General features: G+C 43.0%; 2 protein-coding genes and 1 pseudogene across 10 annotated transcripts; 1 reads left to right on the forward strand and 2 right to left on the reverse strand.

The window, feature by feature from the left end:
- Positions 1 to 19,336: 19,336 nt before the first annotated feature.
- On the forward strand, positions 19,337 to 30,261 carry METTL21A (methyltransferase 21A, HSPA lysine). The gene is made up of 4 exons (XM_075529380.1): positions 19,337 to 19,445; positions 20,203 to 20,447; positions 22,480 to 22,591; positions 26,024 to 30,261. Exons 2-4 carry the CDS (start codon positions 20,298 to 20,300, stop codon positions 26,419 to 26,421), a joined length of 660 nt encoding a protein of 219 aa, XP_075385495.1. The 5' UTR covers positions 19,337 to 19,445; positions 20,203 to 20,297; the 3' UTR covers positions 26,422 to 30,261.
- CREB1 (cAMP responsive element binding protein 1) lies at positions 28,056 to 107,238 on the reverse strand. 9 transcript variants are annotated; one of them, XR_012779360.1, is made up of 11 exons: positions 106,715 to 107,217; positions 79,870 to 79,991; positions 73,626 to 73,772; positions 72,680 to 72,721; positions 62,460 to 62,560; positions 57,432 to 57,574; positions 51,025 to 51,207; positions 48,736 to 48,886; positions 38,032 to 38,591; positions 29,587 to 29,775; positions 28,056 to 28,262 (listed from the first exon to the last, which is right to left on the reverse strand). XR_012779360.1 is itself a non-coding variant. In XM_075529374.1 (10 exons), exons 2-9 carry the CDS (start codon positions 79,981 to 79,983, stop codon positions 45,137 to 45,139), a joined length of 957 nt encoding a protein of 318 aa, XP_075385489.1. In that variant the 5' UTR covers positions 79,984 to 79,991; positions 106,715 to 107,238; the 3' UTR covers positions 38,455 to 38,591; positions 45,115 to 45,136. The 9 variants fall into 9 exon arrangements, 7 of the variants coding, with proteins under 7 accessions (XP_075385487.1, XP_075385493.1, XP_075385488.1 ...); XR_012779361.1 differs by lacking the exons at positions 28,056 to 28,262; positions 29,587 to 29,775 and adding an exon at positions 32,015 to 36,744; XM_075529374.1 differs by lacking the exons at positions 28,056 to 28,262; positions 29,587 to 29,775 and adding an exon at positions 45,115 to 45,212 and having other exon boundaries at positions 38,455 to 38,591; positions 106,715 to 107,238.
- Positions 78,856 to 78,956, reverse strand: LOC142425042 (U2 spliceosomal RNA; annotated as a pseudogene).
- Positions 107,239 to 144,179: the final 36,941 nt, after the last annotated feature.

Raw genomic sequence — 144,179 nt, forward strand, 5'->3', positions numbered from 1 at the left:
AGTCAAGGCTTGGCAGACTGAATGGAGGCTCTCTATTATCCCAGAGGAGAAGCTACATGGGAATGAGTCCCCTACAATTCCTGTCTCTGCTCTGAGCTGCATCTTCCTGAAAATGTGACCAACTTAGCTTGGAGTGTGATTGTCTTGGTAAGGAGAAGGCACCCCACTTGAATAACAGTCTCACCGAGTCCACAGGTAATAGGGGTGGGGAGCTCCCCAGCAAAGAACCAAGGTGCTCTCACCACAAAGAGTACAACAGCAAGGTCTGTTTCAGATACTTTCTTTTCATCGATTTTTGCCAAATATGAAAATCTCCACACAAACCCACTCTCCCCCCACCTCCACCGCACTCCCTCCACTCCCGAAATGCATTTTCCGTGGCTCTCATTTTATGCAAATAACCAGAATGTGCGAGCTGGAGTGCTGGGCCAGGTTCTGCGGAGGAGAGACCCAAGATGAGCCAGACCTGGACCTGGTTCTTGAGTGGCTCACTCCCTCGTAGGAGGAAGCAAACCCAAGAGAGAAAGGAGGAAGTCCTGCAAAGAGGGAGAGATTCGTGCTCTGGAAATGGGGAGGGGAGCGACGTCTTCCAGCTGCACCCTAATCACATACTGCCTTGCAACCTCTCTCGTGTTGCTGCCTTGTCTGGTTATTAACGCCTCCACACAGCAAACCAGTTGTGTTGGGTAATTCATGGTGCTGCGCCTTCCTCGGCAGCGAGGCCACCAGCTCCTCTGAGACAGGGATGGAGAACCCCGAAAGACCTGGGGGTTACTATCCAGAGACTCAACAAAACCCCGCTTCAAGAGAGGAGGGCATCAGTAGTTATCTGAACACAGCCTGTAACAACACAGTCCGTTGCTAACTAAGGTGCATGTTAAACAAAACGAGACACTCAAAGTGATCAAAGACGAGCATGTCCAACGACTGTTAATTGCTATTGAAAATAGAAAATTGTCTTTCTGTTGGCATCTTCTGCTTCCAGTTACACCCCTGAAGAACCCATCCAGTAACTGTGACAGACCCATTAAACTGCTCCTTTAAAGATCCAGCCTTTAACCCCTGCGGGGCAGTTCTCTGTCAGAGGGGGTGACGAGGAGGTGGGACCAATTCAACAACACCTAACAACTGCAACAGCAGGTGGTGTGGTCTTTTACCTTTGCTAAGCAGAAATGTCAAATAAAAGTTATAGCTTTTAGTAGTAAAACATGCTTTGGGGTTGATTCCAGAGAGACCCTTTACATGTAGTGTAGTAATCACAGATAATCATATGGAAATGTGTGTGTGTGCGTGTGTGTGTGTGTGTGTGTGTGCGTGTGCATGCAGGCACATCTCAGAGTATTGCTTTGGGGTATAAAATCCAAGTCTTTCTGAGAAATGTACTATGCTTTCCTTTTTGTTTCTTATTTTGAAATGACAGGTGGCTAGGAGATATCGTCTTCCCAATTGTAATTATTTCCCCCCAGTTTTTCTCCATGAAACAGCAATTACCCTCACGCATAATCTTTCTAAGTAGTTATTTGCTGGCTCCGAAGAAAATAATCACATTGAGTGCATTCATCTCCTATACTTCATCGCCTCTCTCAGCATGAATCTTCTCCTGCGTATAATTTGTACCACAGTAACTAACACAGACACTTAACCATTCATTTTTGTAAGCAGATCAAAAATTCACATGAAACACTCATCTCTTTTACAAAGGGTAGTTCTCCTGGACCTTATCCAACAGCGCCTCCCTCAAGAAATGAGAAATGCAACTGCTGCGCTTCAAATATTTCCCAAGGGTGAAGTAGAGGGAACCGCCCCCCACCCCACCGCCACACCATCCCCCAAACCACTAGCCACCCCTTTTCCCTCTGGTTTCGAATACCTTACACTTACAGCAGACCCAGCCGTTTACAAAAGAGGCCCGTGGTCTGCTCTGTGGTGCAGTCCAAGCCCTGTGTGGTTTGTTTTCCAATGCTGGCAACGTCCCAAAGCAAGCTAGTATATGTTAGAGGAAAAAGCAGATTATTTTTGTCAATTGAACACATGAATCGAGTTGTGGCTAAATAACAGAAAAATTGATTCAGGTATGACATTGTTAGAGAAATGACTCTCTCTAAGCTTGGAAGCAGTAAACAAGAAGCACAACAACAAGACACTGTGTGAATTTTCCATTGTTACACACGTGGTGATTTTGACAGGCAGTGGTATTTCACCAGAGATCATTCCTGACTCATTTAGAAGAAATTATTTCTGGCCGTGGATATTGAGCGATGAGCATTTCACTCACCACGATTCTCCAAAGTCAACAATCTAGAAAAATGCTGATCTGGTTGGAACTGCACCAAGAGTGTAGTGTGTATGACCCAGCTCCTCCCTAGAAAGTTTCCTAGCCAATCTCCCTCTGACACTGGCCTGAATTTCACAGGGGCCTTGACCTTCTCCTTAGTTTATTACTACCTGCATTCTCCGGAAATCCACCATGTAGGGAAGTCCAGTATGAAGGGAGGCATTCGCTACTCTGCTTTTGCTCAAATATATAACAAAGGTCTCACCCACGATGAATTTCTGGACAATGACATCATTGCTAGAAAATACCATAGAGTTGAGATAAATGAATGATGAATGGCAGGCAATTGAATTTGTAGAGATAGCCGCTGCTTTAGTGTCCTAGGGTTGCTGAGAAAAATGCCTCCCAGGGGAGACTCTAAAGAACAGAACTGGATTGTCTTAGAGATTTCTGGAGGCTGGAAACCTGAATCCAGGGCCATGCTTTCTGCCAGGGCTCCCAGGGAAGATCTTTCCTCGTCATTTCCAGGCTTAGGAGGCCTCCGGCATCTCTTGTTACTCAACTTGTAATTGTATTTCCACATGGTATTTCCCCCCACGTGGGACTCTGTCATCTACGTGTAAAACACCACTCAGAGAAGATCCATACCCACCCCGCCCCAGTGTGACTTTATTAACTTAACCGATAACATCTTCAAAGAAAGCTCTTGCTTCCAAACAAGGTCGCATCCAAACAGTCTGATCCATAACACTCTCCGGGTCAGGATTTCTCTCCAAGTGGTTTGAGAGAATTGCAACTTTGAATATGAATGACAGCATTCCAAGAAGTCAGTACCCTTGTCACTGAATAATACTCCCCCCCCCCTTTATTTTTTTAAACATTTTATTAGGGGCTCATACAACTCTTATCACAATCCATACATATACATACATCAATTGTATAAAGCACATCTGTACATTCTTTGCCCTAATCATTTTCTTTTTTCTTTTACATTTTATTAGGGGCTCATACAACTCTTATCACAATCCACACATATACAGACATCAATTGTATAAAGCACATTCGTACATTCTTTGCCCTAATCACTCTCAAAGCATTTGCTCTCCACTTAAGCCCTCTGCATCAGGTCCTCTTTTTTTTTTTCCCTCCCTCCCCACTCCCCCCCCTTTAAATGAGATAGAATGAAACAAACAAACAAGAGGCAAAGGATGCTGGTCCAGAGTCATATCGAACCAGAAGTTTCGGTTCTTGTGAATTCCTGACAGTGTATCAAATGATCTCTCGGGCAGGGTCAGCAACATGCCAAGGTGGACAATGGCCCCGGTTCTACAACTAGTCCTACACATTTTCTATATGTAGAAAATTTCCAGGATCTTTTATCTTTCTTTCTACATGTAACTTACGAGGGAATCACCAAATGGTTTCCCAAGGTGGCCGGATGATTTTCCATTCCTTTCAGCAATGTATGGGGCCACCCTGGTGAGGGATTCTGCGTTATCCTTGCAGAATTTTACATGGTGAGGAGAAAAGGAGATGGGGGATGCTAGACAGACAGGCAACTAACAATGACTGCCATACCTATTGACGACTCATTATCATGCAGGAGCCGGGGTTGTTCTATGAAGCCACAGCAGAGAAGCCCACTGGGATCATAAAAGATCTTCTTGGGATTTGTTGGCATGTCACCAGGTTCGTGCATTCATACGTGCATCCATTCATGTATTCACCAAACACTTAGATCTTATGATCGTTGAATCCCATTTTCCCCACAAATTTTTGGAAGTCCCCTTTGTACACCTCAGAAATAATGGCAGTGGTTCCTAGTCTCCTCTTTCTGATAGGTGCCTGCGAGACAGTGATCCTTTGCATAACAAAACGAAACACTGTCCAGTCCTATGCCATCCTCACAATGGTTCCTGAAGGTGCAGCCACGATGCCAGTCCAGCTCCTTGCAGCCCTTCCTCTCCCCTGCTGTCCCTCTACTTTTCTAAGCAAAATGTCCTTCTCCAGGGACTGGTCTCTCCTGATAACGTGTCCAAAGTATGTAAGACGAGGTCTCATCATCCTTGCCTCGAAAGAGCACTCAGGCTTTAAGAGCACTTCTTCCAAGACAGATCAGTTTGTCCTTTTGGCAGTCCATGGTACTTTCTGTGTTCTCCTCCAGCACCACAATTCAAATGCATCTATTCTTCTACTGTCTTCCTTATTCAATGTCCAACTTCCACCGGCATCTGAGCCATTGAAAATACCATGGCTTGGGTCAGGCTCACTCTAGCCCTCAAAGTAACATCCTTGCTTTCCCTACTGGGTTTACCACCTTCTTTTAAATTTAATTTTTAACAATTTTATTGGCACCATCCTTGTTTTTGAATACTCTAAAGAGCTCTGGTGCAGCAGATTTACCTAATGCAATTGGTCTTCTGTTCTCTTGGCTACTGCTTCCACGAGCATTGCTTTCAATCCAATCAAAACAAAATCCAAAAAAGACAACTTGGTGAAACCCTTTCCCCATGCTGCTCTCGGACAAGATCAATTCTGTGGCCCCTGTGGTAGCTACTTCTGTTGTCAATGTGAGACTTAAGAGTGAAGGGGCAGAGTCAATCAGGTCACAGCTTGATGACCTCATTTGGAGGCGCTAGGGAGATTAAATAGCTTGCTGGAGACGGAACTCACACTCCCTGAGAGACATTCCTGTTGAGAAGACACATGGAGCTACGCTAGAGCCCTGGAGATGAAGGAGCCATGTGGAGACCCCTGCTTCTACTGCCACTGGATCCACAAGACTTTCCACCCACTGGTCTGTGATCTTCCTGCAGTTGGTGTCACTGCATGTGTTGCATGAGTCTGCAGAGAAATGCATAGAGTGGTATCGGACATATGGGCTAACACCGGGCTTATGGACTTGATCTGGACTGGGCTGGGATGTTTTCTCAATATTCAACTACTCTTGTATAGAAAGCTCTTTCTTATACACATATGAGTGTCTATGAATTTGCTTCTCTGGTCTACCCAGACTATCACACATCCCTAATGGAGGAGCCACCCTCTTCTCTCTCCGTGTTGCACTTGATGAGGGGGCTCCCTCCCGACCATAAGCAAATGGGACAATCTTTATCTGTCAGGAAGAAAAATGACTCCAGGGGAATTTCCTTTGGAAGGCCTTCTCTCCCCCTGTCCCAGAGCTCACCAGCCACTTTCAAACAGAACCGCGCTCTTCGTCCTCTGGATGATCAGTCTACCCTCTGTGCAGGGCTGATCATGCGGGCTTCATTTTGATTTGCCTCCTCTGTCTGATGGGCCAAGCTCATATCTGATGGCATTTCAGACTTTGATGCCCAGCACAGGGACACCCACATAGTCGCTATTACGAAATGTCTCCTGGAGGAAGAAGCCAGGGAAGGAGGAGAAAAGTTTTGTCAGTAGCGAGAGGGTCCTGCAGCTCGGACAGACTGCTTAAATCCAAGAGCGTCAGCATCCTTGTGGTGGCAGGATCTACTTCAATGACCTCCGGGTCCAGGGCTGAGTCCTCAAAAGCATCATCTGCTCTCCTGTCGCACTGTCTTTCTGCAGCGTCATCTCAGAAGGCCTCTGAACCCGCTCCATCGGGCATGAGACACAGCTGCTGCCTTCTTACCTTACACCGCTTCCTGCTGGGAAGAACGCAGATCTCACAAATGTGCTTGCTAGTGCACCTGTCATTGCCCAGGCGCGAGTCTGGCTTCTCCGTGGCGAATTGGGCTGCCTTCTTCACAGTTTTGATGTGAATGTTGTTCATGTTGGTGGATCACTGATTTTTTTTTTAAAAAGCCTGGATTTTAAACAAAACTAAACAAAAACCAAAGTGATACCAGCCAACCTCACTGTTGACTGCTTTGGCTGCCGAAGGGGAAAGGAAATCACACGGACGGAATGTGAAGTATTTGGTGGTGATATTTGGAACTCACAGCCCTGAGAAGGTTCCTCTCACCTACCTGAGGGGAAGAAATGCAGGCTTGTGATGTCGGCGTGTAAGGTTACCCCTGGCACCTGTAGATAAGAGATCATCCTGGGAAAAGGAGAGCAAGAATGGAATGGAAATGTTCACATTACATTTCGCAAACATCAAGGCACGTGGGAACAAATGCAAACTGTTGGAGTCTATTACAGCCCGCGAATGCCCATGTGATGTAGGCATTACTAGCATTACATGGAAAATAAAATTCCTTCTTACTGAGTCTATGTTCTGATCTGCAACTGACTGTGGCAGTCAGTAAAGCTATCATTGTTCTGTAACCTTTGTGTTAAAAATCCATTGATTATCATGATGTAGTTAAATGCTGCCTAAGCCATTTCTATATGAACCCCGGTGGCGTAGTGGCTGTGCATTGGGCGGGGAACTGCACGGTCTGAAGTTAGAAACCACCAATCACTCCATGGGAGAAAGATGGAACTTTCTAATCCAGCAAACAGTTACAGTCTTGGAAACTCACCGGGGCAGTTCTACCCGTCCCTACAGGGTTACTGTGAGTCGGCATCGACTCAATAGCAGTGCGTTGTCTTGTTTTCAGTCAGTTCCACCCATGGCCTCTCTGTGTACAGCAGAAGGCAATACTGCCCAGTTTTGTGCTATCCGCATACTCCTTGCTACGTTTAAGCTGATTTTTGCAGTCACGGTGTCAATCCATCTCATTGGGGTCTTCTTCCTCTTCACTGATCCTGAACTTGCCAAGTCTGCTGTCCTTCTCCAGGGACAGCATATCCAAAGGCCCTGAGAGAAAGTCTTGCCACCCTGAATCCTAAGGCACATGCTGGCTGCACTACTTCCAGACAGATTTGATCCCTTCGTGTATGACATCCTTAATGTCATTTCACAACTCATCGGGTCTTGGGTTACTAGTTCCCTGCATCAAATCTATTCTTAAGATGATCTCTAAATTCAGGTGGTCATCTCTATCATCAAGGCCATGTTTTCTTATGACTGATCCTGTTTCCTTGCTCCCACCTTTCCCATTCCAATCGCCAGTAATTTCCAATGCATCTTGACCACATGCTCATTCATTTCAAACTGCGGAAGTTAATGAAATTCAATTTCTTCATCTTTGGCATTAGTGGTTTTTACATAGTGACTAGGAATCATCATATATTAACTCCTCTTCTTCACCTCTCTCTCTCTTTCTCTCTCTCTCACTCAGCAGGATTGAGTCAATGTTGCTTTAGCACATGGAGGTCTAGGATTCTTCCGCATGCTCCCCATTTCACTTTTGATGACTTCTCATTTCCCTAGACTCATATTTTGTACATCCCTGCCACCAAAAGACAAACAAAACCCCACCAAACTCAATGCCATTAAGTCCATCTGACTTACAGCAACCCTACAGGGCAGGGTAGAAGTGCTCTTGAGACTTTCTGAGACTATGTGATAGTTACATAATCTAGTGCCAATTTGAGACTTGAGAGGATTAAGAGTGAAGGGGAACTCCTCTACTTCCTCCTTGGAGGTTGGAGACACACACACACTCTCTGCCACTCCCTGAGAGACGCTAATAACAAGACACATGGAGCTGCACTGATAGACCCCATGCCCTGGGAACTGGAGGAGCCACGTGGCAACCCTTGTCAGCACTGAGATGTTTCTACTGCCACTGGATCCACAAGACTTTCCACACACTGGCCTGTGATCTTTCTGCATTCAGCGTCATTACATGTGTTTTGTGAGTCTGAAGAGGACTTTATAGACTGGTATTAGAAATATGGGCTAATATCGAACTTCTGGCTTGATCTAGATTGGGCTGGGATGTTTTCTCAATGTGCAACTACTCTTGTATATAAAGCTCTTTCTTGTACACATGAGTCTCCCTGGATTTGTTTTTCTAGTTTGCCTGGACTAACACAGACTGCAACTCTTTAAAGGTGTAGAAAGTCTCATGGTACATTGCCCTGGTGCATTCCACATGCTTATTAATGGAAGTTTGCACCTATTTCTTCTCCCTTTGAGCCATGTTTGCCGTCAGTGTACGAAGGTCCCGAGACGTCCCTTAATTCGTAGCATGAGGACAATTTGAAGAAGCAGGTCTCCCCCACTCATGGGAGGAGCTTCTAAGAGTTGGTGGAAGTTTTTCATTTTTCCAAAAACTCTTTGACAGTCCCTCATATTCTCTGAGTACTCTCCAACCCAACGGACTCCTCTTCCAGCACCGTGCCACTTTTATCCATAAGGTGTCCATGACCAGTGGTTCCAGATGTCCGTCACCAGATTCTCCTGCCTCGTTTGTCTTAGTCTGATGCGCCACTGAAGCCCGCCCATTACGGTGACCCTCCTGGCGTTTGAAAGACTGGCAACATAGATCCCAGCATCACAACAACATACAAGCCATTGCAATACCACAAACTGAAAGACGAGTGGTAGAATTAAGACAACAGAAGCATGGGATTCAAATTCCTGACTTTAAAAGCCGGACATAACCTGTCCTTTTAAGCTTGATCTCTTATGTATCCAAAGCTTCATTCGACGAAAACTAGTTACTCGATTTCTCTTCCTCAGTCCCAAGCTCCGGCTGGCTGCTCTCTCAGTCATGCAATGCCCGCCACAACTGTACCCTTCCTGAACTCTTCTCTTGCAAGAGTTTCTTTGAAGGCAGAAACTAGGTCTTACACAATATGTAGGACAGAGATCTCTAGAAAGTCTCCACAATTTTCTTTCTTTCTTTCTTTAAAATCATTTTATTGGGAGCTCTTACAGTTCTTGCTACAATCCATACATCAATTGTGCCTGACTTAATCATACATATATACCATTGTTCTTTTCTAGACATTTACTTTTCATTGAGCCCTTGGGATCAGTTCCTCTTTTTGTCCCCTCCCTCCCCCCTCCAGCCTCCCCCGACCTCCAACCCTCATGGCCCCTTGATAGATTATAGTTTATTAATTATTTTCAAATCTCACACCAATGGCTATCTCCTTTCCTCTCTGGTTTCTGCTGTTCTTCCCCCTGGATGGGGGTGTGTGGTTATGTGCCATTTGTTGTGATCAGTGCCCCCCAAGTCCCCCCTCTTCCCCCTCCCCTTTTGTCCTCTCTATTCCCATCCCTGCTCCTGGGTTCCCTGTGGTGTGACTATATCTCTTGCCTGTACCTGTGTACGTGCTCCCGTCAAGTCTAGATTGGGAAGCGGCACTGGGGTCGTGACAGCGTGGGTTGGGGGGTGGGGTTGAGGAGGCCTCAGGGGATCAGAGGTATATTGTGTGACCCATTAGTGCTCTGCTGCCCCCTGATTGACTCATCCCCTCCCTGCGAACCCTCTGTGGGGGGATGTTCTATTGCACACAGATGGGCTTTGGGTCTCCACTCCAACCCCCCTCCATTCTCACCAATGCATTTTTGATTGTTCATTTACTGCTTGTTGTGAATATTCTGATGCCCATTGCCCAGTCTCGACACCTCATGATCACACTGGCTGGTGTGCTTTTTCCATGTGGACTTGTTGCTTCACTGTTGGATGGCCGCTTGTTTAATTTCATGCCTTTAAGAACCCAGACACTATATCTTTTAATAGCTGGCACCATCCTCTGTCTTCATCACATTTGCTTATACATCCATTTTGTCTTCAGCGATTGCTCCACAATTTTCTGGTTTCCCCTTCTTTGAAGGGAAGCTGCTGCAGGAAGGTGGCTGCCTAGTCTGGGCTGCATTGGGCACTACCCTGTGTGCAGACATGGCCATAAGGCTTATTCTTAACTAACTGCATCTACATAGAAGCAAGGGGTGTTGATTATAGGCCAGGGTTTGGAGTAGGCACGGAAGCCTCCTTCCTTTGTGCCAGCTTGAAGCATGGTTGAAACTTTTAAGAGTCTGAGTTCCTCTCTGACCATGTGACCGAGCATCACCCACAGACCTAGGACACCACCGCTGAACTAGTCTGTGAGCTTGATTGAAATAAGTCTTCATTGGATTAAGCCACTGAAATTTGTTTTTAAAATCTTTGCTTTCTACAGAACTAGCAATGTCCCTGGTGGTACAAACAGTGAAGTGGTTGGCTGCTAACTGAAAGCTTGTTGGTTCAAACCTACCTAGTGGTTCTGTGGGAGGAAGACCAGGCGATCAAGATTCCACCATTGAAAACCCTGTGAGGCAGTGCGACTCCGTCATGTGAGGCTGCTGGGAGTAGAAACAGATTCGACGACTTGAAATGGAATCAGTTGCACCTCGCAGCAGTCATTCCCTGCCTAGTGCAACGGGTAGCCGTGCCTGCTCATTCCATGGTGCTCCAAACAAAGCAGGTGCTCCACACAAAGGACTGTTGAATTTCCAGAAAGAAAAGCTAGACCACATTAGAATATCGGTTGTGACATCATAATACCGCCCCAGGCTTCATTTCAGAAAGAACTATTGAACCTCACGCAAGTCATTTAGTTCACAGCATATGGACTTAGAGTTGTCCTTTTGTTCTGGGAAAACAGAAAACAAGATGTTATGAGAGCTGTCCGTCATTCTGGTTGAATAAGAGTGCCAAGATTTGTTCTGGCTATATGAGCCAGAAGGCACAACTATAAACAAATAATGGCAAGAAGAAACATACTCCTCTCCAGCTGTCCGATTTTCCGACTTGGTATAATTAGGAGCCTTTGGCTATAAGCCTTTTCATTCCCCTTCCAATTAGACTTTTGTCGTAAAGTCATGATGTTATTATTGTTGGTATTCATTCTTGGTTGGAGCTGGGTCCTGCAAAAGAGAAATGTCCACTAGCCACAAACCTCAAAATGTCTCCAGTTCCAAACACCACTACATGTTAATGCCCTTTGGGCATCCTTTTGTGGGATGCGAAAGAAATCTCCTCTTGACCCTCCTCAACTCGAGTGCCTAAGAGAGCCCGGATAGTGAGGAATGCTTCTTCCCCTGTGTTAGGCAGGGTTCTCTAGCGAAACAAAACCAGGACACATGATTTTATATATATCCATAGATATAGATATATGTATATATATCCATATATATATGGATAGGTTTATACAGCGAGAAGGAATACAACAACTAATAGTCCACACAGCAGTCCAGAGGGTTCAGTTCAACTCACTTTCATGGAACAGTTAATATACTGGAAGCCCTTCAACTCACATGGACTGCCAGGTTCAAGGTCAAGGAAGCAGATAGCGGAGACCTCCTTCCAGCAAGGTAGCAGAGCCTGGCCACAGGAAGCAAACAGCAGGGCAGGCCAGCAACAGTCAGTAGCTTGGGAGCTTAGCAAAGCAGGCCCAGATGGGATGTTGAACTCAAGCTATGCAAGGCGACAGGATTCACAAGCCTCAAACTCAAGCAATTTTCAAACCAGAGGCATGGCAAAGCAGGTCTTGAAGGAGCCTCAAACTCTAGCTACGTGATCCATGATCCACAGGTTGGCTTGGCCCACAGGTGGTGTAGCACACAGGTTGAGGCAGAGAGCTTGGGATATGCTGAATGTACTCTTTCTTCTTGGTTTTCTAACTCTAGGTCTTAGTGCATTTCATTATAATGCTTTACGTTGCGTTCTTGCACTTTGAAATTTTTTGTTTTGCTTTTACTTCATTATTTCTTCCATATGCCTTAGTTAATCTATGTTCAAGAGAAGTTTCAGAGTCTCTTCTGCTATCCTCTTTGCTTTCCCCCATTCTTTTAAAATGATCTTTTGCTTTCTTCATGTATGATGCTATTCATGCCATCCCATAGCTCATCAGGCCTTTGACCACTAGTGTTCTTTGTTCTTAGGATGCTCTCTAAATCCAACTGGGATGCACTTGAGGTTGCATTTTGGTTCTCATGGATTTCCTTCAGTTTCAACCTGAATTTGCATTTGAGTAATTAATGGTGTGTTCCACAGTCAGTCCCGAGTCTTATTTTGCCTGATGATACTGAGCTTCTCTATCATATCTTCCCACAGATATAGTCTATTTGACCCCTGTGCATTCCATCTAGCATGGCCTGCATGTATAGCCATTGTTCATATTGTTGGAAAAACGTATTTGCAATGAAGAAGTCTTTGGCATTGTAAAAGTGTATGAGGCCGTCTCCAACTTCATTTTTATCACCATGACCGTATTTTCCAAGTAGTGATTCATCCTCCCTGATTCCAACTTTTGCATTGCAATCACTAGTGAATATCCATGCCTCTTGATTTCATGTTGGACCAGTTTCAGACTGACGACCTTGGTTGTTGCTAGGTGCTGTTGAGGAGCCCTGGTGGTGTGGTGTTTATGCATTGGGCTGCAATCTACAGAGTCCACAGTTTGAGACCACCAGCCATTCGGCAGGAGAAAACTAGAGCACCCCACCTTGGTTAACAGTTACAGTCTCAGAAACTCACAGGGACAGCTCGGCCCTGTCTTCCAGGGTTGCTCTGAGTCGACATGGCCACCCTGGCAGTGAGTTTGGTGGGCTTGGTATGTGCAACCGAAGGAAACACAGGGTCCCGGACCCTGCCCCCCCCCCAAAGTAGTTGTTATGCTCAAGTCCGTTGATAGGCACTGCTTTTGTCCATCTCCTTGATGCTCATCCTTTGCTTCGAAGGCCTCAATTTCTTTATTACTAGAGTTAGTGGTTGGTGTATAAATCTGAATAATAATTATGTTAACTGGACTTCCGTATATAGCTCTTATTCTATCATTGTCCTTTGAGACAGATCTTGAACTGCTCTTTCTGATAATGAATGTGACACCATGCCTCGTGGACTTGTCATTCCTGCAAGAGCAAACTATGTGACTGGGTGACTCAGCATGGCCAATACGAGTCCATTTCAATTTACTCATGGCAGGCTGCATAGCGATCTCTGTGCATTTCATTTAACCTTTGATGACTTTCAGTTTTCTAGATCAATAGTACATTCCACATTCTGGCTATTAATGGCTGCTTGCCACTGGTTCCTCTTATTTTGACTTGTGCCCCGTCAGCAAATGAAGGCTGACTCCATCTAGTCACTGAGGTTGACTCTACTGTGAGGAGGCAGCTCTTCCCCAGTCTGTCTTGAGTGCCTTCCAACCTGGGGTGCTCATTTTCTGCCACTTGATCTGACAATGTTCTGCTGCCGTTCGTAAGGGTTTCATAAGGGTTAATCCTTCACAAGTGGACAGCTTGTTCCTTCTTCTGTTCTTAGTCTGGAAGTTCCACTGAAACCTCTGAACACCGGTGACCCTACTGATACGTGACATCCTGGGGCCATATTCTTCCAACATCATAGCAACACCGAAGCAACATAAGCAACAGCAAATATTTAATACGTGCTTGCTGCATGTCGTGTTGTTAGTAAAGGGCATGGCCAGCCAGGGTTTACCCAGTCTGCTGCCCTCAAAACCTATTTTCTTAACGCTTGTGCTAGATTGCATTACACAATAATAGGTGTTGCAATGTTTAATGGGCTTTTACATGCACATTTCACTTGCTGCCAACAACAACACCATGAAGTGGGCATTGTTAGTATCAACCCCATTTTAGTGATTTGTCCAAAGTCACATGGTTGGGGACCAGTAGAGTGAGAGTCTCAAAAGCTCTTTCCACTGTGCAGCTCCAGCACCGGCTTGAGTGGACATAGAGGATATGCCTTTACCAGGGCTCTGAAAGCCCATAAAGCTGCTAAGCAGCTGCGCATGTGCAGAGAAGAGGAGAGTAAGGAGGGCTGGAAACCCTTTGGGCCCCTCAGGTTGCCTCAGCTTCGAAGCTGACTTGCTCGTCCATTTCTTCACTCTTGCCTGTTGCTGCTTTTAGGTGTTGCCGAGTCGACTCCGACGCACGGTGACCCTAAGGCCGACGGAACGGAACACTGCACGGTCCTGCGCCAGCCTCACAGTTGTTCCTGTGCCTGAGCTCACTGATGCAGCCAGTGTGTCCGTCCATCTATCAGAGCGTCCTTCCCCTTTTTCCTCCGCCCCTCCACTTTACCAAACATGGCGTCCATCTCAAGGGACTGGCCTCTCCTGATCACGTGTCCTAAGTCTCACACTCTGGCCTGCTGAGCTGCACTTCACCATCTTCCCACCTACCATGTTCACACGAGCTGCGCATGCTGTCTCCTGCGTTACTTCCTGCAGACAACAAACACTCTCAGTATGTTTGCAGACGCTGGGTGCTCACAGCAGACACTGGCTTGAGCCAGCTTAAGCAAGAAAGGGAGAGGATATGTCAGGGCGTACTCCACCCAAGGGTGTGGGTGTAGCCAGAAAGGGTCCAAGTCAAGGCCGTGGAGAACCGCTGGGAGGCAGCCTGGCAGCTGGGCCCCAAGCTTCTTCAGGCATTGTATTTCTGCCGCTGGTGCCCAGGACGGCCCCACTGAGCGGCAATGCCAGACCGACTGCCTTTGTTCCGGGACCAGCCCCGACTATAGAAGGGTTTGAGTTTGTTTTCTTTTGCTGCAGGGAACAACCACCACAGAAACAAAAAACATGCAGCCCCAACCGGCTTAAGCCAGTAAGGGAATTTAATGACTCAAATAACTGAAAATTCCAGGCCAGCAGGCTCCAGAGGCACCACCAGCAAACAGTCTGCTTCCTCCAGTGCCTGTGCTGGCCCGAGTCTCTCTCTGCTGGCTCTGTCCCCTTGGGGCCAGATGACCCACAGGACCTTCAGCTTCCATCCATCCTCCAGCGGGCTGGCTCTCTTGAGAGAGAACGCCAAGGCAGTCTCAAGTGGGCCGAATTAACCCAGGTCTGGCCATGTGAGCACATGGGACACATCCAGGGCCAGATGGACGGACTATGCTCTTTGGCCTGGGCTGCGGTTAACCGTACCCAAACACCTAGCAGCTCCAGCAAATGCCACCTACTGTTGACCCTTTATTTGGTGGGCACAATGGTAAATGCTTAAACAAGCGAATTCAGTTAAACTTCAGATTGTACATCCGCTTCTCGTACGATGGTGGCCCATGTGTTGCTACGATGCCGCTATGTGATCGATAACTCAGATCCCAGCAGGGTCACCCAAAGTGGATAGGTTTCAGTAGAGCCCTGACTAAGGCAGAGTAGGGAAACGGGGCTGCCTATCAACTCCTCTCAAACTAGCCCATGAAACCCCGGGTCTCCCCACACCGTCTCCCCAATCATGTGCTCGAGACGGTAAGCCCACTAGCTAAGAGAACTGCTCCTGTGGATCTCGGAGACCGGAGTAGAAAGCCTCCTCTTTCCCCCAAGACGCAGCGGATGGGTTACAAGGGCTAAGCTGGCAGTTATCAGCCCAGCAGGGCTGTGCCAGCCCGTGCTTGAGGTGTCCAGAGGTGGCACCCAATACCCCAGCACCGGGAGGGCTGTGACCATGGATTGGCTGCGGGAGCTGCTGCTCTGTTCCTCATGGGGGTTCCGTGGGAATGTTGAGCTGCAGATGAAATCAGCTTGTCCCAGGCCCCATGGAGAGCCAACTGCAGGTTGCGATTCGCACCCAGACCGTGGAGCCCCAGAAGCTGGCCTAGTGGCCCTCAGCAGAAGGGACCTGCCATCACTGCTAGCGGGCACGAACAAACTCCAAAGTCTCCCTCCTCAGAGATTTCCCTGGCTCAGGCTGAGCATCTGCCATCGCCCAAGGTACCGAGGTGGCTGCTTTTGCGGTGACCTTGTTCGTGGACTGCTTCCAAAGCACAGGAGGACAGAAGAGTAAGCGCTTTTTACCATAGGTCACATGATTGGGGAGAGGCAATCTTAGGCCTGCAGATAAAAATAAAGATCTACCAACCAAATGCCTCCGAGTGTCTCTCTTTGGATTGTACTCCCACTCTAAAGTCTGCTCCCCATGAGGACTTGAGTGTGTGAGACAGTGTTTGGGAGCCTGAAAGGGCCTAAGGAGCCCACTGATCCCTTTTCCGCTGTATGGGGTTTGGGGAGGGGGCGGGAAGGAACCAGGTCCACATTCCCATAAGCAAACGACACATATTTTGTAAAGTGCTATATACCAACTGAACTTCGGAATCACTCACAAGAAAGACAGAAAGTCGATCTCTCTCTGCTCTTGCTCAGTCAGCTAGCTGCCTGGCAGGAGGACCAGACTCATAGATTGATAAAGTCTGAGGGTGATGCTGACACCAGGGGTTCAGAGGTAGGGCAATTAAGGGGGTCATTATGGCCCAGGCAGATTTCCCCAAAAGGATCTACTTTTACTGAAAAGCTGAACTAAGCCATCTGCATTACTTCCCTAGGGCTACCGCAATTACCGTGATGTGACTGGCTTAGAACAGAAATGTGTGTTCTCACAGCTCTGGAGGCTAGGAATTGAAATGCAGGGCGTCAGCAGGGCCATGCTCTCTTCCAAGTCTCCAGGGGAAGAGCCTGCCTCTAAGTTTTCCAGCTCCTGGCACTCCAGGTGTCCCGGGGTTTGCGGCAGCAGTCTTCTGAGCGCTGCCCATCTGTACACGGCCATTTTCCCTCTGTCTCTTCTCTTATTCATAGGAGATAGGAGGCTCACCCTCTTCCAGTAGGGCTCCGTCTGAACTGGATGACGTCTGTAAAGATACTATTTTGAAGAAAGGCACATTCCCACATTAGATGAGGATCTGAATGGATCTCTTGAGTCTGGGGGACAAATCAACCCAGAACACCCCCATACTAAAACATCCTAGCTAAGTTTTGAGAGTTCATGATTCTTTCACACCTGTGTCTCATCAGCTCCCCCAAGTTATCCTATAGCAAAACCCCCAGGGAAGCCATGAGAGGTGTGTGGCAGGGTGGTATCATTTCGCCTTTACTTATTCAATCTGTATGCTGGGCAACTAACCCAAGAAGCTGGCTTAGAGGAAGAAGGCCCCAGGATTGGAGGAAGACTCCAATATGCAAACGACCCCACCTTGCTTGCTGAGAGACAAGGGGACTTGAAACACTTGATGGTCAAGAGCAGCGTGCAGACTTCGAGATGCAGTACAGCTCCTTGTAAGCAAAGATCCTCACAACTGGACCAGTAAGTACCAGCATGTTGTTGATAGTGGGAGACGCTGCCGGGTCCTGTGCCACCGTCATTCATTGTTCTTATGTTTGAGGCCATCGTGGCAGCCACTGTCTCCACCCCTCTCCTTGAGTCTTTCTCTTTTACTGCCCTTCTACTTCACCAAGCACGATCTTCTTGTGCAGGGACTAGTCTCTCCTGATTACAGGTCCAAAGGATGTGAGATGAGTCTCCCCATTCTCGCACTCTAGCTGTGCGTCTTCCAAGCCAGATCGGTTTGTTTGTCTGGCAGGCCCTGGGACTTCACACCTTCTTCACCGGCTCCGTAAGTCCAGTGCACCGCTTCTCCTTCAGTGTTCTTTGCTCACAGCACACACAAGCACCACAGTACAACCGCAGGACAGACACGTGGTAGAACATCACCCTAGAGAAACCATGCCTGCCTGGTTATGCGAATTACATATACCCCTCATTTGTGTTGGTGTTTCCTGGGCAGAAGGAAAGGATCTTTCTCTTAAGGTTGAGAAATAGTAAATGGGACCCTTCTAGATACAGTGACTAGAAGGATGCAAACCCCCTCCCTCCTGTGTTAGTAGAGCGCTGGGGAGGTTGGGAAGAGTGTTCTCCATCCATAAGCTCAGTAGACAAGATGGGGAGTAGGGAGAAGAGATGGAGAAAGGGGCCATTGTTATAAAGGAGGCTTGGGCGGGGGGTAGTAGTGTCCAAGAAGGTTTAATAACTCCTCAAGGGCATCTCATTTAAAAATACCTGGGGGAAATCTGAGGTGTTAAATTCTCTCTATGCGTTTTATTGTGCCCAAGGTTGGCTCCCCAAGGGAGAAGGGAAGTTTTAAAAAAAAAGGGAAAAGAAAAAGATTAAAAGAGGCTGGGGAATATTAATGAATGGGATGGAGGAGAGAGAGAGACAGAGAAAGAGAGAGAGAGAGAGAGAGAGAGAGAGAGAGAGAGAGAGAGAGAGAGAGAGAGAGAGAGAGAGAGAGAGAGAGAGAAGCAAATGAGGCAAAAGACTGGTGGTCTTGAAATCCCCTTCCCAGGTGGTCCACAGTGGTCCTTTGGAGGTGTGAGACTAGGAGCCACGCCCTGCACGCCCCCTGCGGGAGAGATGGGGCACTCACCCTGGCTGCGGGGGGGGGGGGGGGGGGGACGGACGGACACGGGGTGGGGGGAGGCGGGAAGACAGCCTACCCCAAACCAAGCCAAAGTCTGTGGTACCGCGGAGTGACCCCCAGGGCAGTAAAGAGCTGCGTCATCCGCTTGGATTGTGGTGCTGGAGAAGGATATTGTTCCATGGATTCCCAAAAGGACAAAAATCTGGCCAGGGAGCTCCTTAGAGGCAAGCATGGATGAGCCTTCGCCTTCCGCTCTTTGGCATGTGCTCCCTGAGAAGGGATCATGCTTGCCAGAGGGGAGGGCAGCGGGACAGGAGGCAGGCCCACATGGAGGGGGATGGACCCAGGGCCCGCAGCCCGGGCTCAAGCACAGGAACATTGTGAGCTCGGCGTTGTGCACAGGTCGCCGTGGGTCGGAACAGACTGGGTGGCGCTCATCCACAACGTGGCGTGGTCTCTGCAGAAGCAGATTGCCTGCCACCGCGTTTGCCCGCGGAGTGGCGGGTAGGTTCGAACCACCGACCTTTCGGTTAGCCGCCTAGCACAACTCTGTCTGCGGCTCCTCCAGGGCTGGGGCTCAAGTAGAAAGAGAACGTTTTGAAAATAGGGATGGCAACATACGCACAGACGTGCTCGACACAATGGATTGTGATAAGCGCTGTGAGAGCCCCTAATAAAAGGATTAAAAACAAAACCAAACCGCACAGAGCAAGGCCTAGGTCCTCATGCCGCCTAGGGCCCGCTTTGGTGACACGGGAGGAGCGGGGACCACGTTCTCTGGGGCGAACTTCCGCCCTCCCCTCGCTAGTTGACCCCCTCCGAAACTTCACACCAACTGGAGGCCTGCGGGGCGGGGGCTGCGGGGTGGGGGGTTGAGGGGGTGCGCGAGCACGCGGCGGCAGAAGCGCGCCCAGGGCTGCGGGGCGGCCCTCGGGGACCCACGTGGGACCCGCCGGGCCCCCCCACCGACCCCTTCGCAGAGGCTGGGCGGAGCCAGCGCAGACCGAGCGCGCCCCGGGGGGTGGGGACAACGGAAGCGTGCGTCGCCACGCGGCTCCGCCCACTGCCCTGCCACCAATCACAGCCCCCGCCGGGCGCGGCGCCGCCTCTCGGGCCCTTTAAGGCCGCGAGTTTCCGCCGCCGACCTCGGGGCGGGGACAGCGCCCGCAGAGGGCACCCTCTGGAGAGTGAGTACCCGGGGGCCGGGGTGGGGGGTCCTCGGGGCCCCCGGGACTCCGCGCCGCGTCCCGACGGGCCCCGGTCCGCTCCCGGAGGCCGAGCGGGACGGTGGGCGTATTCGAGCCTTAGGAAGGGTGGGGGTGACTTTAGGGGGGGGCGTCGGGGAGCCCTCTGCGGCGGGGACCCTCGAACCCGCCCGGGCCGGGGGCCTGAAGCTCCAGCAAGCCGCTCGGATTCCACGAGGGGCCCGGGAGCATTCGGCCGCTACGATCCAACAGCTTCGATAGCATCGATCGGGTTTGCCAGTCACAGGATCAAATCGTTAGCACCAAGTTCAAATTCCGCACTCCCCCCCCACACCGCAATTTCTCCTCCCCCCCACACTCGCGTACACACATAGACCTGAAATACACACGCACGACACACAGCCACACACCCTCTAACCCCCCCAACCCACACAGACATGTGGTGGGCTGTGGTGGCAGTGCGTGCAGTCAGGGCGATGTAGGAAGCCCCTCATCTCTCATTTGGCCCAGCCTTGCCCTGCTCCGAGGAGGGGTAATTGTGGGGTGTGCGGGGAATCACTCAGGGCTTGTAGTGTCCCTGCGTTCTTTTGCCCAAAGGCGCCCTGGATTTAGAGCTAATCCTCGGGTCCCCGAAGACTGGAAGGAAGAGCCATGCCAAAGGATTAGACACCCGTTTTACTCTCCATCCTTCCCTTCCTGCATCTCAAGCCCATATTCTTTCCTTCTTTTGAACTTAAAGAACTTTGCAGCTGCCGAAGAGATCCTGTTTTGTCTGCTCATTCCCTGTGACGCTCCTGCCTGACACGTGAGGGAGCGGAGCTGGGCACGGGCGAGATGGCCCTGGTACCCTATGAAGAGGCGGCGGCCGGGATGGGCTTGCAGAAACTGCATAAGCCGCTCGCCACCTTCTCCTTCGCGAACAGCACGATCCAGATCCGGCAGGACTGGAGGCAGCTGGGAGTTGCCGCCGTGGTTTGGGATGCTGTGAGTACACCCCGGATCCCCAAACACTCTCTATCAGACTGGTGCACCAAGGATTTAATTACAATTTAAAAAAAACCGCTTTCCTGAGTGATTCTTTATCCACATACAGTACAGTTTGTCCATTTAAAATGTCCAGTGGTTTTAGGCCACGCAGACTCGTGTAACCATCACCACAGGACATTTTGGAACATGTCATCCATCATCTCCCCCCCCCCGCCCCCCCCCCCCCCCCCCCGCCCCGCAAAGCACACTCATGAGCAGTTGCTTCCCTTGAACCCTACCAAATTATTACAATTCAGGGGTGGGTGCACAGAGCTCTGGGGGGGGGGGACGGCCTGCCAGTGTGGGAGAGGGGCACAAGGCTAACTTAGCTGTGACACCCACTAGCTTAGTCTTAAAACATGTGCAGAGAATATTGTAAAGTAATAATTCCTGGAATGAAGATAATTTGTTTTCTTTAAGTTTTCCGTTGTTGTCATCTTCAGCCTCTCTCACTGCCATCGAGTTAGTGCTGACTCCTAGCAACCTTACAGGACAGGGAGCACTGTCCCTGGGCGTTTCCCTCTCCCGGCGTCGAAAGCCTCATTTTGTCCCTGCACAGTTGTCATTCGAGTATGAGGCTATAACTCCTCTTCACTTTTCACCTCCTGTGTTTTCTGCATTGAAGATAATTTTGAATTAATTCTCAGATGGGTCTTCCATGATCTAAGGCCCAGGCAGAGGGTGACCTCCAATGGGGCACCCTGAATAATATACCTGAGACCGCTGCCATGACTTGGCTATGTGACCAACACTGGGTAACTTCTGTTTGGGTGGACATATTGGCCTGTACACAAAGGGCTAGGGGCTGTGGCAGGACATTGTGGGTAGTCAGTGGGGAGAGGCAGGGAGCAGGGGGGAGAGAGAGATAGGAGCCCCTTGGAGGCCAGGGCAGAGGGTGGATGAGCAGGGGGGCAGTGGTGGTAGGTAGGGGGACCTCTGACTTGCCCATCCCTCCCTTCTTGGGTCCTTTCAACCCACCCCCGGCCCCAGATCCAGATGGTGGGGGAGGCGGCACTTGGATGAGCTATGGAGGTGTGACCTACCTTTTTATTAATGACCTGGTCAATGGGACCTAACCCCGCCGATAGGTGAGGAGTGGGTGTAGTTGGTCTTACAATCTTCCTTTCCAAGCCCCCTTTTGTCACTGGCTTGAGGACAGTGGTGTGTGTCCTCAGTGGCTCCCATCCTCCCCCCCAACACACACTGAGACTGCTGGATAAGTGATTGGTATCTGCATGGCTTCGCATCATTAACAATGTACTGGCAACGTCAGGTAAACCTTGAGGAATGAAAACTTTAATATAGTCTAGTATAGTAATCCCACTCCTGGGAATTGAGCCCAGGGTAACTACCTGAAAGGTGTTCCTGTAGGGAGTTAGAAGGGTGACCAGTGCCCCCCAGGAGGCAGGACTGTTCATTATACTTTATTACAACCTTAGGTGGCCGTGAAAAGCAAGTTACAGTAAACGTTAGGTTCACAGTGGCTACTGCTCGTTCACACATCAGGTACCAACATTTTGGCTCAGAACCCTTAGCAAGGGCCCCTCTGGGTCGGGAGCATGAGGGAGGTACCCAGCTTTGGGACCTGTGGGTGCTGCTCCACGCTTTTCTGGTGAGGCTGGGGCCTTGTGGACTGGAGCTTGGTCTAGAAACTGGATAGGGCCTTATTATGATAGGCATTGTGTGATCCTTTCATAAGCCTCCATGGCGAAGGACAGTGAGGCTGCATGGAAAGGAAGCTCCCCAGAGTCAGCAGCTCTCTGGTTCATGTGGGCAGCATGCACTGAGTACCAGTACGCGGGCCTGCTGGGAACTTGAGTGGGCCTGGGGGTGCAGTGCTGAGTTTGTGCTCTTGGACATCACTGTGAAGCGGGTGGGGGTGGAGTCTGTGTGATATCTATATTTCTGTCAGTGCATAGCCTACAGCAACCCTGCAGCCCCTAAAGCACCTGTCGACCTTAATCACAATCACACTTGTGTTTTGACTCAGGCCGTGGTCCTTTCTACCTACCTGGAGATGGGAGCTGTGGAGCTCAGGGGCTGTTCTGCCGTGGAGCTGGGTGCCGGCACGGGGCTGGTGGGCATCGTGGCCGCCCTGTTGGGTGAGTGTGACCCAGTGGTGCTCTGATCCCATCAAGAGGCGCAGCTGTGGTGTGCTCAGCGCAGAACCAACACCTCACTGTTGGCAGCCCACTTTCTGGCTGGTTCTCTTCCTTCTGTCTAGTGTGAGTTTCTGCTTTGTGTGAGTGTGTGCTAACTACTCGTGCTCTCACCTCCGATACGGCTATCAGACGAATTTCTTCACTCTACTCCCCCCAAGCCCCCCACCACCATATAGGCGCAGAAGGCTTTTTTCTCCCACAAAGCAGCTGGTGGGTTTGAACTGCTGTCCTTGTGGCGAGCAGCCCAATGTGTAACCCACTCCACCCACCAGAGCTCCTCATCAGATGCACCTCCCTGCCGTTGAGGCCATGCCGACTCGGCAACCCTAGGGGACAGGGTCCAACTGCCCCTGAGAGTCTCTGAGACCGCTACTCCATGGGAGTCGAGTCTCACCTTCCCCAGCTAGGAGGCTTCAGAAATTCCATGGGAAATGGAATTAGGAGACAATGGACTTTTCCCCCAAGAACTCTTTGAAGTCCCCTCCTATCTAGTTTTGTACAGTTTAAGGTGCTTCCCTTACACCTCTTGAGTTTAACCCTGTGAGGGAGGTTGTGGTATTTACATAATCTGGTATCAACTTGTGAGGGGGTGGAGTCTAGCCTGTCAATCAGGTCTCAGGGGAGGCACCACGGAGAGAATAGCTCACTGGAGACCAGACACACACACAGACGCTCTGCTTCCTCTCCCTGTGAGACATTCCTGTTGACGAGCCACATGTAGGTACGCTCATGGCAGCCAGGGCTTTGGAGCCACCTGGAGACCCACACCGTTGCTGAGAGGCTTCCACCGCCTCTGGATCCACAAGACTTTCCACCCACTGGCCTGTGATCTTCCTGCATTTAACATCATTGCATGTGTTGTGTGAGTCTGGAGAGGAATTTACAGACTAGTTTCGGACATAAGAGCTAGTATCGGACTTATGGACTTGCTCTGGACTGGGCTGGGATGTTTTTCAATACACAATTGCTCTTTTATAGAAAGCTCTGTCTTATATACATACAAGTGTCTCTGGATTTGTTTCTCTAGTGTACCCGGACTGACACAGAGGCAGAGTGCAGAGCCTCCTTCATAGCTGCAGAAGCTCAGAAAGATGCATACACACGCGCTGTTTTCTTCAACTTGATAGCATACACATTTTTGTACTGCCGCACAATCCCTGTGTCTATTATTTATAGTGGCGACAAAGTGTTTGGCTGGAAAGGTTTGATGTTGAAACCTGATGGTAAAGAAAACATCAATCTCTTTGAAATGAAAAAGTTGAACAAGTTGTGCTTTTCTGAAATGTTGGAAAGATCATTTGCCTTCTTGAAGTATTTTCATTTTTGGAAGCTCTTGATGAGTAGTCATGTATTTGTGAAGTAGGGGTCTGCTTGTAGTGCTGTAGGACCCCTGGTGGTGTGGTCACAAGTTGGGGCTGTGGTCAGGTAGTTGTGGGTTAGCATTGGTTCAGTGGCAGTGAGTCAAAGTGCTATTGAGTAAGCAAGGGACACGTTTGGCGGTCCCAAACCACTAGCTGCTCCGCGCTAGAAAGACGAGGCTGTCTGCTTGTAAAGACATACAGTCCTGGAAACTCTGAATGGGTTGCGATGAGTCAGGAGAGACCAGGTCCTATCAAAGGACATCAGGCTTGGTAAAGTAGAAGGTCAGCAGAATCGAGGAAGACTGGCCACTCTCATTCTTCCAGCAGGCAGGTCTGCTCAGTCAACTGAGGTGGAAGGGAGGCTCAAGAAGCTGAAGTAACTTGTGCAAGGCTGCAGCACGAATAGATTGCCACGTTAGAATTTGAATCCAGCCCCGACTCACCAACTCTGGTTCTTAGTTGGAGAGCTTCCCCAAGTGACAATAAAGCAGCCTTCATGCTCTGAGACAACTATCTGAGAGACGAAAAAGACCGTGTCCTTAAGACAGTCCTGGGGCCTGGGAATGTGGGTTTCAAAAGCTCCCTCCAGCCAAGCCTGGAGCCCAAGCAGTTTCTTTTCCTCTTCGCCCTAATTTGAGACTGAGCTGCCTTTGAATTTTGACGTGAAGTCTAGATACAAACTGGATTTCTCTTCCTGCTTCTCAGCATCTCAAATGACACCTTTACACCCCAATTCTTCTCCTCTTCCCATCTCTTCTTCCCTTTCCACTTTTGTTCAGAGTTGGCACCACTATCCAAGTAGTCACCCACACTAGCCTCTCGCCTGCCTTCTCCCACCCTCCCCCAGCTTTCCTTCCTTGGCCCTGCTGATTCTGTCCGGGAGTGTTAACTATCGCAGTAGTTTCTCCCTTCCCACCACCCACTGCCACAGCTCTTGTTCTAAAAAAATATGAAGTCAATTCCAACTCAGTTTCTGAGGCTGCAAATCTTGCAGGTACCCAAAGCCTCATCTTTCTTCCAGAGCAGCTGGTGGTTTTGAACTACAGACCCTGTAGTTAGCAGCCCACCCCAAAACTCCCAACACCACCAGAGCACTTGTTCTTACGGTAGCCTCATAATATCTCCTTGTAAGGGAGCTATCTGTTTTTTTAATATAAAAAATTTCAAGTGGACCTGGGGTCCAGGAGACAAAGCTACTTTCGGTGGGGATGTGGGACCCAGTCCCCGATGGGCAGTATTCATTGTGTCAGATCCATTCTCCCCCTGGGCTTGCCACCTCTGCCCTGCCTCTTCACCTTTGTAGTCCCTGCAGCAGTCAGTGGCCCACCAGAGGCAAGCACTTCCCTGCAACCTACTTCTTCATTCTCTTAATAATTACCATGTATACGCATGTAGAAGCAGAGTTTTTCAGCACATTGTTTATGCAGTTTTTTGTGGTAAAATTAGGTGCCCCGGCTGATATTCAGGTCGGCTTATACTCGAGTATATATGATATATATGTATTATGTATATGTATATAGGTTGATGGTTGCTTCATGATCCTAGAGAGGTGGACTGGGCTTTCTCAGTAGCCAATTAATCTCTTGATTTTTTTTTTCCTCACTTTCCCTCCAGAGAGCAGCCTTTCTCGGTTTCTAGTGTTGGCTCACCTTGGTCCTGGTTGCTCAGATTCCTTGCTCTTGGGCTCCTTCTAACCGAGACCTGCCGCCTTCGGGAGGCATGACATAGGAATGATGTAGAGCGGGAGGCACCTGTGGACGGCGGGCTCTGCATTGCAGAATTCAGAAGCATCAGGCGCTGCCCCTTGCACTTCACGGGCACACTGCAGCCATCAGCAGGATGGCCCCAGAGGCCATGCAGAAGGCGTGGCTGCAGCATGTTCTGGCCAATTGTGGCTGGGGGGGGAGGGCTAGGGTGGGAAATTTAGAGCCCTGCCTACGCTGCCCTGCTTATCTGTATGAGAGTTCTGCTGATGGGCACGCGCCTTTCTTGTCTTTGCCGCACATTCTAGGTGCCCACGTGACTATCACAGATCGGAAGGCAGCACTGGAATTCCTGAAATCCAATGTCCAAGCCAACTTACCGCCCCATATCCAACCCCGAGCTGTTGTGAAGGAGCTGACGTGGGGACAAGACTTGGAGAGGTTCCCCCCTGGAGAGTGTGATCTGATCCTTGGAGCGGATATCATATATTTAGAAGAGACGTTTGCCGACCTTCTTCAAACGCTGCGCCACCTCTGTGGTGACCATTCCCTGATTCTGCTCGCTTGCCGAATCCGTTACGAGCGGGATAACAACTTCTTAGCGATGCTGGAGAGAGAGTTTAACGTGAGCAAGGTGCACTATGACCCCGTAAAAGATGTACATGTTTACAAGGCCCAGAGGAGACACAAGAGGGGGGACTTGTAGTTGATTGTGCTTGCCAGTGAGCAAGGACGGTCTGAGACTGGAAAGTGGAAGTGGCTTGTTCTATGAACATTACAATCAGAAGTTCTCAAGGGACAAGGCACACACATACCTTCGAAACGAACAGAACTCTGTCCCATGGCTGTGACATTTACTCCTATTTGTCTCCCTTGGAAAGTCCGTGAGCATTAAAGAGAGGTGCACGGTGTGGCCTATGCCGGTTCCGTGTCCTAGGCTGCTCCCTCCTGGTACGTGGCTTCCACTGCTGCCGCGAGAAGCTGCCATCCGGGGTCTTCAGATCAGTGGGGTTCTCTGCAGCCAGCTCATGCAAATTACTGTAAGGCGCAGTCTGTCAATGTTGAACCTGGTCTTCCCGTTTTCCAGACATAGAGAGCCCTACTGTGCATCTCGTGGGCTGTTCCAGTACAACTGAAGTGGCTGCCTTCTGGAGGCCTTACGTACCTTTATGTAAAACTAGGATGTCATTTCTCAGTCGCAGTGTTTCCTGGCTTAATTTCAGACTGACGTGTGTAAACAAAATCAATGAAAATGAAATTCTAGTTTTTCAAAGGCACCTCAACATTGGCAGCCTGTATGTGCTAGAGGTTACATGTTAGGCTGCTAACTGAAAAGTCAGCTCTTTGAAAGCACCAGCTGCTCCCCAGGAGGAAGAGGAGCATTCTCCTGTAGAGTTACTGTCTTGGGAACTCACGGGGTGGTTCTGCCCTGTTCTGTAGGGTCGCTCTGGGTCGGAATCGACACCATGGTAACGTGTTTTGAGAGGCGCTAGATTTTTACCTTCTCCAAATTAAAAGCTGGCTTTCAGCTTCAGCGCTACACCTTCAATGTTTCCCTCTATTTCTTTGCTAGGCTCTCCCCCTCTCCTTATAATGCACAGAATGAAAATGCAGAAAGTTGCAAATCTCACACTTCAGTGTGATGATGCCTTATACTGTCAGGCTTACAGCCAGCTGCCGGCAGCTTCCTTATGGTAGCCTGCGCTTCCTGAGAGCAGGGGATGCTCCTTTCCTTTCATCACTGCCGCCCCAGGAGCTAGCTTATCACCATCGGAATGCCTGTTGAATGAAGACAACAGAGTCCATGTGGAGGGCGCTGCTCTTCGTGTTCATGATTACCTCGTTATCGTGTGATTAGATAGACTTCATGACGTCATACACATAAACCTTATTGTAACATGCCTTTTAAGCCTTGTTTAGATTGGATTTTAAGTAAAGTTTTAATATTCTAAATCAAAGCCTTAATGAAGTGGCATGAAGAGAGCGAGTGTCCTGTGACCTACCACCTGAACTGGAACGCGCCATAGCTGGATGGCGCCGCTGGTCCGTCCGAGAGCACGTGGGACTGGAAGCCCTGCAGCGCCACCAGGACTGCAGTGCACAGCCATCCTGCTGATGTGCTGTCCGCAATGAAAATATGGGCTGGATTTGAATTCCCCCGAAGACCAGCCCTAGCCTTGGAGACGTATTAAAATCCATGTGTGGAGAAGCAGGAGTCTGGATGCTCTACCAAAGGGGGAAAACCAGGGTGGTTTCACACTTTCAAACAAGACAGTAAGAATCAAGAACACTTGGTAATATAAGCGAAAGTCAAGTGATTTTCTTGGTGTTAGTATATTGTCTTTAAGACTCAGCAATGGTCAGGGGGCAGAGCGTTTAAATGAGCAGGCGCCAGTGTCGGCACCTCGGAGGGGAGGAAGAAGTGCTGAGAGAGAGGGAGATGGGGCTGGAGGTGGGCAAAGAGTTGGCAGCAATTCTTCCTGGCTGGGATGCGCTGTAGCTGTGCCTTATGGAGGCCTCTGTCCCTCAGTCATTGGATAGAAATGTCTGAAAAGTAGAAAAAACATCAGATTTAAAAGATAGAGGCAAATATAATCGGCTACCAAGTCAATCATGGCTGTACTAACATTGTACTGATTGGGCAGGAGGTTTCTTTGCTATCATTCTATTCTGCCAGAGTTAATGGATTGACGAAGTTTGATGAGTTTTAATTAGTGGATCAGTTAATTGGCAAAAATGGAGACTAGCTCATGTTAAAAGGCTCAGAATTTGAGTTAGTGATTTTGTAATCTCAAAGACTATCTGAGCTGCTAATACTGTCCTTGGAAACATTTCCAAGTTTAAATTCCAGATAGTTAATTTTTAATGATCAAATTCTTTAAGGCTAGGTTATGTGGAGGCTGTGGAATGAGTGAAGTCCCAACACTGGTGGCAATATTTTCTACTTCCAAATACAATTTACGGATGGCAGTTTATGCAGGTTAGCATGGTGTCCTATTCGTAAAGGGAACGACTGAAGTACGTACTCATGAAAAACAGATTCCTTTACAGACTAGCTACATTAGTTTTTATGCTTTTACCGTGACCTGAGTTGTTCGCTGCTGTTAAACAGCACCCCCAACTCCTGTTGCTGTCTAGTTGACTCTGACTCATAATGACCCTGTTGGACAGAAAAGAATGGTCTCATAGAGCTCCCATGCCTTAATCTTTAGAGATGCATATTACCCGGTCTTCCTTCTGTGGGGCAGCTGGAGGATTTGAACCATCGATCTTCAGGCTAGCAGTTGAGTGCTTAACCACTGTGCCACCAGAGATAAACTCCCAGGAATATTAAAATATCAGTGCATACTCAACAACCAACAACCTAGTTACCATGAACTTAAAAGTTTCAGCTCCAACAACCAATTTCATTTAATAATTGCTTTTAGTTCAAGGGTACACACATTTTCTATCAACTCTGAAGTTCTTAATAAAAGGGAAACCATCCTTAAAAAAGAATCACCATATTAGCATATCTAGTTGTGACAAGTGGCCCTAGACTTAATTAAGTTAGTGAAACTGACACAATCTTTGTGTCAGAAATTGTCCAAATTCGGCCGTACTCAGAACTGCCCAGAGGAGCAACACCTTTCCGTTCTTTAATGTGAATGAGGCAAATTACTGCATCCAACAGGGCCCTTTCCCTGGAAACTAGGAGGCTGGTCTCAGCACTGACAGGAGCTGCAGGACCTATGCAGCTCCTGTGTGTCTTCAAGTCAATTCAATGTCATAGCAATCTCAGGAGGGAAGAAGCAGCCCCCCCCCCCCCAAAAAAAAGGTTTAGCAGCTACACAAACCATCGGCCCAAGCTTCTTTCCCTTTCACTTCTAACCTGGAGTTGAACTCCCAGAGGAGGTCTTTGTTCGGTTCCGTGGTGTGGCAGGTCACAGGTCGGGCTGGCAGCTCTTCCTACCCTGTCTACAGGATCCGGGACTGGCAAGCAACTCCATGGTGGTGGGTTTGGTTTTTACTCTCCAGTCAGGGAAGGGCTGAAATTTCCTTTCTGGGCCGAGAAGTGGTTCTGAGGGGAACAAGAAGGGAAACTGAAGTAAAAGAGAATAAGGCAGGCCTTTCCACAACATTTTGAGCAAGACTGACTCTATAAATAAATGTTCTTCCTTTAAAAAGTGTAAACTTAAGTATGACATAAAAACTTGCATAGTAAGTTAATTCAGTAGATTTTTAAAATTTTCAGATTAATACTCTGGAAAGAAGTGCCAAACATGAAGACAACCATACTTGAGATATTTCAAGTTTTCTTTAGATGAACCAGCTCACATAGCCATCCAGTATTTAGCTACACAAACTCATGTACACGTGTAACACTCAGCGCCATGAAAGTTCTGTTAGGAAGGGGCTGGGGGCCGCTGTACATAACCTGCGATGAAAAAAAGTAAAATACGGGACTGTTCATAATATTTGTATAAGAGGATAGAGGCTATATATTTGTATGCATGTGTACAGATTATGCCTACAAGAATACACACAAAAACCACCTTATACAGTTTGCTCTTTTGCACTGTGTAGCTTTTATTAAATACACGAATTAAACAACAACAAAAAAACCACCCAAAATTCTTTGAACTAGCAGGAGCAATGCTCTTAGGCCATCCAACCATGACCTAATAAAAGCACAAACAGCAGGACAAAATTAAAAGGGATCTCAAAAATTTGTTTTGTTCGTGAAGACTTTACCCAAACTGATAAAAAAAAAAAAAGCTACTGACAGTGAGCAGAATCTTCAGAAACCAAATGCAAACACATGAAAAGATGTTTAACATTGCCTGCCATCCACAAGATGTAAACGAAACCAAAATATCCCACTTCTGTCCCACTAGGAAGGTTAAAAGAGTGGCCTAAAAATCATTTTGGCAAGGATATGGGGGAACTGGAACCCGTATCTGCTGCTGACGGAGTGTCCGTAGAATGGGGTGATCACTGTGGAAGAAGTTGGGTGCTTCCACAAAGATAGGGTTACTGGGGCACCCAGCAATTCCACTCCTACGTTTACCCAGAAGAAAACGTACTCAAATCTTTCAGAATGCTCATGGTGCACTATTCACAATAGCCTATAACAGAACCAACCCAAATGTCCATCAATGGACATGGTTAACTAAAACTGCGGCACAGATATTAAAAACAAAAACCACCAAACCCATTACATTCGAGTTGATCCTGGCTGATGATCTTGGCAGTGACCTTTACAGATCACCAGGGTGTTTTTTCCATGGCGCCACTGGGTGGGTTGACTCAACCTTTAGTAGGGTGTGTGCCAACTAGGTGCCTGGCAGATACAATGGCATATTGTTCAGCTCCCAGAGATCAGGACTGAAATTGTGTAACTGTTGTAATTCTTTAGGTGTGACTTCTAGCATCTTTCTACTTTCAATGCCTGTAAATATGTAGCAGGGATATTTGTGAGATGAGGAAGTGATCACAAAGGTCGGCATGAACTCACTTAGGCAAAGTGCATGGTGCAAAGAGCAGCAGTCCACCCACGTTCACTGGAGGGCTAGGGTCCTGGAGAAGGCGCTCGAGCAAGCCAGTGGACCTGAAGTCTGGATGTGCTCGGGATTATCCGGGGTTACACCTGTTATGTGATGTATACCCCCCACCTTTTGGAATTGACTGGACTTGGTGGCCGTAGGTTTTGTTTTGACTGTTAGAAGCAACTTGAGTTATACAAGAAATTATGTGGTCATTCTTTGTAGAAGGGCAGACCAAAAAAAAAAAAAAAGTACAATTCTTACAATGTAATGACAAGTTGAACCACATTAAAAACCACATCTTGGCAATTTCCAGGAATCTACATAACAGATGCAGCTGCTTATTTTCAGCAGTTGCATCAGGTACATGGGGCTCTTTTATTCTTATGCCGTAAGCAGAGATCAGTCCTAACCCCTCCCTTCCCCTTCTATTTCAGGATAGTGTACAGATCTTAGCATCGCAAGGGACCTAGAAGTATGTACTCAAAATGCAGGCATGCATTTTATGGCATGGGAGACAGCTGCTCATGTAACTCCCTTCCTACTGGCTGTAGATAACGGGCAGTCACATCACCAAACCTTCAAATCGGCACCACTAATTTTTACTAGGGGTGGGGGTGGCGGGGGAAGAATACTGTGCTAAGTTTCACAGAAGAATGAAGCAAATGAAGATTTGTTCTTCTTTAGTTTTCAGTCGTTGTACAATAATACAACCTGTACGATAACAGAACTTTTACTCATTTTACAGTAAGTCCAAGAAAATATGGTTTAACATTCTCAAACATGAAAATGGAGATCCCATCCCCAAAAAAGAGACTTACAGAGTTTTTAAAAGCATGTTTATGTGACTGCACATAAATGTGTAAAAAGGGCTTTACGACAGTTGATACCACAAAGATTACAGTAAGAAAAAGCACTTTATGACAATATTTCACAAATCCACAAGGATCACTTTAATATACAAAGCAATTGCTACCATTCTGAACACAAAGCTGCTAATATGTACATAGTGTTAATAAAATGCATTATAACTCAGTACATTTTTTTCTCTTTACACAGATAAAGCACAAAAAGATTTAGATAAAAAATTAAAACAGGGATGGTTCCTAAAATGTAGGAAACTTTATTAGAAATGTATTTCCCTCATTATAGTTATTTATTATTCAACTCCAATAGAAACATCAGAGTTGAAAGCAATACCCTGTTTTGTGCTGACAGTTCTGGTGGGAGGTGTTCTTTACCTCAACCCTCAGGAAACCCCCAAACCACACACTGTTCTCTCTAGAAACTTCCCTGATTATTGTTTCTAAAAAGCTTTACGTGATACATTTGGGTTAGAAATAATCCCTTTTTTGGTGGGGAGTTTGGGGTCGGTTGACAACGGACATGTGGACAATCAGGCAGGAACAACTACATGGAAAACTGCTGACTTGCACTCGGCCGCCCCTAAGAAATATCTGTACTCACAGAAAAATGTTGACAAATTATTTCCCACTTTTGTTATAAATAATTTTATTACATACACAAATTGGAGTGGCAGTTGGATAAAAAATACATCTATAAAGCATTTACCAATTCAATTTAAAAAACAAGAAAATAACCTTCCAAAGATGATTGATCACTTCACCTGGCCAATTAAGATCATTAAGTTCAGGGGTTTCCCTCCTTCCTAGCCACTGCTAAACTTGCTCACGCTTACTCTCCCCGCTCCCGCGCTTGTCAGATGACCAGAAGCCTGCAAGTGCCGTCGCTCTGAAGAATGCCTGTGCAGAGTTGGTAAAATCTGCATTTTCTATCGCTTGACCTTTGTAGATTAGGGCATTTCCAGAGGACTGTTCACTTTCCTTCTACTTGCTGGTGAGAATAATTCAAACTGTATCATGTCACACTCCAGCTAGGACCTGCACTCACAGTACCAGAATGCAGACAGGTCAATATTTTTTCTCTGTGCTAAACAACTCTGCCTGTTTATAATCATCAACTTGTGACACAGGCTTTCTTTCTTTCTTTTTTTTAATTCTTTTAAAAATCTTTTTTGTAAAAAATAAATTTCAAGCTAAAACACCTGAAATATAATCCCCTCCACTCAAACATTATCTGGTCCCTCTTAAAGTTTGTCTGCCCCTGAGGACACAAACAAAGGCTTAAGCTACATTCACTAATCAATAAGGACTCATCACGAGCAGCTGAGTCAGATGGAACTTCAGCACCCTGTTTGATTTATTTGAAATTCTTCCATACTGGCTCAGCTTCAGGATATGTTCAACCCCTCAGGATTAACGCGTCTCCTCGCTATTGATTCTAGAGTCAAGGAACCAGTTCTTAGTACACACAGTGCCTGTGCCGTCAGTTTCAAAAGTCACCACCCCCCATTAGACAGTCAAGATAAAGCCAAGCCACCGCTGAAAGTTCTCTTGTGCTTTGCCTAACCAAGTGAACAATTTACCCACAACCCTTCACCTGCAGGCTCAAGAGCACACTTCACTTCTCCCGTCACATGAGATCCGTTTAATTTAGGTAGCATTTCTTTGACTTTAACAAAGCAAATGGAAAATGAAAGGAAATTTGGCAGATGCTTACAGCATGTGGTTTCCATGGGGATGCCAACTGCTGTGCCGCCTTTCTCTGTTCTGGGCAGATCCACGGGGATACTGGTGTCCTGCACCCACCCAAACCGACTACCCGCAGCCCTACAGGACAGAGTGGAACGGCCCCACCGGGTCTCCAAGACTGTCCATCACCATGGAAGCAGACTGCTGCACCTTCTTCCCCAGGAGCAAGTGGGGGGTGAAATGGCCAACCTTCCTGGCTAGCAGCCCGTCTCCTAACCCATTAGGTCCACAGGACTCCTTTGGTATCTTAGCCTACAGTCAGGGCGGGAAGTGAAAACTCAATTTAAAAATGGAAAGAAGTATTACTCATGTGAGCTACTTTTCCTTCCATCTTTACCCACGATGGAAAGAATAAACTAGGGTTTGAGTCCATCTGACTCAGCAGTTCTCAACCTGTGGGTCGTGACCCCTTGGGGGGGGGGGTCGGACAACCCTTTCACAGGGGTCGCCCAATTCACAACAGTAGCAGAATTACAGTGATGAAGTAGCAACGAAAATAACTTTATGGTTGGGGGCTCACCACAACACAAGGAACTGAATTAAAGGGTGGCGGCATGAGGAAGGTTGAGAACCACTGATCTAATTACTTGGAGTAGTCAAATTTAATTCTCCACACCTCTTCCTTTTAAGCAATTACCTTTAAGGCTGGCCTTCAGACTCAAAACACTTAGATCAATGAGAAGAGTCCTTTCAGAAAGTCACATGATTTGACAGGAGGAAGACAGGAAAGTCTGTGGACAATTCCTGAAGAGGGACTTTCTCAAGTTGCTGATACCCACATGGGTCATTTTAAAAAGTGCAAGTCACACCACACATTTACAAAGAAATAATGTAAATATAATCCAAATAAATACATAACTTTTGTGTTAGGTCAATGGGAAACAATATACCAACAATTTTCAGGGCTACAAATGCAATGGAATAAAGCCTCTTGAAGTAACTGACAAGGTGTGTGGACTGTTGGTGAAGCCACTGCTTTAATTAGAAATCTTAACTTCAAGATCTTAGTCTTATTTAGCTCTGGAAAAATGATGCAGACTTTTGATATCCCAAATAAACAGAAACCAATTTATTCTAGTAGGTTGACTGTAAACTGATCACAAAATTAAAAACAAACCTGAAAAGAAATCTAGATCAAACTTGCTTCAAGTTACGGTAAGTAAAGCATCCTGGTTTAGACTAACCTGCTCCTTCCTAAGCCTTTGTGTGACTCCACGTTGTCACCCCAAATGGTCAAAGAGACAGTGGGGAGTGGGCCTGAGAGGCATAGATAAACTTCGGCCAGATGATGTCTGATCGCACAGCCTGTCGGACTGGTACTGTGATTTCAGATACTAGCACTGCTTCAGACCTCCGATCAAAGCACATCTTCTGACAAAATCCCTGCTCAAATGAAACACCCAAATCTCCAACCCCCCCAGGTAATCCCCCCGCCCCTCCCAAATTCAGCGGTTACTTTGAGAAGCCATTTTTCAAAATGTTCTCACCACTGTTATAGCTGCCAGAGACAAAGCATAAAAATCGAGTACTTTTGGAGAGGGGAAGTTTTTAAGTGACTCAAAACATTTAAAAGTGGCAAGCCAAAGAAAACAGCACTTAAACAACAAAACTTAGTCAATCTTGAGTGCTGGAGGAACACAGTCTGGGAAACGACCAAGAGGGATGCAATAGAGCACACACAAATGTAAAATTTCATCTGACCTCAAAATCCTATAATACTCGGCATTCCTGACTCCCGTGCTCTCAGAGCTCCAGGTTATATACTGTGTAAATAGATCTATGTATGTACACACACATGATACAAATGGCATTCTCCCCCGAAAGTTCTCCATGAAAAGAGCACCCATGACAATATTATGGTTGTCAGTATGGTACTAGAGCTTGAAAAACTTACATGTATTGGATATCAATTTTTTTAATATGAATACATTGGATCTAGCCCTTTCTAAAACCACTTTTCAGTAAAACACTATCAAAACTTGAAAACACAAAAGAGTAATATATCAAAAATAAACCCCTTCCCCCTTCGTTTTTATTAATCTGTCCTAAAGATAAAAGTGCCACACGGCCCTGTATTTGTAAGGTGAGTACCAAACTTGCTATTTTCTAGAGCAAATCAGTAGCATATTTACAGATTCCTATGAGGACATTCTCAATTCCCTTTTGGCCAATAAGAAGAAAAAACATTTATTATTGGTAACGTGGCCACACGTGTTCTTGGCTACAAGACTTTGTAATAAAAGTTTTATGTTATTTTTTAAATAAAGCTTCTCAAAGTTGCATGCTTAAAAAACAAACACCTTTTTCCAATTCTTATTTTTTTAAATCTGCACAAAAGAAGCTTGATTTTTATTTGTACAAACTTAAATCTTCATGTCTATTCAAGAGTCTACAACAGGTTTAGCAACAGAATGCATCTCACCTCACCATGAACTGATTCCACAGCAGTGTAATCCTCCTCAAGATGACAGGCCTAGGCCACTCAAGCTTACAAACCCAACCAAGACATCACAACTGTCCTGGCCGTGGCTAATGTTCTAATAGAAAGCCTCATTGTCTTCTGAGAGAACGCCCAGCTGTAGAGAATAAAACTTGCTAACCATCAGGCAACTTTCATTTGTCAAGGTCATGACATTCAAAATGTTCAACTGGACACACTTTGATTCAGTAGGAGAGAATTATAGTTTGTGAACATGCTCGTGATTTCACTTGGTATCTGTGCTGGTATACAAACAATTTTTATGCTACGACTTTCCCCATTAACTCAGCAGGATAAACATCAAACTTTACAGTCGTTTGAAAGCCTTCTTGAGAATCTGGTGAAATTGTCCAAATATAAAGACTACATCACTTAATTCTTAGAATGATGCTCCTTCATAAACTTTGTTCACCCTTGAAAAAAGACAATGGTTTGTTACAAACAAAAATATATCATTTATAGAATTAAAAATTCTTACTTTTCAAAATGGACTCAGTAATTCTCACATCTGCATGTGCATTTTTCTAACATGTAAATAAATGTAACTTTTAAACTTTAAACGCATACCAACATTCATTTTCCAGTTCTCTTGACTCTCTTCAAATCAATTCCCTTCTCAAATGAAATCCTTTAATCCAACATTTTGTCAGTTTCCAATTTAAAAACAAAACAAAACTACCTTAGTATATCTTTTAAAGGGTAAATTTTAGATTTATCAGGCTTAGTGAAGAAAAAAATTAATAATTAATTGTGGCATTGGAAAGCATGTATGATACACACAAATGTAGACGGTAATACTCAGGAGTTAACATCGGTAGCCATGACAAAGGGTACAGAGCACATTGGAAAACTAAAGCATAACTACCCTTTGCAGGGGAAACAAAAAAAACGTTTCATGTGATTGACAATCCAGAAATTATAGTATGGCAGCCATTAAGTGTGTCCGAACATAATTTCCTCGTGCAGCTTATCTAAACAATCTACTTTTTACAACACCTTATAACTTTTCATTAAAAAATTCATTTGAGATACTGTTAAAATATGCTAATGTGAAAAAGATTTAAAATCAGTATTTTCCTAGAAATCCTAGTATTTCATCAGCAAATATATCACGGGGCTTCATTTGATAACGTGAAGGCTTTCCTGGCAGTGGTATAACCTAAGTGCAAGGGGGACAGTATAGTTAGAAATGCTTTTTTAAGTAAATGAGTGACAATGTAAATATTTTGATGGTGAGGACAAAAACATTTATTTAAAAGCCATGTTATATGACTCAAGGGGTTGGCTAGTGAGCATCTTTTTATTATTAGGAGTTTAGTACTAACTTAAGACAAAAGTTTTATATTTTAATGTCCTTTGATTTAATTTAAAATTCAAATAATCATGCTTGTGCATTCAGTTGGTTACTTCTTTTAATGCATTCAAAGTGGAGAACACATACAGAAGTGAATGAAGAAGCAACAACTGGCCTATGGAAGAGCTATAGCTAGCACAGAATATTTTTAAGGACCAAGGACAAGTTTTCAGTATTGAGAAAGAGAGTACACAGAAAATACTCCAAATTCATTTCTTATTTCTTCAACACCATACTGAAATAATTTTTAGAGGGCATTTTTGGGTCACAATTTTACATAATCCACCATGAAAAGGTGAGAACCATGCCAACTGGCAGTCAACACTCTTCATTGCACCTTACTTACTTTATGCCCGAGGCCCGCGCATTCAGCTCAAGAGGCTGGATAAGTCTGTCCCTAAGGCAATCAAGGAGCTCAGCACAAACCTTGGAATAACTTTAAAAAAGAGTTTCTTTTCGGCATTTCCCCCCATCAATTTGCCAGTAAACAAATGATTACTTCTTGAGGGTGGGGCTTGAAAAGCTGAAGTCTCTTCCTGATTCCTGGCGCTGAAAATTTCTTCAGGGTGAAGTGGAGGCAGGTGTTGAGACATTCACAGTTTAATGCAAAAGCACAAATGAATGAAATTCTGTAGTTGTTTCCAGGCAGTTTTGCGCATAGAAAAAAAAGAAATGTTTAGAAAATAAAATGTTTATTTTTGTCTTTCTGGTGTGGCCAGGCCAGTCCTTTTTCCACCTCAAGTGGTGAAATAAATCCCAAATTAATCTGATTTGTGGCAGTAAAGGTCCTTAAGTGCTTTGAGCTCCTCAATCAGTGTCTTGTTTTGGTTTTCCAGCACTGCCACTCTGTTTTCTAAACATTTCACATATTCTTTCTTCTTTCTACGACACTCTCGGGCTGCTTCCCTACAAACACAAAAGGACAGAAACTATCACCACTCTTATCATTTATTTTGGACTGGGCTATTTTTTCTTTTTGAAAATTAAATCAAAGCATCAAACATTTTTTATATGCTACACATTAGGTATTTGAAAGGATACTCTGAATGAATTTGTCATATAATTAGAAAATATAACACCATATAAGGTTGACTGAAAGAAAATCCCCGCCTCCCTCCACACAAAAAAACTCCAAAACCTCAAATTATATTTTAAAGTTACGCCGTTCACGGTTTCTCGTAAATAAAAAATATCCCACAATTGTATTGTTTTAGGACTGTTGTGGATTGCCTCACCCACGCCCCTCCAGTATGTTAGAATCCTCACAGCTACACTGTGGATGTAATGTTAATGCAGTGGCCTTCCGTAAGGCCACCTCATCTTATGTGAACATGACCAAACGAGGGGGAGTGTGCCCCCAACCTTGCCACTGCATCAGCGGCTCTGCACACAGAGCAGATTACAGAGATACAGAGGCAGCTCACACTGCTGGAGACTGTTGCTTTGGGAACCGTGCGAAGGAAGGAATATCACAGTCCAGAACCAGATTTGAATTTCATGCCTCCAGATTTGAGAAAATTAATTTGTTTTGAAAAGACATTCCTTTATAATTTGTGTTATAGTACACTAATTAAAAGGAAAGCATTACAAAACCGAACATTAAAAATCTGATCATTTTTTTTTAAAGCAAACCAAGTATAAACTAGTAAATTTCTTCTTTAGTTCCGTTTAAGGCAAGGGCCACACCTGACACTTTCCAATGCCACATGCCTGATCTTTTACAGCCTCACCCACTAGCCATGTTCATTACTGAATGAACATGGAAGCTTAAAGGAAGGTGGTTATAAGCCTTTTGAAAAATGAACAAAGCAGCAATTGATGAGAAAGTCCTCAGGAACAATATTGAGAGCAGACATACCAGGAAGGGAAGGGGAAGGTGGGGGGAGAAAGGGGGAACTGATCACAATGACCTCCTCCCAGGGCAATGGACAACAGACAAGGGGGTAAAGGGAGACATCGGACAGTGCAAGGCACAAAAAAATAATAATTTATAATTATTAAGGGTTCATGAGAGGGGAAAAATGAGGATGTGATACCAAGGACTCAAGTAGGAAGAAAATGTTTTGAAAATGTTTATGGCAACATATGTACAAATGCGCTTGACACAATGGATGTATGGACAGTGATAAGAGCCCCCAATAATATGATTAAGAAAAAAAAAAGCAATTGACAATCACTCATTTAGGATATGGGCAGTGTAACACCGTAGGTAGTAGGTAATAGAGTCGTCAGACCTAGTCTCTGGGAGATACTGGCTTGAAAAAGGTTTGTGTTCTTGTTTTACCAGTTAATTCACCGCCATCGAGTCAATTCCAACTCACAGCAACACATTTGAATTGTGACTCTTCTCGAGAATGGAAAGCCCAGTCTTCCTCACGCAGAGACTGACGCTGCTGTTAGGCATCCTAGTTAGGGACTGAGTTATGTTACAGTCTATGAAACCCTCAACGGTAGTTCTGCCCTGTTCTTACAGGGTTGCTATGTATCAGCATGGGCTGGATGGCAGTGAGTCTGGTTCTTTTGGTTTTACCAGTTAGGTCACCATGGGCAACTTACTTAACTGTACTTGCCTGACTACATAAATAGAAATGGTATTACCTACCTCAAATGGTTTATGTCAGGCATCCTCAAACTACGGCCCACGGGCCACGAGCGGCCCGCCGAGGACATTTATCCAGCTCGCCAGGTGATTTTGCCCTGTTTGTTTTTTTACTTCAAAATATGTGCTGTGTGCATAGGAATTTGTTCATAGTTTTCTTTTAAAAACTATAGTCCCTCCCTCCAATGGGTCTGAGGGACAGCAAAATTCAAATGAACTTTAAATACAAAACAATCTTACAGAGACCTTTAGCTTGGGAGTGTCCCATGGGTTCTCAAAGCGTCTATCTACATCTTTCTAAGAACACAGGAGAACAAAGGTGTGGAGACTAAATCGATCTATCAACTCTCCTTCGGTACAGAATTAGGATTTTATGACTCCAAGCATTAATGCAAACAAGTGGCATGTAAATTCTGAAACTTATTTGAGACATTTTTGGGAAAGAGTTCTTTGACAAAATATTTTCCAACACACTCCTACATTTACCCAATTCTGTGTTTCTATGAGGGGGTACTTTAAAAAGTCCATGGAAAAATTAACTTATTTCCAGTTTTCCATGAACTTTTTGAAGTGTCCTTGTACACATTTTATTGGTCCCTCCCTTACTCAGCCTTCAGTCTATCTATACTGTGTGCTTGTTTTCTGTTGCCTTCAAATTTGTGCAGGTTATTCTAGTCTTCATTGACGTAAGTTATGTTAATCTAAAAATATGCATACTGTTGCTGGCTTCCACCTCGGGTGGGAGTGCCACTCCTTCTAATACAAAAGGGAATTAATGAAAATTCATAAAGATTTCCCAACCACATCAGAGGCTGCACTAAACAACTGACAATGCCTCAGGGAGGGAAGAGAGACAAATGCAACCTCACCTGGAGTAGCTGCACCTGGACAGCAATAACAGTACATGGAGAACAGGAAAATGTACTGAAGGCCAGTGCAAAGCCTGGATTGAGCACACTGAAGGTAGTTCACACACTCCTGCAGGCTTTTTCTACAAAACCAACCTAGGACACTCTCAGAAAGAACTGCCAAGCCGAGCCCTAGGATGTACTGGCGTGGCTCAGTCCTGAAAGGGGAACAGGTGCTGAGTAGGGTGAGGAAACCCCACTGGGATCCTCTCTCTTCTGGAATACCTTCATTTGGGGGAGAACAACACTGCTGGCCTTTGGGCACTCATGAACATGCCAAAAAGACACCACACACAAGGTAACTTACGCTCTCAATGACCAAAGTTAGAACAAGCTGAATAACCCAACATGTGATGATAGCATTGGATTATAATGATAAAAGAACGAAGTAAATTTCTCCAAGTCCACAGCGATATAAATTAATCAGTGGCAAAAAACAAATCTTCCTTACATTATAATTCCAATGAACAAATGCAGAAGAAAAGCGGTACAATAGGTTTTGTATCAACTTGGTTGGACCAGGATTCTCAGTGGTTCGGCAGTTAGGATCTAACAATCCCTTCATGATGGGACCTGCCAACAGTATCATCGACTCCATAATGGGATCTGCTAAGAGCAGCTAATCCATAGTAAGAAGATCCCAGTAGGAAGCCACAACCTATTCAGGCCAAAGCACTGATGCAATCAATTAAAATCAAGTTTCCATATGGGTGTGGCCTGCTTCCCATGTAAGTGGATCCGGAATCTGGATCACTGACCTGCAGTTCTTTTAATCTGAACCCACAGCCAGCCATATTGGTTCTGGGAGTTACCAATTACCTGTCTTCTGACTGGTGATCTTGGGACTCTACCCTGATCTCCTGGATTTCTCAGACTGTAAATCTTTACAGGAGCAGAAAGTCTCATTTTCCTCTGCAGAGTAACGGGTGGGTTTGAACTGTTAATCTGATGGGTAGCAGTCCAACTTGTAACCAACTATATATGCCACCAGGGATAGTAAAATTAAATCCAAGCAACAGTATTTTATTTAAAAATAAGTAGTAAGTCAGGTAGCATCCCCTCTTTACAAACATTTTAAAAGCAACAGAAAAGATCTTAAATGCCTAACTTTCTTTATAATTTAAGAATACATAAGAAGCCCTTCATGTAAGTAGGAATACAACTTGTTGAGTTTATTACATGAAAGCTTATGTCTAGTATGATATCTGGCAGAAAATCGGTTAGGTAGAGCAACAGATACTAGCAGGGCTTTGAATCGTTCTTCCTAGTTCAGTCATGGCCTTAGAGGTGACGCTGGGACACACTGAAATCCCAGAATGGGAAATGCCATCAGCTGTTGCCTGACAGAAACGTTCTCTCCTATTTAGAAAACAAAGACAGCAATTGCAACCAAAATTCTTGATGAGCAGAGTTAGAAACAGTAGCTCAAACCTGGCAGCAGACTACACCAAGTAGAACATGTGTCCGTCCACAAACTTGACTGTCGTTGCGTCATTCCAACCCTGTAGGACAGAGCAGAACTTCTGCCTGCAGTTTCTGAGACTAACCATCTGTAAGGGGGCAGAGACCCTCATCTTTCTCTTGAGGAGCTGCTAGTGGGTTCAAACTGCTAAGCTTACCTCTAGCAGCCCAATGCTTAGCTCACTATACTCCCTGAAAGAATCCAGTCTGCCACTACAGGCTCCTGAAAGGGCTGACTCTGTCTCGTCTGAGGCTCCTATGACAGGGGCTTGACTTGGCTTTTTTTCCTAAATCATTTTATTAGGAGCTCAGACAACACTTATCACAATCCATGCATACATCAATTGTGTAAAGCACATTTGTACATTCATTGTTCTCATTATTCTCAAAACATTTGCTCTCCACTTAAGCCCCTGGCATCAGCTCATTTTTCCCCTCCCTCCCCGCTGCCCCTTCCCTCAGGAGCCCTTGAAAATTTATAAATTATTATTTTGTCATATCTTACACTGTCTGACGTCTCCCTTCACACATTTTTCTGTTGTCCATCCCCTAGGTAGGAGGTTATATGTAGATCCTTGTCATCAGTTCCCCCTTTCCACCCCACTCTCCCGGTATTCCACTCTCACCACTGGTCCTGAAGGGATCATCTGTCCTGGATTCCCTGTTTCCAGATCCTATCTGTACCAGTGTACTTCCTCTGGTCTAGCCAGATTTTGAAGGTAGAATTGGGATCATGATAGTGGGCAGGGGGAGGAAGCATTTAGGAACTAGAAAGTTGTATGTTTCATCATTTCTACACCACACCCTGACTCTCCTCCCTGTGACTCTTCTGTAAGGGGATGTCCAATTGCCAACAGATGGGCTTTGGGTCTCCACTCCACACTTCCCCTCATTCACAATGATAGGATTTTTTGTTCTCATGATGCCTGATCCCTTCGACACCTGTGATCGCGCAGGCTGGTGTACTTCTTCCATGTGGGCTTTGTTGCTTCTGAGCTAGATGACCGCTTGTTTACGTTCAAGCCTTTACCCCAGACACTGTATCTTTTGATAGTTGGGCACCATCAGCTTTCTTCACCACATCTGCTTATGCACCCGCTTTGTCTTCAGTGATTGTGTTGGGAAGGTGAGCATCATGGAATGCCAGTTTAATAGAACAAAGTATTCTTACATTGAGGGAGTACTTAGAGGCCCAATGCCCATCTACTACCTTAATACTAAGTCTATACATATATGCACATAGATATATTTATATAAGAGGGTCCTCTTATATAAATATATTGACATATGTACATGTCTGTATTTAGACCTCTATAAATGCCCCTTACCTCCTAGCTCTTTCCTCTATTTCCTTTGACTTTTCTCTTGTCCCACTATCATGTTCAGCCTTCATGAGGGTTTCGGTAATTCCTCTTGGTTACATTACCCTTGATCATGCCCTACCAGGCCTCCTATACCCTCCTGACCACTTATTTGGATCACTTGTTGTTCCCTTGTCCCTGGGTTTGTTAACACCAGTACCTTTCCCCCCACCTCTCCCTCTCTCATGTTCCCCCGGAACTGTCGGTCCTGTTGTTTCCTGCTCCAGATTGTTCATCCAGCCTATCTTATTTAGACAGACCTGCGGAGATAAATAACATGCAAAAAAACAAGACAGAGCAAAACAAAACAACAAAACAACAACAAGTGACTTGGCTTTTTCTTTATCAAGTCAATTATCATTCTATAGCATACCCACATTTTACAAGTGCAGGTCTACCTAGATTTTACTGTGCCTGATGGAGCCAGCTCAAAGCCCTGAATAAAAGCCAAGCAGTTTTATTTCCAACTCTTTTCTTAATACCTCAGAAAAAAACCAAAAGCTCTGCGCTCTGCTACTTCTCATGGCCTAGATGTAATTTATCAACACTCTGTGACAGCTAAGAATATTTTTGGAATGAAGAGGTTGTTCTGTCCTAAATATATAAAATTGCAGAAAAACAAACATTTCAACAGAAATGTTTATAGTTACAAAGAGATTCCAGAGTTGACCCCAAGAAAAGCCCTTTGGGTGGGGGGTGGCATCACGTTTTACAAAGAATGATAAGCAGTAGAAAGGTGAGAGGTAGTAGATTTCTTAACATGGCCCCCTCTAGCTATATTTCCTATTGTGGTTTTATAAATTCCAGCCTCCATATCTGTGACTATAATCTAAGGTGACCAGACATCCCGATTTTTAACAACTTTTCCCACATCCTGCGGCATTTTAAAAAAGTCCTGATTTTTGGAAAGAATGCACGACAAGCTAGGGTATACAGTTTTTGGCTGCCATGTGGCTATTTCACCAGGATATGAGTTTTATCAATGGTGTCCCGCTTTACCAATGTTAAGATCTGGTCACCTTACTATAATCCCATTTTGGAGAGAGAGCTTATTATGTTAATAACAAGATTATGGTAGGATATATATTCTGTGTCTTTACCTTTCTAGAGAGTGTAAAGAAGTCACCGGGCTTTTATTTCCATGGGGGTGTAGTCTCCATCAGAGCCATTCCTCTGCAGAGAGAGAGAACTCCTGGGACTACCAAGGAAGAAGAGCCACCAATGAGCATGGTTGAGATCCCTGCTTAAAGTGGCCATGGGGCAGAGCAGAGCAGAAACTATGTGACTGGGAGGCAGAGTGGCAGGTGGGCTTCTTGGCCAAGAGGTGGCGATGGAGGCCAAAGGACACGAAGCTAACTGGTTGCTGGCTGAGAAGAGGTGTTGATAAGGACTAAGGACTGTATCCTTAAAGTTTACGGATCCTGACCCGTGGTAACCTGTTTATTAATAAACCCCCTTAATTCTCAGTATTGTCTGTGAGTTTTGTGTGGCCACTGCAGCAAATAAACCCAGTACATAGGTAGAGTCCCAGTAGGGGTCAGTTGGTGTCAGAATAAGCTAAAAAAACGGATGGAAAGTGGAGGTATGTCTGACCTCTGCCTTATGGCAACAGAAGCTGGGCTGGTAGAGGTGGACTCTTTCTTCCCTGTGTAGCCAAAGGAGGTCACAAAAGGTTACAATTTCCCCCCACTCTTAGCTGAGTAGTCATGACCTGAGGTCAGATTTTCTAACATCAATCTCTGTTTATCGGTATTGGAAAAATCTTTCGGTGGACTGCAAAGGAATATGTTCACCAGTTTCAACATTTTATATCTTTGTACAATTGTATCGCCACATTTCCGTCTGTCTTAGAACTGTTTCCATAATAAAACACTAAAATTTTAATAACTTCATTTTATTCTGCTTTTTATGACAAAACATTTATATCTATGAATTACCAACACTTCAGATTGCATTGCCCATGTTTCAGAGATTTTGTAGTTTTTCTTTTTGAAGACAACTTGCACCGACTTTTTAAGACTTATGTCAAAGGTATTCTTAAGATTATTTTATTCTCAAAGAATTGCTGAAAATTGTTATTTTAAATTACCATTAAAACCATTAATTTATTAAATAAATATAGTAAAAATTGGGCATGCTTCTTTTATTCTCAATGTATTTAATACAAATGACACAATGAATATACACTCACAAAATTCTTCATCTTCCTGGACTACACTATTCAAGGAAAGAAACAACTTTTAATTAATCTAGTGGGGTTAAGGCATGTGAAAACATAGCCCAAAAATGTACATTAAATTGCTCATGAGGAAATTACATGAAAAGGAAAACTGATAGTCAAAGATGAACTGCTAAGTCCATCAGCCATCTTCTTGTAAATGCAACTTGTCAGATAAAGATCTATCAATTCCACCACAAAAAAACTCAACGTAAAGATGCTGTTTTCCTCAGGGCGAGGGACATGTCTGATCAGAGCACACAGGAGCAAATGAAGGGGGAGGAGGAGAGAGTGGAGCACATCCTGGCCCACGAAGTCTTCAGGACGACATTCCTGCTCAGAGCAGCCAATCCACAGAGAAGACCACATGGCCAGCCCCACTAAGAGACACGGCATCCCTCACTGACCCATAGTCCTACAAGGGGACACCACTGGAGACACAGTGTGGGAATTGCGCCCGATCTGATCCCACCACACCGAGGCAAAACACTAAGGGCGTGGAACAGAACAGCAACTGGAACAGAGGAACGAAGTCCAAAAATAGATTTTGGGGCCAGGGCGTGGCAGCCCATCAAACTTGACCAGGAAACACTCCTAAAGGCCAACAAACAGTTCTCAAACTAACTACAGGTTTTCATTTTTTGTTGTTATTTTGGTCATTGACTTTTTGTTGTTGTTGTTGTCTTTTCTTTTGTTGCTTTGTCTTTCTCTGTCTTGTTTTTGTGGATGTTATTTTCTCCTCAGGTCTGTCTAAATAAGATAGGATGGATGAACAATCTGGAGGAGAAAACAATGGGATTGATGGTTCTGGGGTACATGGGAGAGGGGGAGGTAGGGGGAAAGGAAGTGATGTTAACAAACCCAGGAACAAGGGAACAACCAGTGATCCACATCAGTGGTGAGGAGGGTATAGGAGGCCTGGTAGGGCATGATCAAGGGTAATGTAACTGAGAGGAATTACTGAAACTCTAATGAAGGTTGAGCATGATAGTGGAACAAAAGGAAAGTCAGAGGAAATAAAGGAAGAACTAGGAGGCAAAGGGCATTTATAGAGGTCTAGACAAAGACATGTACATATGTCAATATATTTATATATGAGGATGGGGAAATAGATCTATGTGCATATACTTATAGGTTTAGTATTAAGGTAGCAGATGGACATTGGGCCTCTACTCTAGTACTCCCTCAATGCAAGAACATTTTGTTTATTAAATTGGTACTCCACGATGCTCACTTTCCCAACTCAATCGCTGAAGACAAAGCGGGTGCATAAGCAAATGTGGTGAAGAAAGCTAATGGTGCCTGGCTATCAAAAGATACAGCGCCTGGGGTCTTAAAGGCTTGAATGTAAACAAGCGGCCATCTACCTAAGAAGCATCAAAGCCTACAAGGAAGAAGCAAACCAGCCTGTGTGGTCACGAGGTGTCGAAGGGATCAGGTATCAGGTACCAAAGAACAAAAAACCTATCATTGTGTGCTCACCTTCCCTACACGATTGCTGAAGACAACTGTATGCATAAGCATATGTGGTAAAGAAAGCTGATGGTGTCCGGCTATCAAAAGATATAGCGTCTGGGGTCTTAAAGGCTTGAAGGTAAACAAGCAGCCATCTAGCTGAGAAGCAACAAACTCCACATGGAAGAAGCACACCAGCCTGTGTGATCACAAGGTGTAGAAGGGATCAGGTATCAATGAACAAAAAAATTATATCATTGTGAAGGAGGGGGAGTGCAGATTGGGAACCCAAAGCCCATCTGTAGGCAACTGGACACCCTCTTATAGAAGGGTCGGGGCGAGGAGACGAGCCAGTCAGGGTGCAATATAGCAGCGATGAAACATACAACTTTCCTCTAGTTCCTAAATGCTTCCTTCTTCCTTCTCTCCCCACTATCATGATCCCAATTCTACCTTACAAATCCAGCTAGACCAGAGGATGTACACTGCTACAGATAGGAACCAGAAACACAGGGAATCCAGGACAGATGATGCCTTCAGGACCTCTGGTGAAAGTGGAGATACCAGGAGGGTGGAGGGAAGGTGGGGTAGAAAGGGGAAGCTTATCGTAAGGATCTACATATAACCTCCTCCTTGGGGGATGGACAACAGAAAAGTGGGTGAAGGAAGACATTGGTCGGTCTAAGACATGACAAAATAACAATAATTTATAAATTATCAAGGGTTCATGAAGGAGGGGGGAGCAGGGAGGGAGGGAAGGAGAGAGGGGGAAAATGAGGAGTTCGTACCAAGGGCTCAGGTAGAAAGCAAATGTGCTGAGAATGATGATGGCAGCAAATGTATAAATGTGCTTGACGTACAATGAATGTATGTATGAATTGTGATAAGAGTTGTATGAGCCGCCAATAAAATGACTAAAAAAAAAAAAAAAAAGACAGAAAAAAAAAGAAGATGTTGTTACCAGCAGACCACAGGTAAAGATGCATGTCTGGCATAATTTGAAGATGTTCGTGACATACAACACTCTCAGAACATGCAACCGACATACCTGTTCTTCATTAAGCGAACCTCTCTCTTTCGTGCTGCTTCTTCAGCAGGCTGTGTAGGAAGTGCTGGGGAGGACGCCATGACAACTCCAGGGGCAATGGTGCTAGTGGGGGCTGTGCGAATCTGATACGTTTGTACATCGCCAGAGGCAGCTGGGACCCAAGGAAAGAAAGCAATAATGTGAGCCGAGTAAACAAACACTGTGATAAGGTTCAACTACATGTATCAATCATCCATGTGAACATCCATTTTGGATTCAAAAGGGGGGAAAAGGAACAGATGATTCTGAAAACAATCAGCACTTGGGCCATTACTGAGAAATAATTCCCAGTTAAGTGTATTGATTAGTACAGACACGATGAAAGAGGTCTTAACCTATACGAGGGGGCTTTCAAAAAGGTTGTGGGAAAACAGAATGAAAAGATACACAGTATTTTCCCACCAAATTTTTGAAGCCTCTTATGTACTAGTTGTTGTATTTCTTTCATTGGGATGCAGTTCTATCTGTTGATAGCATGCTTACCAACCTTAAGTCTAAATGGTAAGCAGGGCCCAGCTTGGCTGATCTTCCTAGACAGAGTACAGTCCTCACTGTCTTCCATTGATAGTGGTAAATTCACACTAAAACATTTCAAGTAGACTTGCCACGACATAAAAACGACCATGACTTTTCATAAAATAGCAAAACGGAAGAGAAAATAAAGCATTATGGTCAACTATTATAAATTTCTAATGGAAATAAAACTGAAAAGTGGAATCACTTAATGCCATCTACATTATTTGTAAACACAATTGTTTGTAAATTAAACGGCTAAATAAATTGATAGTTTATTCTTCTAACCAACTGATTCATCATTTATGGAGAGAACTATAACAATTATCTGTCAAAATGCTTCTAAAATAACTGGATATCCCCTCCTGAGAATAAGAAACCTACCATTATTTCATAAAATTTCAAGATCTTTATAGAATTATCCATACTTGGATACCCAAATTATCCGCTATTTAGTATCAATTAAAATGTGTAGTTTGAATGGAAAAGATTTATATACTGAACATGTTACCATCTTCAAACTGACGTTCAGAATTCAAATTCACTGACATCCTGCTTTACAATTTTTGAGTACCTGCATGTAAAGTGAAAAGGTGTTTTACTCCCATCAATAAGCAAAATAGTATGTTCTTCAAACATTATTTTTAGTAGCAGAATAAATTCTGTAAATACATTACCCACACCCACTGCCATCGAGTTGATTGCAACTCATAGCAATGTTTTATAGGGTTTCCGAGACTTTAAATCTTTACAAAAGCAGACAGCTTAATCTTCTCCCCCATGGAGCAGCTAGTGGGTTTAAATCATTGACCTTGTGATTAACAGCCCAATGACTAACCCATGGTACCACCGGCGCTCCTTGTAAATACATTAGAGTCCTTTAAGTAAAGAGTGACTCATTCTACTTGTTTTACAATTATTCAAAAGTTGCTATCTCCAGCTAAGGGGCAAAACTGTCGTCCCTTAACAGAGGCAAAATGATTACAAACAAAATATCTTCAGAAACAAATCTATTTTTATTTACTCAATTTGAAAATCTCCAATATAGAATAAACTCTTAAAATATTCATATTAATTTAACTTCTACCTATAAAAATTCCTCGAACAAACAGGAAAAAAGAAAACCTTATCTAAATTTTAAAAAGGAGGGAAAAAAATAACAACAACCTTATTTCTAGAATTCATCACAGACTTCATTACGGTACTTCCTTTTACCCAGAGAATTAATAAGTCATTAACTGACTTCCATAGTAGTACAATAAGATTTTTTCAGAGTGCATTATTTTCAACAGAAATGAAATATCTCAATAGCGATTGAGTAAAAGGCAGAGAAATCAAATTTGGAATCTTCCCTTTTCTTTAATCAGTGTTTTGACACACTTGCACAAAACGAGGCCATGGGAGGTTGGGTCTTGCTCCAGGTCACAGGGCAAGTACATGCAGTCAGATGTAGAATGAAGAGTTGCCTGACTTCTTACCTTTCTTCCTACGCATCCTGTGTTTATCACTGAATGCTGAGAATTTAAAATATAGATTTTTGGGGGGTAAAACTGAAAATAGTTGTTTTTATGCCATGACATCCCAGTCCAATTGGAATACTGGAAGGATTTAAGGGTAATAGTGTCTAGAGTGAAAAAATTAACTATGTAGTAATAGAATACTTACTTTTTTCTGAGCGTTTATAACATTTTTATCTTTTGAAGAATTAACTTTACCTGTGAATTCAAAATCCCTTACCTTGAACAACAACTTGGTTGCTGGGCACTAGGATCTGCTGTCCATCGGTGGTCTGGGCATACTGCAGAATGGTGGTACCCGGCTGAGTGGCGGCTGCATTGGTCATGGTTAATGTTTGCAGGCCCTGTACCCCATCAGTACCATTGTTAGCCAGTTGTATTGCTCCTCCCTGGGTAATGGCAACTAAAAATTCAATGGGTTTTATTGTTACAAATGTAATACCAGACTAAATCTCCAACACACTAAATTCAGTGTAGAATAATTTGAATGACACAATCTTGGAAAATTGTTACAGCAAGTAACATCATTAAGAAGGATTTAGTATGTGCAAGTAACTTTCTGTTTCGGAAGTCCACATCCAATCCCTACAATACAAAGGCATTCTTTGAAACGCATGACACGTTTTCAGGTGCTAACTACAAAGTAGTTTAACTGTTTCAATATTGGCTGCATCACTTTTAAATATATTTTTTAAGGCTAAGAGGCCTGACTCTCCACCCCACCTGCTGTCCTCTTCCCTGCCCGCTTTCACAAATGCAGCACTACGCACATCATAGGCAGCCACTGCAAGGCCAGCTTTGGAGACTGGAGACCACTGCAATAAAGAGACTACCGCATAAGCGAGCTACAGGTTTTGGTTTCTCAGGATGCATGATAGTTCACACTATATGGTAGTCTATGAAGTGTGTAACAGCATTATCATAAAGTTTTAAATACTGTGAGAATTACCAAAATTTGAGACATAGAAGTGAGTACATGATGTTGCAAAATGGTACCAATGAACTTACTCAGCTATTTGTTACAAAATTTCATTCTGTAAAAACAGAGTCTGTATATCACAATAAATGAAGGTCTGCCTGCAAATGCCTATTTTAATGTGTAATATAGCAGTTCCACCGTGTACTCTAATCTACTAGTGATACACGATTACAACAAAAACACACTCGATGCACTATTCACAATAGCAAAAAGGAGGAAGCAACCTAAATGCCCATCAGTGGATTAAGCTGTAAACAAACTAAGGTACATACACAATGGAATATAAAATGTCAACAAATAATGATGAATCTGTAATACATTTCATATGGATGAACTTTGCAGGACATCATGCTGAGTAAAATAAGTTAATACCAAAGGACAAAATATTGTCTAAGACTAGTAGCGCATATACTTGGGTATAAGCCGAGTTTTTTCAGCACAGTTTTAATGTAGTCTTTGTGGTAAAATTAGGTGCCTCAGCTGATATGCGGGTTGGCTTATACTAGAGTACATATGGTACTATAAAATGTCAAGAAAAAAAATTTCACAAAAAATAACTTTTTGCTGGTTACCAGGAATAGGAGGGTAAATCACTAATTAGAGCGTAGACACAGTAACTTGAGTAAAGGGGAAGTGTACCCTTAGAAGCAGGTTAGCACAAATGATCAAGTAAGGATGACATTAGGAGGTATGCAAAGCGAAAGGCAACAGAGCAAATCCCCAGTTTGTTGAGGTATACACCATCCTGCAGTGATAGTAAAAACAATAACTTAGGTGTAAATACACAGACAGACCTATTAAGCAGGTATGTTAATGAGAAACCCAAACCAGATCCACTGCCTCTCAGTCAATTCCTATTCAAAGCGACCCTACAAAGGATTTCTGAGGTTGTACATCTTTATGAGAGCAGAGAGCCTCCTCTTCCTCCTGCAGAGTGGCTGGTGGATTTAAACAGCCAACTTTGGAGCTGGCAGCCCAGTGCCTAATTCATAATGCCACAGGGTTCCTTATATGTAAAAGTCCATTCAATAAAACAATTGAAATGTTTTTTTATAATCTCTCTCATAAAGTACAAAATTAGAGCTAAAGATAATCACTTAGGAAAAACATTAACTGAAATATTTCAAAATAACATATTTAAGAATTCTCATATAGGATTTTTTGATAATTATACTTGCCATTCATCTATTAAACAATAAATTAATCAAGTCTGGTTCATATTAATAGACTCTCTACCTTTTCAAAAAGTTGAAATTACATTTCTGCTACAGTAGAAAAGTTATATAAAGAATTGTTTCATTGCAAAGAAGCCATTTTTTAGATATTAGCATTAAGACAGATGGTCGAATCCTCTGTAGCCATTCCCCTTCAAGTGTTTGCTCTGAGAGGGACCAAGAATCAGAAGTTTAGCCGTAAAATGACCTACCAGACTGAACTGAATAAGGAAAAAGTAAAAATTTTAAGAAAGTCAACTTCTCTGACTCAAGTACCCTGTCATTTTTTTATTGTCTCTTAGAAGGGATTTTGAGATCATCTGTTGGCAAGCTCTCCAAAAAATTACCATCAAGTCAATTCCGATTCATCTCAACCCTACGGGACAGGGCAGAGCTGCTCCTGTGGGTCTTCAAGACTGTCCCTCTTTATGGGAATACAAAGCCTCCTCTTTTTCCCTTGGAGCTGGTGGTTTCATACTGCTGACCTGGCATTTAGCATCCCAGGGCACACTCACTATCCTACCGGCTCCTCTGTTGGCAAGTTCCAGGACAATAATCTAGGAGATCAAGAGACCTGTCTACAAGAAATGTGATTATCTATTGTTCAATCAAGAGATGTAATGGACGTTAATGGCTATGATTCAGCAGGAATCTGTGGGATTTAAGACCCCTGGGATACAGAACCTAGCCATACCTCAGTTCACATTCTAGACATTTATGTATCCCAGACCAGAACAATAGACACCACATGGACAGACAGGCCACCACTCGTCTGTCAGTTTGTCACACTGTGGTGGCCTGTGTATTGGTGTGGATCTGGAAGTTATATCACTGGTATTTCAAATGCAAGCAGGGTCACTCCAAGTGAACAGGTTTCAGTGGCGTTTCCAGGCTAAAAATTGACCATGAAGAATTTCAGAGGAAGTAGTCGCTGAAATCCTTACACATACATAGCATCGAAGCACTGTTAGATACTGAAGGCTAAATGAATGGAAGGAGAGCAGTGTCAGAGACAAGGTTGGAAGGCACAGGAAATGTGCCTGAGATGGATGAACACAGAGGCTGCAGCAAGCGCATCGTAAGGATGGCACAGGGCCGGGCAGTGTTTTATCTGTTGTGCATAGGGTGGCTATCAGCTGGAACGGGCTGAATGGCACCTAACAACAGAGTAGAACACAATTGTTACCGTATATACTTATGTATAAGCCGAGTCTTTTCAGCACATTTTAAACGCAGTTTTGTGGTAAAATTAGGTGGGTTGGCTTATGCTCGAGTATATACAGTATGTATAAAAAGCATTTCAACATTAATTTTGTAGAATAACTCAAAAGAATCAATAGGTTAACAGAAACCAACCACAATTTCTCATGCAGCTAATGAATATTAAATATTCACTACACTTTCTTCTTGATCATATAGCAATTAACTCAAGGGTCAAGGAAGGAATGAAGAAGAATCTGAGTATTCAAGTTCAACTACTAATCTCTTATTTGATTCTGTGACCTCTTCTCTAAAAATAAAAACATTTGGTTCTATCCACTTCATATGACTGGCATAACATTTAATGATATAATGTATATGAAAGTACTTTGAAAATTAAAGTCCAATCATATGAAATACAGTTTTTCCTCAATAATTATTATTTTCGCATTGATTATGCCAAAAGAATTGGTGATAGTTTTCCACAAAACCAAATTAATTACAATAGGAATAAAAGAATACACCAATAAGGCAGAAGTAACTAATTAGTCTCCATGCATAAAGCAATTATACAAGGAAATCTAGGCTAAAGGAAGAAAATACAATTAAGCATAAAATGCTACTTTGGGTAGCCGAAAGAAAGAGGAAAAACATCATGGAAGTAGCACTTTATTTAGTGACACACAAAACACCCAGGTCCACAGTAATAGATAGCCAATTTTCTACTGAAGAGCAGAATCTCAGAAACAAAACATTATTATAAAGCAATGGGATAAATCTTGTACAATGTGCAAGAGACCTACAAACTGGCACAGTCAGTTGGAAATGCAGAAACTCCACCATTCCGATGTTACCCACTGACTTTCTAGACACAGGGATGCTCTTATAGCCATGCTTGAAATAGAACTGTCCCAAAAGCCCACCACGCGACAAATGCTAAATAAATGTTACATTTATAAATTAAAACACAATACGGCCACTGGAAAAGGAATGCCTCAAATGCCTATTGTTGGGACAATGAAGTCAATATTAGGTTTTCATAACAGAACAATGCTGCAGCTGTTAAGTAATGCACATAACTAGAAGGATGGTCTTTTTCAAACTTCACTTTCCTATTTGAGATACAAATATGCCTCCTTCCTCAAGAGCATGCTTTCTAGTTCAAGTGAGGCCTGCTGTGACAGAGAATCACTGTGACTGACAGGATGCTGCTGGATCCCTCAGGTGTGCTGAGGTGGGGGAAGTAAAGGTCATCTGAAATGGTCATAAAACACACATCTGGATGAGCTAAAACTGGACAAAGAGTGCTCAAGTTCATTCAACTGACAAGACATATTAAAAAGGAAAACTACACTGCCATTGAGTTGATTCCATCTCATAGCAATTCTATGTGATAGAGTAGAAATTTCCCCATTGGTGTCTTCCTTCCTTCCTTCCTTTACAAAAGCATACAAACTCATCTTTCTCCCGTGCAGGGTGGTGGGATTGAACTGCAGACCTTGCAGTGAGGAACTGAATGTACAGATCACTGTACCACCAGGGAGCCTCAAAAATATACATGTACACATACAATCACAGAGATGGAGGCTCTTTATCTCCAATAATGAGTATTTAGGGACAAAAACTATTGAGTTCTACTGGCCTTAAGGGCCTACAACTTAGTCAAAACTTACAATCAAGTTTCAGCTTTTGAAAGGCTAAAAACATCAATACTTAATAGAGTTGGAATGCCAATTACCTACGCAAACCAAGGTTAAGCTGTAACTTAAAAGCTAGTAACTTTATTCATATTTCTGAATCAGATGACCCTACAGATGAATGCAGCAAGAGTGTTTCAATGTGTATATTTAATTTATAGTCAAAGAAGAGGAAGAGAACCTATATGGGGTTTAGGATGGGAATGAAAAGGTACAGGGTAAAGAGAGCAAATAGTAATTTTGCTCCTTCCCACCAATGCCTCTGGTCAAACAAAAGCAGAACGTCTTTGCAGATTTAGTTAAAGATCAAAAGAAATGAAAGAGTTAAGAAGAGATCTTTACCAGATGAAGGTAACAAAAATGGAAACTTTCATAATTTTTTTTGAAAAACCACTGCAAAGTGTCCTCTTAATTCAGCAATCCATTATACTTATGTTATCATAATCGACTATACCATCTTTCCTTGTTAAAATGTACCGGTAGAGGATAGCCAAACTTATTTCCCTGAAATAAAAAATGAAAAAAGAAAAAAAAAAACCCACCCCCAAACCTAAACACTACTTTTACAAGGGAAGATCATGACAACAGATGAGCAATAAGAACATTTGGGGCCTTAGAATGTCCAAAGATTTCCTCTAGTTCCTAAATGCTTCCTTCTCCTCCCACTATCATGATCCCAATTCTACCTTACAAATCTGGCTAGACCAGAGGATGTACACTGGTACAGATAGGAACTGGAAACACTGGGAATTCTGGGTGGATGATCCCTTCAGGACCAGTGGGGCGAGCAGCGATACCAGGAGAGTGGAGGGAGGGTGGGTTGGAAAGAGGAACCGATTACAAGGCTCTACATGTGACCTCCTCCCTGGGGACAACAGTGAAGTGGGTGAAGGGAGATTTCAGACAGAGCAAGATATGACAAAATAATAATTTATAAATTATCAAGTGTTCACGAGGAAAGGGGAGCGGGGAGGGAGGGACAAAAATGAGGAGCCGATGCCAGGGGTTTAAGTGGAGAGCAAATGTTTTGAGAATGATGAGGGCAATGAATGTACAAATGTGCTTTACATAATTGATGTATGTATGGATTGTGATAAGAGTTGTATGAACCCCTAATAAAATGATTAAAATAAAATAAGAAATTAGAAATCCAAAAACAAAGAATGTCCAAAGAATATCACATTCTTTATCTGAACAAATAAATATCCTCCTCAAAAAAGGAAAAACAGACAAAACACCACTCTTATTTTTTTCTTAACATCACTGTATAAGAGGACTAAGATCTACAATTTCAATTCGGAGTTAATGAAAAACCGTGGGGCATAGGCAAGTAGGGCATCCACACACCCCACCCTTTATGTCGCCTCACCCTCCTCGGGAAACGCCTGGAGCCAAAGACAGATGGAGTCTGAGCAGTAAAGAAAATCTATAACAGCAGTAAGACTGATGATGAAGACCTAGAGGTATGATAGTGGTAAGGACAACTCGATCAATAATTTCTCCTCTTGCTGTTCAAGCAGAAATAGCAATTACTCACTGTACTGTCCACTGCTGGTTTGGTAAATTGGAGTTGGCACCGTAACAGTGGTGATGGCAGGGGCTGAGGTTTCTTCTTCAGACTTCTCTTCTTCAATCCTTGGCACTCCTGGTGCATCAGATGATAAATCATTTAAAATTTTCCTAGGAAATTAGAGAGCTCTATTAATTGAAATAAAAGTAAAAAATATTGGTTAAAGACAAAAAAGTTAGGAAAGGATCAGAAACGAGCATGAAGTTGCTAGTATGTAGGACGTAAGTTTAAAATATAAGAATTTACAAGAGTAAACTCCAAAGGAACCAGTCATCTCAATGGACAAATGAAGTATACAAGTAATGAAAAAACAAAACAAAGCCTCCATATCCCAAAACAGATGAATTGTTTAATGTGTTAGGAAACACTCAAAATCCAGATGTAAATAAGAAAGGGTTAATTAAAACAATTATACTTTAAGTCGTATTACATGGCAATAAAACAAAGTTAAAAGAAAGTCAATAAAACCAGGAGAATATATTTACACACATCACCAATAAAGGATCAATATCTCTAATACCTAAAAATCTCTTGGAGACCAAAAACCTGACTTTTAAAATGGGAAAAAGGCTTACACAGACAATTACACTGGTGCTTAAAATGTGCAAAATATTCAGCTTTAGTCATAATATAAATGCAAATTAAAATTATACATATACCACTTATTAACTCTCAGGTTGGTAAAAATAAAGTATAAAAATATACTCTGTTGGCAAAGCTCTGGGAAGAGAGACATTCTCATAGATCAGTACAACCATCAGCACACGGATTCGAAGACGGACAACCGAACTACACGCGTCTCTGCAGCAATCCCTTTAGGACCTTACTCTTAAAGACACCTTCACCAGTACAAAGTAAACACACATTCGAGTTTATTTGTTGTAGCATTATAATCGCGAAACACAGGGAACAACCTATAGACGCCCACACAAAGAAGATGGTTGAATACACTGACATGTTTACATAATGGAACACTTAGACAGATGTTAATTTTTTTGTGTGTGGAAGATTTTTATAAACCAACAGAATGATGTCCAAAATATAATATTAAAGGGAAAAAGCAAGTTTCAAGAGGGAATCTAGAGTGATACCTATTATTTAAGTAAGAAAGCGAAGTCATAATAAATATTACTGTGCTGTGCATGTTCTTATTTTTCAAGAATAAAACCTGAAAGGTTATTTACTAGGAGGTGGGTAGGAAAGAAGACGAGAAATGGAGGGAGGCTAGTTCTGCGCACACTTGTGTATATGATTCTCACTTCGAGAGCCAGGCTAGCTAACACTTCATATCCTCAAAAATAGGAAAGCCAGAGCAACTAGGAAAACAATAACACCCCCATCTCTCTCTATATATACACACATATATACATAAATGTATATATATACACACACAACATAAAAACTCAGAGACCACTCAACCCAAGTCATTTCTCATGTTAAATTTATAACAAACTTGAATACCAACTTCAGTAGTACATATAAAGCCAACAACTAGTATAGCTCTACTCATGTTACTTATATGTAAACTACAATCCCAAACTGTATTAATACTGGTTTTTATATTTACTTGGGCACCTTACTGATGTGATGGGCTCCCAACTGCAAGGTCAGCAAAGTGACCAGCCGCTCCATGGGAGAAAGATAGACTTTCTACTTCAATAAGAGTTAGTCTCAGAAACCCACAGGGCAGTTCTGCCTGGTCCTATAGGCTAGCTATGAATTGGCATCTACTCCATGAGAGTGTGCCCCCCCCCCGCCCCCCGTTTTGGTTTTATATTTACCTATGTCATCACGTTGTTTCTTTGTATGGCTTTGAGCTATTGTTTAGTGTCCTTTTATTTCAGCCTGAAAGGTGGCCTAAAAGCATTTCTTAAAGTATTTCAGACCTACTAGTGTTAAAGAGCATCCTTATTTGGTCCTGATCTTAAGGGAAAGATTTGTCTTGTGAACCTCAATAGAAATATTAAAAATGCCCTTTATCATTTTGAGGAGTTTCTCCTGTTTTCCTAGTTTTCTGAGTACTTTTAACAGGAATAGGTTTTGTCAAATGCTTCTCTTCTGTAAAAACTGAGACAATCATGTGGTTTGTTTCCCTTTGTTTCATTATGTGGTGTATTACATTAATTGACTTTCTTATGTTGAACCATCTATGAGTTCCTTGGTTAAGTCCTATTTGGTCATGGTAGACAATCTTTTTAATATGCTGTTGGGTTGGTTTGCTGGTATTTTGTTCAACCTTTTCCCTTGGGTCTGTTGAAATATTGTGTTTCTTCTTGGAGCAATTTAGGTGTTTTCTATGTTTCTAGGTTTTCTAATCTGTTAGCACAGTGGTTCTCAACCGTGGATCATGACTCCTTGGGGGGGGGGTGTCAAATGACCCTTTCACAGGGGTTGCCTAAGACCATCGGAAAACATATTTCCAATGGTCTTAGAAACCAAGACATTGCTCCTCTATCCATCTCCAGGTGGATCCGCCCACATGCAGAAATGCTGATCTGGTGAGAAAGAAGCTCTCTCAACCTTAGCACTAAAGTTGGCTTTTTACGCATACTGTCACAAAATGTAGCAACGTAGTTTACTGTTGTTATAGTAAGACTGTTATCCATGCTACACCATGCTTTAAGACAAAGTTTCATTTATTTGTAATTAGAAATAAATTATTTCACAATATATAATTATACATTTTGTGATTAATCACTATGCTTTATGTTCAATTTGTAACAATGAAAATATATCCTGCATATCAGATATTTACATTATGATTCATAATAGTAACAAAATTACAGTTATGAAGTAGCCACGAAAATAATTTTATGGTTGGGGGTCACCACCACATGAGGAGCTGTATTAGATGGTCGCGGCATGAGGAAGGTTGAGAATCACTGTGTTATTATAAAACCATCTGCAATACTTCCATAGTTCTTTTAATGCCTGTAAAGCTTAAAGTAATGTCTCAATTTTCATTCTGCTTTTTTTCCCTTCTTTTACATTTTATTAGGGACTCAAACAACTCTTACCACAATCCATACATATACATACATCAATTGTATAAAGCACATCCATACATTCCCTGCCCCAATCATTCTCGAGGCATTTGCTCTCCACTTAAGCCCCTTGCATCAGGTCCTCTTTTTTTTTCCCCTCCCTCCCCATTCCCCCCTCCCTCATATGCCCTTGGTAATTTATACCTCGTTATTTTGTCATATCTTGCCCTATCCGGAGTCTCCCTTCCCCCCTCTCTGCCGTCCCTCTCCCAGGGAGGAGGGCACATGTGGATCCTTGTCATCAGTTCCTCCTTCATATTCTGCTTTTTACTTACTAGTTTCTTTTTTTTAAATCTAGCTAAGATTTTATCAATTTTGTGGATCTTTTCAAAGTACTAGCTTTTGGTTTTTCTGATTCTCTTTATTGTTTTTTCTTTTTAATTCTCTATTTCATGTATCTCACAGCTCTAATTCCCTCCTCCTTATTTTACTCACTAGGTGTTGACAAATGTATTTGTACAATGTATTGAGTTTCTGGACAACAATATCAAGTCGCTGTTAACAGCATAATTATCTTTTTCAAAAGAATGCTTTTTTTCCCTCAAAATAATTCTTAATTCAAAATTCTATACTGAAGTAATTGATCTCACTTTAAACTCACATTTAGAAAGCTTGTAACAATTGCCCTCAACACTTCCTCTGGTTTGTTTCAGTCTTTTTCCCTTGGCTGATATGAATTTTCAAAACGCTTATTTGTCCTTTAAAAATGGAATTTATTCTGGAAGGTTGTCATTTTCAAGTTAGATAAGCCTGGCTTCTATGTTTTCCAGCTAAATTTCAGGTAAAAATACCAAGCCAGAAGAGACCAAGCAGAGAGCACTTAGTGACTTCTGGACACACACTAATCATTGTCAGGTGGTTGCTGTGATCAAATCTATCCTGCATTATGAAACAGCCTCATTTCTTCAGCCTCATAAGCTTATTGTAAACTTTTTCATTATATACTGTACTATAATCAAGACAGAGACAGAGGGTTAGGTTTCAGGAATTCAAAAACTTAAAATAATGAGACACCACTGAAGTTCCTTTGCAAATACAGATAGTCTTGTGTAAAAGCAAGTTTTTCTCAATTGTGGTCTCATAGTACCCTGCACTTAATTATTAATTAAAATTTTAGTGTTTTAATGCCCTTTACTAGAATTTAGGTTAAAAGACAACTAAGGTAAATAGAAGATAAATTTTCTTCAACATCAAGTTCACTTTACAAATTCTACAGATTAGACTTATCTAGAAATTAGAATTTCTATGTTTAAACAAAAAGAAAATTTATGCATCTTGTTTCTTAGTACCTAGTAGATCTGCTTCAGGCTTCAAAAACTAACACTAACTGTATTTAAAACAAAAGAAATTTTCAGTGTAAACACACACAGGATACACCCAGGAACATACGATTTAAGACCTCAAAATCACGTTATGGACATTCATTCAGGAAATTCACGAACGAGGAGGAGGGGAAAAGGGTCAGCTTGGTAACCAAGTACGTGGGTGTCTGTGTGTAAGAAATCACCCCTCTGGACGCAGAAACAATATAAGGTAAACACAAGCATGAATATTTACAGTTTCAAGTTTTTTAATCTCTGAAGTAGGCTTATTAGTGAAGTTTATGCAATAAAAAAAAAGGTTTTAGTCCCCCTGGAAGGCAAGGAACAGGCTAGGTTAACTTCTGTAGCTCAACACAAAGATGCCCCTACTATCTGTGGAGGTTAGGAAAGCAGCACCCTGATACAACTATTAAACTAATAGCAACCTGGTAAGCAGTGAAGTAGTACAGGCTCCAAACTGACGCGTGACTAGAAAACTGCTACAATTGTACCTCTGTATTTCAACAGAAAGGCAGCAGCCTATAGTCTCCAAAATAGAAACAGAAGTAAAGTGAGTGTTTATCTAGGATTACTCAGGGGAAGAACTGCTCTTATTCCATATAAGTCCTTTGAACTAGTAACTTCCATACCTGTAGGAAGGCCGCCGGGACAGAATTTCTCTTCGTTTTTGGGAATCGGTCACACTATCCACCGATTCCTGTGAATCTTCACTTTCTGCAATAGTAGAAATCTGAAAAGAAAGAAGAACTTTACCTTTATAATCAGATTTAGTTCACATAAAACTTATATGAATTTGAGGGAAAAGTCAAATACAAAAAGGCAGTTTTAAATCTAATACACACTTTAGTTTTTGAGGAGGTGGGGGTGTGTGGGGAGGGTCACAACCACACTCTACTGATGATAAAAAGTAAAGTCAGAAAACAAACATTTCCTTGGTCAAATATCAAACTTCTGACGTCTAACTTCAGAAAAATCTTGTTAAGGACTCCATTTAGTCAATAGTAAATGCCTCCAGTTATTTGTCAGTGATTTGATTTCAGTGGTTAGAGCAGAACCACCAATTAAAGTCCGGTTCCTCACACGAGAGAAGAAATGAAGATCGTGACTATGCAAATATCTATGTCTACTGTATAAGCACTGGTGAGCATCAGTGCCCTCCCCACAATTCCAGATGAGTTTCAAGGTTGGCATTCTCCAATTTTTATTAAGTAAAATATAAAGCAAATAACTGCATTTCTGGAAAAAATAATACAAAACAAAACACCCTGAGCTAGAAAGTACCACATATACTCGTGTATAAGCTGAGTTTTTCAGCTCATTGTGTTCGGCTTATACACGGGTCAGTGGTACCCCAGCAAAGTGTAACATCTTGTTGGGGGCCCCCCAAGGTAATGGGATGAGCGCCCGTTATCTTGCAGGTGATTGCCGTTCCTCCACTGTTCATTCAAAGCCCCGCTGACACTGCAGGGCTTTGAATGTTTGTTTACTCACATCTAACCAATCAGAGCCGTCCTATGACGTGGACGGCTCCGAATCGCAGAAGAACCTGTAGTGATTCACTTACGCTGGCAGCTGAACTGGTAAGGATGTGTCTGTGGCTGCTCCCTGTCTCTCCCCTCTGGTCTCTGTATTAATTCACATCCTGCGTGTCCCCTGGCCCCCCAGACTCCTCCCTCCTCCTCCCGGCTAACACAGTTGCAGGGGTGGGGGGCATTACCATGAAAGCTCTTTTTCAAAGTCTTGTTTCTTTTATCCTATTAGAAATGGATACTTTTGAACCAAAACAAAAACATCGGTCATGAGGCTGGTTTCAAAATGAAGGTTGTGTCAAGATTAGAAGAGAGCAATAACAGTATTGCAAGTAGGGAATTCAAGCAAGTGAGGGAGTGGCGGGAAATGAAGGCTGACTTGGAACAGATTCCAAAAGCTAAAAAAGCTCATCGTGGCTTAGCGTCTTTTTATGGAGCTCTAGAGAGTGAATTGCATAAATGGGTTATGGAGTGTCGTCAAAATGGTTACTGCATAGCACGCATGGGAATCCACATACATGCTCTACAAATGGCTAAGGATGACAAATATAAAGCACCAGGCATTGAAAAATTTGCTGCATCAGCAGGAGGGTGTACCCACTTCATGAATAGATTTGGCCTACCATGTTTGAGCCAAAGAACAAAGATTTCCCAGAAATTGCTATAAGACCTTGAAGAAAAAAATTATGTCATTCTAGCCATTTATTATAAAACAAAGAAGGATTTATAATTATGACCTGGCAGATATTGGGAATAAGGATGAAACTGCCATGACTTTTAATCTTCCAAGCAACAGAACTGTGGCAAGTTTAGGAGAAAAAACCAATTTTCTCAAAACCACAGGAAATGAAAAAAAAAACCCAAAAACACTTTACAGTTGTTCTATCATGTTTAGCTAATGGAACTAAGCTCTGTCCTGTCATTATTTTTAAAAGAAAGACCTTGCCTAAAAAGATCAATTTCCCACCAAGAATTACTGTGTGGGCACATGATAAAGGCTGGCTGGATGAAGACGGAACAAAAAAAAAAGCCTGGAAGAAATTTGGAACCGACGACCAGGAGCAACCTTAAAGAAAAAGCCATCGTTACTTGTTTGGGATATGTTCAGAGCCCACCTATCGATGACATAAAAAAACTGGCAAAATCTAGTAAAGTTACTTTAGCTGTTATTCCAGGTGGGCTTACAACTGTACTGCAGTCTCTGGATGTATCTTTGAATGAGCCTTTTAAAGACTGTGTGCGAAGGATGTGGCATGAATGGGTGTCATCTGGTCAAGTCCGACTAACAAAAGCAGGAAATCTCATGAAGCCTGACATAGAGTTAATAGCAAAGTGGGTTCGAGATGCATGGGAAGACACTCCGGAAGACATGGTGCGACATCCTTCTAGAAATGTAGTATTAGTAATGCTGTGGATGGCAGTGAAGACTGAGCTTTGTATGCAAATGCCAGCAGTGATGGTGATGACTGCGATCTCAGTGAGGACAGCATCTATGATGACCTCACACCAGCTGAAGCTCTGCATTGGGATACAGATGATGATGAGGATTCCAGTTTTGAAGGATTTTAACTCTACAGTTTAGCTTGGTTGCTGACTGAGCTCAAGGAATAGTACTCTTAAGGTATCATTGTTGATACCTTGTTTTTGTTGAACCAATTTTCCACTTACTGTGCTGGTTTACTAATGTTAAATGACTTGTCCTTTTATTTATGTTTATCTAAAATAAATATTTAAATACATTGCCCCACTGATGTCTCAATTTTTAGTAATTATATTTTCGTTTGTTTTGATTATTGAAACTCACCAACAGCTTCTGCATTTTTCACCCAGGCTTATACTCGAGTCAATCAGTTTTTCTGGTTTCCCAGGTAATAATCAGGTACCTCGGCTTATACTTGGGTCAGCTTATATTCGAGTACATACGGTAATACCTACTTAAGGATCCTATGAGGGATACTAGTAATAGCAGCTCTTTCTTAAGAGTCCTCACTTGTGCTCATCTTATAGATGGAAAAAGGAAGGCATGAAGAGGTTAGGTAACACAGAGGCCACAAGGCTAAGGATTGAAGCCCCGAGGTAATTACAGTTCATTCCTAGATTAAAAATTACCTATGATGCCGATCTGTCAAACTTATCCTGCCAGATTTCTCTAGTGGAATCAACAGGAGGCTGTCATGCTCTTCAATGCTTTTAGTCTTAGTTAGATTTCACCCAGGTGTTGTCTTGTGGGTTAGCACCTTGTCTCAATGTCTGGCAATGGCAGTTAAGAAAAGCATATTTGGAAGTAGTTGAGAAATTCCAGTGGTACGGGCTATATGTGGTTTGGAGAGTGGGCACTAATTCTGACAAGGTTTTATGATATGCACACTTATTTTTAAATGAACTATGTTAGGTTAATGTAACCCTGATTTAGAAAATACACCTAGAAATGAATGTACTCTCTACCCACACACTTAAGCATGTAAGAAATATAATCTTACATACTTAAACATTAATGAGCAACACTTAATGAATCTGAATACAATAAAAAGATAGGCAAGGCTGAATTTTGGATATGAAACTCTGTAAGGTGGTAATGCTGCAGGTCTTCCTAAAGGATTGTAGCAAACTATTTTCTATTAATTGGCAGCTGTTGTGGCTAGATCAGGGAGAAGATGATGCTTCCTACTCCCGTAAAGAAGTACAGTCTTGAAAAGCCACAGTGGCAGTTCTGTGGTGGCCTGTAGGGTCCCTAGTAGTCAGAATAGAATCCATGACAGTGAATAGGACTTTTGGTGGCTAGCCCACTCTGTAATAATCTGCATGGCGTGATACATAGACTAGGAATGGTGATAGGTCTTAAGATCAGAATTTTAAGAAGGAGTAAGATTGAACACAAGGTGAGTAGACAGTCTCATCAACAGCACTGTTTACGTTTACTCACACTCCACTCAGGCTTTCCTCAGTTCCCGTTCCTCTCGCCCTGACCCCTCTGCATGACTCGTCGTCTTGAACCGTACACCGTACAACTTTCTTGTAAGGATATATAGTGACTTTGGAACAGTTAACAATGCGCCCAACTGGACCTCATTACAAACAAAACCCTCAGATATGCTACATAAGCCACCTAGTTTCAAATGATACAAATGTTTTGTATATGTGGCATTTGATGAAGAAAAGGTTTCCTACACTATGCTGTAAAAGATGCTGTAGAAGTAATTAATTTATCACTTTTTTCAAATATAAAGAGAATTCATAACTATTCACACATGACATCGCAGGTAACATTTCCTCTTCTGGATACTATCCAGGAAGAACTGTAAAGCCAATCCCTAGGGATGGTCTAAAGCAAAGATAAAGAAACCACACGGAAGCCCTTATTTCCTAAGGTTAATAAAAATCACCCAAAAAGCCCCTTATAAATCATAACATAATTAAATGTGTTTTAAAAATCATTAACAGTAACCATTAAAAAAGTTATATTTCAATTATACTGAACACTGAATACCATTACTTTATAATAACTCCCCAATGAAAGATCCTTTAATAGATCTTTAACCTTGGCTACTTCCAAATCAAGAAATTTTCAAGGATCAAATTTAAAATGCATATGTATAATGTTTAGGTCTGTATTTAATCAACTTGTTTTTTTAAATTCATATTGTTCTATACAGGAAGGCAAAGACTATCTTGTCTTTTAAAAAATTTTTAAATAGAGTATATAGTGACTTAGTCCAAACAAAGCAATGGAAACAGTAGTATCTCAAACATGGTCCCCTGGAAGCTCAAGTAGAGAGAGTCTTAAGATGTATCCAAGTTACCACAAACCACCCTTAAAAGTTATTTTTTAATGAAGTAGTCAAAAATTTTTTACAATGAAAAGGTAAACTTAGGTGTTTTTAAAAATTAAATTAAATTAGGGACTGCAGTTACTTAAAAACACGGGCCCAAACCATTCCCTATAGTCCACAGGCAAATCCAGAACACAAGGGGAGGTATACTATAACTGACAAAATGTCAACATCATCCAACATCATTCATTGTCAGAGTAAGTTTTTATGATTTCTATATTTTTTATGTATTAAAATAGCTCTGCTGATTTAGATGCCATGTGTACAACCCCAAAGACAAAGACTGGATTTATAAAGATAATACTCATTGCACCAAGTTGACTCTGTTTCATAGTAACCTTATCAGTCAGTGTAGAACTGCCTCTGGTTTCTGAGACTGTAACTCTTTCCAGGAGTAGAAAGCCCTGTCTTTTACCACAGTGGGTAGTGGTTTTGAACTGCTGATCTCGTGGTTAACAATGAATGCACAGATAACCATTATGCCACCAGGGCTCCTTGATACAGATAATAAAAGGCAATAATAATGAAAACTAAAATTATTTAAAACGAGGTATTCAACTTACCTAAGAACCAACTTATGACACAGTTGTCAATAGGGAACCCCATTGTAAGCCTGGGGCTAGTAATTTCCCTGAGTAGAGTTGAGACTCATGGCAGGTGCAGATATTTACTCACCAAACCAAGCTTAATAGAATCTAAATAGAATGATCTCCAAATTCTTATGATCTACAGATCACATTTATAAATAAGAAAAATTTAAATACTGTATGTACTTGAGTATAAGCCGACCTGAATATCCACTGAAGTAACTAATTTAGCACAAAAACTGCATGAAAAACGTGATTTAAAAACTTGAGTATATATGGTATGTATCTTAATCTTGTAAATTTTATGTACATTATTTATACTATAAAAGAAAAAGGTAGGCAATAAAACTCAAAATATTAAAAATTCCTAAATTTCTAGAAATCATTTATTCAACAGCAAGAATGATGAAATCTAAGAAGCTTCATTAAGAAACCTTTACTCAATATTTTACAACAGTTACACAAAAATTTGATTCTAAGTCCAAGTATTTTTAAAAGCCATTTTATTGGGGGCTCATACAGCTCTTATCACAATCCTTACATTGTCAAGCATATTTGTACATTTGTTGCCATCCTTATTTTCACAACATTTTCTTTCCACTTGAGCCCTTGGTATCAGCTTCTCATTTCCCCCCCCTCTCTCATGAACCCTTGATCATTTATAAATTTTTTTTCATGTCTTACACTGACCGATGTCTCCCTTCAGCCATTTTTCTGTTGTCCGTTCCCCAGGAGGGGGCTATAAGTAGATCATTGTGATAGCTTTCCCCTTTCTACCCCCATCTTACCCTTACTCTCCTGTTATTGCTACTCTTATTGGTCCTGAGGGGTTTATCTGTCCTGGATTCCCTGTGTTTCCAGATCTTATCTGTACCTGTGCACATGCTCCGGTCTAGCTGGATTTGTAAGGTAGAATTGGGGTCATGGTAGTGGGGGGAGAAAGCATTAAAGAAGTAGAAGAAAGTTTTGTTTCATCAGTGCTATACTGTACAGTGACTGGCCCCTCCCTGTGACCCCTCTGTAAGGGGATGTCCAACTATCTACAGATGGGCTGTGGGTCTCCACTCTGCGTTCCCCCTCATTCACATTGATTTGATGTTTTGTTCTGGGTCTTTGATGCCTGATACCTGATCCCATCGACACCTCATGATCACACACAGGGAGGCAACCTTCCTCCATGTGGACTTTGTTGCATCTCAGCTAGATGGCCGCTTGTTTATCCTCAAGCCTTCAAGACCCCAGACACTAACTAATCTTTTTGATTGCCAGGTACCATCAGCTTTCTTCAACACATTTGCCTATGCACCCATTTTACCTTCAGAGATTGTGTTGGGAAGCTAATCATCACGGAATGTCAGGTTATTAGAACAAAGTGCTCTTGAGTATTGAGGGAGTACTTGAGTAGTAAGTGCAGCTTTTTGAAATGTGATTCAATACCTGCTATTGCTGAAAAAGAGATCTCACAATGACATGTAGATATAAAAATAAGTGCATTTTAGACTGGGTTTACTAAATAAATTTTACCTACCAACTATGCAAGCTCTTAACAAGATTTGCCTAGTATATTTCCATCTCCCTGCTCTCGGTTATTGCATGCTAACAATAAAGTGTTACCGTTTTATATTTTAACAAATAAGCTCAAATAGGATTCCATTTTTTAGAAATGAAATCACTTTATTGGGGGCTTTTACAACTCTTATCACAAGCCACACAATCCATTCATTGTGTCAAGCACATTTGTACACTTATTGCATCATCATTCTCAAAACATTTGCTTTCTACTTGAGGCCTTGGTATCAGCTCCTCATTTTTTCCCCTCCCTCCCTGCTCCCGCCTTTCCCCTTGATATTTTATAAATTATTATTATTTTGTCATATCTTACACAGTCCGACATCTCCCTTCACCCACTTCTCTGCTGTCCATCCCCCAGGGAGGAGGAAGATCCTTGTAATCTGTTCCTCCTTTCTCCCTCACCTTCCCTCCACCCTCCCGTCAAATGGGATTTTTTTTTCAAAATATCGGTTACGCAATATAATCTCTGCAAGTCTTTGCTGGCCATGATTAAAAAGATCTGAAACTCTGGAGGATATGCCTCACATAAAAGAAAAGCAAACAACTCAACTTTAAGCTAGACAACTGCGAACTACTTTCTTAAGTGACCAGCACTGAACCTCTTATGTGTATGAAAGATACTCAAGATTGTCTTCCATCACATTACAAAGCACCATGAAGATTGTGTAGAAAATCTCATCTCCAAGTACTACGTGTTCACTCTATTGCATCAACATCTTCCCACTATTTCTTGACATGCCAAATAGATTCTCATCTTAGGGAGCCTTTGGGCTTGCTTTTGCTTGTACCTGGAATGTTCTTCCAAATTGTCAGCCTGGTTTACCCTCCTTCGCTGTCTTCTGGTCTCTGCCACCCTCTTTCTTCCCTGACACAGGACTCCTCTCTCTCACAGCATTAACCCTCTTGCTCTCACATTGTTTTCTATTCCTGTCCTCTGCTTCCTGTCACCTACTTTCATGTTTTGTTATTGTTTCTCCTCAGTCTCATGTGATCTTCATGAGAATCGACACTGTATGATTGGCACACAGTCTGTGATCGATGAAAATGATCAACATAAATACTGTGTCTGGCACATTTAAATTGCACTTGATTGAAACATGGCTAAAAAACATGGAACAAAAAGGTGAGGATGCCATCACTCTGAGCCCGTATTCGTATCATGGTCTATAAACTCCTATTTTTTTAGGGAAACACATAATCAGTGAGATATAACTTCCAGCTATAAGGATAAAGCTATCTGAAAGATTGATATAGCTTAACTTCTAAAACAACTAGATAAAAAAGGCTACAAAAAGTTCTAACTCCTTACCTTGAGAGTCATGTACCTTGCCTATTTTGGCAACCCAGGTTCAAATACCAGTATGCTCCCATACAGAAGCTTGAGGGGCTGTTTCTCTCCTTTTACAACCACCTCTTCTGATAACACTAATCACCGCTAACCAGCTCAAATAATCTAATCGTTTGCCAATGTCCAGAAATGCTTTAAAACACAAGAACAAACAGAACCTCATAACTAGGTTTCTGTCTCTCTGTAAATTTCAGATTAAAAAGTCCTACTTCTCTTTCTTACTTAAATATATACACTTTAGATAACCTTAATGAAAAATGTGTTCTTGAAAAACCTTTCTACAATTAAAGGACAACAATTAAATATCATGTAACTAAAAACTGTAAACATAACAAGTTCTGTGGCTATGATTTTTAGTAATTTTTCTGTGTTCTTTATAGAAAGACCTCCTTCTGTAAATGAGAAAATAAAAGCTGACTTGTCCAAACTTGGTCTGAAGTCTGGGTCTCCTGGCTCACCGGTCAAGATGAGGACATGGGTAGGGAATCAGTAATAGCCAGTATGCATTGATAAGGTGCCACTAAACAAAACAGGGCCGAAGGAAAGGGTAGGAGACTCCCGCTCATGCTCATTGTGGCTCCACAGAAATAACGAACTCTCAGGTCTTTACTTGGACTATCTTGTTTTCTACTTGGTAACAAATTCCACTTTCAGGATGGCAGTTCATTCAACTTGCTGGTTTCATATGACATTATTTTCTTTGTTTTCCACTAACTGTTCAGCCAAACCAAAAAAGCACAAGGACAGAATGAAGTAGATATGGGCAATGGCTGGTCAATGATGCAATAGTGTGATACCAAAGGCTTCAAAAAGTTCAAAGGAAAATTCCATTACCTTCCAACTCCATTTTTCCATGCACTTTTTGAAGCCCCTTCTTCTAGCTGACAAACCCCGCTAAACATCTGAACAGAATGCGTGCAGAACAAAGGACACACTTACTGACATTTAGGCTACTTCCACTAGCTCTGAATACCAGACTCAACAAAAGCACCATAGCTCGCCCACAGAAGAAAAACCCCAATGTGTGGCAAGGCATCAAAGCTAGGCCATATAAAAAGTGGATGAGGAAATACGGGAGTTTATTTAATTTAGAGGTTTTTTTTTTAATTGGAAAGATGTGGCAAATGGGGAAGAGGTAGCAGAAAAGCAATTCGATTAGCTGATCTAGCTTCAAGAGCTTAAGTTGGGATAACTATATAAAAGTTTTAGAAAGACAAATTTGGGCTCACAAAAAAAAAGAGACTATTTTATCAACCACTCCTAATAGTAGTCATCTTAGGAACCAGGGCCTCCTTTCTCTGGGATAATTAGGAATAATGCTGGACGACCACTTCAGGGAGGAGAGAATACTATCTAAAGGAATTAGGCAACAGACTGGAGGTATGTGTGAGTAGCAAATATAGTTTAGGACTACAAGAGCTATAAGGGGTTGACTTTAATATTGAAATTTCATGTTGAGAGCAGGGCTTAAAATCAGTTCTTCCTGGTTCAGTCATAGTTGACAAAGCAAGACCAGAATAGACACACATTCAAAAATGTAGGTATATTGGCAACAGGAAAAATTATGATCTGACACCCTGCTAGAAATGCAATCCCCCACTTGGAACAAAGGCAGCATGCATACTGCATAGCAACCAATTTTGTTGCTTGGTGGAGTTGGTCAGGCTCAAAGCTGACAGTCAACTGCGTCCCTTGGAATGTCTGTCCCTCTCCACAGTGCTGGCAATCCTGTACCAGGCTACACCTTTCCCAAGTCTCCGGTTCCAGGGCTCTAACCTATAATTTCTCCCATCTTTCTTATAGCTTGTCACATTCATAGTTTACAAATTTGGGGCTGTTCTGCCCCAAATCTGCCCCATTTGGGGCTGATTCTACCATGTTAGCCATGACTGAACTGGTTTGAAGCCCTGACTGTAGAGGAGATGGACAGAGACAATCTTCCTTTCTAGTAAGTTTTCTCCAAATCTAGAGCCTAGCACTCACCTGAGTTCCGGAGAAAAGTCTTTTAAAATCCTTACAGGATGACTGTGAAGCAAAAAAATATGAAATGGGATGCTGGGGTTATGGCCTACTTGAAAGAACATTCAAGTCTTTTTTAAAATAAACTCAACCACAAAGCCCTGACTATTCGCAGTTCCCTACAGTTAAGTGATCTCTAAGTTCAAACAGTATCTTAAGCTTATTAATTTTGGGTAAAACGTTTCTACTTCCAATTTTAAGTTAAAAAAATAACTAGTTATTATTTTAAAAATAATGTCCCTTAACCACGGTACATCTGAAACAGCTCGTAGTAGCTGCTTCATGACAATTTTTCTTTTATTTCTAGCCCAGGCTCTGAACTGTTTGGGATCTGTCCAGTCATGGCTCATGGGGACAAAGGCAGTGCATGTATTGCACAGCAAGCAGACCCTTTTGCAGCATGTTTTATCCGAGCAGGGAACAGGTAGCTAGTAGTACCCCACTCAGAGCTAGGGGCCAACTGTGCTGCTCTGACTGTGTGTCAGTCAGCTCCCACCCTGTGAGTGAGGCATGCTGCCCATTTCCTACTCATGACAGGCAAGAGACCTGGTTGCTGCACACCATGTATGCTGCAAGTTCCACGGGCCATGCCTGAATCATTTCCAACCAGTTCAGAGTCTTCTTTCTACCTTCTTGCCTAGTCTCTCCAGCACAGTGTCTCTTAAATATTTACACTTTATCCCATGTATTTAATTACTCCAGTGCATGTTTTTCTTTTATAGCTTAATAAAACCTTTTCCTTACATGTCTTTTTATTTATATGTGTTCCTAGACAGATCCAGCACATTCCGTTACTATGGAATATAATGAACCGTGCTGAATCTGCTCCTATTTTGATAATAAATAAAAAGGGAGAGATATGGTTGTAAATAAGTCATGAAAGTAGATGCAGAATGTTGTATACACATACCTGAACTGTCTGGACCTGTGGAGATTGAATAACTGATGGCTGGGCCGCCTGAATAACTCCATGGACTTGTACTGTCTGGCCATTGGGCAGTTGTACTAATGTTACCGTGGGAGCAGATGATGTTGCATGAGCAGCTGGCATGGATACCTATGAAGTTGAACACAGAAAAAAATTCCCATTATAGACACCTTGAGAAAACTCATGTCTCATATGAAAGAAAATTTTAGCAGCAAAGAACTGACCGTTCTGCTAGGTAAGATTTCATTGATGTAGGGGTGGAAAAAAAGATAAGAAAAATGCCCCCACTTTTTGATCCCCAAATCACCCAAACAATTTTAATATGTTATCAAAATATATAACATGCATTTTGTTTTGATTTCTTTTGAACTCTATATACCACTTTATTTGTATAGTGTTTTACATTTTCCCAAGGATTCCTGCTTGCATCATGATTACATATTGGGCTATTAATTGCAAAGTCAGCAGTTCAAAACCACCAGTTGCTCAAGGCAGAAAGATGGGGCTTTCAACTCCCATATTTACAGTCTCGGAGACCCATAAGCAGGCAGTTCTACCTTGCACTGTAAGGTCGCTATGAGTTGGCCATCGACTCAGTGGCACTGAGTTTGGTTTTGGTTTGGTTACCTGCTTCCATAGCCAATTTTGTATTGTTCTTCAAAGAGTCTAATAAAAGTGTAGGTAAATAAGGTTTATCTTTATTTCAGAGACAGAAATAGCTACTGCACTGACAGATTAATTTACTTATTCGAGACTAAAAGATATGCAAGCCTTGAAAAACAGTCTTCTAAATATTATGTGCTACAGATGCTGGGACCAAACTGACCATCAAGTCCAAAATGAATATACACTTACAATATGCAACATACTTTTATTTTTTAATGATAGGATTTTTCCTTAATGAATAGGGTAGTTATGAGTGGAAATCAATTCGGTAACACACAACTGCAACAAACCTTTAAGACAACATTAGAAAACTACAAAACTAAGAACATTGGGTCTCTGGCCTCAAGGAAATCATTGGGGGCAGTGGGGGTGAGGGGGAGGGTACAGCACCAGGCAGGGCTTTTTAAACAAGTGGTTAAAGGAGATAAGAGAGAAATCGATGATAACCCAGAAGTTTCATGCTTAAATGAGAATTAGTGACTGGAAGACCATTAACTGAAATAAGACAATTCATCAAGAAGTAAGAAGTAATTTGGGGGTAGTTCCGAGGTGATAAGATGATGGGATTGATCCACTAGCTCAATTTGCTGAGTTATTTATATTTAGCAAGCAGTTAAATGCCTGGCCGTGAAGATCCCCATTGAAGGCAGATGTTGATGAACTCCCATTTCTGGACAGGTAGAAAGGAATCCTTTTCTCTCTGGTCTTTGTTAGCTCTATTTTTCAGGGAGTAGGTCTCAATATGTGACTCATGGACTATTTACATTTCAGTCATACAGGGTACTTGTTTGAAAGATCAAAATATCTAATTGACCAAAGAATATGTTCTCCTACACTGAAGTCTGAGAACTACACTTACCATCATTCAAGGTATCTCATCTCATTTCCACATAAAAGCTCTTCTAATATTGGAAGCAATTATCATACCACTTCCTTGAGTTTCTCTCAGGTAAAATTAACTCACTAAACTCAACAGACAAGTGCTTCTGTACCCTCATCATTCTAGTCTAGCAACTCCCCTCATTACACGTTTATAAAATTGTAGAAATACAAAAAGTAAGTAAAAACAGCTTCAATTCCTACCATCTATTAATCACTGTTAATATTTTTGGTGTAAATTACTATTAATATTTTTGGTCTAAATCTTCTAGGTGGAGGGGGGAGCAGGGAGGGAGGGGAAAAAAAAGAGGACCTGATGCAAAGGGCTTAAGTGGAGAGCAAATGCTTTGAGAATGATTGGGGCAGGGAATGTATGGATGTGCTTTATACAATTGATGTATGTATATGTATGGATTGTGATAAGAGTTGTATGAGCCTCTAATAAAATGTTAAAAATAAATAAATAAATCTTCTAGGTGTTTTTTAACTGCCCTGCGGTAATACCAAATGTGGCTTGGGGTAAATGTTAACTGTCAGAAGCGGTAACCCCGAGCCACACTCGGGATTACATTGCAGAGAAGTCCCTTAACAAAATTACTGACATAATTAGACTGCCAGGGAGGTTAAAGTTTATCATACTTGGGATGTCTACTAGAGGTATTAAAATGAGTAATTTCTTAAGAATTACAGGCCTACAATATAAAACAACAAATTTTATGCAAAAAGACATTCCACTTTGGGTACAAAATTACTGACATAATTAGAGCGACAGGGAGGTTAGGGTACACATATTTCAACTTTTATAACATGTCATCTTTAAAATTCAGTATACTTAGCTTTCGATACCACTAATAATGGTTTAGTCACTATAACAATAAAAATTACATTAGTTAGCACATCATTATTCAGGATTTAGGTTTTCAAATCTGCTCATTGATATAAAGCTACATCCTTTTACCCAATTCTTTACTTAAATCCATAAAAACATATATTCACAGTTGAAACCAATATTGTTTATTTTTAAAAATCTCTGCCTGCCACTCTAGTCTTAATCAAGGGGTGGAAGAACGGTCTCAGCACTGTCTGTCTCAATTGGCCATTTAAGTTTCACAGTAAAAGACTGGTTGATGAAAACAATGTAATGTAAAACTTTCAGAAGGAAAAGAATCTTTGTGGACCAGATGTTCCTTTTGTGTGTGGCAGTTTTAAGTAATTAGTTTTTAAAATCAGTAAGTTTTAAATGGAAAACAACTTGACCAAAAATTTGTCACAGGATTTTGAGATTCATTAAAACAAAGTTTAATGAGAAAAAAAAATCTCTGTAAATTCTAAAAGCAAAAACAGGCTATCTCATTATTGTTTTAATGTTTCCTTTTCCCTCCCTTTACTAGTTAAGTTGAATTTATTTTTATTATTTATTGACCAAATCAAAATCACTTTGAATTTGTGAGATAATTTTATTACATCGTTCCAGTATTTAGAAACTGATATTAAAAAAGGTAAGTATCAGAATTTTGAGAGGAAATTACCCCAAAATGTATGATATGTGGCAAGTAACTTGGATAAACAAGTGAAAAATACTTTGTAATTGAGAATAAAAAGAAAAAAACATTGACAGGTACAGATTACTACATCTCATAATACTTAGACTTGATCATATCACTCCTCTTTTTAAGGCCTGATAAAATAATAAAACAACCATTCACTTATGATTTTGCTCCCTCCTGATCCCGACTTAAACTTCATTGGACTTTTGTTTTAATCATGTTAAGAATAAGAAGCCTGGGACAAGAGATTAATAGTAGTGATTTTGGAGATTTAAAGTAGATGATGAGGGGCAATAAACTTTGAAGACGTCAGAAGGCCAACTTACAAGGGGGTTTTCAAAGAGTCTACAGAAAAATTCCTTATCTTCCATTCCAATTTTCCATGAACTTTCTGAACCCCCTGTTCTTTAAGTTGGGGGCAGGGAAAGCCACAGAATCTCAAGAAGCTAAGGATCTTAGGCACTTTGGAAGATACAAAGAAAGGTGAGGTTAGAAATGAAATCTTTGAAGGATCTTTGAGAAGAAATTGGATCTCCTCTTAACCTCCCAGTAGATGGGCGTAATCCACTGTGACAGAAAGAGAAAGTTCAGGTTGAGAGAGAGAGAGAGAGAGAGAGACACCAGACATTGCTGCCAGTAGAGTGTTCTTCTCCCAAGTGGTTCCAAGCATGTACTCTAAAAGAACCTCTCCTCTTTGGGTAACTGACTAATCCAAAAGAAAATATTTAAAAGATACAGACATTGAGGGGAAAAAAGATACTGACACTGGGGACCACCACACTCACTGTACAGTGAAGGTGACAGTTGTTGGGCCTCAATCTCATTCGCAGACCTCCCAATACAACTTTTTGTTCTTGTATAGAACATTTGAGGAATACCACTAATACAAAAGATGCAAACTAAAACAAATGAGGGGTAAAACTAAGAATAACATCTAGGGAAGAAAACCTAGATGGGAAAAATAACACTTAAGGGGGAAACCCCTCTAAGATCGTCAAAGGTAACAGAAAACACTGCCTTACACAAATAGGATAGTATTAAAAAAAAAAAAAGAAACCAAAAGGGTCATTCAGAGACAAAAAGAACTCTTGGAAACATTACAGCACAAATTTCAAAAATTCTCCAGATGAGTTAGAATATGAAACCGCCCAGGAAATAGAGCAAAAAGACAACCTGCTAGAAAATAGGAGAGAAGAGATGAGAAATTAGATCAGTACTACAGATCATAAGATTAGTAGAGGGGACAAAAACAAAGGAAAAAGTCACGAACCAAATAAATTTAAAGAAACTGCCCAAAATCCAAGACGTGGGCCTGGAGCATAGACAAAAACTGATACAAAACTCACTGCCACTGAGTCTATACCAACTCACAGGGACCTATAGGATAGGGTAGAACTACCCCTGTGAGTTTCCAAGGCTGTAACTCTTTATAGGAGTAGGAAGTCCCATACAGTTTTTCCCACAAGGATGGCTGGTGGTTTCAAACTGCTGACCTTGAAGCTAGCAGCCCAACAAGCAACCAGTATGCCACTCAAGCTCCTTGATACAAAGACTCATCAAAATAAAATTTTGAATCACTGTGAAGAAAACATTTTATCAGATGTCAAAGACTCAAAATGAAAATGATGATGGCAACAAATGTAAAAATGTGCTTGACACAGTGGATGGATGTATTATGGATTATAACAGCTGTACAAGCCCCTAATAAAATTATTTTTTAAAAAGGGGGAAAGATTTAGTCTTTCCAAATGGCAACACTAAAAGTTGACTATAGATCAATTCCTGGTTCCAAAGAAAAATTATTCAAGAGTTCTTTACCCAAGCTCCCTTTCTTCCCTGACCATAAGAGTTCTCAGCTTTCTTCCTTTGTTCTTGCCACCTGCCTCAGCTGAGCTTATCCATCTTCAGAAAGCTTTGTTTGACTCCCAAGGGCTGGGTGTGCACCTTCATGGAGTTAAAGAGAAAACAGAGTACCTCACTCCTTTGTAATCCTGCAAGTCCAGTATCCGGTCCACACTTTAGCTGAACTAGAAACCCACTGTTTCCCAAGACTCATTCTTGTGTAGTGACTCCCCTATGACTACTTGTAAACTCTTCGGGAAGATAAGGCTAGACATCCCAGAGTCTCTGCTCAGTTTGTTTTCCCTGGGGGTGAGGGAGTGTCTTCATTTGATAAGAACAGATACTACACTTGATCTTAGCCAAAAGGCAGAGAAGATTGGGGGGGGGGGGAATGGTTTCTTTATGTGAAACGAGCAACATCATATACTCTTCCCTCTCTTACACAGCACATTTGTATTTGCTATTTGATTTCTAGATGAACTATATTTCTCTGTATTTTCTTAATATATTTATTTCCTATGTATATTAAATATAATATGTAGAGCTACATTAAGATCGAAGAAAATATTTGAGGAAAATATAAAAGAAAAACAATGATGAGACTAACTTTAAACATAGAATGTTTAAGACAAAAAGAAACATAAATTCTGTTTAAAATATATTGTTGCCCAATACCACAAAGCTGTTTTTGACTCACAGTGATCTTATATGAAAAATGGGTAATGACCCTATAGGGTTTCCTTGGCTATCATTTGTACAGGAGGAGGCTGCCAGAAAGAGGAAACAAAAATTACTTGCACACTGAAAATTAATTTGCATGTCAATGCATTTGCTTACCCTATTTTTTTGGTCTAAGGATGTGAGGGGGCCTCCAAAAAGCTGGTAGAAAAATGTCATTATCTTTTAATTCCACTTCCTATAATCTTTTGAAGTCCCTTTGTATTTAAACTTAACTTGTTCAGGTTATCTGAACCCCCAAAATAAAATGTATGATTAAAAAGCAGTTGTCAGCGCCAGTTTTCATCCTTATATAAGAGGTAAATAATTTATCCACCGGTTACAGTGTAGTCTGAATCATGCCAATACAAATACTATGTTCGTGTTTAACGATACAGTTTACTGCTCTATAACTAAGTTAATGCTATCATTTCTAAACTACATTTACTAAGTAAACAGAAATTCTAATATTCTAGGAGTATCTCTGCTCATTCTCTGGACAGCTCTGTAATAAAAATAAAACCATCTCTAGGAAGAGATACACCCTGGAGAAATTATTCCATGTAGTTTTATACCTGGGCTAATGTGGCAATCTGTGGCTGGGCTTGAACTGCCATTTGTTGGTTTTCAGCTTCTGTTACAGCTGCATCTCCACTCTGCTGGTTCTCTGCTCCAGATTCCATGGTCATTTAGTTACCTACAATCATATGGAAGAGTGTTACAAGCACTACAGTGCTTTGGGCTTTTGTGACTTTAGAGGCAGATTACACATTATAACACAGTTTTTCCAAATGTTCTCAAGAAATGTATGTACAAATATAATGTCGTTGAGTTATTGCCAAAGAAGCCCAAATTTGCTGAGCTCTACAAATTCTAGTCTCTTACATCAAAACTTTCTTCTTTCTTCCCTTACTGTCACTTCCTAAAGGGGTTTTACTCTATCTGGAAGTGACTTTAGTTTTAGAGAGGTAAAAATTAACTGAAGTTATGAACTTCCTTCTATCCTACTAACATGGAGGAGAGGACAGGGGGCAACAAATTCTAATTTCCAATCAAGTATGAAGAGATCGTGATGAGTAGGCATTAGCTGCAAGCAGGCACTGTGAGATACTGGTTTCACAGCACCTCCTAGAAGTGCATTCCCATGTAGAAGAGAAGCCCTGTAGGAGTGGCTTTGGGGAGATTGATTTCTCAACCCAAAGAGCCAAACTCACTGCCACGGAGTCAGTTCTGACTCAGGGTGACCCTATAGGGCATTTAGTGCCCCCAGGGTACCGCCTAGCAGAGTATCCCCATCTGTATGAAGTGGAGAAACTCTACACTACTCCTGAGTGATTACTCAACCAAATCAGCCAAACTCACTGCCACTGAATCAGTTCTGACTCAGAGTGACCCTAGGGGACACACAGTGCCCATTTTGGTTTTTGGAGGCTCGTGAATTTTTTCAAGAGCAGGAAGCCTCAACTTTCTCTCAGACCGAGAGTTTGAACTGCTGACCAATTAATTAGCAGCCCAATGCATTGCCCACTGTACCACCAGGGCTCAGGGAGATAAGGAGGAGGGCAAAATCTGGTTAAGTTAGTTAGTGCAGTCCAAACTGTGAGGCTTCCAGGGACACAGGAAAGATTAAGTGGCCATAGAGCTAAATGGGAGGCCCTGAAACAAAAAGTCCTAGTGTTCCGACTCCACACCCTACATGCAGTATCACACACACACACACACACACACGCACGCACGCACACACCCAACTGAGGAAGGCCAAGATACCTTCGTTTCAGACTTGTAATGACAAAATTCTGGCTAAGTATATAAAGGCTGATCTTATATCACTTTTTGAATCCGTAAGTGCTAAGTGTACTTTCTGGATAATCTGGCGATGGATTTCAACAAAACTAAATGGGGAGCAAGTTCTAGAAGCAGCAACTACAGGGATGTCAGAGAAGTTTCAGTTAATAGGGAAAGCAATTCTCTCTTTTAGTGCATCAGTGTTCTCATGTAATGCCGAGAATACTCCTGCCACATTTGTTAGCTATAAGCGTATCTACAATGATTCTATACATAACACAGATCCAATACTTTTCCAAACTGCAGTTATTATATAACCTTAAAATCAATAGACAAAAAAGAAAAAAAAACTAAGAAAAAAAATCAATACACAATCAAAACTGCCACTGATCTAACCAGACTACTACATGCTACCAATGAATCACAGTTCTATGGCTTGCCATTACTGACCAGATTCCATACAAAGAATGCCCACCTAGTTAAAAATTGAAGGGGAATCTCTCTCAAGAAATAAATATAAACAATTCCTAAGGGCTGAAAAGCGCAAAACCCAGACTGACAAATGAAAAGAAAAACAGCGCTGACTACATTACTTAAACATTCAGATAAAAATCACCCAAAACAAGGGTACTAGGAGAAAATAACTGTGATTTGGAGTTAATATAGGTACCTAACTGCTTCACAAAGAGAGTCAGGGGTATTCACTATAGAATTTTCTTGATAATAACAAAAAATACAAACAAGCATTCACCTTAAGGATCATTGAAGAAATTATAGAAATTTAAATAAACAGAGTTGATCTACAATGCAATGACATATACACCTTTCCAAGACAGACAACATCAAAGGGCAAGTTCCAGAAAACATGGTCACACAGACCCCCGTGTGCTAACCACCAAGAGAAACTGCTGCTAGGAAGGAATACGTAAGACAAAGGTGTGGCAGGTTATACACTAGCATGATAACAATAGTTCTGGAAGATGTGTTGTTTGGCGAAACTAGACAAGGTGATGATGACTTTTACCTTTTATTCTTTATCTTTGAGTATCAATTTTCTTAAAACCAAAAAATTCACATGAAAATTTTAAAAAGTAATACCAGAAGTCACATAGCATTTTTATTATGAACCAGATTATATTTCAATCATGATCTCTTGAGATACCTTCTGACCAAAAAATGTTAAAATCCATTTAAATATGATACTATTTAATTAATTAAAGTTTTGATTACATTGTCTAGCCTGTATTTCCAAAGAGAAAAGACTGATTTTTAAAATGATCAAATAACTTGTTATTAAATTATATATATATATATATATATATATATATATATATATATATATATATTTGTGACCTGTGCTTTGTAACCACAACCCAATGGCACTGAATGTAACAGAACGCAACAATAAAATCATTAACTATGCTACATTTCTACACTCACGTGAGCCCACCAAGCTCAGAGGACAGCCAGGCTTGAAGAGCCCATGGTACAGAGAGGACCATACAGCCGGCCCCGCGGCGAGATGCGACATCCTGCACCGACCCAGGGCCCTGCATAGGATAGCACTTGAGACACAATGGGGGATGTGCGACTGAGCTGACCCTACCACGCTGAAGCAAACACTGGGGGCATGCAATGGAGCAGTGGGGGAAGCAGAGCAAGGAGATCCCGAGGGAGTATCAAGGATGGACTTTGGGCCAGGACGTGGCACCCCACCAGACTCATCTGAACACTCCTGAAGGCCAACAAACAGACCTCAAACTACTAACAAAAAAAAATTTTTTTGCTGTCTTTTTTTTTCTTTTAAATTTTGTATGTCAGTGGCTTTTTTGTCTGACAGCGTGTCGGTGTTGCTGCTGTCGATGTCATGCTCTTATGTGCCATTTGGGTGCTATCAAAGCCATCTGCATTTGTATGCACATATTACCATATCTGCAGATCCACCTAGATAAGATAGGCTGGACAAATAATGTGAGAAGAAAATAAGGGACATGAGAGTGTGGGAGGTAGGGGAAGGGAGGAGGTGTTGGCCAACACAGGGACTAGGGAACAGCGAGTGGTTCAAAACCAGTGCCAGGGAGGGTATGGGAGAACTGGTAGGGAGTGACCAAGGGCAAGGTAACTGAGAGGAATTACTGAAACCCGAATGAAGGCTGAACATGGTAGTGGAACAGGAGGAAAGCATAAGGAAATAAGAGGAAAGTAGTAGGAAGCAAAGGGCATACATAGAAGCCTAAATACAAACATGTACATATGTAAATATATTTGTGATTATGGGGGAAATAGACCTATGTGCATGTATTTGTAGGTTCAGTAGAGGGGTAGCAGGTGGACATTGGGCCTCCTCACGCACACTCCCTCAATACAATAGCACCTTGCTCAGCTAAATGGTCATTGCATGATACCCACCTTCCCGACATGATCACTGAAGACAGACGGGTGCATAAGCAAACGTGGTGAAGAAAGCTGATGGTGCCCGTCTATCAAAAAGATATAGTGTCTGGGGTCTTAAAGGATTGAAGGCAAACAAGCGGTCATCTAGCTCGGAAGCAACAAAGCCCACAGAGAAGAAGCACACAGCCAATGTGAATACAACGTGTTGAAGGGACCAGGTAGCAGACACCAAAGAACAAAAACCATCATTGTGTGATCACCTTCCTCACATAAACGCTGAAGACGAATGTGTGCATAAGTAAGTGTCATGAAGAAGGCTGATGGTGCCCGGCTATTGAGAGATATAGCGTCTGGGAACTTAAAGGCTTGAAAGTAAACAAGCGGCCATCTAGCCCAGAAGCAACAAAGCCCACATGGAAGCAGCACACCAACATGTGTGATCATGAAGGGCCGAGGGGACCAGGTTCCAAACAACAAAGGCAGGGGGAAAAAATCTTATCACCATGAATGAGGGGAATGCGTGATGGGAACCCAATGCTCATCTGTAGACAGCTGGACATCCCTTGCAGAGGGGTAGTGGGGAAGAGATGAGTCACTCAGGGTTCAGGGTAGCAACAATGAAACTCAAAACCTTCCTCTAGTTCTTGAATGCTCCCCCCCTCCCCCAATTATCATGATCCCAATTCTACCTTGAGGACCTGGTTAGACCAGAGGATGCACAGCGCTGCAGGAGGGATCTGGAAACACAGGGAATCTAGGACGGATGAACCCCTCAGGACTAGTGGTGAGTGGTGACACCGGGAGGGAAGGAGGTGTAGAAAGGGGGAACTCGGGGATCTACATGTAACCTCCTCTCTGGGGGATGGGCAACAGGAAAGTGGGTGAGGGGAGACGCCAGGCAGTGTAAGATAAGATAAAACAATAATTTATAAATTATTAAGGGTTCATGAGGGAGGGGAGCGGGGAGGGAAAAAAGGAAAATGAACTGATTCCAGGAACCCAAGTGGAAGCTGAATTTTGAGAATGATGAGGGCAACGAATGTGTAAGGGTGCTTTACTCAATTGATGTATGTATGGATTGTGATAAGAGTTATATGAGTCCCAATAAAATGATTTATTAAAAAAGAAAAGAAAATTATTTTCCCACCAAAAGCGGCAGATTCTGAAGGCTTGGGGCATAGTTGGGGGAGGGGTAAAAAAAGATAGGGTCACATGGGGGGGATGGGAGGGAAGAAGAAAGACTTGTGGGAAGGTCCAAAGTGATACTGTTCTTTTGTCTCAGTACCTTGAAAGTATTTGGAAAGCCGTCTCTCAAGTAGCTGAAGCCAACATTTAAAGTGGGTACATTAATTTTGGACTTGGAAGGTTTGTTTTTTTTTTTAAACTTATGTTATGTCTTGTGTATATTAGCCCACTGGAAGCCAGGCCAGGGTTTCCTCTTTGGCACAAAGATTAAGCCCCAGACTACTAGTTGAAAAGTTGATGGTTTAAGCCAATGTGACTTTGAGAGACTGGCCTGGCAATCTGCTCTGGTGTATCGCACCTTTAAAAACCTCCTGGAGCAGTTCCAGGCTGCACACATGGGGTCACCAGGTGTTGGAATGGACTTGATTGCAACTAGCAACAAGGAGTCTGGCCAGCAGTGCAGTACTTAGACCCAGAGCGAGATTTTACAGGGCTTCAATAAGTTTGTGAAAAATTTCCATTATATTTTAATCCCATTTTTCCATAATCTTTTTGAAGTCCCCTGTACAAGACCAAGCCCAGGTACATATGAGCTGCATATACACTGGACCTGAAATATTAGAAACACAATGGATCATAGAAACCACATGAATTGTAGCACTGCTGCAACTACTCCATGGTTCCTGTTCTCCAAGCAACACGGAATTTATAAACTTTAACTGGGGATTGATGCTTAGGACCAGGTAATATGGCAGTGACCAGACCAAATTCAGGGATACATATGGTAGCCAACTAAAAAGGAGGTGGGGAAAGGAAAAAAATAATAAAAAAGAAAAGAGTAGCAGGGGCACAGGGCACTAACCAACCCAAGGGGATGGTTTTGTTTATATCTCCTCAAGGAAAGAAGGACCAGACTTCAACCCAGGGCTCCAAGATGTGAATGCAACATTCCGGCGTGGAGTAGGGAACCAGTGGAGAGGTCCGAGGGGCCGGCCCCAATTCCAACTACGAGGACACCTGTCCCTCCCCCCCAGAAGAATTTATTTCAGAAGATGCCACTGATCTGCAGCTCCGGGAGCGGGACATATCTGAACAGAGCACAAGGGAGTAGATGAAGGGGGAGGAGGAGAGAGTGGAGCACATTCTGGCCCACAATGCCTTGAGAAGATGTTCCCGCTCAGGGTAGTCAGTCCACAGAGAGGACCACATGGCCGGCCCCACTATAAGACATGACACCCCTCACTGACCCATATCCCTACAGGGGACAACACTGGAGACATAGTGTGGGAATTGCACCCAATCTGATCCCGCCACACCGAGATAAACACTAAGGGGGTGCAACAGAACAAGGGAATGGAGTGGCAAGGTCCCCAGGGAATGCCAAAGGTGGACTTAGGGGCCAGGGCGTGGTACCCCAACAGACTGGACTGGAAAACACTCCTAAAGGCCTTGAACTAACTACAAGCTTCTATTTCTTGTGTTGTCATTGGTTTGTTATTTTGTTTTATATTGTTGCTCAGTTTTGCTCTGTCTTGTTTTTGTGCATGTTATTATCTCTGCAGGTCTGTCTAACAATAGGTTGGATGAACAATCTGGCGGAGAAAACAATGGGACCAACAGTTCCAGGGGGACATGGGAGAAGAGGAGGTGGGGGGAAAGGTAGTGGTGTTAACAAACCCAGGGACAAGGGAACAACAAGTGATCCAAATCAGTGGTGAGGAGGGTGTAAGAGGCCTGGTAGGGCGTGATCAAGTGGTAATGTAACCAAGAGGAATTACTGAAACCCATATGAAGACGGAGCATGCTAATGGTACAAGAGGAAAGTCAGAGGAAATAGAGGAAAGAGTTAGGAGGCAAAGGGCATATATAGAGGTCTAAATAAAGGCATGTACATATGTAAATATATTATACACGAGGATGTGGAAATAGATCTATGTGCATATATTTATAGGTTTAGTAGTAAGGTATGAGATGGACACTGGGCCTCCACTCAAGTACTCCCTCAATACAAGAATACTTTGTTCTATTAAATTGGCATTCTATGATGCTCACCTTCCTGACACAATTGCTGAAGACAAAGCGATTGAATAAGCAAATGTGAAGAAAGCTGATGGTGCCCCGCTACCAAAATATATAGCATCTGGGGTCTTAAAGGATTGAAGGTAAACAAGCGGCCATCTAGCTCAGAAGCAACAAAGCCCACATGGATTAAGCACACCAGCCTGCGTGATCACGAGGTGGCGAAGGGATCAGTTATCAGGTATCAAAGAACAAAAAAATCACATCAGTGTGTGCTCACCTCCCTGATAGGATCGCTGAAGACAAATGGGTGCATAAGCAAATATGGTGAAGAAAGCTGATGGTGCCCGGCTATCAAAAGACAGAGTGCCTGGTATCTTAAAGGCTTGAAGGTAAACAAGGGGCCATCTAGCTCAGAAGCAACAAAGCCCACATGGAAGCAGCACACCAGCCTATGAGATCATGAGGTGTCCAAGAGACCAGGTAGCAGGCATCATCAGAACAAAAATCTTATCATTGTGAATGAGGGGGGGGTAGTACAGAGTGGAAAACCAAAGCCCATTTGTAGGCCAGTGAACATCCCCTTACAGAATGGTCGCGGGGAGGAGACGAATCAGTCAGGGTGCAATGTAGCAACGATGAAACATACAATTTTCCTGTAGTTCCTAAATGCTTCCCCCCAACTCCCCATCATGATCCCAATTCCACCTTACAAATTTGGCTGGACCAGAGGATGTACACTGGTACAGATAGGAACTGGAAACACAAGGAACCCAGGGAGGATGATCCCTTCAGGACCAGTGATTTGATTGGTGATACTGGGAGGGTGGGTTGGAAAGGGGGAACTGATTACAAGGATCTACATATAATCTCCTCCCTGGGGGACTGACAACAGAAAAGTGGGTGAAGAGATGTCGGACAATACAAGATATGACAAAGCAATAATTTATAAATTATCAAGGGCTCAGGAGGGAGGGGAAAAAATAAGGAGCTGATGCCAGGGGCTTAGGTGGAGAGCAAATATTTTAAGAATGATGAGGGCAATGAATGTATAAATGTGCTTTACACAATTGATGTACCTATGGATTGTGTTAAGAGTTGTATGAGTCCCCAATAAATTTTTTTTAAAGAGAAAGATTGGCACATTTTGGACTGATGTTTTCATGATTTTGCTCTAAAAATTAACTTTAACTATGACCTCATAAATTTCAAAACAATGTCACACCTAAAAGAAACCAATTAGAAAGAATTCACAAAGAATTACAAGACCTTTTTTGCAATAAAGGTCTTCAGAGTCTCACCTCTAGGTATTTAAAGTAAAACACAAAATGCCTAGCACTGGGTGAAACGCTGGATTTGTCACCGACAGTTGGTGGTGAGACAAATCACCTGTACGAGTTTCTATATCTGTAAAAGCAGCTCTAGTGGCTAGCAGTGACTCCATGGGCTGTGATTCAGAAGGTCCAGGGTCCATACGCTCTACGAGAGAAAGACCGGGCTTCCTATTCCTGTAAGAGTTAGTCTTGGAAACTCCAAGGGCAGTTCTACTGTCCTAAAGGGTTGCTATGAGTCAGCATCTATTCAGTGTCACTAAGTTTTGCTTAGTCTGTAAAAACAAGAGGGATAGATGACATTTTTTTTTTTCAGATTTAAATGGTATGGTACTCTGGAGCCCTGGTAGCACAGTAATTAAGTGCTGAGTTAACAAAGAAGTTGACCGTTGGAACCCACTAGCTGCTCCAAGGGAGACATGGGTGGCAGTCTGCTTCTGGAAAGATGATACCCTTTGGGAACCCTACGGGGTCATTCTATTCTGTTCTACAGGACGTGAGTCAATTAATTGGATGGCAATGTGGTTTTTAAAAACTTTTTATTGTGAAGTAGGCAGGGATTTACATTTCAGATAATCAATTTTTAATCTAAGCAGTAGCTTATCAAACCTCCCAAAAGAGCTTGCCTGTTCTTTTTCTTCCTCTTATGGAATACTATCTTCCCTTTCACCCAGGTTGACACCAGTCTATCTTCTAGCCCAGTTTTTCCCAAAGTTGGCAATAATGCCCCCTAGGGGTGGCTGGAAAGATGAAAGGGGGTTGCAAAAGATCCCTCTTCTTTCTCATGTTCTATGGACTATATAAAACACACACATTTTTAATTGCTGGGGGAGCATGGAGTAATTTGTCTTTTTTTAAATCATTTTTTGGGGCTCATACAACTCTTACCACAATCCATACATACATCAATTGTGTAAAGCACACATATATTCGTTATCCTCATCATTCTCAAAATTCGCTTTCTACTTGGGTTCCTGGAATCAGCTCATTTTCCTTCCCCCCTCCCTCCCCTTTTCCTCCTCCCTCATGAACCCTTAATAATGTATAAATTATTATTTTATCTATTTTAAACTGCCCAGCGTCTCTCTTCACCCACTTTTCTGTTGCCCATCCCCCAGAGGGGAGGTTATATGTAGATCCTTGTGTTCCCCCTTTCCCTCCGGGTATTGCCACTGTCAGCTCTGGTCCTAGGGTTCACCTGTCCTAGATTCCCTTTAAAGGGTCAAATAAGGTTGGGATACTATGTTCTACCTATTGTTTTCCATTCCTGCCTTTCCCTCCCGTTCTTGGTAACCATCAGAATGTTTCTTTTGGTATGAAAACTTTTTCCTTTTTAAAACATGATTTCATACCATTACTCCTTTTGCAGGTGTCTAATTTCACTCAGCATTAAATTCTCCAATTCCATGCACACCCGAGATGCTTCATTCTTTAGTGATGGACAGTACCCTGTGTGCATATTCCAATGTTTATGTATCCATTCTTCTACCGGTGAGCATTTAGGTGCTCATGGTTGTGCACATTTATATTGGTGCTAAGGTTCTTACTTCTTTAGGGTATATAGCAGGCAAAGGGATTGCTAGGTCACATGGCATTTCTATTCTCAGCTGTTTGAAAAAGCATTGCCCCGCTGTCCACTGTGTGAAGTTTTATAGTCCCACCGGTACAGCGAGGATTCCATACAGCAAGTTATTGGTTAAACTGTGCGGCAAAGCCAGTGTGAAGCAGTAGCGCATTGTGATTCTGATTAGAATCTCTCAAATAGCTAGTGAGAGCGGGCATTTCACCATGTGTGGTGGTTCTCCGGATAGCTAAGGTGTTCATGTTCATGGCACATTTTAAAATTGGATTGTCTTTTTCTCATAGAACATTTGATTTTTATCAATCACTTCCATTGAGAATATGCTGACTCACAGCAACCCTACAGGGCAAGGTAGGAGGCCTGCGGGTTTCCGAGCCTGTAATTCTACGGAAGCAGCAACCCTGCATCTTCTCCTGCAGAGCAGCGGGTAGTTCAAAACTGCTTACAGTTGGCAGTCGAACTTGAAATCACTAAGCCACCAGAGCACCTTAAGTTTCCCAGAGGTTAGAAACTAGCCCGCCCGATTTGTCATCGCCAGTTTGCTTCCTAGTCTGTGGGTTCTCTTTTTATTTTTGATGAAGTCTCTGATGAACAGTGTATTTTTAGAAAGTTTCAGCCATCTATTTTGGGCTCTGCTGTGTGTTACTCATTATGGTGTTTCTGCATGTATTAATTAGGGTCCTTATTTCCTCAGTGTCCCCATATCAATGAAAACCGTTTGCACTACAGCCCACAATTCAGAATAAAGGGTAGATATCATTTTCTGTAAACTATTTCGATCATTCCAGTGATACGGGCAGTCCCAAGTCTATTATTGCTTGATTCTGATCATTGTTATATTAACCATACTGCCTTTTCTTAATTTTGAAAAAGTTGTTTTATTTTCATTTCCTATAAAGCTGCAAGAAATTTACCTAGATCCCTAACAGTAAAGACCTGTATCACTTTTACATCCTTTAAAAGGTGACTGTTGCTGTGACTGCTGTTAGCTGCCATCTATTTGGTTCTGACCCATGACAGCTACAGTTGTGCACAGAAAACTGATCCAGTTGTTCTTTTCTCTAAATGTTATTTTGTTGTTCAGAATATGCACAGCAAAATGTACCAACCTGAGTTTCTCTAAGTATAGTTCAGTGACACTGAATACATTCAGGGAGTAATGGAATCTTTCTTATCCTCTTTTGCTGAGTTGTTTCCCCTCATTAACATAAACCCACTGCCTCCTAAGGTTCCCATCTAATTGTTGGATTTGCTGTTGTCACTTTGATCCCAGAGTTCTTTAAAAAGCATGAATGCTCGACATTTTTACCAGTTAAGCTAAACAGTTGCTTGATTTTAAGACCTAAGGGGTAACTTTGGTGTGATGTTTAAAGATGATCCCAGGGCAACAGCTTGAAGAGCTGTGCTTGTTTTCAAGTGTGACCTTTGGGGAGCAGAGAGCCAGGCCTGTCTTCCAGTGCCCAGAGTATGTCTGAACCTCCAATCTTTCACATAGTAGTGACCCATTTGCACCACCCAGGGACTTCCTGAAATACGCATCATAGGCACTGAGAGTTAAAATGTCATTGATAAAAAAAAGTCGTTGAGATAAACATGCCTGCAAAGTGTCAAATGAGTGCTTCCATGGTATTTACAAGGAGAGAATACATTTTGCAATAGTCATAAATGTGGTGAAATTCCAAAGAGCTGTTCCAGATGGGTATTAGCAAATAAGATGGAAAAAAGTAGCATTTTACTCCCTATGAACAGATGTGAAGTAGAGGTCTGTGAGGCAATGAGTGGTCTGTTACATAATATATATACTTACATTACCAAAGCCAACTCGTCATCTTGTTGAACGAATGACTGTTGATTTTGATTCACAGCAACTCTCTAAGACCAAGGTACTTTGCTCCCTAGCATTTCCAAAGCTGTGTCTCTATGGTAGCACACTGCCTCATCTTTCTTCCCTGGAGTGGCTTTTAGATTTGAACTGCTGACCTTAAGTTACAGGCTGAACATGTAACATATTATACCAACAGATTCTTGTGATTTCATATATATGTATATCCATCTTCTCTCTTCCTCCCTCTCCCCAGGAAACCTGCTAATCCTGCAGGTTAGGCAGTGGTGGTAGGTGCTAACCACGAGGCCAGCAGTTCAATCAATTGCTCCTTGGGTAAAACATGAGGCTAACTGTTGCCCTTAAGATTTACAGTCTTAAAAAAAAAAGATGTACAGTCTTGGAAACCCTATATAAAGTCGTTGTGATTTGGAATTGACTCAGTGGCAGTGAGTTTGGGGATCTATATACATTCATATATCTATGTACGTGGGGAGATAGTGTGTGTAGAAAAATAAAGTTGGAAAGGTGACCAGAGGGATCTCCAATGAAATCTCATTGAAAAGACCACATTGAAATTCACTTAACCGTCACCAATACAAAACTATAATGAACCAGGTACAAACATTTGTTAGCACTGTTTCTACCTGCCTCAATCAAATGAACAGTAATCTTCATCAAATTGCAAATTAAAGCAAACCCCCATCACCATTTTTTTTCTAAAACTATAAAACAAAAGGAAGACTGCTACATTCCTTTACTTTTTTCTTCTTTAAAAGATACTCTAACCTAGAGGAACGAACAACAGAATTGTACATAAATGGATATATGGATGGTGTAATATGCAGCAAAAAAAGTAAAATAAATAAGGCTTCCTGGGGGGTGGAGGGGAGGGGATAAAGGGGAGCTGGTATCAAGGAGTTCAAGAAGAAAATGTTTTGAAACTGACTGTGGTAGCAATTGTATAATACTTCTTGATATGATTGAACTATGGAATGTTATGATACCTGTAAGAGCTCCCAATGAAATGAATTTTTAAATTAAGAAAAGAATTTTACCTTTAACATGTACCCCAGTGTAACTATAATCCTAAACATTCTATAAGGAAAACATTTATTTATTCCCATTTTTCAGTTTCATCTTCAATCCCTTAAATCTTATGATAAACTCAATCAAGTTTAGAAAGAGATATAAATATTTGGAAAAATTGTGGTTTGTTTCTGAAAAAGAAATATATTCATATGAACATATGCTATGATTTTCCCTCCTCTTTAAGAGGGCCTCAATTGTAAATGAGGGAGAAGAAAACTTCCCTTGTTCTCTATCAAATGGGTAGCTCCTTCTGAATTCTTCCACCAATCAAAAATTGCAGGTATTTAAAAAAATTCAAAGAAGAGGAAGTCCAAAGTCTCCAGGGAAACCATAGCAAAAGGCCTGTGTGGGCACGTATCTTAAAACTAAACAATTATTTTAGTGGCACCAATAAGACACCTACTTGTATGAATACGCAGTGCTTTTTATAGCTATTTTGTACCTGCATGCCATTTTTGTGATATTCAACTGTTTGGAAGACTTACTAACACATTCTTATACCTGTGACATGTCTTGATACATTTTCTACAGTGTTATGATTCATTTGCTTAAGAAAGTGGCAGAACGTTTAGGTGCTACACAAGAGCCTACCTTTCCAGGACTTAGTAATTATGTTGCACTCTCCTTTTTCCGTGCACTTACCATATACTGCCATCTCATGTACGTGATCAACATTAGAAGTTCAGCAATGCTCCATGTTTTTTATGCCAATAAGTCTTTTTGGTATTAATACAGTACACTTGAATTTGGTTTTGTTCGCTGAAATCATATAGGCAAACAATAGCATATACACACATACACATATTAACCTTAATTGTATCAACTTTTAAAATTAGACTGATCAGACCCTAACAAAAGCAAGCCATTCATATTTTAAGGGGATGAATCAGAACAGCCAATGTGATACATAAATTCCTATCTTCTTGAATTGAAATCAACATAGCAACAAGTTTAGTTGGTTTTAACAAGAGAAATAAATTCTAACAAGGTATTGTGGCTTGAATGATGCCTTCTTAGTCCCTCCTCTCCACCAAATGGATGTTAATTTGACTGGGCCATGATTCTTAGTGATTTGGCGGTAATGTAATGATAACTTAATGGTCTCCGATGATGTAATCTGATATAACTTGCCAAGAAGTTGTAAAAGGATTAAGAATAGGACGCAAGATCTCTAATTCTTTCTCCCCAATATGATGTATTGGGGGGCGGGGTTCCCCTGGAGTGTAGCCTGCAACACTTTCTATTTTTAAAAAAATAATTTTATTAGGGACTCATACAACTCTTATCACAATCCATACATACATCAATTGTGTAAAGCACATCTGTACATTCATTGCCCTTATCATTCTCAAAACATTTGCTCTCCACTAAAGCCCTTGGCATCAGCTCATTTTTCCCCTCCCTCCCCGGTGCCCCTCCCTCATGAGCCCTTGATAATTTATAAATTATTGCTTTGTCATATCTTGCCCTGTCCGCCGTCTCCCTTCACCCACTTTTCTGTTGTCCGTCCCCCCAGGGAGGAGGTCACATGTAGATCCTTGTAATCAGTTCCCTCTTTCTAACCGACTCTCCCAGCATCGCCACTTACACCACTGGCCCTGAAGGTATCATCCGTCCTGGATTCCCTGTGTTTCCAGTTCCTATCTGCACCAGTGTATATCCACTGGTCTAGCCAGACTTGCAAGTTAGAATTTGGATCATGATAGTGGTGTGGGGAGGGGAGGTAGCATTTAGGAACCAGAGAAAAGTTGTATTTTCATTGGTGCTACTTCACACCCTGCCTGACTCATCTCCTCCCCTAGACTCCTCTGCAAGGGGATCTCCAGTGGCCGACAAATGGGCTTTGGGCCTCCACTCTGCACTCCCCCCATTCACTATGGTAAGACTTTTTTGTTCTGATGCCTTATAGCTGATCCCTTCAACACCTTGTGATCGCACAGGCTGGTGTGCTTCTTCCATGTGGGCTTTGCTGCGTCTGAGCTAGATGACCGCTTGTTTACCTTCAAGCCTTTAAGACCCCAGAACTTTTGATAGCCGGGCACCATCAACTTTCTTCGCCACATTTGCTTATGCACCCATTGATATGATTTTTTGTTCTTTGATGCCTGATAACTGATCCCTTAGACACCTAGTGATCACACAGGCTGGTGTGTTCTTCCCTGTGGGCTTTGTTGCTGAGCTAGATGGCCACTATATATTTTTTGATAGCCAGGCACCATTAGCTTTCTTCACTATATTTGCTTATTCACCCGCTTTGTCTTCAACGGTTGTGTTGGGAAGGTGAGCATCACATAATGCCAATTTAATAGAAGAAAGTATTCTTGCACTGAGGGAGTACTTGAGTGGAGACCCAATGTCCTTCTGCTACCTTAATATAGGCGCATATAAATATAGGCAGATAGATCTATTTCCCATCCTCATATATAAATACATTTGCATATGTACATGTCTTTATCTAGACCTCTATAAATGCCCTTTGCCTCCCAGCACTTTCCTTTATTTCCCTTGACTTTTTCCTGCCCCACTATCATGCTAGTCCCTACATGGGTTTCAGCAACACCTCTTCGTTACATTACCCTTGATCATGCCCTACCAGGCCTCCCACACCCACCTCACCACCAATTTGGATCACTTGTTGTTCCCTTGTTCCTGGGTTTGTTAACACCACTTCCTTTTCCCCCACCTCCCCCTATCCCATGTCCCCCAGGAATTGTCGGTCCCATTGTTTTCTCCTCCAGATTGTTCATCCAGCCTATCTTATTTAGAAAGACCTGCGGAGACAATAACATGCACAAAAACAAGACAGAGCAAAACCAAGCAATAATATACAACAAAACAACAACAACAAACCACTGACAAAGAACAAAACAAAACACAGTAAGAAAGAAAAGCTTGTAGTTAGTTCAAGGATCGTTTGTTGGCCTTTAGGAGTGTTTTCCAGTCCAGTCTGTTGGGGCACCACTTTCTATATTATAAGAGATAAGACAGAAGGGGATATGTTACTATCAAGAAAAGAAGAGGTGAGAGCAGTGTGTTCCTTAGGAGCCTCCTAGATCCATGGAAAGATGGATGCCAAGACATATGGAGATCTCCAAGGAATGTTGGGTCTATAGATGCTGAAAGGCGATAAGGGCCTTCTTCCATATGTCAACTGTGAGTCAACCAGAGAGAAAGCCGTCAGTGTCGTTTACAATTTATTGTGAGTTGTAAAATGTGAGATGATAAATTTCTATTTGTTAAAGCCATCCACATACAGTAACCAATTATAGTAGTATTATAATTAACTAAAGGAGCCCTGGTGGCTCTGTGGGTTAGGCACTGCACGGCTAGTCATAAGGTTGACAGTTCAAACCCACAACCCTCTGTGGTAGAAAGATGAGGCTATCTGTTCCTATAAAGATTTACAGCCTTAGAAATCATGTAAGTATAGTATTCGGTAGGTGTTTGGAGAGTTGGGGGAAAAGATGCAAAAAGAAAGAGACACTATGAGTCAGAACTGACTTGACAGCAGTAGGCTTACAGTTAATTAAGATACATAATTTTCAAAACATGCTCCCTATTCTACCAAGGTTTTACTCACTTAATCAGAGAACAACAAATCCATACTTAAACCTAGTCTAGGTAGCAGAGGAAGGCAATTAAAAAGATATACATAAGGTCTAACTGTGATCTGAATGAAAGATCTTGTGACTCTTAAGCCAAAGAGAAAAGAAAGCTTGAACTTTTGTGTTAATGGTAAATTCTAGTATAAGATCACCATCACCAAAGAAGAGTGCAATATGCAGGTCGTGTTGGTGCTGCGGGGTAAACACTGGGCTTCCTGCAAATGATGCCTGTCTGCTCCAGAAACAGGTAAAGTCTTAGAAATACTATGGAGTTCTATTCTGTTCTATGGAGCCACATTGAGTTGGAATTGATATAGCCAAGAGGAATCTTGTAATTTACTACTTAATCAAATAAATTCTCTAATTCATTTGTTTATTGGAATTAAAAGAAATGGCTTTAGGTTCAACATTTCTATTTTGCAATTTATTGAAGTTTTGTTATTAACAGAATTTGTGAATTCTATTTTAATATATTAAAATGCATATATATGTATGTGTATATATATATACACACACACACACCCAATGAGGAAGATACTGTGCTAAAAGTAAATACTTAACAAGGTTCAAAATTTTTTATTTGATTTACAGAGCACATGACTTATGATCACCATTATAAAATGTGGTCAAGTTTCTCATTCCTTTCAGTAAGAAACTGTCATGCTTTTTCAAATCAAAGATTTGCTGTTAAGTAAAGCCAATAATCATTTGCTTGTTTTCCTTCATGTGAGACGGTCAGCACTCATGGCTCTGTCCCACGCTTTCCTGTGTTAGGGCACCAAGAAACAGTGCTGCTCAAGTCCAGGAGGACCAATAACCGACTATTTTAGATCGACGTCTTTTGTCAACTCTCCCCAGTACCTGTCTTGTAGTATCTTTCCCCTATTACCCAAACACCTACCTAATACTTTGATTACAACAGTGCATACTTTGAGTCCTTTCAATGATCTCACAGACTTCTATAATGCAGTACTAATGCAGAAATTAAATATTTTAAAGGGAAGATGATATACCTGTTATATCTTTACTTTTAGAAAAGCAAGTTTTGTGTCTGCTGAAGAATTAAACTTGTCCTCAAACATTAGGTTCTGCTTCATAAGCTAGTTCAATGCTAAAACTGTAAGGTTCGACAAGTTTAGTTATACCCTTCTACTCTATTTATTCAACAAAACCTAAGTGACTGTGGAAATCCACTACATTCAAATGGAAAATGAACATTTGTTTGTAAATGGACATTGTGAGAGAAAGATGAGGTTATCTACTCTCATAAAGCTTTACACGGTATGTCAGAATTGACTTGGTGGGGTTAGGAAAGTAAAATGTAGTCGTTTGATCATTCTGTCTTACACTACATTTAAAATGCTGTTCGTGGTGAATTACTTAACAATTACATATGGAAGACTGAAAATTCCGTTTTTCTGAAATGAAAATGGTATGCATTACAATAGTAGTAGCCATAAGGCAGTGATTCTGGTTTTAGCAGATGAAGAACTAGAAATGTTAAGAGGTTTGTACAACACTTGTGCTCAGTTGCCAAGCTAGGGCTCTATGTTGATCTTCTAATACACAGTTCAAAGTTATTCTACAGAGTATTCAATATTATTACAATCAAACGAAACCAAACTCACTGTCCTCTAGTCAATTCTGACTCATAGCAACCCTACAGGACAGAGTCTAGAACTGGAGTAGAAAGCCTCGACTTTCTCCTGCGGAACGGCTGGTGTTTTTGAACTGCTGACCTTGTGGCTAGCAGCCCTGTGCATAACCACTGTGCCGCCAAGGCTCCCATATTATTAAAAGTAAAGAATACTTTATGCAGTTGGTAATAAAACTGTAAGATAGTAAGTAATATGGTACTCATTTTCATGATATCTTTGTAAAATCAGGCAAGAACGGAGAAAACCCAAGAAGTCAAGGCACCAGAGACATCGTAGACTCTAAGAATTGGTCATATTTAATCTCTAAAGCCAATAAACAATATTTGGATAAGAGCAAAGACTTCATGTAGAGTCTATAAAAGACCCACTTAAAGTTCTGGTACTTTTACTTTAATCCTGAAAGCAGTCAGCTTCAACTCCAACCTTCAGATGAATGTGCTATTTTTAACCAATCTCGTCATGATTCCTGGTAGTCATTTGATTAATCCCATGCTATTTATGTCTCAGAGAACCCTTGCAGTGTAGTGGGTTACACACTGGGCTGCCAATAGCTAGGTCAGCAGTTCGAAATCACTAGCCACTCTTTAGCACAATGAGGCTTGCTATTTTCCATAAAGATTTAAAGAGGTAGTTCTACCCTGTCCTACTCCACAGAAGCAAGCCTGGTTTATTTATGCCTCCAAGGCAAGAAATACTAGTAATCACTAAAGCATTAGTCAATGAAACGCCAAGGTAAGAAACTTTTGTGATATAGTAAATGAGCCAAACTGTTGAGTCTTTTAAAAGATAAATCAGTAATTTCAGTTGTGTTTTGTCTAAAATACATACAAAGAAGACTTCAAAAGGTGACAGCTAAGGGGTGCAGTTTCCGTTGGGAGTATAATGAATGACGTTGGAAAGTGAGTTGCAATGGCAGATGCACAACTATACTAAAACCACTGACATGCGTACTTGAAACAGGTGGATTATACATGAAATCTCTCTCAAAAGTGAGGTTTTTGTTTTTTAAAACTACCATGTCTAGTTTTTTACTGCAATATAATCTACTTAGAAGTGAGGATCAGCCATCAGGAAACCTACAGTTTAGCCCAATTTATCCTATCATCTTTCTGTTTATATCTTTTCTCATCTTACACAAATGAAATGCTTCCTTTCTCAAGTTCAGTGTTTTTCATATGGTTCTATAGCTAACCCACCAATTTCTTCACCAATTCATGACAATATCATGCTCTTTCCTCCATGCACAGCTCATTTTGTTATTTATGCCAACTCTTTGGAATTCAATTTAAATTCTACCTTTCCCTCGAATTTTTTCGTTACCAAGTGTCTCCTTTTCTAAAACTGATAGTTTTTCAGGAGAGTAGTGAAAATTCATTGTGCCATGTATTAGTCATTCTTTCTTACACAATTCTATCACCCCTACCATACCCTAGGTTTCTGGAGGGCAAGCTCTGTTGTGGTTATTGTGGATGCTGTGGGTCAGTGCCGATTCATGACTACTTTATGGAGAACAAAGCACAAGGCAGCATCTTCAGATGCATCAGTGTGCTAGACTTCATTATTGAAGGGAATAATGTCCCGTATCAGCCCACCTCACTCATGGTTTACTGTTGATGCTTTACTTAATATGTACAAAATACCTGAGTAAACTTTCTTTTATTTCATCAACTATCAAAATGTTGACACTCAAAAATGTCCAGTAAATAAATGATCAGATGGATAAACAGAAGTACATTAAAGCAAGGTATTATAATTATTGGCCACAGTAAACGAAACTGCTGGGCCGTAGGAGAAATTGATACCCCTTTTTAAGAGCACAAATAGTTTAGAATAAGCAATACTTTTCACAGCAATGAAGAAATACAAATATTTCGGAGTGTTCTATTGTCAACTACTAAATACCAGTGGTTCTCCACCTAATGCCGCAACCCTTTAATACAGTTCTCGTGTGGTGACCCCAACCATCAAATCATTTTTGTTGCTACTTCATAACTGTAATTTTCCTGTTATGAATTGGGCAACCCCTGTAAAGGGTCATTCGACCCCCCACGGGTTTCAACCCACAGGTTGAGAACCACAGACTTACACAGAGGTTGATTAATATCACTGGCTATTGTTATGTGTCATCAAGTTGATTCTGATTGAGAAAGATCCTAAGAACAAAGCAGAATTGTCTCCTAAGTCTTTCTAGGTTGTAATCTTGAAGGAAGCAGATTGCTACCTCTTTTCTCCCATACAGCGGTTGGAACTACTGGACTTTCAGTTAGCACCAAGTACTCAACCAGTGTGACACAGGGGCTCCTCTCATTAGCCATCAGGTTGATGGTTCATAGTTGGACCCTATGGGGCAGAGCTCCCCAGGATTTCCCAAGCTCATCTTCCTCCGTGTTCTTGGTGGATTCGAACTAACCTTGTGGGTAGTCATCAACTCATCACCCAGATACTACCAGGGCTCCAGAGCCATTAGGGAGATGTGAATCGAAACCACATTGCCACAGAGATGTATCACCTCATGCCCATTAGAATGGCAATGATCAAAGACAGAAAGAAAGAAGCACAAGAATTAATGAGATTGTAGAGATTGAAACCTTCATCTATGGTGGGGATGAAAAATGGTGCACAACCAAAACCCAAACCCCCTGCCAGTGAGTCTCTGTGGACTCACAGCAACCCTGGAACGCAGGTAGTGCTAGCCCTGTGACTTCCGCGGCCGTGACGCTTTGTGGGAGCAGGCCGCCCGGAGCTTCTCCTGAGGTGTGGCTCATGATTTGGTTAGCAGAACAATGTGCAACCACTGCAGTACCAGGTGTCTCGTAAAATGACACAACCTCAGTGAAAAAATGTGGCTGTTCTTCAAAAACACCAAACACAGAATTACCATATAGCCCAGCTGCCCCAATCCTAAATATAAATCCAGAATAAGTAAAGGAAGGACTATAGGCAGAAACCTGCACAGCAACATTCTTCATTGACACACTGCTCCTAATGGCCACCAGATAGAAACAATCAAAATGCCTATCAACAGGTGGATGCACAAGCAAGATGTGGTGTGTACAGTTCTACTCAGACACACGTGAGCTGGATCAAACTCAACATCATTATGGCATTCATTTTCTGGTTGTAAAAATGTAGGCTTACAGGTAAAATAGCTTGGAATAAATTAAACACCATACTTTCTTCATACAACCTCAGAAAGCTGATAACAATGATATAATGGCCGAGTTAGCACCTTTATCAAATCAGCAGAGGAATAGCAAACAGCCATTCTCACACTAGTAGGGTGCTGCTTTAGTTCAATAATTGTTACTTCTAAGAGGCAATTAATTCCATTATACTGTAAGTCATTTAATTCTCTAGGAGCCTACAAATATATTCCAGAAGAAATATATTTCTGCCTTTACAGATTTCAATTTGCAAATGAAACAAATATGCATATAAATACGTGATTTATAAGCATTTTAGTAATATAGCAGAGATAGTATACATTCTATTTTACATGAAATACTAAAACCCCAGCACATTAGTAAAACAATATACTTAAAAAGAAAATTTTAGCACACAGGGTCGCATGTAGCTGCCTATGTGAACATACAAAGCATGGGATTAAGTGCATCATGAACAGTTCCTTTAATGACATCCCTCCACTCCATAGATAGGTTCTTTGTGTTCTTCCTGCTAGATTATTACTTCCTCTATTTAATAAATTAAAAAATTCCTCATAACTGGGAATATTAGAAAGTGATAAAGGAATTAGTTAATAAAAAGAGCATGTAAAAAACAAACACAGGGAGAAAGTTAGCACATCAATTAGCCTGATTGAAAAATAACAGTGACCTGCACTGGAGAGAAAAAAGCAAGAGACCAGGAGACTCAAACTCATTCACTGCAGAGTGTATGCCAACTCATAGCAACCCACAGGGAAGCGTGGGAAGACACAACTGTCTCCTCAGATTGCATGGTGACTCAGAATTGGTAGCCTCGAGGTTTGGAGCCCGATGCATAACCACTATGCCACCAAGGGTCCTCTATAAGGGAGACAGGGACAGAAGACATTTTGGCTGAAAAATCATCGACAGAACCAATGTGTTAAGTAAGGATTAAGGGGTTAAATGATAAATGAATAGTGAAATCCCGACTAAATTTGCTTTTTGTGTTAACTCATATGCATTTTATTTGCCTGCTCACATATGCTTCAATCATTTACCTACTTTAAGAAACTACAACTGAAAAAAAGGAAACGAGGCAGTTCAAATAATTTCTTGCCACAAACTACTTATTTTTTACTCAAATGAAATGTTTTCACCTACAGAAATAAAGGAGTAATGGTGAAATCTCCTAGTTTAAAAGGTTACATTGGGCCTAATAAAATCAGCTATCAATGACTCAAGTACATCCATTCAATGAAATACCTCATACTTTAAAAAGGAACCAAGGTTTTTTATACACGGATACTGTCACTAAACCAGTGTGAAAAACAGCAAAAGGACAGCATGCCCAGTATGCTATCACTTGTATAAAAAGGGCAAAGTCCCAATATCTTTCTGTGACCTTGTTGAAGTCTGTTCACATGTGCTTATGCTGGTATACGTTGTTTCCTGTAGGTCTGAAAAGCAGTTTATCTGACTGCTTACATCTGTAGTCCTGAGTTTTTTGTTTTTTTAAAGGAGAGCAGCTCTCCTTTCCTTTACATATCCCGCACCCCCCACCCCCCACCCAACCCTCCATGGTTTTAAAGATCCCAAACCCAGACTCTTGCAGCATTGGACAACAGGCAGGCTAGAGGAAGGTCAGGCACAGGACAAGGCCCTGGGCACCGGCTCCTGCGCTGTCTGGCAGGGGCTGTTCCACTTCCTCCTTACTGATTCCTCCCATCACTCCAGCAGTCCTCAGCAGGCACCCACTCCTCCAGCCTCTGCCACCAGTGCCAGCAGCAGCGAGGACAACCAGAAGTGGGTTCCCATGGGTTGTAATATGGTGTTTGCATAATGCCCATGTTACATAACCTTTACAGAATATAGTGTTGACACCGAGCGGCCCACACTGGTACATGGAAATTCAACCTCTGAGAGGACCAGTAAGTAACCAATCGGTAACCCTTGGGAGAAGGGGGGGGGGCATCTAACATTTTTCTGCATTTTATTTTTTTATTTAGGGGCCAAATAAAATAGGAAATATAATAAAACACTGTATATGCCGTTACTCCATTGTTTCCCTAAGTGTGAATCTCTCTCCTTTGACCTTTTCTGGAAGACACTTGTTCTGTCCGCTAGGGTTCCGTTAGAGTGCAGATAAGAACGAACGAACGCATCTCTGGGTTTCTTGCATCTCCCAGCTCAGAGTATTACATAAAACAACATCAAGTAATTTTTAAAAACATGCAGCACCTGTGGAAAATGCCTGGCATTTAATAAACATTAACTTAAAACAGTGCATGTGTACATATTTGTTGATTTACACCTCAGTTCTCTGAGGTAGGAATTACACATTTATCACCACAAAAATTAAGGAACTGAAAAGTTAAGTAATTTGCCGGAGGCCACACAATTATGAGGTCAAAATAAAGAAAGGACAGCTATCATTAGGAGAGTCTTTAAGGAGGTATTTTACAACCTTGTGAAGTTCATGGTATTACTCCAAGTTTACAGATGATCTGAAAGGCTGAGCAAGGTTAAGAAACTTTCTCTATAAGGGAAACAGAGAGACACACACACAAAAACTGAGCAAGGTTAAGTAAGAAACACACATACTACACACCACCATCATCCCCCCACCCCCAGGATCAACTACATTCTCTGCCACTATCACACTAAATGTTTGAATTATCAACTTCTGTTTACGGTGATACTGCAACAGAGAATGAGTTCACAGATTGGTAAGGAAAACCCTTGCCATTTCCCCCGTCCTTGACTGTTCTGAAATTCTGATCAGACGGGTAACGACGTCCGAGAAAGCAACCATTGTTAGAGCTAACACTCTTCTTTGAGGAAGAGTCCCAGGAAGGACTATGCCAGAGGTTGGTTACAAGTAGTCTGTGTAACTGTATAAACAAACAAATAAAAAACCCACTGCTATCGCGTCGATTCCAACTCAGAGTGACCATACACAGGTTTCTGAGGTAAATCTGTACTGGACTAGAGAGTCTCATCTTTTCCCTGTGGGGTAGCTGGTGGCTTTGAATCACCAACCTTGCAGTTAGCAGTCTAATGCCAAAGAAAGTGGGTTCACTATGTAACTACCTAGTATCTTTTACGGGATAAATTATAAATTTTAGTGATACACTGTAAGCATTACTAAAATGATTTCATCCACTGTGGGGAGGGGGAAGGAAAAAGAATTTTAAAATGAGGTGGAATGGAGTTTTACTATAACCTCACTTCACTCAAACAAATAAAACCAGATTATCTTAGGAGAGTAAACAAAGCTATTTCTCGATGAAGAAACTAAAATTTCTACTAATTAAATCTACTTCAGAAAACAAGTCTCAGGAGAAAAGGTGCAAGATTTCAAAAAGTGGCAAAGAAAGGTATTGTTTTATGGATCAGGTTTCTAAGTTTCTTTAGGGTTCATTCAAAAGGGAGTAACACAAGGGTTTTAGACTCCAAAAGAACTCTTTTAACTCTTTTGTCAACAGAATTCACTTGCCTAATAAGATGATCAAACGAAAAAAAAGAATTCACTTGCTTTCTAAAAGCGTTATGTACACACATGCCCATGTGCACGCACACACACAGATCAAGTAGATCCAACTATAATTTTTAATAATCCCTTGGAGGGAGCAGCAGTATATTTGGTATCCTATTCTCAGCGAATGTTAACAAATACAGAAGCTTAGGGAGTTTCTTCCAGAATTAATAAGAATAACATATTCCCAATCTCTAAATAAAACAAAGGTTGATAGATCCTTAGGACCAGGAAAAGAGTGCATCAGAATACAAGTCTCACAGAAGTGGCTTCACATGTCCTCTATAAAGGGAAAACAAACTAAAAAAAAGCGCAAAAATCTGAGGTTGGTTTGCAGACATTCTTTCTGAAGGACAAACTCTTCGTTTACAGCAATCTCCCATCACGGATACAATATTTTAATTTCCCAACCTCCATACACCCCCCTTGTATCAAACTTCTAAAGTTACTTTTCTTGACAGTAACAAATACCTACCTTCATCCTTTAAAGACTAGCAATACAGCAAAGCAGGGTTTGGAAGTGACTTGCATACAGAATCATTGAAACAAGTGTTTCCCTTATCAATCAATACTTAATCCTAAAGAGAACACTGGTACAGAGAAGCTTCAAAATGCTCAGGGAAAAACTCCATTAACTTCGAATTCAATTTTGCCACAAACTATTTTGAAGCTCCGGGTACATACATTTTTAAAACAAATAACCCTTCCACCTTTTGCACCACCTAAAAGAAACATCTTTACCTTTGATTTTACTTTTAAACCAGGCAAATGAGTAATGAATGGTAAAGGCGACCAAAAAAGTATCTTAGACGCAACCTTTGAAGGCCGATCTGGTACATGAAGCAAGCCGAGGCTGGAATAAAACTAACTTCATGAGAAGGTATAAAGATCTGAAATAGGTCATACTTCAGATCCTTTAAAAATCCTTTTAATCTTCGCTGTGACAATCCGTGTACTGCTGTCCCTTTCATCGCAAAAGGTGAAGGGAAAAAGTCTGGCTTAAATTGTCAATCTCAGACTGCCGTTACCTACTTCTGCACGCGAGGAAATAATAATGGATTCTTTTCAGGGCTATTTTTAGAATTAGTATTAATCTCTTCGGTTGAGCTAGAAATGTGCGGGAAACACGGTGGCGGGTGGGGCGGAAAACTTGGGGCAGATGCCGGTGACCTAAACGCCGTGGGTAAATTTGGCACCCCTCCCTCCAAAAAAGAAAGAAAAGAAAGATGATGCAAAACACAAGTGCAACGGGTAAAATTCATTTCAACGGGGAGTTTCAGGATGGACCGTCCGTGATCGGCACCTTACTGAAACGGGTGAAAACCGAAACTGGTTGCAAACACCAGCTTCCCGTTCACAAGATCCCAAGTTCTGCTGTAGCTGTGGCCCGGAGTTATCACGAGAGGCATTCGCTGTGGCCCCTCTCCCAGAGAATGCGATGCCCCGTCGACAGACTCGGAAACTAAAGAAAGGCGAGCGGGAAGGAGCCAAAAACCCCCTTCAAGAAAGAAGCGTGCGCTCTCCCCATCCCAACTCCGCCGAAGAGAACGGAGAGCGGCGTCGCCCCGCAGGGCTGGGCGCGGGGGCCGCGGCCGGAACAAAATACAGGACGAAGGAAACCTTGGGTTCCGAACTTTATTGCACAAAGAGAGCCGAGAGCAGGGCAGGTCCGGCGGAGCGGCTCCTGCCCTCGCCGAGCGGGCACGGCAGGCACCTTCACCTCCTCTGCCCTCAACTGTCGCCGTCTTCCTCCTCCACCCCCCGCAGCACCCCGGCGGCCGAAGCCTGGGCGGCCGGCGGGGCCGGGGCCGGGCGTGCGGTGCGGGGGGCAGCCGAGCCCAGCGGAGACGCGCCGGGCGGGCGGGCGGGCGGCCTCCCCCGGGGCGGCTCTCGGCTCCGCGCCCGCCCGCCCGCCCGCCCGGCCCGGCGGGAACGCGGGCGCCAGCTCGCCGCGGCCGGCCGCCCGCACAGCACACACCCCCGGCTGCCGGCTCCCACCCCGCCCGCCGCCCCCCGCCATGAGCGCCGCCGCTGGCTGCAGGCAGAGTCGCTGCCGCCCCGGCCGCCGCTGGCTCCAGTCCGCCGCCATTATTCTTTGTTCGCTGCGAGCGGCGGCGATGTAGTGGGGCTCGGGCGGAGGCTCCATCTTTACCGCGGCCCCTCCTGCGAGGGGAAGGCCCCGAGCGCGGGTGTCCGGCGCCTCCCCGTCCCCCCTTCGTCCCCCCGGCTCTCTCGGGCTCCTGCCTCCTCCTCCTGCTCCTCTTACCGGTGGTACAAGCTCCTCCGTCACTGCTTTCGTTCGCGGCCCGGATCTCGCTGGAGTTTTATTCTCTCCCCCACGTAACACACCGCGTCAAACTACACCTCCGCCGCGTCACTCACCAACACTCCGCTTCTCCCAGCCGCCCGGGCCACAGGCAGCAGCAGCCGCCGCTGACTGAGGAGCCGCAGCCAGGGAGCCAGCCAGCGCCGCCCAGTGCCGAGTGCGCAGCGGCCGCGCACGGAAACAGCCGAAGGGGGCCCGGAGGAGCCCGAGTGACCCCGCCCCCTGCGCTGGACCCGGAACTTGCCGAAGGCCCTCGGGCCTTTTCGGGTCAGCGGCTGTGTGCCGCCGCGAGCTGTCAGGAGTAGGTGGGTTGAGACCTCCGAGGAGGGTAGGGGGTGCGCCGGCCGCACCGTGGTGTTTCAGCGGGTTAAGCCCGACGGGGGAACATTTGAAGGAGGAAGCGGGTTGGGCCTGTGACCCCGTGGGGAATTCCCGTCGGCGGAGGAGACAGCATGGAAAGCCCCGCGTGGGCCCGCGGCGGCGGCGGCGGCGGACAGAGAGCCGCAGGGCGGCCGCGGCCGGACTGCCTGGGTCCTGCGGGGCGCGCGGGCGGCCAGGGGCGGTGCGCCTGGGCCAACGCCCGCCGGCCTGCGGCCTGGCCCGGAGCGGGGGCGCGAGGCCGCGGGCGCGGGGGGCGCCGCGAGGCTGCCCTGCGGGGGCCTCTCCCCCGCCTCTCGCGGGCCCCGAGTCCGCGAGCTCAACGCGGCGGCCGCCGGCGACCCGCTCCCTTCCCGAGGGCGAGGCCGTGCGCCCTCGTGGCGCCGGCGGCGCGGGCGGCGGGGCCCGGGTTACATCATCTGCTCGCGGCCCCGGGCTGCACGCTCAGATTCTGCCCTGCCCGCCGCCCCTCTGCAGGCAACATCCTGTGTCGCTTTCTTTTCACAGCCCGTTTTTTTTTCTTTTCTTTTTGGTAGCAGCGGTTTGCACCCATCACACCCCTGCCCCCCACCACTCCCCCACTCGGAGCCGGACGGTGTGACTTCCGCTGCCCGGAACTGTTGAGGCTGCTCGTTTGGAGGTGGCCCGACACCGTGGACGCACTCCTTTCTCCTGTTTGTTGAGCTGTGCAGTCTCCCCGCTGGCCTTCTGGGGCTTCTTTCTGTCCCGTAAAACATACTCTTTGGAAGCTGCCAAGTCAAATCCACCGACAGTGAGTGAGTGGATGGGTGGAGTCGAGTTGCGACAGCCTCATCTTTCCAGAAGTGGTTGGTGTGTTTGAACTACTCACCTTTGCGGTTAGCTGCTCGATGCCTAACCCATAGCACTACCATGGCTCCTCTTGAAACATGCTTAAGTCTCATTGATTTAAAAAAGATTCCTCTCCTCCCTACAACCATCTCAAGCCAGACTCCACCTGTGTCCTATACCAGTTGACATTTCCTCATGGCTTTACCTTTCAGCCCTCTTCGTTATTGATTCCACCCAGCCCTTGAAGTAGCTCCGAATCCTCACAGACAACTTTTATTTCTCAACATCTAGTGGACAACTTCCAGTGGGTCTTAGACCTGTTCGCATTTGGCGCTATTGACCACACCCCCTTCCAAACACACCTTCCCCTCTGCTCTCCTGTGGTGGTCATCCTCTGACTTTTCCACTTCCTCTAGCCAGTCTCTCCTTTGTCCCGCCCCTAAATATTGGGATCCTGCTGCCCGCCGAGCTGAGCCTTGGCTTTCTTGTGTCCTAAGACATAATTTAACAGGGGTGCTTCATCCTCTCCCACTGGCTTCAGATTCACCCAGATCCAAGATTTTCCAATCAGTTATTCGGCCTAGATCTTGCAATTGAATCTGAATTAATGCTTCCATCTGCCCATGCTACACTTGCATTTGATGGCTGGGGTACACCAAAGTCAACCTGTGTACCACCCTTCCTCCCAAACCACCCCGTAGCCACCACTCAGTAAAGTGTACCTCGTCTAGCTACACAGTTCAAGGCCAAAACCTGGGCACTTTTTAATACTGGAATCACCCAAACCGGCTGCCTCCTGAATATTTCTCGAATGTGTCTCCCCCCTGCCCCTCTCCATTCTCATCATCACTTTCCATTGCCACTGTAGCCTACTCTAAGCCACTTTCATCTCTTGCTTGAAAACCTGCACATTAGAGCTGAGTGTGTGGATATAGTTGGACATAGTATAGTATTAGCTAGATGTTTCTTAAAAGAGGTTCAAAGAAGAGGGAAGGCCCCATGAGATGGTTAGTAAGGGTTTCAAGAAGCAAATGTTGTTGGAGAGCTTGTCTTTATAACTTTTCCCCTTGTTCTCTGCTCTCTCACTTCCACTGTTGAACTTAACTCTCATCCCCATTATAACCTCAAGTTCCATGAGCCCTCCGTACCCTTCCAGTTCTTCACTTCTTACAACTTGATTTCTTACCTAGGTCTACGTCTTTGGTGACCTGTTGTAGTCTCTTCCTTAGATGCACCAGGTACTCTTCTGCCTCAGCGCTTTCAGGCTTTCAGTGTTTAAACTGAGTGACGTACTGTCTTAGAAACAAGATACAGCAGCGATCTAAAGAGGATGTCTGCTCCCACAGATGATCAAAGCTTCCCTCTGTTGCTCACTTCTCTGTACTCTCATCCGGTCCTGCGCTTGCAAACACTATGGATGTCGATGCTAACAGCTCTCCAAAGGATTCGTGTCCTCCACTGCACTCTCCCAAACTCCCAACTCAAATCTCCATTTAGAAGTTGTGTGAGCCAGGGTTCTTCTAGAAACTAGACTCTGAGACAAAGCTGCGGGGCTAATTTTATATTAGGGAGGACCCCCTTCCCACATCCATTTTGCATGGGTGCCAGACACAACTCTTGTGAGACAAAGCATACAGGGTTATCACTGAGGTCAGCGAGGCAATGGGGGCAGAATGATCTAAGCCAGCGGCGCTCAACCTGTGGGTTGCAACCCCCTTGGGGTCTGGACGACCCTTTTACATGGGTCACCTGATTCATAACAATAGCAAAATGACAGTTATGAAGTAGCAACAAAAATAATGTTATGGTTGGGGGTCACCACAACATGAGGAACTGTATGAAAGGGTCGAGGCATTAGGAAGGTGGAGAACCACTGATCTAACCTTATCATATTGGAGTCCCAAGGACTTCACAGGGACACAAGGCCAAGGTGATCTGAGGCACCACCCACATGGTAAACAGGCATCTCAGACTCCACATGTCCCAAACAAACTGCTTCCCCTCTTCACCAGTCTACACCTGCAGCCTTTCTGACCTTAATTACTGATGTTGAAAGTCTTGACATGATTCTTCATGTCTTTCTTTCTCTCACACCCTGCATCAACCAGGAAATTTTATTGGCTGTACCTTTGAAATACACCCCTAAAGTGACTAATTCTTGCTACCTTCACCATCAAAATGCCTTCGTCTCTTGCCTGGATGACTGCAATAACTTCTTCAGCTGTCTCCCTTCTTCCCTTGTCCATTACAATCAACTTCCAATAGAGAACTCACAGCAATCGGTTTAAAACAGAAATTAGGTCACATCACTCCTTTGCTCAAAATCTACAGTAGAAGTCCACATGCTGAGAATGGTCTCTGAGCTCCTACGTCATTTGGTCTTCCGGGTGCCTCCCCGCCCCCTGCTCTCCTGCCTGCACTTGTTTGCCTACCTGCATCTACCCTGGTGTAGGTACATGACCCTGATGCAGACACACCAGGTACACGTCTGTTGTAGCGCCTTCGGGGGGGGGGGGGGTTTGGCATGTTTCAATGTCCTTTTCCCAACTATCCTTCACCTCCAAGTTTTACTGAGATGTCACATTTTCACTGAGACCTCAACTCTAGTATTGAACATTGCAACCTAACCTCCACCCCAGCAGCCCACTCCACTCCACACCCATCTCAGTCTGCTGAACTCCCTTTACCCTGGCATATAGTCTGCCATCCTCCCCCCTCCCCTCCAGACACTAAGCGCCTTCAAACATACGGTTTTGCAGATGACATTTTATGTGTTATTAATTTACTGTCTTCTTTACTAGAATTCAATTTACAAAGAGCTGTTTTGTTTTTGTCCCTCATGTGGCTTAAGCCCCTGGAACCATGTCTCCACATATTCTCAGCACTCAATAGATCTGTTTGTTGACTGGCTTTTCAACTTCTCTCTGTAATCTCAGGTAGTCACACTGCTCAGATGATTTCCTTGGTTGATGTCTCAGTTAAAATGAGGAGGCATTTGATTAGTTTCCTTATTTGCTAAGACCTTCAGTCTTAAGGTAGGTAGCACATATGACTAAAATATTGCTTGGTTAGAAATCAGCTGAAATCCTCAAGTACTCTGTTTTGATAACAGCTGGTAGTGGAAGGGTGTCTCATCCACTCTGAGAGCCCTTCCTTTTCCCCATCACCAACCCCCCTGGTCTGGTTTAGCTGCCCCAACTGCCTTTTGTTTCCATCAAAGCACGCACACTTCCTTGTCATTGTTAGCAGAATTGCCTGCTTCCTAGGTAGACCATAACCTCTGTGAGGCTATTGCTATATCTTTAACGCCTAGCATGCTGCCGGCACATTCTAGGAACTCAGGAAGTTCTTTTCGAAAGAAGCAAGGTGGTAGTTCTATAATATCTTCTCAATGGAATCTATGTATTAGGTGCATTTTTGTTGTGGCCAAACCAATCCATCCGTTCAGAAAGAGAAAAGGTCATTTGCTTTTAGTGTACCACCCCGCTACTGGGTATTCACGGTAGGGCAGTATTGCCTATCCCAGAGTGCTCCTTCTCAGTGCCTCTTGTTGCCTCCCTTTCCACTGCCATTCCACTGCGGTGTCACAGAAGTCTCACCCGGGTCTTTAATATGCATGTGCTCTCTTAAATCGCCTTAACTTCTCTGGGTTTATTTTGCCTCCTCCTGCAGCCAACAGGGTTAACTGACTCACCCAAGCCCAAAGTTTAAGTTTGGGAGTTGGGATTTGAGGGTAGAACATCTAGTTCCAGGTCTAGCTTCCCACCCCTCACCCCACATACTGGGCTCATCTCCCAGCCTTGTTTTGAACCCCATGTGTCGCACTCATATTAGTACATGACAAATGTTTTTCATAACCTCCCTAAATTTTTTCCTCCCATTTCTTGTACTTTTCTACTTTTATTCATTCCCCCCCCACCCCCTTTTCTACTCTACTAGCTTCTCTTCTAAACAGTGGCACTAAGGGTTTATGAAAATAAGTCTAGGGTCTATCTTAATCTTCTCTGTGGATTAATGGCACTGTAGTGAGATCTGGTTCTTTCTATTATTTTAATGGTATTGCTATGCCTATTTCAGAAATCCATATCAAAAGAATTCTAAAGATTAGAACAAGGTCACCTACAACATCGGTTTCTAGTAAAGCAAAGAGATTGAATCTATGCTGTTTGCCTCCATCTTCCTTGAGCCCCACAGCTAAAGGGATGTGAGAGGTCTGAGCCCTGATGGTAGACAATAATGGCCCCTACAAAGATGTGCACATCCTAATCCCTGGAACCTGTGAAGAGGTCACCTTACATGCCAGAGAGACTTAGCAGATGCGATTAAGTGACAGAGTTTGAGATGAGGAGACCATCTTGTATTATCCAGGTGGGCACAATGTAACTACAAGAGCCTCATAAAGGAATGAGGGGGAGGCCTGGAAGATTGTACCACTGCTGGCTTTGAAAATGGAAGGTGCAGCTTTGAGAGACAGAATGTAGCTAGCCTCTAGAACCCTGAAAAGGTAAAACAGATTCTTCCTTAGAATCTCAGAAGGAACCCAGCCCTGTGAACGGAGGAATCTGACTCCTGGCCAAAATAACCTCTGCGTGATCTCAGGCCTGGCCATTCACTGCGATCCAGTCATGACAACCCACAGCAGCCCCATAGAACAGGATAGAACTCCCTCTGAGTTTATTAGACTGTAACTCTTTAGGAGAGTAGAAAACCCAGTCTTTGTCCCACTTGAGTGGCTTGTGGTTTTAAACTGAAAACTTGTAACAGCAACCCAAACAGTAACCACGAAGCCCCACCAGAGCCTGACCCCAGGCCTGCGGAAAGTCTTGACCTGGCAGGTCCCAGCTCAGTGTACATGCAGTGGACGATTCTCTGGGTTAGGGATGCAAGGTCCCCTTGCTGGCCATGCTCCTGGGCTTCCCTGCATTCCTAGCCCTGCACCCCTATTTGGGGAATGCGATGGGGGTTAGGGACCACTTGACCAAGGCCTTTCCAGGGTTTCTTTCCCAAGAGTACCTTTTAGGATGGTTTTTAAGATATTTTTCTCTACTCTGACTCAGTAGTCAGTACTTGTTCACTCTTGCCCTCCCTTTCTGGCCCCCGACCCCCACCTGGGCTCCTAGAGTCAGTCAGTGTAGGTGGGCTCCCTCCACAGTGAGATTAATTACCCTTCCACATTTACCTCCCGGAACCTCTGATCCACTCTCTCTCTTTCTCGCCCCTCTTGCTTATGCTATGTCAATAAGCGAATGGACACATGTGTTACTTTCATTTTGGCATCACATCTTGATGGGCTGCTCTGGCAACTGCCAGCTCAGCTCTTGGTACCAGCACCTTGATTTTAGTCCCACTGAGGCAGATTTTAGCTTTTTGACCTTCAGAATGTAAGATAATGAATTCGTGTTGTCTTAAGTTCCGAGGTTTGTGGTAATTTGTTACAGTGGCATTAGGAAACCAATACAACCCGTAGCCTAAGCATTTGCACAGGAAACACTAAACCGTTCAGGGAATTCAGTACATGTTTGAAAACAGGAAGTGAATAAAGGAAAGGTAACTGGCTTGCCAGAGGGCAGAAGCTGATGCCCGATACTGAGTGTGCAGAGGGGATGTTAATTAGAGAACAAGCTGATATGCTTCTCAGAACGCAGGAGAGCTCAGGAATTACTTACCAAACCCAAATTCACTGCCATTGAGTCCATTCAGACCCAAATCTTGACTCTATTGTCTTTGAACTGTGTTTGTGGGCTTCTGAGAAGAACTCTTTCTGGGAGTAGAAAGCTTTTTGTCCCAGGGAGCAGCTGGTGGTCTCAAACTACTGATCTTCCAGTTCCCAGCCCAACATGTAACTACTTTACCCCCAGGGCTCCAATGTGCAGAGCCTAGAAAAAGAGTATGACAGGATGCTCACAGAACATTTGCGGGAATACTTCAAAATTACAAATCCAATGAACGGACTACCTGAAACCTGTTCTATCCTTGAACCTTAAGAACTATACAAATAGATCTACATAAAAACAAAGTTGAATAATCTGTACAATGAGGGTTTCAAACATTATTGTGGTAAAACATACATTATGCCACCACCACCACCAACACCAGCACAAAAAAAAAAACATACATTATGTGGCATCTGTAACAACGCCTGCCATTTTAACAAGGGAGGTTGTGCTCAGTTTTGGCTTTCATATCAGTGAAAGTTAACAAAATATTAGACTGCAGAATTTAATTATTATACCTGCCTATGTGTGTTTGAATATCATTGATAGGCCAATAAAGTAAATCCATAATGTCTATTATAATTTTATTACCTAAAATGGGTTTTTCTTACCTTAACTTTAGCAAAATTAAGTTATATTTATATAAGATTTTCACATACTTGTCTTATTGTAAATAGTATGATGAAGAATTAAAAATAAAATGCAATTTCATATACTTTGAATATATTTTTACCTACAATGTAGATGAAATTCAACGTAAAACTGAAAAATAAAAGATACTTGGAGTTACCTATTAAAGGAAAAGACAAAATAAATTTTATGACTATCAAAACTGAACTCCAAGTTGTTTCACTAAGGGGCTGAATTTTAAATTTATTTTTGCACATTAATTAAATTTTATTGAATATTTGTAAAAAAGAAAACTTTGGGATTTTAGTGGCTTATTTAGATTCTAATGTCTACCTAGTGCCTGATGGAAACAATTAGCGTCATTCTTTAGAAATGTTATGAATTTAAGAATCCTATGAATGGTTTAAAATTGAAAATTGTTCATCAGCTGCCATATATAAAGTGCACTAATTAATGATGCCTTCCAGAACTATAAGCAGGTGCATATGAAACAGGAAAATAGCTCTGTGAAACATTGGGAACAGATCCTTCATCGTGTCAAAATCTCTATTATTCAAGCTCTGAGAGAAAAGATCTGAGAAATTAATTAATTTATCTTTCTTCTCACCTTACCACCGCTTAAATCTCCCCGAGTTCAGAAGCAATTCCTGCCTCCAGTGTTACATTGGATGGAGTCACGAGGGTAAATATTTAGAGTGACATGTGCTAGCATCCTGTGCCAAATCTGTAGTGACACAGGTACCTTATGTTCTTTTAAAATAGTTTTTGGGTATTTTGAGAAATAGAGCTACAAGGTTGAGGCTGGTCCCATCTTGTACTCTTGGGAAGTTCTACTTCTTTAAAAGCAGTGGTGAGCATTGAGACAGGTAATTAACTAGTGGAGTTCTATGAAAATCTTTATGAGTTACAATTTTACCCACCAGGTCAACTGCTTTGCTGCCAGAAAAATCCCCCTCATTATCAGACAAGGGAACAAGCGGTTTATTCGGTGGCAAAGTTGAACTAAGTGCCTTTGGGTTGGTGAGAGTCAGGCTTAGCAGATGGCCGGGATGGCTGAAAATGGAGGTGTTGAAAGTCTTCAAACTCCATGATAATATCTCAAGACTTTCATTCTGCCAGATCCTAAAATGCAGGCACCAGGTTTTTAGATCTTGGGTTCTCTTTGAAGAACCCAAGTCACCCTAGAGAAGGGGCCTGAATTTGAGGGTAGTACCCCAGTGAAAGTTGCTAGCCATTGTCTAGTAGTTACCTTAGTGAAGTTCACCATTTCTCAAAGACAGTTCTTGTAGGCAGAGCTGCTCTAGGGCTTTTTAGTGCCCCTCCTTTCTAAAAACGTCCAGCATGAAAGCTGGAAATGAACAAACTGCCCAACCAACTAATCAAACAAAAAAGTAAAACAAGGGGAAAAGACAATGCAGGAAACAGAAGAAAATAACAAACTGTTTCAACCACAAACTGATTTCATTTCAAGATAAAAAGGATTAAAAACAATAACAAAGCTATTGGAGATAAATACATTCAGTAGTAGGGTGAGAAGATAAATTATAGGGTTTTCTCAGACTGTAAAAAGGAAGCAAACAAGCAAAAAGAGAAAATAAGATATAAAGATAACTCCCAGAGCTCCAGCATTTGACTAATAGGAATTTCACCAATACCTCTGACACCCAACAAAAATGCATTTCTGCAATGAGAGAACCGAGGAAATGGAATGACACTATCAAAGAAATAATAAAATCTTATGAGTAGAGATATTGTTGTTGGATACCACTGAGTCAGTTCCAACCCACACCAGAAGGAAGCGCTGCCCAGTCCTGGGCCACCCTCCTGCCCAAAACCATTGTTGCAGCCACAGTGTCAATCCATCTCGCTGAGGGCCTTCCTCTTTTCAGCTGCCCCTCCACTTTACACAGCAGAATGTCCTTCTCCAGACACTGGTCACTCCTGACAACATGCCCAAAGTATGGAAGACTAGCTCTTGCCATCCTTGCCTGTCAGGAGCACTCTGGCCTTATTTCATCCTAGTCAGATTAGTTTGTCCTTTCAGCAGTCCATGATACTTGCTACATGTTTCTTCGGCACCTCAATTCAAATACATCGATTCTTCTGTTTTCCTTATTCAATGTCCATGTTTCCCATGCATACAAGACAATGGAAAATACCACGGCTTGGATCAGGAGCACCTTTGTCCTCATAGTAACATCTTTGCTTTTCAATATTTTAAAGAGGCCTTGTAACATTTTTTGATCTCTTGACTGCTGCCTCCATGATTGTGGATCCAAGCAAGACAAAATACTTCAACCTTTTCACCATTTATCATAATGTTACCTATTGGCCCAGTGGTGAGGATTTTGGTCACAATCCATACTGAAGGCTGTAATTTTTGAATACATAGTGGATTAAAAATAGATGTCTAATTTTATTCCCCCCAGAAAATTCTTTCAAGCTATAGTAAATGTGCAAGCCTGCAAACATAGGGAGAATTGGAGAGGAGACAATAAATGTATGAGCTGAAAAGGAAATGAACAAGTGATAACTGAGAGCAATCTGGCAGTGGGGAAACAGAACTGGTAGAAGTCTCAGAAAATAGTGACATCCCAGCCTTCGATGGTTGAGAGAAGGCAGGAAGGAGTTTGAAAGTAGGGAAGCTTATTTGAACGTGATTAAAGAAGCAATTGAATCTCTTCATTGCCTTGGCGGTGTGCATGCCTTACGGTGACACTATTCTCTGCTGCCCCAGTAGGAGAGTGGGCCCTTTTTCTCTAGAGAGGCTACAACTGAGGTTCCGTGACATGGGCACGGTGGGGATTTGGGAGTCAGGAGCACATATATAGTGAGCATAGATGTTTTCCTTCCTGCTTCCTCCTTACAACTCCCAGGATTCTATCAACTAGATCTTTATCTTCGGGATAAGAGTTTGGAAGAGTCTCTTCCAGGAATTTCACCAGTCCCCAAATGAGAAAACCCAAGTTACTTAACCATGGAAATTCCTGAAGGATTAAGCCAGTCAAACTACCCTTTGACTATAGTTCTCAATGGTGTGGGAAGAAACAGTACTTATGCCTCCAAGAGACATTCAACAATCCCTAGAGAGACAAATTGTTGTTTTGTTTTCCAAATGGAGAGTGGGGTGTGATGCTATTAGGATCTAGCGACCAGAGATGCTACAGTGTAAAGGGCAGGCAGCCTCCTCACAGGAAGAATGATCTGACCCCAAATGTCAGAAGTGCTGACACTGAGAAGCCCTGCACAATGTTCAAATGCCCCATATTCAACTGAGCGTTTTTGTCATCCTCTCTTCTTAAATATGTTGTATACAACTACGAATTGACATATAAGAAAAGACTATAATAAAAGATATTTTAAAAAAATTATATGCCAGGGGAAAAGGAGCTTGGAGGAGGTAGAGATTGTGCCGACAGAAGAAAATTTAAAAATAACAAACCTATATCCTCAGGGAACTAGATCATGAAACAAGAATAGGAGACTGTTCAAGTAAACAGTCCAAAAACAAGGAAGAATGCTTGCAGAAAAAAATGACGACAGAAATGGAAAACTTCATCGAGGCACTGAGACATCCAAACCAATCCAAGCAGGTGTCCAGTCGATTCTGTCGTCCCGCACTGCACCCTGGCTTTCGTTCAGAAGCGATACCTCTTCAGAGGAGCAGAGTGCTTCGCCTCCCCCCCACTACCCCCCCCCCCCGCCCCTGTGGTAGCCATCAACATTTCGGTTAGCAGCTTCACTCCCTGAGTCACCAAGACTCCCTTTGGAAAATAGAGAAGTCTCTCTTACCTGGTAAGACATTTCCCAGGCTCCCCACCTCCCTTCTCACCCCCACAGATCCCAAGTAGAAAGATAGTGGGCCAGTCCAAGAGATAAGATATTGGCTTTTAGAAGTTCCTACTAAAAACAAAGAAAACCGAGGGGACTCCTTAATGAAATAATTCAAGAAGAAAAGCCTAAGCTGAAGGAAACAACTTTGCAGATTATAGACAGTCCTGGGTTATGACAAACACTGGTTATTAGGACGGGTGGATAACTCATACTGGCCTTTCAGTGCTATGCAGATTTTCTTTGACTTTGAAATGATTGAAGGGACCCTAGTGGTGCTGTCGGGTAAGCATTGGACTGCTAACTACAGATTTGGCTGTTCAAGTTCACCAGCTGCTCCTTGGGAGAAAGATGAGAATCCACGCCAATAAAATCTATGAGCTTGGAAACCCTTTGTAGGATCTTTAGGAATTGGAGTAAAATTGATGGCAGTGAGTTGAAACAATTGAACCAACCCTTACTGACAACTAATTCCTCATCACAACCACTTCACTTGCAGCATGTATAGCTTTGATTGATTGATTGATAGGTAAATAAAACCACATGCTTATTTACACCCAAGACTTCCAACCAAGGAGCTTTCACACACGAAGGACAAAGTATGACACTCACACAGCAAGGGGCAGCGGGGTGCCACAGAGCTTTGGTTTTCGACAAGTACAAGTCTACCACTTCGGCTTCAGTGGGATGGTGATTCTGCTCCTGCCACCGATCACAGCTACAGACCATCTCACTGGGTGACCGGAAGGGAAGGGAGGAGGAGAAGAAGGTGGTAGAAAGCTTAAACTGTAACCCAGTGTGGCCACATCTCCTTTAAAGAGTTGCTAGCATGAAACTTCTGGAAATAATGTTTATTTCCTCTGTAAAAAAGCAAAAAGTAATACCTGGTAATGAAGTAAATTTAAAATGGCCAATTCAAAGAAAATGGGGCGGGCGGGGGGGGGGGGGGGGGGAGGGAGATTTGCATTCCCTCCTGTCAGCTACAGAGCACAGTGCGCTGGGAGATGAGAGACAAGAGGGTCCAGGTAAAGGCATAAAACATTTACACGAACATTTGAAGCTAAAATGACATGGGAGTTGGACTGGGAGTTAGGGGAGATAGACACAATTCATCCCAAACAGAAGTTTCTGAGTCCGTGTGTACTCTGGGTAGATTTTCAACTTCACGTAATCAAGACCTGATTCCCCCTAGATTCACCAAGCTCACCCACTGAAGTTCTGGCGTAGAGGGAGACAAGAGATGAGCAGGGTAGCGTGCCTCGGATTGGGTCTCTTCTTCCTTTTCCTCCTGCCTCCTTTGGGAAGTGATCTTTTGGTAACCTCTGGAGAAGAGCATGCCATACAAGCCACCCCTCCCCGAGGGTATGCTAGTGGGCAGCAATGATGACCCTGGGGGGAATCTCCCGCCAAATGCAGCAGCCAGGACTGAGGCTGGTTCATCTTTGTTCTTGTGGATTGAGAAACTCAAATTTGGGAAGGAAGAACAAAATTTGTCCATGAGATAGTCTCCCTGCAGGTAAATTTTTCAGGGGATCCTCTGAGTTATTGCATGTATAGTTTTAAACCACTGAAAGGGCTTTTAGATTTTTTCTTGTACCCCAAATCCATACATTTTCTCATAAGTTGATTCCCACCCACAGTGGTTTTAGGGCTGTTATCAAATAAGGTTAAATAAGAACTGTCTGAACCTCTTATTCTGACTTATCTACAAATTCACTTAAGGGCACACTTAGAATCAGATCCCCTTTCTCACCTGAGTGCTTCCGGTGTAAGGATTCAGTGAATGCCCTGCCCAGTAAGTAGAGACTCATGCCATGCCCCATACTGTGAAATTCTCTAACACTGCATGAACAAGGAGAAGATTGTACAGGTGAGATGAACAGTGAGATGAACCAGGTTAACTACGAAAGATTAAGAATTGACAACATTGGAAACTAGAATATGAGATTATCTTCAAGATTCTAAGGAAAAAAAAACATTGTCACACATGCAAGTTCTCAAAATTTGCCCCTATTCTACACCCTTGCTCATGAACTACTCAAGGACCTAAAACCCAAGCCAAGGACATTGCCTTTTAATCAACTCCAACTCTAGTGCATCTAAAGGACAGAGGAGAACTGTTGCCTGGAATTCCCAAGGCAGTCAATTTTTACAGAAGCCGACAGTCCCATCCGTTTCTCTCATAGAGCAACGGGCGGATTTGAACCAAGACCTTTCAGTTAGCAGTGAAGCACTTAGCTACTATAAGGGTTGTACTAAAGGATTGTCTGCCACACAGTGACCCACGTACAACAGGGAAAACCACACTGGCCAGTTCTTTGCCAGCTCACAACTACAGTTACGGTTGAGCCCGTTGTTGCAGGCACGATGTCAGCCTATCTTGTTGAAGATCTAGCTTTCTCCTTTTTTTGCTGGCCCTCTATTTTGCCAGGCATAATGCCCCTTTTTAGGGAATAGTCTGCAAATGTCCCTTTTGGGGGAATAATCTCTCCTGGTAATATGTCCAAAATATATGAGATCAAGTCTTACCATTCTTGCTTCCAAGGAGCATCCAGCTTTCAAGACAGAGGCAGATTTCTTTCAAGATGCATCCGTTTGTTCTTCTGGAAGTCTGTGGCCTATTTAATATTCTTCATCAACTGTGATAGTTCTTGTGCCAACTTGGCTACTCATGTAAGAAGATCATAGTCTGATGGGGGTTGGCCTAATTTGGTATCTATAAAGAGACACTACGGATACAGACTTTCTCTCTTCCTCTTCCCGCTGGCCTGATTCCTGGCATCTGGCTTCCCAGGACTTGGGCTGGTGGCTCCCACAGGCCTTATTTCTTTCCTCTGATCCACTTGACTGTGTCTACCAGCCTTCAGACTTCTTGCCTTCGGCTTTATTTTCCTGGCTCATGACTCAACAGCCTTGTGAGTCAGGAAGGGTCTCCAGCTAGCATCTTGACCCATGGACTGGAGTTAGATTTGGCTCAACTGCTTTGTATCTGTGTGGGCCACATTCATGACACACATTTCTTTCATGATATAAATAAATTTCTTTTTTATACATATATGAATGTCCTAGTTTTGTTTCTCTAGAAAACCCAGCCTGATACACTAACTATAATTCAACTAAATCAACTCTTCTCTGATTTTCCTTGTCCAGGCCTTCAAATACACACGATGCAATTGAAAAATGGCCTCCAGCTAGGGCCAACGGCTCAAAGTGACATTTTTCCCCCGCTTACACTTTAAAGAGGTGTCTTGGAGCAGATTTGCCGGATGCAACACTTTGTTTGATTTCCATAAGTATTGATTTCGAATCCAAGTAAGATGAAATCTTTGAACGCTTCAATCTCTTCTACCTTTCCCATGTTGCTTATAGTTAGTTATGAAGATTTCAGTTTTCTGGATAGGATCTATCAAAGCAGGAGAGTAAAACATAAAGAGGGAAGATAGGGGAGGCAAAGGATTGAACAAAGAGGGAAAGAAAGGGAATTATCAGAACAAGATAAGAGGCCGTGTAGGGAAACGGCGCTGCAGCAGGAACTCCAGCAGGAACAGAGGACAACCAGTCCAGACCGGAACTGCTTGCAAGCAACGGCTGAATCCTTTCTGGGCTGGCCAGCCCTCGCTCGCCAGCACAAATTCTCAGGTGTGGCCTGCGTTCCAGACCAAGGTACCCTAATTACTCCAGAGAGTTACTTCTCAGGAGCCAAGGACAAAAGCCATTTTGGGTGAACTAAACTCCACACCCAACAGTAATACACAGTGGAAGGTGCGGGTGTTCAGTGGGTGTGGAGAGAGGGAAGAGAATAAATCCTCATTTCCATAAGGAAAAGTCAAGAAGTAAAGCCTAAAGCAGAAATATCAAGTTGCCACAATTAAAACATGTTATTTAGACATATGGAGGTAAATTCCAAAAGAATCAGCCAAAATAATTCACAGTGGCTGTGTCTGGAGAAGATGGAATATCCAGAGTGGGGGCTGTTGACGCTTCAGACTCTGAGCATGTACACCGGTGAGCGTCTATAGCCGGAAATAGCACAGGTGGCTTTTCTAACATTGTGAATCGATGGCCCCTCTGGAGGGACTCTAGAAGATACAGAAGTATAATCTTTGCACAGGAAGGACATCACAGGAAGGAGACTGTAATTTCCACATAGGCCCTTCTTTTAAATGTAAGAAGTAAGTGGTTTAAAATATTATGGGACTATAATAATTTCATACAAATTAAAATTATTTTCAATAGATGAAAATTTAGCCATACTTTCTGTGGTGTATTCATGTGCTTCTGGGATGTGTATCTGTTGTGTGTGTGTCTTCAAAGTTTGTAGAAAACTGGCATGAAAAGATCATGAAAATGGTCCATGGGATTTTGAAGTCCCATCTGCATAGGGGAGTAAGTATCTACCGCATCCCCGGAGCTTGTTTTAAGCAAACATATCAAAGTAGAAAGCTATTGTCTCTTGAATATCCTCCATCTGGATCTACACGTTTCTTCAGGTGGCATTCCCCTCTCTCACCCTTCCCTGAGGAATTCTGAGCTCTTCGGTTTCACCATGTCAAGATGGCAGCTTTAGCATCCTCAAGGGGCTCAAATTGTGTTTCTTTGAAAGGTTTGTTGAGCTTGGAGAACAAGAAGAAGCCTGAAGGAACAGAGGAGGGCTTTAGAGACAATGGGGTAAAGTTTCCCAGTGATATTCCCATAGCAGGTGCATTGCTATGATCCCAACAGATCCTCGCTTTCATTTTCCTAGCCTTTCTCCACTAACTTAGTTTTTGTTTCCTTCAGATTTCTTTGTAATAAGCCCATGCTCATCCTGTGTCCTTCGGAACATCGATCACATGTCTCTCGTTGACATTCCCTCAGTCATCATAACCTTCAAGCTGACCTCTCTGCTTTAAATTTAACCGGCCCAGAAGATGCCTCTCAAGTCACTGTTTTAATTGGATCGTATTGGTAAAACCAAGACATCCAACAGTTGCAATCTGTTCCCTAAAACCATCTTTCTTATCTTCTACCTTGTTTAAAAAGACCGATGGACGATTAGCTCTCTGAGCTAGTCCTCAGCTTCCATCAAGCTGTGAGCTTATTGAAGCCAAGACGTTCACTTAGCATTGAACAGGTTGAACCCTGTGAGACCCAGCGCTAGTCATGGTGACAGTAGTTGCAATTGTACTGCCTTCTTCCGCTGTGTCCTGGACTTCAGTCTTGGTGTCTTCGCATGGCAAGGTGATGGTCTCTCTCTCTGGGCTCATTGTCGAGGACTTCCTGCCTTCCCTGCAAATGCTTGACTTCTCGAAAAACTGATACTTTATGTGGGGTACCATTCCTGTACATTGTTGCAAATAGTCAATGATTTGGGGAGATGTCCACTTGAGTCTTATAAAAAAATGGATATTAGCCCTGGCCGCAAAATAGATTTTTTCCCTCCTGGTGCAAACTGCCCCCCACCCTATTTTTTGGAAGGCATCTTACCAAGACTAAGTGGTTTACTGAGAGAACCATCAGCAGCTGTTTACTGATCGCAAAAACATTCGTAAGCAAGTTTTGTTTGGAATAATTCGAGGCATGTATGACTTGGAACCCCGAAATATCTATTTTTACCTACTCTGGTGATGCATGTGATTAGACAACTCAAAAGTGTAGCTTATAAATAGTTTTACCAAATCACACAGAGATAATTCCAGAAATCGAGAGTTGATATTTATAAAACATGTATGGCTTTAGACAGAGTAATGCTCACTCATTGCCAGTGAGTTGATTCCAATCCCTAGAGACGCTCGCTCAAGGGCAGGGTAGGAATGCCCCTGTGAGTTTCCTGTGCTGTCCTCCTCTCGGGAGTGGAAAGCCCCAGCCTTTACCAGAGGGTAATGTCAAGCCTATTGAAATAAATAGCACACCAAACAATTGGGCTTACATTTTGGACTCTTTCTCTAACAATTTTTTTCTAGTAGTTATTTTTAATGAATCTTTATAAAGTATTGGTCTGCAATGCCTTGGAAATAAACAAACAAAACAACAGTTCTTCCAAGCAGATAGTTTCTGAAGCACCAATTTAGAATGTAATGGTAAGATTATAGGATGAAACCGTTTGTGAGTGACTATGCTAGAGGAATCAGCAAATGATCCATGCGCCATCCTTCCTCTTCTGCAATTGTAAAAACTCTCATGTAGCAGGAACAGAGCTTGCTGAGGTCAGCACTCCCTGCTTTCCCTGAGTAAGTTAATGACCATGCTCTCCTCTCCCTCCATCCTGCCCCGTCTCAGAGACCTGGGAATAGTGGTGTAATGACACAATGGTGGCATCAGTATTCCTGAGACAACCCAAACCACACTCACTGCCCCGAGTTGATTCTGACGTGTAGTGACTCCATTGTCAGGGTCGATCAGCCCCTGTGGGTTTCTGAGGCTGTAACTCTTTACAGGAGTAGCAAAGCCTCATCTTTCTCCAGGTCCTATCTTGGAGGGCCTGGTGGCTTTGAACTGCTGACCTTGTAATTAGCAGCCCAACATGTATGTGACCACTAGGCCACCCAGGATCTCCTTGAAGGAATTGCTTATTTCACTTTCTGAGGCAAACAAACGGACTATTTTGTAATCTTGTCTAAATGATTCACTTCTTTACTTCACTACTTTCTAATGGTAGCACTAAAATGAATAGGAGTACTTGTTAATAGTCAAATATTTAAGCCAGTAATGACAACAAAAACATAGGGATTATCCTGTCCTTTTAACTGACTCAGTAAGTTCTTACATCTCTCTCTCAGGCTAAACCCAGACTCACTGATGGTGGGTCCGATGTTCACTCATATCAACTTGATAGCATGGTGTAGAATGCACCACATCTTTCTTCTGTAGAGCAGATGGTGGGCTCGAACCACTGAACTTTCAGTTTGTTACTGAACCTCCAGAGCTCCTATGCCCAGGTTACCTGATGCTTATTAAAAGGGAATCCAGGACAGATGAACCCCTCAGGCCTAGTGGTGAGAGTGGCGATACCCGGAAGGTGGAGGAAGGTGAGGGAGAAAGGGGGAACAGATTACATGGATCTACATACAACCTCCTCCCTCGGGGATGGACAGTGGAGAAGTGGGCGAAGGGAGACGTCGGATGGTGTAAAATATGACAAATAATAATAAGTTATACGTTATCAAGGGTTCATGGGGGAGAGAAGAGTGGGGAGGGAGGGGGGAAATGAGGAGCTGATACCAAGGGCTCAAGTAGAAAGCAAATGTTTTGAGAATGATGAGGGAAACAAATGTACAAAAGCACTTGACACAATGGATGTTTGCATGGATTGTGATAAGAGTTGTACGAGCCCCCAATAAAAAGATTTAATTTAAAAAAAGCAAAGAAAATGGCCATCCTACATGCTTTAAGGGGCTTAAAAGTAGAGCCTTTTCTGAGAAAAAGTAAAATACAATATAGCAAATGATAAATCTTAGAATTACTGAAGTACATTTCAAAATGTTCAGGAGAGTGAAAATGGTTTCAATTCAGTATGTAAATTAGTTACATCATCTGCTGTCAATTTGCGACTTGAGAGGATTGAGAGTGAAGGGGTGGAGTCTAGTCTGCCTATCAGATCATAGCCAGAGAGGCCTCTGTGTGGGCATGGCTTTTTCCTGAGAATTCTGGGAAATCTGGCTTTTTCCGCCATGGAGGCAGAAGACACACACTCTCTCTATTCACTCCCTGGAAGACACTCTACTGACAAGACACATGGAACTACATTAGTGTCCTGAGCTGGAGAAGCCACATGGACCTACCCTGATGCAACCAGACCTCTGAAGCTGGAGAAACCACGTAGAGAGCCCTGCCAGCGCAGAGATGCTTACAACACCACTGGATCCAAAGACTTTCTACCCGCTGGCTTGTGATCATCCTGCATTCAGCGTTATTGCATGTGTTTCATGAGTCTGAAGAGGACTTTACTGATAGGTATTGGACATATGGGCTAATATTAGACTTATGGGCTTAGACTGGACTATGTTGGGATAGTTCTTAATGTACAATTACCCTTTATATAAAACTCTCTCTTACATACATATGAGTTTCTATGGATTTGTTTCTCTAGACAACCCAGACTAACACAAGTCCATAAGTAAAAAAGACAAATGGTCAGTAACTCTGTCAATCTTTGACGTTCACATGGATTTCAATCAATTTTTTCCATTCTCTGCACAAGCCTTGGTTCAGTTCATGCATGTTGTCTTGGTAAGATTGGAAAACAGCACAGCAGACTCGTGCTGAGACAGGAATCTTTGCTACCTAAAGGATGCAGCCTTTCAAACCGCACCTCAAGAAGTATCCCATCTCTGCAGAGTGAAAGGCTATCATAACTTGACTGCTTAGAAAATAGAAGTTGCTATGTCTCCTCCAACTCACTGTGTGTGTGTTCAGATACTTAAGAGTACTTACCAAGTTTTCTTTTTCACACACAATGTGGGGCCTAAACTGCCCCAGTTCCGAGATCCCTTTCAGATAAGAGGTTCTTTAGGACATGTATTCTCAAAGTAAGTGCGAAGGTTATAAGATGATTGAATTTGTCAGAATTTGATATGCCTACAACCCTAGAACCTCTCTCTCTTCATATACAGATGTGCAGACCATCTTTTTTTTAACCTTCTTCTAAATTTTATTTATTTTGTTGTGTGCAGAATACAAGAATCCACAGCAAGTCACAAAACAACTCCACGATTTCGACATGTATCATTGATTACATTCTTCGAATTGTGCGACCTTCCTTTTCTTCCATGTTTGAGTTGTTCTTCTCTCATGAACACACACTTCCTGCGTCACCCTTCCGGGCTGCTGCTGTCCGCTTGATTCTCTGTGGTCAGCTCTTCAGGCAGACCTTTCTTTCCTTGGGAGTTAAGGTGATTTCACCAGACAGCCCGGAATCTTGACAGTGTCGGTTCTTTTTCAAAGTTCATGGAGTCTCCCTGATTAGACTGTGCTCTCCTGGGAGAGACTATGTCTTTGTTGTCCTCTCACTCCAGTACAATGACTCTCGTGCAGATTCATTTAACCAATCTGTAAATATCGCCATCTAATATAGTATTGTCTAAGGCTCTCTAAATAAGACTGGTTAACATCTGTCTGATGGTCTATTTCTAGCTAGTTTTGTGACTTTAGTTTTGAGCCGAACCAGCAGAATCTTCTTGTAATTGGGTGTCAGGGTCTTCCTTCCTTCCCCCCTTTTTTCAATCCTGATGATTCTTTTCTTTTAATCATTTTATTGGGAGCTCTTACTGACATTGTAACAATTCATAATTGCGTTTGATCAAGCATAATTGTACAATTGCTGCCACCATCAATTTAAAAATAGTTTCTCTTTTCTTGAACTCCCTGGTATCAGCTCTTCTTCTTGACTTCTTCCAGAAGATGGAACCAAATGATTTTCAGCATCTTTCTGTGGTCCTTACTAACCTATGATCTTCACGATTAGACCAATGCCATACGTCTTTGCGGCCTGTGTGACATAGCTCCTTCTGCAGGAATATTTACTGGAATTACCCCTCATGCTTCATGAAACCGAAGGAGCGTGAGGAGCACCATCTCCTCTTCACTTTAAGGTTTGCCCTAAATTGTCCCTTCCCTGTCAGAGCTTGCCTCCCACACAGAGGAAGGACACCGATCAAGTGGATTGTTGACACCCATGACGCGGTGCCTTTACTGCATCTGCTGCACAAGATCTCTTTAAAGTGTTGAAAAGCGTCTTGGTTATCCGTCAGGCTGCTATCAGCAAGGCCCACCGTTGGAAACCCTTAGCCGCTTCAAGGTAGAAAGGTGGAGCTTTCTACTCCAGTAAAGAGTCCTATAGGGTTGCTATGGGGCAATAAGGACTAGTGGGTACTGAGTTGAGTTTGTTAGAGTTTGCTTTACACAAAGAGGAAGTGCACCAATCATGGTAATTGCTAATACCCATGGTGCATTGCATAGATCCCTGGTTGTATAGTGGTTAAGTGTTGGGCTTTGATCCACATGGTCGTCAGTTCAAAACCACCAGCATCTTTAAGGGAGAAAGACTGGGCTTTCTACTTTCCGAAACAAGGTACAGTTTCAGAAATCCACAGGTGGTCGCTGTGAGTCAGTATTGATTCATTGGCAGTGAGTTTTTGGAGAATGATGCACTGCATTAGCTAACTGTGCCGCACAAGACCTCCTTAGAGTGTTGAAAAGCAAGGATGTTACTTTGAGGACTGAGACACGTCTGACACATGCCATGGGGTCCAACATAGGCGTGTGAAAGTGGGACATAGAATAAGGAAGACTGAGGAAAATTCAATGCATTTGGACGATGGTGCTGGCGAAGAATACTGGAAGTGCCAGGGAGTGCCAAACAACAAACAGATCTGCCTTGCAAGAAGTACAGCCAAAGTGCTCTTCAGAGGCAAGGATGGTGAGACAAACTTGGGACGTGAAATCAGGAGAGACTAGATCCTGGAGACTAGATCATGTTTGGTAATGTGGAGGGGTAGACCCTCAACGAGATGAATTGGCCCAGTGGCTGCAACAACGGGCCCCAACATAACAGTTGTGAAGACAGCACAGGCCTGGGTGGTTTCGTTCTGGTATGCGTCGGGTTGATATGAGTCAGAACTGACTCAGTGTCACCTAGCAACAACAACAACAACAGGAGGCATCCGGCCAACCTCTTACTCTGGAAGTGCCTCAAGGTCAGGTATACGGTATTACTTTTATGCGTAGGAGCCCTGGTGGCATAGAAGTTATGCTACTAGCTCAAAATCCCCAGCGGATCAGTGGGAGAAAGACAGGGCTTTTCTATCCAGTACGAGTTACCGACTCAAATTCCCAGGGACAGTTCTACTATCTCCTGTAGGGTCGCTGTGAGTTGGCATCGACTCGATGGTGTATATTTGGACTTGGTTTGGTTTGTAGTTTCACACACCACTTTTTATTGATCTGAATTGAAGGAACCAAACTCAGCATCCAAAGACTCGTGTTCAATTTGGGTCTTTTCATTTCACCTACAAAACAATTCTATGAAGTAATTACCGTTCCTTCTTTTTCAAGAGAAAGCTCCAAACAGTGACGATATTTTCTGTTCTCTAGAGGCCCAGGCTTCCCCTTAGAGCAAGCAGTCTTCAGTGACAGACAGGAGTTTGGGCGATGAGAAAGGCAGCTCGTCCACATGTCTACGTGCCCCTCTGCTGAATTCCAGATCGTCTTTCATACCACGGACACCTACTGTCTGTGCGCTTGCCTGATTTTATCAGAAAGTGTCAACAGATGGTTTTCAGAAAACAACCAGATGCGTATTCTTTCCTGCATTCCTGCTCTTCCCAACCGAGTCTGTCTCTTCCATTGCCTTTTGCCACCTTCGTTATAATAATTCCATTGTAGCAGTGGCTTTGGACTAAATCTCTGGTCATTCTTGACTCCCCGCTGCCTCTGACACGTCAGAGTCAACCTACCAAGATTCGAAACCAACTTTGGCTCCCTTACCCCTCCTCCACTGCGACTGCTGGGCCTGGGGCGTCATCATCTTGCACCTGTGATCAGAACAGGTTTTTCTGCTTCTGGTAGAACTCAGGTAGGGCTTGCAAAACTCAGTCAGATCATGTGTCTCCTCTACTCCAAGCCCGACCAAAGCTTCCCTTTTTACTCAGGGTGAAAACCAAAGTGTAAATAATGGACCTACCTACCTACCTACCTACCTACCTACCTACCTACCTACCTACCTACCTACCTACCTACCTACCTACCGCTACTGATTGGATTCGAACTCAGCAGCCTTCAGGACAGAGGGGAATGGCTCCCTCGTGTTTCTGCGGTTGTAACTCTTGACAGTGGCAGCCTGGTGGTCCTGTCCTACTCCCCTCTGGCGCACTTTGCCCTGGACTCTGCTCCTGGGCAGTTTCTCAGGATTGCAGACATGCAAGACCGGTCTTTCCCCTCTCTGGGAGCTTTCTCCCCCAGGGGCCTGCAGAGCTCTCGCCCGCAGCCCAGTGGTGCCATTCAAATAACAAAACAACCGGTGCGCTGTCCCAACGATCATTTTAAATATTAAAAAGGGATGTACAGAAAGGTAGCTGACTATTTCATACAGTTGGGACTTAAATAAGAAGCATAAAAGAGGTACATTGAACTAGATGATGTTATAAGAATTTAAAAATGTTAATGAAAAATATTAAATAATACCTGACAAACAATAACATTGTTATTTAAGATATCTACATTGCTTCTTGATTGGTGTCTTCACTTAAAATATTTGAAGATCATCAGCTGTGTGATTTATCCTTAAGCATCTTTCACTGTAGGAGTAGGATCTCTTCCTTTAGTGGTAAGCCAGTTAGACAATAGTCCTTGTGCTTGAAATCTTGGAAACTGTTAGGCGACTTCTCTTCTCAGAACCTATTGTGTCCATCTTATAGCGATTGTTCTGACAACGGTTGTAGTTCTTTGAACACTTTCAGGAATTGCGTAATTCATTCATAATATCTTGTGGGAATTTGTGGCTCGACAAAAAACTGCAAGGAATGACAGTGTGTCACCGTCTGACTGTTTGATACTTTTTCTCGTTACATTATTTGTCTGTTCACTGAAATAACAAATGCAAGGCAATCAAAATATAGTATTTCATCAAAAGTATAACAAGTTTTATGAAATGAGCAAGTAAATATTATAAGCATAGTTATATCTCATTTTTCATCTCCTAGAAGCTCTTGCACAGATGCACATTAAAAAAGAGTCAGGAATGTCAATTTGTGATTTCCATATTGGGCAGCTGCCCACCCGCCCACCTGAGAGTGAATCCTGATTAAAAGTGTTATTTTAACAACTGGTTCAGTGAATTCAACAAAAAACTAGGTATCAGGTCAGTTGAACTGGTATGAACCGGCTGAATCCCACCACTGCCTCAGCTTCTTCAAGTCTTTGCTCAAATCTCGTTGTCACCTAAGCCTGCCAAACAACAATGCAACAAAACAACACAAAGTAAATTCACTGCCATTGAGTCAATTCCAACTGACAGAGGTACAGGACAGAGTAGAAAGCCCCTGTGGCTTTCATAGACTTATTCTTTATGGGAGTGGAAAACTTCTTTCTCCCAAGGAGCCACCGATGGTTTCAAACTGCTGACCTTGAGGTTAGCAGTTCAATGCGTAACCCAGTACTCCAGCAGGGCTCCTCGAAGCCTATTCTGACCATCTCCTTAATACAGCAAACAGCACCTTCCCTTGTGTACCTTTCTAAACTTCTCTGGATGCAAAAACCCAATTCCCATCCGGTGGAATCTGGCTCATGGCGCCCCCTATGTGTGCCAGAGCAGAACTGAGCTCAGAGTGCTTCCCGTGGCTGATACTGGCAGGGGTGCTGCCTCTGGGTAGACTGGAATCTTTCATTTCTTCGTTAGAGCCGAGCGTGTTCACCATGGTGTCACCCGAGTTCCTGGAGCAGTTCCTCATAGACCCTCATTAAATGCTGGCTAAATTGTACAGAATGGTGATCAATCTTATGACCGAGGTTAGCACAAGTTACCACAGGAGCATGAAGAAGTGGCCTGAATTGAGCAGGTGCAGGAAGAAGTTGTGAAAGAATCGATGCCTCCGCTGAACTTTCAAGGATAAACAGTAAGGCAGGCGGAGGAAGCATCAGAGCAATGGAATCCACATGCAAAGTACTTGCTAGGGGGCCGTTCCAGAGGACTATCTGGATCGGGCAGTCCCTGTTCATTATAGTCCAGAGTATGGAAGTCTAACCACACAGGTCACACATTTTGCAAACTACTTCCTTAATGAAGTTTATTTATGTCTGGTGTACCAGGCTATTCTTGTGACCAGTGACAGCATTTTATGGTTACTCTACATTGGTCAGAAATTTTAGTTTAACCTGCAAAGGTGCAAAATGCTTCTTTGGGTCTGTTGGGTAGCCAGCATTGCTCTAGCCAAAGTTCTATTAGCTAAGAATCACAGTTGAAGGAGTTGACTCCGAGCCTCTTTGGAAAGGAAAGCAGAACACTATGTATGGAGTCTTCTCATCGGAGGGGATTTCCAGTCTAAGTCAGGGGTTGTACTCAGATTGGCACCTCGGGCAAGACATAAACTCACCTTCAAGTCAGCTTTGTAACTCAAGATGTGTGATTTATGTGTGCCAGCTGCTGGTTCCATCCTTAAGTAATTATTATTAATAATTATTTGTCAGGTCCTGTTGGTTCTATTGGTTGGAGGTGTGTATGTGTGGTTAAAAAGTAAATAACATATTTTAGAATTGGGCTGTTTTTAAAATGTTCGCTTGTGTCCTTTAATACTCTGTCGAATTTTGAGTCTGTTCATGGAATCACCTGAGCTTGGTCTCTGGTTGGCTCACAGCAATCAAACAATATATGTTATTTAAGTGACCAGACATCAAAAACATTCGATCTAGAAGTCTAAGTGTCAAGGGCTTGGGGGGAAACAGAAGTTAATGTCTCCTTTTATTTTTGTAAAACAGAGCATATCACAGTGCATATTTTGTTGTATATATTTTCATAGGAGTTTTGAGAAGATTCACACAGAAGGGGACTTCAAAAAGTTTGTGGGAAAATGGATAATGGAATTTTTCCAATGGACTTTCTGAAGCCCCCTTGTATGTAACATAATTTACTATGTGTAACAACCCTTGACATATTTTAAAAATGGATAGACTTTATATTTTAGACTAGTATAAAATCATTTTATTGGGGGCTCTTACAGCTCTTATCACAATCCATACAGATATCCATTGTGTCAAGCACATTTGTACATATGTTGCCATCATCATTTTCGCAACATTTTCTTTCTACTTGAGCCCTTGGTATCAGTTCCTCATTTCCCCCTTCCCCCTCCCTTCCTCATGAAACCTTGATAATCTATAAATACTTTTTTCATGTCTTACACCAACCGCTGTCTCCCTTCACTCACTTTTCTGCTGTCTGTCCCCCTGAGAGGGGGTTATATGTAGCTCATTGTGATCAGTTCCTCCTTTCTTTCAAACACCTACCCTGACCTCCTAGCATTGTTACTCTCATGATTGGTCCTGAGGGCTTTATCTGTCCTGAATTCCCTGTGTTTCCAGCTCTTATCTGTACCAGTGACCATGCTTTGGGCTAGCCAGATTTGTAGGGTAGAATTGAGATCATGATAGTGGGGAGGGGAGGAAGCATTAAAGAACTAGAGGAAAGTTGTATATTTCATCAGTGCTATACTGCACCCTGACTGGCTCATCTGTTCCTTGTGACCCTTCTGGAAGGGGATGTCCAATTGTCTATAGATGGGCTTTGGGTCTCTACTCTGTGATCCCCATCATTTACATTGATATGATTTTTTGTTCTGGGTCTTTGATGCCTGATACCTGATCCCATGGACACCTCATGATCACACAGGCTGCTGTGCTTCTTCCATGTGGGCTTTGTTGCTTCTCAGCTAGATGGTCACTTGTTTATCTTCAAACCTTTAAGACCCCTGATGCTATATCTTTTGATAGCCGGGCACCATCAGTTTCTTCACCACATTTGCTTATGCACCCGTTTTGTCTGCAGCGATCATGTGGGGAAGGTGAGCATCACAGAATGCTGGGTTATTAGAACAAAGTGTTTTTGTGTTGAGGGAGTACTTGAGTGGAGGAGCACTGTCCGTCTGCTACCTTAATACTTATATAAATATATTTACATAGATCTATTTCCCTATCATTATATATAAATATATTTACATATGTACATGCCTACATTTAGACCTCTATAAATATCCTTTATCTCCTAGTTCTTTCCTCTATTTCTTTTTACTTTCCTCTTATCCCCCTATCATGTTCAGCCTTCATTTGGGTTAAACTAATTCCTCTTGACTACATTACCCTTGATTAAGCCCCACCAGGCATCCTACACCCTCCTTGTCATCGATTTTAGATCACTTGTTGTTCCCTTGTTTTAGACTAGTTTTAACTCATTTCAAGATCAAATTCTTTTCTGCTTTGAATTTTTTCTTCAAACTATGCATTTTCAGTAATGGAAGGCATTTTGGATGAAATAAGAAAGAATTTCTTGAATAATTAGTGGGTGCATGTGACCAAAGAGCTTTCTGGTGCTAGAGTTGGTGAGATAGCAACATACCACTGCACCCTAGAGGCAGATGAAATAGGTGGGTACTAGGTGTCTTCTCATGGGTCATGAAAGGGTTGAAGTAATAGAGCAGGTGTTTAAGTGCTTGGCTGCGCATGAAAGTTTAGTGGTTTGAACCCACCAGATTCCCTAGGGGAGAAAGATGTGGCTGTCTGCTCCTGTGACATTTTTACTCTGTCCTTCAGTGTCCGCATGAGTTTCAATTTAATCAATGGGAGTCATTGTGTTCTATATCTTTTTGTTTATAATAGTATGGTGAATATATTCTAATGAATGAATCTATATTGATATATTATTATTAATGGGTGTCCACTGTTTATTCAGATTTCCTTAATTTTTTTACTTATGGACACTTTTCTTATCTAGGGTCCTACTAGGAAATTATATTACAATTTTTCATTTCTCTTTAGACTCTTCTTGGCTGTGATAGTTTTTTAGACTTCCCTTGTTTTTGATGACTTTGATATGCTGTAGCTACATCTATCTTTCCATCTGTCCATTCAGTACAGTACATCTTCACTGAGTCCTTGCTGTGAGGATAGTAGGGTGAGGAATGTTGGGGATTTAATAACAAACAAAAGAAAGCTGCGCTCATGGAACTTCCAGTCAAGCAGGGAGACAATTCATAGCAATGGAAGTCTGGTAAAAATGTAATTGTGACATGCGAAGACAATAAAGCCTTTTATATTAAAAACATCTCTCCCTAAGTGGAGGGGGAATAACAAAGGACATAATGGCAGAACGAAAACAAAGTAAACCCTCAATGAGATCGATGGACACAATGGACTCCAACATATGAATGATCATTTATGAAGCTAGTGCAGAGTTGGACATCATTTCCTTCTGATATATGTATGGTCAACATGAGCAGGAGCCAACTTGACCACAACTAGCAACGACGAGAGGTGATGGGAAGGAGGCCTATTTTAATAAGGATCTTGCATTAGTTCAGATCAGGTTTAGCTATTAGCATAAACATGAAAGGAACAGAGAATCAAACCCCTCTTTCTGCTTACATTGTGTTGGCCAGGACTTAGTCAAGTATTCTTCCAAATTGAAAGAGCCATTCGAAATGTAGTCTTGATTCCACATGGCCATACGTATTAACTAAACATCAGAGATGCTATGTTATATAACGGCCTCAACCCACTGATATCGAGTGGATTCCGACTCATAGAGATCCTATAGGGCAGGGTAGAACTGCCTCTTTGGGTTTCTGAGACTGTAACTTCTTGTGGGAGTAGAAAGCCTCATCTTTCTCCTGCAGAGTGGCTGGTGGTTTTGAGCTGCTGATCTTCCTGTTAGCAGGCCAGCACATAACCCAGTACACTATCCATTGGTACTTTAAAAACTTCAGCATGAATCAGAATCACTTAGGTGAAGCACAGATGGCTGGGCTCCACCTCCCATTCAGTAGGGCTTCTCATTCCATCAGTCTGGGATGGATCCCCAACATTGGCATTTTTATTGTTTCTAAGTGTTGCTCACAGTTCTGGTATACAACAGCATTTTTAGAATCACTGCCACAGGAAAAGGGGAAGATGAATTTTAGGAATAACCAGCCAAGAATCAAAATCTGAACTATGATGAATCATGTTTTATGCGATCTCAGATAAGGTTTTCTGAAATCAACTATCTTCTCTCTGGTATGTCAAATCTGACCAAGCCTCAAGATTCAGTCAATTTTATATAGGGTCAAGGTTTCTGTTGCCTGGATGTGGAATGTACTGCTTCCAAACTTAACAAAACTTTATAGGCTTCAACGGCTATCCTTTTATTTGCTTATGATTCTGTGGATGTGAAATGTAGACAGAGCTCGGCAGGGTAGGCTTGCGCCTGCTCTGTGTGGCTAGTAATGACTGGCTGAAGAATCCACAACGAGCGTCCTCGCTTGTCTGGGACTTGGTGTTTGCTGTCACTTGGGCTACTTTGGGTTTTCCGCTAGGAGATACTCTCTCTGGCAGCACCACTTGGAACCCCTTATGTGGAGATTTGGGGCTCAAAGAGGGTGAAACGGAAGTTCTTAAGGGCTTGAAATTACGCAGTATCCCTCTGACCGTATTCCCATTGGTCAAAGAGAGTTATAGAGCAGTCCAGACTCAAGAGGAGAGAAGCTGATTCAGCTTATTACAGCAGAAGTGGCAAAGTCACTCTGGAAAAGAACATGCCCTCAGGAGGATGTCGTGGTCATCTCTGAAAATGAGACCAGTTATGGGAATGTCAACCGTGATGGCAGAGGATGTCCCTTGTAAATGTAATATGGACATAGACCTCTCATTTGAAATCAGAATATGATTAGCATAAAGCACTTTCCAGTTTTTTGAGTCTAGAAGTGTAGCAAGATCAGAAAGTTTAAAAAAGGTTTGTTGTTATTGGGAAAAAGCAACAGCAACCAATTCTCTAATATACTTATTGGTATAAAAGTTCAAAATTGAGAACGGGAACAGACGTTGAAGAAAAACTCATAAATATTGCTGTCTACTGGCCTTCTCAAGCTGCATGGCTGCTCTGACTGAAAGTTGGAGAATGTGCAAAAGGCAGCATTTAAAATTCAATGTCCTCACACTCATATGTTGTGAACTATGTATAGAAAAACTATCCAGCAACTACTCCAAAGGAGGTCACATGTATAGTATGCTTTTAGATGGGTATCATTTAGGGTCTCCCCACCACCTACCACTGCCCCACCCCTAGGAAAAGTCTATAAATGCCTAAAATTCCATCCCGAGTGATTCATTGTTTTGTGTAAAACATTGCTCACAATTGCTGGACTTTTACAGAGCAAATAATTCTGGGAAGGGAAAACATGAGCTCAGTAGCATGGTAGCATCAATCATTTAGAGGATGACTTCTCTCTTGAAGACTTTCCTGAGTCCTGAGTGACTTTGGGGCAGGTAGTTTGGGGGTGAAGGGCAGCACAACAGTAGGACAGAAGTACTGAGTAAAAAAATTCTCTTGTGTGTTTGTGTAAGCATTCCATAGTATAGTAGTTATATAATCTGCTGTCAATTTGAGACTTAAGAGTGGAGGGGTGGAGTCAAGCCTGTCAATCAGGTCACAGCTTGATGACCTCATTTGGAGGTGCTAAGGAGATAAATAGCTCACTGGAGGCTAGACAGACGCTCACTCCCTGCAAGACATCACTTATGATGAGCCTGATGGAGCTACACTGATGCAGCTAGAGGATCCACAGGGAGACCCACGCCAGCCCTGAGATGCTTCTACTGCCACTGGATCCACACGACTTTCCACCCACTGGCCTGTGATCTTCCTGCACTTGGTGTCATTACATGTGTTGTGTGAGTCTGAAGAGGAATTTACAGATTGGTATTGGACACGTGGGCTAATGTCGGACTTATGGACTTGATCTGGACTGGGCTGGGATATTTTCTCAATATTGAACTGCTCTTGTATATAAAATTTTCTTGAACATATATGAGCCTCTATGAATTTGTTTTTCTAGTCAACCCAGAATAACACACATGGTCTCAATGGTCATTGAGTGGATTCTGAGTCATAACTATTACATCAGTTATGTGAAAGTTGATAGATGATCCCCAGGGCTCCCATTGGCTGAGTTTCAGAAGGTGGTCTTCTTTCTGAGGCACCTTAGGGGGTAGACTTGAATCTCCAACTTTTCAGTTGGTGGGCTTCATGGCTTTCACCACCCAGGGATTGCTGCTTCGGAGGGATGACTTAGACTTGTGGGATGCTGCCTTAGTCATTGCGTGTGGCAGTAGCAGAAATACCACAGGTGGAAGGCTTTACCCAGCCAGATTTTCTTTTCTCACAGTTCAAATCGGAAGGCTTTCCCATTCTGTTGGCTCTGGAGGAAGGCTGCTTCTGGGTGATCTACATCTGTCTAGTATTTCCCTCCTCCCTATCTGCCATCTTGTAATCTTTTCTATATCTCAAAAGAGATTGGCTCAAGACACACCCTGTCTTATTAACATATCAAAGGCAACTCACAATCAAAGGCACAGAGGTTAAGGTGTATGGCACACTTGCGGGGAGAATGGGTGGGGAGCAGCAGGGACACACAATTCCATCCATAACAACAATGTGCGAACAACCAATTCTTGAGTCATTTTTTTATTTGGAAAGGACTTGTTCTTAAACATTCCTGCTCTCTTTGTGTGGTTTTTCTGAACACTTCTCCCCAAACGATTTCTTTATCCTGAAAACCCCAGCCTTCTGCGTTGGCGCCCATCTCCTCTCATCATATGTAGCTTTTGTTGACTTTCCTTTGGACTAAAGTATCTCCTTAAGTCCTTATTTGCCCACCTGTTTTCCAAAGCCGAAAGGATTGTGTTGGAGTTCCACTTGACCGCTGAGGGTGCCAATCCACTGTGGGAAAATCCCAGCCTGGGAGACACAGTGCTGTTTGTTCACCAGGTGTTGACTAGACCACAGGCCGGAGCTGCCCCTTGTCCGCGTCTGCTGGCTTTGACTAGGGCATGCATGTACTGCTTTGGCTTTCTTAAGGCTCTGCCAGCCCCTCCTGGGAATGCGTGCTCAGCAATCTGAAGAGGTGCAGTGTGGGAAGTGGCTTTTGTTTGTGGAATGAATGTAGTGGAGGGAGCTGTGAATTTAGTATTCCCACGGAAAGCAAGCGCCTGCTTGGTGGCTCAGAGTCAAAGCTCTGTGACTAACAGGATTCTTTCTCTGTGTTTGGGTTTTGTTTCTCCTTAGCTGCCAGGGCATTTCACGATCATTCTAGCGGCAGTGATTGATCACACAGGCCGTGAAGGAGAAGAGAGGGCTGTCTGGTTTCTTTTAGCCCCCAACAGCAGGGCTACCTCTTCCTAGAAGGACAGGCCAACAGCCCATTGCTTCAGCCATGTAGCCTGCCTCACCCCCACCTACAGTCCGGGAGGCGGTTGGAATGGGCTACAGCAGGCCAGCAGGCCATCGGGCACAGCCGATCTCCTGGTCTAGCCTCCTTATGTCTGAGACTTGGACAACAAGACTCTATTTTGTAGCCAAATTAGAGATGGAGGTCCTTCTGTGGTAGTCATAGGGATCTAGCTCGATATGGATTTTACAGCTAGCCAGAGCCTGCCATAAACTGAGCGGTAAACGGAGCTGCCCAGGAATTTTGGTGGTTTTAAGCCTCTGCCTGGACCTGCCCTTCTAGTCCCTGAGCTGCTTGGCAGGCTCCCGGCGGAGACTCACAGCCTGCTGAATACTCAGAGCTGGAGTTTCTCTTCGGGCCCTCCTTGCTTAGCTGCTCACTTCCACACTTTCCTGCCGGCCTCTGCATGGCCACTTCCGGTAGACGAGCACCTTTGGGAAATGATGCGGCAGTTGGACAGATCCACGAAGTAGCGTGGTTTCACAACAGTCGAAGAAGAACCAGGTGGCAAAGGCACCCGATGTGATCGTGTTGACAGCTTGCCGAGGTCCCCATGAAAAACAGGTAGAGACACGGGCAACGCTGAACTGGAGGCAAGTGCCACCTTGCTCCCCAGGTGGCCCAGAGAGATGGCAGCCAGTGGAGAGCAACGTCCACACCATGCCTGGGTTCTCCGGGGCCATCTCTGCTTCTGGGCCCTCTCACTTCCAACAGCTGTGCCTGGGACTGCCCCAGTTTCGGAGTTCATCATGACAAGAAGGCTGCGTGTCACTCCTAAAAAAGTAGAACCAGGAAAGGAGAAAACGTACTGTTTGAAATAGAAAGCAGAGGGCCCAGGGTTATCTGGAAGAAACTGGAGCCACTGTGATGGTATCTGTTGGGTGCGATAGCCATGGAGGAACTGCTAGGGACACTGCCTTAGGCGGGGCGGGGGAAGATCAGAGACCCAGAGAAACAGGGCTGGCATGGGTCAGTATCCTTGTGATTCAGAACAGAACAGATGGGGAGGACAGGCCCTGGCAGGGATCCCATGCAGAGTCTGTAGGAGGCTCAGAATCAAGCCTCGCTGCCAGTGGGCCTTGTGTCCTTGGTGCCAGCGATGGCTCTTGGCTGCCATGAAATCAACCACTGGCGGCTCCTCCTAGGGGCAAGTGCAAAGAGCACAGTGCAGTTCTTGATGGGTCTGTGGGCCACGTGCTGTCTAGGTGCATGCCTTTGTTCAAAGCCAGTGAGCTCACGGCCACATTCAAATTCTACCTCAATATTAAGTCACACGGATGCAAAAAGGCGGCAGGGTCCGGAATCTACTCGTTGGAGCAAATAGCACACCTTCTGACCTTTCCAGTTTCGGAAATGGCCAAAGGCCCCTCTTCTCACTCACAGGGTTTTTGGGAACACGGAGTGAACACGACTTGAAAGCAATTGGAGTGCGGTAGGGAGTGTGGTAGGTACAGGGAGCATTTACTGATCCTTGCCCTGAATTCTGCTTCAGTATCCCTGCCCGGAATTCCTGCTTCCAGCTACTATTGGATGCCCTCTACCAAACTGTCCTCTCTTCCTTGTGTACTGCTCCTGGCACCTTCCAATCACTTTTTGGCTCACTAAAACCAGGCTACCTGCCTTTCTTTGGCTTCGGCGCTATGCTGGCCAAGTTTAGCTCCACCTCAAGAGTGCTATGCTTCTAGGATTATGTGCTTTGGCTCATCTACCAAACAACCTGTGGCTTAGCGTCACTTCTGATAGCCCCACCTCTGTGGTCCTGGAGGTGTGCCAATTCGCCTGTCTGCCTAGAGTTGGCCCAGCAAGCTTTCCACCTCCTGTAGAACATGCCGGTTTTTGAAAATCAGACTCTAGACTGGTGGTAGCTCGAGAGTCATTGGTTTGGAAAAGGGTGAGTAGACGAGCTTACTTGTAAACTGCATTTACATAGCAAGCACCTTGTGGGGCTTTGCTTCGTTTTTTAACTTCCAGAGCTGGCTTATTTGGACTGAGTTGTGGGGGAACAATGGGGTCAAGTGCGTATGCAGCGGTGGTTGTTGGGGTGGTGATTCCAGGCTGGCTGGACTTACCATTCTAGCGTCAATCTCTCATGCCACACATGCAAATGGCGGGCTCTGCGATTGTCAACAAGAGACTTTTTGGGTGGTATGCAAGCAGCTGCTGCCAGGTTTATCCTGACACCCTTGGATGGGTTTGTTTTCTGTTGCTGTAGACAAGTGACATCACATTTAGCCACACAGCAGTTTCCCCCCCCACCCCCCCCCCACCCCCAGGTTTCATCAGGCTGCGATCCAGGGGTTAGCCAGGCTCCATTTCTCTGGAGCTTTGATCTTCTTGCCAAGTGGCTCACATTGTTGTGAGTAGAATTCAGTCCTTTGTGATTCTAGGGCTGAGATCACCCCAATGCTGCTGGCTGGCAGCGTGGGGCCACTCTCAATTCATAGAAGTTGCCCGTTTTGTTTTTGAAACACAGGATGGCATTTTACTTCTTCAAGGTGACTGGGAACATCGCTCTTGCTGGTCTGCTGAGGTGGCGTCTGATGTAACGTCACACGAGTTCACCACCTGTCTGCTCGTTTGTGCGCCACGGTGGCTCGTCTAGTGGGGCAATGCTGAGAACGTTGCCCCCGCTCTTCCAAATACTTGCAGGCTGACCACAGGGAGCGGGTTTCAGACTAAGTCGGACTGGAAAGAAAGGTCTGGCGAGCTCATTCCCCAAACGGTCAAGAACGCTGTGACTCACAAGCGGATATTGTCTGATGCAGGTACAGCTGGGCTGCTGCCTTCCCAGACAGTGTTTGTGTCTTGTTTATGACCAATTGTAGGCTTGTGGTTAAGTCTCCTGCTGTGCTTTCCCTCATGGAATGTGCTTACGTCATGTCTCTGCCACCCTTAGGCAATTCTCACACCGTTTCAAACGTTTTCACAACGTGATTGCACATGGAATGGACTACAGGATAGGGTCGCCATAGCTTTAGTGTGCACTGGGAAACAAAAAAATTAATGTGACTCGCTTGACTGTGATGTCTTCTTTCATGTGGTGATCTGAACTCAAACCTGAAATATCTCTGAGGTGTGTCTGTATCGCGCTATCGCGCTGGACCCATCACACACACACCATCACCACCACCACCACCACCAAAACAATTGCTGTCTGGTCAATTCTGACTAACAGTGACTCTAGAGGCGAGAACAGAACTACCTCGTGGGGTTTCCAGGGCTGCATCTCGTAGAGACGGAATCTGCTGCAGAGTTCTCACATGGAGCACCTGCTGGTTTGCAGTTAGCAACCAGTCATTAACCACTGAGCCACGAGGGCTCCCTCTCCTGCTAAAAATCACTCAAAATATAGTGACAGCAGCGAACGTGAGATACCAATGATTGTGAAGATGGGGCAGGACCAGGCAACAGTTGATGCTATTGTACATGACATCACCATGAACCAGCCTGATGGGAACGCACACCAAGACCATTCACATGAGTAAAATCCTGTCCTGTTCACAGGGTCTGCCCAGACTCCAAGGGAGGGGTTTCTACAGGTCATGTCTACCTGGAGGTGTAGAGGGAGACTTCAACTGAGCTTCTGAAAAGGAAGTGGTATTTTTGCCTCTCTTCCATGAACATTAATTTTTTTATTAGTTGGAATTTAATACATACATCATATCATTCCAAATTTCAATCATGCCAAGTAGAATGTACAATTGCTACCACAATCCATTTCCAAACATTCCCTTTGACATCGGCTCCCTTTTAACCTATCTCCACCCTTGTACCCCTCTCCCCCCAAGCCCCTTATTCTACTTGCGATCCCTCTAGGTTCATTGATCCTAGGTTTCATATACTGAAACCCAGAAAAGCACATAACACAGCTTCAAGAGGGTCTCCTAGATTAATATAGCACCTCTGAGCTACACTCTAAGATGAACAAACACAAACCGAAGAAAAAATACAAACCAAAAATACAGAAAAATTTGGAAACTAGATCAAGTCCAGCCCATATTATAGAGGCAATCTATTGACAGTTTTAACCATTCAGGTCAGGTTTATGCCTTTGATCTTCTCTACCCCTCTCTCCCAAGCACTCAGAGGTTTAGGGACCACCTTCCGCCCTTCCCTGCATGTTAGAGACTGGAGTTCTCTGGCGGCTTATTTCCTAGGTAGTCCAGAAATGAATCTCCCACTGTCATCCGTCACCTTCTGCATACAGGCGTCTCACACTTTAGATTCTGACACTCATCCTTCCTTTGACTTCGGCTTATATGGATTCCAGTCCTTTAGTGACCGATAATTGTGAGCATCCTCCATGTGGATTTAGTTGGCATCTCACTAGAAGGCTGCTTATTTGTAGACTTGTCTACAAATCCCAGATGCTATGTTATCTGGTAGCCAGGCACCATCTAACTTCTTAGCCACATTCGACTAGAGCAACTGTATCTCCTGGGTTCCCTGCCTTGGGGAGATTATCGAGCAGGACCATCGTGTGAAAATGAATTGTTCTTAAATTGGAGCTAGGATTTAGTGTGAGCCCCAAACCCATTCCTGGTTCCATATTGTTTGTTTTTTTCTTCAATTTGCTGTAACTTGGGAGATAACAATGTATATGCCAGATCATCCCATAGTTTAATCGCATCAAACAGAACTGTACAATTGCCTTCATGATCAGGCTCCAAACATGCTTTTCCTTCCCAGACTTCTTGACACCACCCCTGCACCCCTCTCTAGTCCCCCTGCCCCCAAAACCCTTGCTATAGTTACTTTCCCTATAGGCTCAGCCTCCCTGGTTTTCATTTACCGAAAAACAGAGAAACAACACAACTTCAAAAGGGTGAGCCCCAGTGGTGATGTGCCTCTGAGATATACCCTAATGTGAACAAGCATAAGCAAAATATAACAGAATTTCCTTTACAGGATTGCTGGAAGATTATGTTCTTAATGCAGCACACAGGGCTTTGATGTAGCCAGCCCTCGCCCGCTTGGGACAGCTGTCTTCTGCTTCCTCGGACACACTTATTTTCCAGTTGAAGTCTGGAAATGGTATTCTTAAACACATCGGTGCCCATTCCTAAGCAAGGTGACCCGAGATAATGTGGAACTTAT

The sequence above is a fragment of the Tenrec ecaudatus genome, chromosome 13 (genome assembly GCF_050624435.1).
Source record: "Tenrec ecaudatus isolate mTenEca1 chromosome 13, mTenEca1.hap1, whole genome shotgun sequence".
NCBI lineage: Eukaryota > Metazoa > Chordata > Mammalia > Afrosoricida > Tenrecidae > Tenrec > Tenrec ecaudatus.

Excerpts from the sequence above, each read along its gene's own strand:
- METTL21A (XM_075529380.1), top strand. The coding sequence starts at position 20,298 with ATGGCCCTGGTACCCTATGAAGAGGCGGCGGCCGGGATGGGCTTGCAG. Across the intron at positions 20,448-22,479 it reads CCGCCGTGGTTTGGGATGCT|GCCGTGGTCCTTTCTACCTA; the intron begins GTGAGTACACCC and ends GTTTTGACTCAG. Across the intron at positions 22,592-26,023 it reads CATCGTGGCCGCCCTGTTGG|GTGCCCACGTGACTATCACA; the intron begins GTGAGTGTGACC and ends CGCACATTCTAG.
- CREB1 (XM_075529372.1), bottom strand. The coding sequence starts at position 79,983 with ATGACCATGGAATCTGGAGCAGAGAACCAGCAGAGTGGAGATGCAGCT. Across the intron at positions 73,773-79,869 it reads AGATTGCCACATTAGCCCAG|GTATCCATGCCAGCTGCTCA; the intron begins GTATAAAACTAC and ends TCAACTTCATAG. Across the intron at positions 62,561-72,679 it reads GACTTTTCTCCGGAACTCAG|ATTTCTACTATTGCAGAAAG; the intron begins GTGAGTGCTAGG and ends CTTTCTTTTCAG.